This window comes from Phoenix dactylifera, chromosome 10, assembly GCF_051530095.1.
Source record: "Phoenix dactylifera cultivar Ajwa chromosome 10, Ajwa_hap1_PhDact_Kaust_v1.1, whole genome shotgun sequence".
NCBI classification, from domain to species: domain Eukaryota; kingdom Viridiplantae; phylum Streptophyta; class Magnoliopsida; order Arecales; family Arecaceae; genus Phoenix; species Phoenix dactylifera.
This window is the reverse complement of record NC_143199.1, coordinates 29,849,672-29,967,305: the sequence shown is the minus strand read 5'-3', so window position 1 is coordinate 29,967,305 and position 117,634 is coordinate 29,849,672. Positions and strand designations below refer to the sequence as shown.

Genomic DNA, 117,634 nt, shown 5'->3' with positions numbered 1-117,634 from the left:
GGTAACCCATGACTTGAAAGACTTGCAATAGACCTTCAGTCAGAACAAATGATCCCTGACGAACTGAGTCCGTCCATTTACAAACCAAATTTCGCATCACACTATTTGTTTTTTTTTTTATCTATATGACTGAACTTAGTGTCTCCCAGCTCCCATATCAGGAGGGCCAAAGATCGCACAACGCCCGCGCCTCCTTCAACCCGTGATCCAGAGATCGCATGCCAGCGCCCCCCTCTTCCAGAACCGAGAGTCCCAGCATCACGCGTCCGTGAATGGCATCTCCAGTGGTCCCGAGTCCCTGTTTCGTCCGCATCCTTAGCGTCCCAACCGCGTGCATCACCGCCCTCTCCTTCCTCCTGAGATCCCGTGCGAAAGAAGGGGAGAAGAAAGAATTCACCGCGTCCCCACCTCCCGGAATCCCTTGATGCAAGCCGTTCCCACCTTCCGCTCCCAGCATCTTTCCTCTTCCGCTTCCAATCCCGACGATCCCGCACCGCGTCTTCATCGCATCTCCTTCCGTTTGTGATCAAGGAACCGCAGCCGCGTCCAAGCTTCAGCCTCCCCGCGTCCGACTGCAAGCATCCCGTGATCGGCTCCTCCCAGCGCCCGGATCCGCGTCGCCACCTTCCGCATGCGTCCCAAATCCTTCCGCAGATCACGCGCCTTCCATCCGCGTCGCTGCCAGCTCCTCCCGTCGATTCCACAGCCTCCGACGCCGCATCCGAGCTCCGCAATCATCGGTTCCTCCCAGCAATTTCAACATGTTTCCAAGGGCTATAAGAGAGGGAGAGGCCATCGGCAGAAGGAGTGCTCGGTGGAGGCCGAGAGTCGAAGGAGAAGGAGGTGCTCTGTGTCGGTTCCAAAGAACAGAGGAGGGGCCCTGTTTTCCGAGAAGAAGGAAGAAGAAAGTATTATTTTAATATTTTTTTTAGTGTTCAGCCGAATTGTTAGTTCCTTTTATTTCAAGGATTTTCTTTTATGTTCTTGTAATCAATTTTCTTTAATGCAATCCCTGATCTAGATTCAAGTTAATTTCTATTTTTTTTTATACAATCTTTTAATTTTTCTTTTATGCAATACATGTTTAAGTTTTAAATTTTCTACAATTTATTATATGCATTCTAGAATTCTTAATTTTAAGATAACCTTGGAATGAATCTTTTCAGTTCGATTGACGATTTTAATTTATATTCTGTCTTTAGAAATCGACTCCTACTCTGCATTAAATTTCAATTGCAAGTTTTCTTTCTTTTCTTTGTTTATTTTCAAATAGAAAACATTCTCTAATAGACTGGAGAATCATTTAACATCCTCAAAATAATGTTTTTTCTCCCATCATTCCAAAATCAATTTCGAATCCAAGTGAACGTTTTAATTTTTATGCAACTCCAATCGCCTCCCTGTGGATCGACCTCTTACAACCACTATTCTTCGAGTAGGAAAGGTAAGAGTAAAATTTTAATTTAACTTTTGTTCGTCGGTTCTAACAACGATCTGTCTAGCGTATTTTTAGTGAAACAGAAAATTGACGAACAAACCTCTCTGTGGGGTGCTCTTCCCCTCTGTGTCAATAGTGACATAGAGGGGAGGAGGCCGGCACAGGAGAGGGAGAAAAACCCACAATCCCTGAGTCGGGCCGGACTCACAGGCCGCGACCATCCAGACCGAACCCAACCGGGTTCGGCCTGTTGACGAACCGGACACCGCGGCCTCGGCCGCGGGTACCTTGGGGTTCGGGGGGGGCAACCCAGGCCGCCATATCTGGCCGGGACGACAACAGAGGCGGCCACAGGGCCGCCAGCCCCGGCCGGACCACCACCTCTTCTCCGGCAAGGGGTGGTGGTGCCGGAAGGAAGGACCAAGGAAAAGAAAAGAAAATAATAATAATAATAATAATATAAAATGAACTCACCGGACCTTAAGGCTTCATCCCCTCCGGCCATGCCTTGCCGTGGACGGAGCGGGTGGAGGCTCTCGGGTAAAGCCGGATCCCGACCCACCTCCGAGCCCTTCCCCTCTCCGGCATCACTTTGGAGGGAGGAAGGGCTGGCCTTCCCTTCCGCCGGTGCACCGGGGGGAAACCCCCGCCTCGGTCGGTGGATCGGGGGGAGCCTCGTCTCCCCGGTTGCCTGCGGGAGAAGAAGGGGAGGAGACAGTGGGTTTCGGAGGGGGGACAAAAGGGGTCGGAGGCTAGGGTCTCGGCGAAAACAAAGAAGAAAAAAAGAGAAAGAGAGAGAGAAGGAGAGGGAGTGACCGAGAGGGAGAAGGCCACAGATCTGGCTGGAGGAGAAGAAGGGGGCCAGAGGACCGGCCGGAGGCGTGGGTTTCGGTGGAGACGAAGGAGAAAAGAGAGGAGAGAGAGGAGAGCGGGAGATGAAGAGGCGGAAGCCTCTGGAAGGGGGGAAGAAAACCTGATAACGGGTTCGCGGGTCGGATCCGAATTCGAACCCGCAACCCGTTAAGCCCAAAGAAAAAGAAAAAGAGAAAAAAAAAAAGGGGAAAGGGTTTAGCCAAATTTGACTAAACCCGAGCCCAATCAAATTGGGCTAAGTCTGGACAAGCCAGACTATAAATTTAACCAAAATTAAACCCAAATTAAACTTGGGATTAAGCCTAATGACCAATTAGAAGGCCAATTAAACCATATGGACCCAATCAAGGCTCCAATATGAACACATTAGACTTGGGCTAAATTTCGGGTAGAATCCAAACAAGTAAAAGGAAATAATATGCTCATTATAATGTGATTTTAGGTGACTCAGGATCCGTCACCAGGACGTAAGAAACTTGGAAGAAAACGAATCACTGTAAGTAATCTGTCTTAATCTTATCGTAGATCTTGTATTACATTTTATAAGATGAACCAGTGTTTTTCATACAATTTGAATTGTATACATGATTTGTGAAGAAAGTAAGTAACCTGTCCTAATCCTGTTATGGATCATGTTATGTTATTAATGTTTTCTAAGCATTTATTTTAAGTATATATGTTTCATGCATGATATGTTACAATGCATAAGTAACTTTAATGATCCCAGAAGCTATGGCTATGTATGCAACATGATGATACTGATATTATAATCATGCATGTAAGTTTATAAAGTCTTAGCTAGCCCAGAGGCACTATAATGGGCTCAAAGATGCTACTGAGAATGACTGAGCCGCCAGTGGCTGAATAGTAACTGAGCTGCCCCGCCAGTGGCTGAATAGTAACTGAGCTGCCCCGCCAGTGGCTGAATTGGAATTGGGCCTGCCCCGCCAGTGGCTGAATAGTAACTGAGCTTGCCCCGCCAGTGGCTGAATAGTAACTGAGCTGGCCCCGCCCCCGGCACGGTTTCATATGCATATAATATGAAAATTTTGTGATTTGCACTACTGCTTTGTTTAAATTGCATACTTATTATGCCAGGATGATTATTAGATAAACATGCATGTCAGCTTCTCAAAACCCTGATTTACATGTTTAGTCTACTGGTTGATCCGGTAGGATTATGCAGGATTACTTACTGAGCCGTGTAGCTCACATCTGTTTATGTTTCGTTTTCTTTCAGATCCTCACCAGTGATCGCCATCAGATATGTTTTTATTTTGTTACAGAGCTTCGTATTTTTGGAGAAGCTTATATACTTCTGTACATTTGAATAGCATAGAAGTTCTGTATTTTTGGTTTCAAACTTGAAGGTTGTACTGCAAACTTTTAATATATATATAAGGATGAATCCTTTTTGGCTACCTGTTACCCCTGTATGAGGCTGCGTGCTACTGTGGGCGATAGTCGGCAATAGCACGGCCGTGTCACGGATCCGGATCCGGGGCGTGACATCTAGTGGTATCAGAGCCTTAGGTTAAACAATAGAATAACCATAAAATGCCTAAGGAAAAGGGTAGTTAAGAATGTCACCGTCATAGAAAATGTTATAATATGCTAGTTTATCATAACCTCACTTTAAAAATTTTTGACTGCTAGGTGATCATTAGGAAGATATGGATGACGACCGGAGACCACCCTCCCCGGAGCCCAGCGAGCGGTCAGTTTCCCCGGATACTCCACGGTCTGCAGCAGGTCAGGCAGGCCTAGCCGGAGTGTATCAGCTTATGGCGCAAGTGCTGCAACAGCAGCAGATGATGCAGTTGGCCGCTATGCCATCAGCAGACTCCTGCTATGAGAGGTTCCGCCGACTGAACCCCCCGACCTTTGAGGGTGGGTCTGACCCTATGGCGGCTGAAACATGGATCCGGGAGATAGAAAAGATGTTCCGAGCCCTCCACTTTCCTGATGAGGTGACAGTCCGGCTGGCGACCTCTATGCTGACAGGAAACGCCGAATACTGGTGGACGGCCATGGAGACGGCTTATGCCGTTGACAGACTCACCTGGAGGGACTTTAAGAGGATGTTTTACAATCAATACTTTCCGGACTCAGTGCACCTGGCGAAGCAGAATGAGTTTTTGACACTAACCCAGACTGACCAGATGTCCGTTCTGGAGTACGCCAATAAATTTAACGAACTGGGACGATTTTGCCCCCAGTTCATGGAGGATGAGAGAAGTAAGGTGAACCGGTTTGAGCAGGGATTGAGGTACGGGATTCGGTCCCGAATATCCTCCCATTTATTCTCAAGCTACAAAGATGTACTGGACCGAGCCTTGAAGGTTGAGGCTGACCTGATACGGTCCGGGAGAGAGAGGGAGGACCTGAAGAGGACCCGGTCATCAGGAGCACCGAGTAGTGGGGCTGGAGGCAGCAAGGGGTCTGTGCCCAAGAAGAGACAGAGCAGAGGCTGCCCCACCTGTGGCGGAAACCACAGGGGTACCTGCATGAAGAAGACCGGAGCTTGTTATTCTTGCGGGCAGACAGGACACATCGCCCGCAACTGCCCTAGCCGAAAGAAGGACGAGCCCAGACATACTGCACCAGAGGACCAGAGATCGAGGGGTAACCCTCGGGTTTTCGCACTGACTCGACAGGATGCCAGTGCTAGCGATCAAGTGGTGACAGGTACACTTCTGGTCAACTTGGTTCCTGCCCTCATTCTATTTGATTCTGGTTCTACGCATTCTTTCGTGTCGGTTAGCTTTTCCAGATAATTACATAGCACATCTGAGAAATTAGTGGAACCATGGCATGTTGCTACACCCCTTCAGAAAACCGCAATTGTTGACACTAAATATAAAGATTGCATAATTCAGATAGGGGAAAAAGAATTAGAGACAAATCTTTTACAGCTTGACATGCAAGACTTTGATATTATCTTGGGCATGGACTGGATGTCACAGTATCACGCCCACATTGATTGTTACCACAAGAGGGTGGTATTTCGGATACCTGGGGAGCAAGAATTTTTCTTTCAGGGCGATATACCCCTTCAAGATGCTCCTACACTACACTTTATTTCTGCCTTGAAAGCTGGAAAAGCTGTGAGAAAAGGGTGTATGGCCTATCTGGCCTGTGTAATGGATACCCAGAAAGAGACCAAACTAGAAGATATTCCAGTAGTCAGAGAATATCCGGATGTCTTTCCGGAGGAATTACCAGGATTACCCCCAGACCGAGAGATCGAATTCACAATCGACCTCGCACCAGGAGAGGGGCCAGTCTCCAAGGCTCCTTACCGGATGGCCCCTGCTGAGTTAAGGGAATTGAAGGTACAACTACAAGAACTCCTGGATAAAAAGTTCATCCAGCCCAGTGCGTCGCCATGGGGAGCTCCTGTCCTATTTGTGAAAAAGAAAGACGGGAGTATGCGGCTATGCATCGATTACCGGGAATTGAACAAGATAACCATAAAGAACAAATATCCCCTACCTCAGATCGATGACCTGTTTGATCAGCTGCAAGGCGCCCAAGTCTTCTCCAAGATAGATTTGAGGTCAGGCTACCATCAGCTGAAGATCAAATCTGAGGATGTGCCAAAAACTGCATTTCGAACCAGGTAGGGGCATTATGAATTTCTGGTTATGCCTTTTGGACTGACCAATGCCCCGGCTGCATTTATGGACTTGATGAACAGAGTCTTTAAACAATATTTGGATCAGTTCGTGATAGTTTTTATCGATGACATTTTGATATACTCAAAGAGCCGGAAGGAACATGAAGACCATTTGAGGGTGGTGCTACAAATCCTTCGAGAGAAGAGGCTGTACGCCAAGCTGAACAAATGTGAGTTCTGGCTGGACAGTGTGGCGTTCCTCGGCCATATAATCTCCAAGGAAGGAGTGTCAGTGGACCCCAAGAAGATAGAAGCGGTGGTGGATTGGCCTCGTCCCACCAACGCCAAGGAAATAAGAAGCTTTTTGGGATTAGCCGGGTATTACCGGCGATTTGCGGAAGGGTTCTCCAAAATAGCTACCCCCTTGACCCAGTTGACTAAGAAACGGGCCAAGTTTATCTGGGACAGCAAGTGTGAGAGGAGCTTCCAGGAGCTTAAACAAAGGTTAGTTTCTGCCCCAATTTTGACATTACCGTCCTTAACTGGAGAATTTACCATCTACAGTGATGCTTTCAAGAACGGGCTAGGCTGTGTGCTGATGCAAGATGGCAAGGTGGTAGCCTATGCCTCGAGACAGCTGAAACCCTATGAACAGAACTACCCGACACATGACCTAGAGTTGGCCGCAGTAGTGTTCGCCTTGAAACTTTGGAGACATTATTTGTATGGCGAACACTGTGATGTGTACACCGACCACAAGAGCCTGAAGTATATATTCACCCAGAAGGAATTGAATATGAGGCAAAGAAGGTGGTTGGAACTCTTGAAGGATTATGACCTGAGTATTAAATACCACCCAGGAAAGGCCAACGTGGTGGCGGATGCCCTAAGCAGAAAGTCAGTTATAAGCTCCGCCGCTTTACTCACCACTCAACCACAGATTCAGAAGGATCTTGATAAAATGCAGGTTGAGGTGGTTACCCAAACTACAAAAATTTTGCTGGCCGCCTTGAGTATACAACCAACCTTGATCGATAGAATAAAGGTTGCCCAGCAGTCTGATGAGCACATTTGCCAGCTCAAGGATGAAGTGGAGAAAGGGTTGCGACCCGAACTCCAAATGCACCCAGATGGCACTCTAAGGTTTGGCCACCGACTGTGTGTACCGGCAAATGTTGACCTAAAAAGGGAAATCATGGAAGAAGCCCACCAATCCCGTTTCTCTATTCATCCAGGCAGTACTAAAATGTACCGGGACCTTCGGGAACATTACTGGTGGAAGGGGATGAAGAGAGAAATAGCTGAGTTTGTGGCCCGATGCTTGACCTGTCAGCTAGTAAAAGCAGAGCACCAGAGGCCAGCAGGGTTGCTGGAACCAATAGAAATTCCTAAATGAAAGTGGGAGCACATCACGATGGATTTTGTTACAGGACTCCCCAAAACGGTGAGAAAGAATGATGCAGTGTGGGTGATTGTTGATCGCCTTACAAAATCAGCTCATTTTCTGCCATTCAGAATTGGTACTCCTTTAGACAAGCTGGCCCAATTATACATCGATGAGATTGTACGCCTGCACGGAGTACCAGTGAGTATCATTTCTGATCGTGACCCCCGATTCGTGTCCAGATTCTGGGAAAGCTTTCAGAAGGCCATGGGTACCGGACTGAGGCTCAGTACAGCATACCACCCCCAGACTGACGGCCAGTCAGAGCGGACAATCCAAACTCTGGAAGACATGCTGAGGGCTTGCACTGTGGACCTAGGTGGAAACTGGGATAGTCACATACCACTGGTGGAATTTGCTTATAACAATAGCTACCATTCCAGTATCCAGATGGCCCCATACGAAGCTCTCTATGGGAGAAGATGCCGATCCCCCTTACACTGGGATGATGTCGGGGAGCGGAAAATGCTAGGCCCCGAACTGGCCCAGCACACCAGAGACAAGGTACTACTAATTAAGCAAAGGCTTCAGGCTGCCCAGGATAGACAGAAAAGATGGGCTGACAGAGGAAGAAGGGCCTTGGAATTTTTGGAGGGAAACTTTGTCTTCCTAAAAATTTCACCATCAAAGGGTATTACCCGATTCGGAAGACACGGCAAATTAAGTCCTCGCTACATTGGCCCATTTGAGGTTCTTGCTAGAATAGGCAAAGTTGCCTACAAATTGGCCCTACCTTCAGAGCTATCAGGCGTACACAACGTCTTTCACGTCTCTTTGTTACGGAGGTACGTTCCGGATCCCAGCCATGTGGTACCACATGAGCCTCTGCAATTAAATAAAGATTTAACCTATGAGGAGGCTCCCCTGCGCATCATAGACAGAAAAGAGCAAATTCTCCGAAGGCGCACCATTCCCTACGTTAAAGTCCAGTGGACCAACCACACTGAAAGGGAAGCTACCTGGGAATTGGAGGAAGAGATGCGACAACGCTACCCTCAGCTCTTCGAGAACCGAGGTATGTTTAATTTCGAGGACGAAATTTATTTAAGGGGGGAAGGATGTAATGTCCGGGCCCACAACCTACTAGGCCCAATAAGAAATAGGCCCAGTTAAGGGTTGGGCCCAAATTTCACTGTAGCCAGCATAATTATTATCAGGAATAAAAATAAAAATAAAAAAACGAAGGGATAAGACCGACAGGGAGGGGTTACCGCACCCCCTGCTGGCAGCCGATGCCGGCGCGCCGGAGACAAGGGGGGGCGGCGGCCAGTCCCGAAGTATGGAGGAAAGGAGAGGATGGGACCTCTCAGAGGGGGGTTTCATCCTCTAAACAAATATTTAAGCCTCTGCCGGCAACCCCAAATCACAGACCCCCCTAAACACCGAACGAGAGAAAGAGAGAGGGAGCCGAAGCCCTGGAGCCTAAGGCCAAGGAGCCCTGAAGCTCTGAAGAAGGAGGGACTACCAGGGAGAAGCACTGCCCGACTACACCCGACTAAAACCAGGTATGGACTCCCTGTTAATAAAATTATAAAGCATGGAGAAACCCCTCTGTGGGGTGCTCTTCCCCTCTGTGTCAACAGTGACATAGAGGGGAGGAGGCCGGCACAGGAGAGGGAGAAAAACCCACAATCCCTGGGTCGGATCCGAATCCGAACCCGCAACCCGTTAAGCCCAAAGAAAAAGAAAAAGAGAAAAAAAAAAGGGGAAAGGGTTTAGCCAAATTTGACTAAACCCGAGCCCAATCAAATTGGGCTAAGTCTGGACAAGCCAGACTATAAATTTAACCAAAATTAAACCCAAATTAAACTTGGGATTAAGCCTAATGACCAATTAGAAGGCCAATTAAACCATATGGACCCAATCAAGGCTCCAATATGAACACATTAGACTTGGGCTAAATTTCGGGTAGAATTTAAACAAGTAAAAGGAAATAATATGCTCATTATAATGTGATTTTAGGTGACTCAGGATCCGTCACCAGGACGTAAGAAACTTGGGAGAAAACGAATCACTGTAAGTAATCTATCTTAATCTTATCGTAGATCTTGTATTACATTTTATAAGATGAACCAGTGTTTTTCATACAATTTGAATTGTATACATGATTTGTGAAGAAAGTAAGTAACCTGTCCTAATCCTGTTATGGATCATGTTATGTTATTAATGTTTCCTAAGCATTTATTTTAAGTATATATGTTTCATACATGATATGTTAGAATGCATAAGTAACTTTAATGATCCCAGAAGCTATGGCTATGTATGCAACATGATGATACTGATATTATAATCATGCATGTAAGTTTATAAAGTCTTAGCTAGCCCAGAGGCACTATAATGGGCTCAAAGATGCTACTGAGAATGACTGAGCCGCCAGTGGCTGAATAGTAACTGAGCTGCCCCGCCAGTGGCTGAATAGTAACTGAGCCTGCCCCGCCAGTGGCTGAATTGGAATTGGGCCTGCCCCGCCAGTGGCTGAATAGTAACTGAGCTTGCCCCGCCAGTGGCTGAATAGTAACTGAGCTGGCCCCGCCAGTGGCCGAGTCTGACTTCGCAGTAGCATCCGAGAGTAAAAGGACCACGGCATGCCGAGGGGCACGGTTTCATATGCATATAATATGAAAATTTTGTGATTTGCACTACTGCTTTGTTTAAATTGCATACTTATTATGCCAGGATGATTATTAGATAAACATGCATGTCAGCTTCTCAAAACCCTGATTTACATGTTTAGTCTACTGGTTGATCCGGTAGGATTATGCAGGATTACTTACTGAGCCGTGTAGCTCACATCTGTTTATGTTTCGTTTTCTTTCAGATCCTCACCAGTGATCGCCATCAGATATGTTTTTATTTTGTTACAGAGCTTCGTATTTTTGGAGAAGCTTATATACTTCTGTACATTTGAATAGCATAGAAGTTCTGTATTTTTGGTTTCAAACTTGAAGGTTGTACTGCAAACTTTTAATATATATATAAGGATGAATCCTTTTTGGCTACCTGTTACCCCTGTATGAGGCTGCGTGCTACTGTGGGCGATAGTCGGCAATAGCACGGCCGTGTCACGGATCCGGATCCGAGGCGTGACAGATACCAAGTTGTAATCACCACTTGTCCTAAAAGCTTAAGTTGATAGGATGAGATAAATTTATTTATATATTTTATATTTTCTTACAAGTAGTATCTTGCAGCAGCAATTCCAATTTTTCCCAGAACTGATCTATTGATCATTCTTGTATGACAAATGGATCAGCAGGATTTTTCCCCCCCATTTCTGATATTTGTACATTGCGTGACACCGGGACGTAATTAGGAATAGAGAATCTCTATCAAATAAAGGTTTTATTCCTGGAAAATACTGTTAATTGTTATGTGATTTGGTGCATTCTAGTCATTAATGTTGGTTTATTTACAAAAACAGAAAGAAGAATTCTAATGCTTGTAAGGAAAAGCCCACATAGCAGCTCCAAAGCTTGAGGTTAAACCACTGGCCCGTCTCCTGCATGTCTAATCTTATTATCTGACTAAGAGCAGCCAGTTACTCCAATGTAGCACAACATTCCAGCACTTGGCTAATAAAATCACCTCCTATTGCAAGTAGCAGCTAGCAAAGTCCTGAAGTGTTCGTTTGATAGGAGAATAATGTCTGTCAAAATGAAATCATTCCTCCAAGTTTTTTTTTTCTTCTTTCAAATATATGCAAGTCTTTTATCTATATCAGTAATCCAACTTTAATATGATATCAAGTGTTGGTGTTTTAAAAAGCAGCTCTAGGACACTAATTAGTTGTTTTAAATTCATGTGTTAATTGATCTATTTTGGCAAATAATATGATGAGAAATCATGCGCTAGTGAACTCCTTATCTAGAAGTTTTTAATGCTTAAGAAAAATCTAAATTTCTAACTAGTTTATTGTCATAGTATTGCTCTTTAGCTACAGCTTCTCTATGTGGACAGACAAAGCGAGAGGCAGTAGAGAAGATAGAAATCACCGAATTTTAATTTCATAACACGTGAAGGACACGAACGCCCGGCTTGAGTCTCAGTCCTCCACGGCCCCACCATGACAGCTTGCTAACTCACCACGCGCACTCTCCCATGCTTTTTTTTATTATTATTTTATTTTTATAAAACGGATAGCATCACACTATTCTAACACCGTTATAACTTACATCCAACAAAATTAGGAAAAAAAAAAAAAAAGAGGAGAGGAGAAGACTCCAGACTATTTCAAAACAGAGCATTGGAGGGTTGTGCGACGAAAAATGTTATCCAATCAACCGTCCTGTCCACTTCTTAGTATACGTGAGTGATCTGAGCATCCAGACAGTCGTGCAAATGACCATCTATATCGTGCAATAAGAGATGTTCACAATCAACCCTGAATCTAATGGATATTTGTCGTCGAATCCTCTTCGAGCTAAATCTGGTCGACTCCAAGAACGAGACGAGCATGAGAGATACTCTCTCAAGCTGCTCTCAACTCCACCTTAAGCACGGAAGTGTCATGAAGGCAACATCTTCCGAGTTACGATAGTAATCAAGCTAGAATCAAAGCTTCTGATGACAAATCTAGCCCCACCTCTCTTTGCAATCTCCCATGCTTTCATATGATGCCACCCTAGCTCTCCTACGTGCGTGCTATCAGGGCTCGTTTGATTCGCAAAGCAGAGAGCTAAAAAATTATGGTCAACTGAAAAAGAGAAATACCTCGTATTGGATTACTTTTTTTTAAAAAAAACAATTATATATGGTAACATAATTTTTTTTATATTTTATGGAAAAGAAATTATATGGCATATCAGAAACTTTAATTTTCATCGGTTGAAAATTACAAAAAATTTTTAGAAAATATTGTAAAACTTTAAAAAAGAAATAAATGATGAATTAAACAGAAGCACGTAGTATGCCACGAAATCAACCAATCTCTTTTTCCTCGTGAAAAAAGTGATGCCCAACATGTCGGAAATACTGCCGGTAGTGGACGGACGAACATGCGGGCTCGTTTGTCCGGTGCTGATTGGTTGGAATGGCAAGCACTTAACAGTTTCAATCAACTCTGCTTAATTAGCACATCATGGAGGATGTTCTACAGTCAAAAATGTTACGTGGACTTGGCAAGGAAAACAAAAAGGTTGTGTGGAGGTTGATTCCGACGAGGATTGGAGAGTTTGATGCTTTGATTTAGCACGGATCCTCAAATTTTAGTTGAGATGCGATGTGCGTCGAACATGGATCATTTGTGATACATATGATTAGAACATCAAAAATTGTGTTGATGCGCATCTTAGTTGAGATGCAATGTGCGTCGAACAAGGATCATTTGTGATACATATGGTTAGAATATGAAAAACTGTGTTCACGTGCATCTCAGTTGCGATGCGATGTGCGTCGAACATGGATCATTTGTGATACATATAATTAGAACATCAAAAACTGTGTTCATGCGCATCTCAGCATGGATTCAAGGTCCGTGCCGCCGCATGGGACCATCAAATGATCTGATGCATGTCGGACTCAGCCTTTCTATTGATCAAGATGCATATTTTTATCCATGCGCACTAGAAACATAAGTTTTGCAGATCCAATTGGGAATAAAAACAATGTCTAAATGTTCAATAAGCTTGGTCCCGATTGAGTATATATAAAAATGTGATGCTGCCCATTTGTCTTCTTGACTTTAAAGGAGAACTTTCAAAAACAGAGGAGCATTGGTATTTCACAGTTGTCACATTGTACCCACCTTAACATTAGGCCTGATTAAAATGACAGTAATTATTTAATTTATTAAAAATGATGTCAATTATAGTTGAAGATGAATACCAATATTGGTTATTCAATCTAATTATAAGAGAAAAATACATGTTCTAAGTTCCTCTTTACCCACCAATGATGTTGTTTTGCAAGTCTTTTGCAATTGATTGGCCCATATACTTGAAATTTACGTGCCATACACTACTTCCTACAACATGCTTTGACCCTAGGAATGTTTTTTTTTTTAAAAAATATTAAAAATATTAACAACTGCAACGATTATGCCTTTGGAATCAGCCCTCCTACCAAACTAACTGAAGAAAACTCATTCGTTTTGTTCCAATTTTGTCTTGGCTCTATTAGTGGTGAAGGGAACACAAGGTAGTTGATATGTCCCATTGAGGACATCAAACATGACTGTGTCCAAATTCCTAATATATATTTATGTAGCGATTTTGGCAGTATGTTTGATCAGCTCAGCGGCATATCTTCAATCATTAAAACGTCCATTAGTGCTGAACTAAGGTGGACAGAGCATTTTAATATACCACGCTAAACTACTAATCACTGTTAGAGAGGCTTCAATCGAAAATATCATTGTTAACGAGGAAATTAGAAGAAAAAAAAAAAGACTCTTGTGATCCAAATAATGATCGAAAAAAATATTTTTTGGAATGGATGTTAGATGAAACCAAAGCATCATATGAACTAGAGACACGATGCACGCAATATATTACAATGTTTTCTAGCTGTTGCCTAATTAAAAGAGAGGGTTATGATTGATCTAAGGGTCCTGTGGCCCATCCAATTTATTTTGAGCTTGCTTGGGGTTTTAATGTTATAGACAAGTACGTACCATTGGATGGTCAGGCCCTTCATTCCCTATGATAACCTTCATGGTCACCCTCCATCAAGTACCATTTGGTAGCTTCCCTCGGAAGAAGAAAGAGGAAAAAAAAAATATTCCGGGCCTATTTGGATGTTTTGGTAGTATCAGACTAAAAATTCTATAAAAATCGAACATATTGGCTCATCTAGCTTGTATTTTTTAAAAATTTATTCAAAATTGATCGGCACTAGTTTTTGGATTTTTTTTTCTTTTCGCAAAATTTGAGTTAAATGGTATTGTTTGGTGCAGAGGCATATTTAAATAAACGACCCAATTAAGCAATCCTATAAAATTTTTAGTTGAACTCTAGCCTCTCACCCATGCTTCAAAAGAAAAAAAAAACTCATCATGTCCTCTTCTTTTATATTTATATGTCTCACTCATGCAAAGGAACATTGTTGATTTGTTTCTTCCAATTAAAAATAGCAAATGGGGAGGAGAAAGGTCTGAAATGAGATGTGGCCAGAGGGTACGGCACTTTTCTGAATGGGACTCCCCAACCAGATGATTGGATCCATTTTAACTTAAACTTTCTTTCATGTCCCATGCGGCCATGCCTAGGGAGTCTCATGTGGGACAACTTTAGCGTTACAGTATAACCTCCCTATCAAAGGACAGAAGTTCGAGCAGGAGAATGCCTATATCGTTGCCACGTAAGCAACATTACAAGCCATATGTCAATTAAAGATTAGTATATCACAATAATTGCCCTCCCGACCCCAACCCTCCATCTATATTATACTTTTTTATTTTACAAAATCTTGGAGAGAGAGAGAGAGAGAGAGAGAGAGGGTCAAATGAGCCGGAGCATTCCGTAGGTCAAATCAAATCTCTTACTTGCTGTAAAAACAATGGCACAGGAAAGGGGATGGAAACAAATGGCTTCGGGCAAAGAGAACAGAGAGGGAAACGGGCGGAGGGAAAAATTGAAGTTGATTTAGAATTGTTTGTAGGAAGAAAGAAAGATGCGGTGAGGTGGGGAAGAAGGTTGGGTCTTTTTGGAACCCGACAGTCCAAGAAAGCTGCATTTCTTCTTCCCTCTTCTTCTCGCCTCTCTCTCTCTCGCCCCATCGAACGTAGCGAAGAACGGCACAGCTCTCTCGGCTCCAAGAAATACCCATCGGAGGTTTATACGGCGAGCGGCGGCGGCGGCGAGCGGCGGCGGCGGCGAGCGGCGGCGGCGGCTATTCGGGGGAGGTCTTGCTCGACGGTAGACTGGTTGTCGGTGGATGGCGGACCGATCGTAGTCTATCTTTTTGAAGCGAAGACATGCCGGGGTGTTTTCTTGAGATCCGGGTGGCGCTTGGTGGGCTCGTAGTGTCGGCGTTGTTGGATCCCTAGAAGACGACAGAGACGGTGCTCGTTCTGGTTTCTTGGTTCCCAGCTTGATGGCGGCCACCAAGCGCGCCTACAAGCTACGTATCCTTTCCATTTCGCTTCTGTTTTTCGATGAAAGAAAGAATAAATCTTTCTAGGGTTTGGTAGATATCAATGAAGAAAGTGCGTTATTGGATTAAACATCATTTATTTGATCTCTTCTGCTGTTATTGTTTCTTCCGTTTTATAAAGAAATGATTTGTGGGTTTAGGTACGGTTCCTGAGGTCTTTCTTTCATTGTTATTGTTCTGGATCTTCGTTTTTTGCTAAGATTGTTCTGGATCTTCACAGCCGGGTTCCTGTGATCTTTGATTGGCGGTGTTAATGGAAATAGAAGTAAATAATTTGGATTTGAACTTAGAGATGAAATTTCGATGCCTTGACCGCGTTAAATATAGAGGAGTTTGTGGCACATTCTTCCAATGTCAATTGCCTCAAGATTGGGAGGAGAACCTCGAGGGTTCTTGTCACGGGAGGAGAAGACCACAAGGTCAATCTTTGGGCTATTGGGAAGCCCAATGCCATATTGGTGGGTGCTATTGGTCCCTTTCTGCTATTTGCTTTGCATTTCCTTTTGTGCATTGTATAGAAGTGCTTCAGAAGTTCAAAATTTGCAACGGGATTGTGGTTTTTCTAAGCAAAGAATATGTTTGAACCGTTCATGTCTTTGCTGGTGATCTGCAGAGCCTAGCTGGCCATACAAGTGCAGTAGAGTCAGTATGTTTTGATTCGTCGGAAGTATTAGTGGCTGCTGGAGCAACCAATGGCACAATAAAGTTGTGGGATTTAGAGGAGGCAAAAGGTATGGACCTATTCTCACTCTTACAGAATGTTTAGAATGCTCATGACAACTGAATTAATGATTGGCGGCTTCCTGGCAATGACTGGCTTTGCTTTCTGTTTTTCAGTTGTTCGCACTCTTACTGGTCACAGGTCAAATTGTGTATCAGTTGACTTTCACCCGTTTGGGGAGTTCCTTGCTTCTGGGTCATTGGATACGAATCTAAAGATATGGGACATCCGAAGGAAGAGCTGCATTCATACGTACAAAGGCCACACTCGAGGTGTTAATGCTATTAGATTCACTCCTGATGGTCGCTGGGTTGTTTCTGGTGGGGAAGATAATATCGTGAAGGTATGGGCTGCTGCCTCACTTTGGTAGTTCCAAAAAGATTGCAAAAAGAAACTCAGAATTCATTTGCACTTACTTTTTATTGTTTAGTAGTTCTCATAAAGAATTAAATCATAGTGTAAGCAGTTGCATATAAATGAGGAAAGCCTCCTCAAACATTTTTAGCATGCCTTCATTATCACTTAAAATTGCAAACATATTCGTAGTTGCACTAATATCCTATTTGTCACAAATTTCTTACAAGTCATGCTCTAAAATCCTTGTCTCTCCAGCTCTGGGATCTGACTGCTGGGAAGCTTTTGCATGATTTTAAGTGCCACGAGGGTCAGATTCAGTGCATAGATTTTCATCCTCATGAGTTTCTCCTTGCAACAGGTTAGCTAGAATCATTCTCAATTATATTATTAATATGAGTATGAATGCTTGGTAGATCAATCAGATGCATAGTACAATCCAAAGAAATTTGAGAAGAAATCTTGGAATAGGCTTTCTGAGCATCCTTTTTTTTTTAAAAAAAAAATTAAAATTGGTGAAACAATAGCAAAGGATATATGCAAATTGAATTTAGGAACTTATTATTATTTTTGTTTTGAATATTTTTTTTTATAAGTTCAAGATTAACAAATAAAATGTATCTATGTCGTCCACAGAACTTGAAGACCAGCCTAGAAGAGCAACATAATTTGACTATTTTCTCCAGTAAATGAAGGGTCGAATAGTAATTTTCCATTGAAAATACCTATTTTTCTGACCTAACATATTGATTTGATTTTTATATATCCAAGATAAATCTATATATTGTAGGTGAAAGAATTGAAAGGGTGATGCATCAAGGTTACTGAAAGCATCCTCAATAAAGCAACTTCAGCTTAAAAATTATGTAGTGGAATGGTACAATATTACATCATGGTTCAAGCGGACAGGAAATGGGAGCTCAAGTACAAGATATTCATTTTCCAAGGATGGGCTTAATAAGCAATCCCTTATTCCATGTTTGCAACAATACCATTTGTTTCTCAGTTTTTGGACTCATGGAATGACTATTAGTTGAACAGGTGAAATGAATGTCTAAATTCATGCTGTCTAGAAGGATCTGACATGTGATACTTAGGAAAAGTTAGTAGAACGTCACATTTGTACCTTGTTTGTGCATTTCCAGTTGTGTAGGATAATTTGCATATGGATAAGGCCACAGCTGAATAGAGTCAGTAAGACTTTAAACTATTTGCTAGATTGGCAAGGAGCTGACCTGAAATGTTATCATGGTGTGAACATGAGCTTTGTAGTAGGAGTGTCATGGAGCATCCAAATTTCTGACACATCAAGCATTCATGCAAAATTGTGTGGGAATATTGGCAAATAGACCATTGCATGTTCAAGCATTTAAACTGAAAGGCAAATCATATAGAAAAATATATATAAAAAGGATGCATTTTAATACCTGAATATAGAATGAGTTAGTGCATAAGCAACTATTTCGTGCTAAATGTTACACGCACCCGGATACTGGTGTCAGGTCATTGTGCATGTTTAACTTTTAGATCTTTCTCATCTTTAAAACTTGTGACATGGGTTTGTTTTGGGTAGGGGTGTGAACTTGGAAAGATAGATATTTGAATAAACAAACTTCTTCCTGGACCCGTGCCATGATTTCTTTTGATACCTAGGTCATGTCATTGCCAACATGGATACTCTGGGGTAAACCTATGGATCTAGATAGCATATCCTATATGGTATCTAGATAACAAATTTCTTAAAGAAAAAAATTACTTCGCAAGATTTTTGCATCTAGGAACTAGTTCATTCAGTGTTATGTTTGTAGTATAACAAAATCGTGTACTACAAAATGGCTTTGGAGTGATAATGGAGTGATGAACGAGTAATGAAGTATCTTTGGAGTTCTAAAAGTTCCAGTTCACAGAAAGGAACTTCTTTTTTTAAGGAATATCCTGAACTTGGTTCAAGTTGGTCATTTAATATATCCTGCTCAATAGATTTGAGCTTAATTCTGTAACTTGGGTTTCTCATTCTTGATTTGGTAGGTTGTTGCAGTTTGATATTTCTAAACTAATTTTCTAGGCACTATTTTTCAAATATGCTACCATTTCTGTAATCACGAGATCTTGAACTTTAATATTTTTTTTCCTAAATGCGTGCATTGTACTAATAAATAAAAATTGTGTCATTCACTTTCTCTTAAAGCATTATCCTATGAGTTACATGGAAAGCTTATAACATGCATAGTTATGGCACTTTATGATAAGGTCAGCTGGTATTTTTTAGGTTTTCTTGTATAGAGTTGCTTTTCTCTGCATGATACGTAATTCTAGGTAGAACTCAGTTTCTTTATTAAGAATCAAAAGTAAGGTTCACTGTCTTGGTAACGGATCTTGTTCCTGTACCATCCTGGTATGGTGTCAGAACATCCAGCACGATAGTCGGTTTGATGTATCAACACTCGATATGCTCTCTGTATGATGTACCGGTACAGAATGCACCAGTACCAACCGATGCAGTGTATCATGATTAGAAGAATATATACATTTGACCTATATGTGTCCTTATTTGTCTTAACTATCTTGTTTACTGATTACTTTTCAAAACTCATGATGCAGGCTCAGCTGATAGAACTGTAAAATTCTGGGACCTTGAAACTTTTGAGTTGGTTGGATCTGTTGGGCCTGAGGTATTCTGATAAGTTATAACTTTATTGAAATTGGCTTGTATTTTATTTAGATCTATGTTAATTATAGTTATTTGTAAAATGCCCCATTACTATTTTAATTTTTATTAATGCTATATTCTAAGTATTGGTGATATTGATATAGGCACTGTTAGTCTTTTATATAATTTCAATTTTGCTCAGTAGATCCCTAGAGAAGTGGGAGTTATTTGGGGTTGGGATTGCATTTGAGGTGATCCGGGTTAGATGATGTTTTGAAGATAGGGGTTGTTTGGATCTTACTTTGAGACAAACACCCAGATTTCTAATCGGTGTTACCAAGACACTTGCATCCGGCTTCAGAAATCTGTGTCGAATACGTGTCTGAGTTGATTATGTATTATACACCTGGATACTTTTGAAGTTCTATAGGTGTCACTTTTAAGATTAGCAGAGAGTTGAACTCTTTCAAAAATGAGTTTGATCCTCCATTTTTATGTTTGGAGTGAGTATTAACTGCTTTTAATGATTGGCCAAGGATTTAGGGATTGAAATAACTTGGCAAAATATTATTTTCATTATATTCTTGAGTTAATTGGACAGTTTGAATGAGGAACATGTATATTGGAAGACCTTAACAACAATATATCCGCAAAATTTATTTTTAATCTTTAAGCAAACAATATTAAAGTATAAAGATATATAATTTAGTTAAACTTATAATTTATCGTACATATGCCTATATATCTTGTTATCCCACTTACCAATTCAAACATTTGGATATGTGTCCAAATTGTATCTGTTTCGATGCAACATTGCTTCTAATAATTGGTACAAGGTGGTTTGGTTCTGTCTACTTTGGAAGATCCTTCCTAAACAAGAGATTGTTGAGATCAAAGAGTAGGTGGGACATCACTGAATTGGCCAGCATTATCGTGATTGATGTTCCCCTTTTTACATAAAAGAATCTTCTTCTTCTTCTTCTTTATTTGTTTTTCTTTCCAATGGAGGGTGATAGTAGATGGCAACTGTTCTTACCTTTTCACGTGGGGTGATAGTAAATATGGAAATATATCTGTTCTTACCTTTTCATGTAGGTTAGGATGGTTTTGTTATTAAGGACGTCCGGAGAAGTTGTGACATACTCTGGATGTGTTTGCAATATTTTGCAATAACACTTGCATGTTGGAATGGAAGGGCCTTTGTGTTGGATGATGAAGAAGACTTGTAACTTATCTCCTCTTAACTTGCAGTTTGGAAAGAGAATTAGCTTTGTTAAGAGAAACATAAAGGAAATCGTGGCTAACAACATTATGAGAATGACAGGATTTTGGTATTTGAAATAATTGGGGGTTGTTCGGTGGGGATATGGGTGCAGAAATTTGAAATTTTGAGTCCTTCTTTTGTATCATTTATTTGCTTTGTTTTCTGGTTTCCAGCTCCAATAAAAAAACAAGAAAATGTGATTTTGGAAGCAGGAGTGATATGCCAAATCATTTGCCACAATCAACAAACCTCATCCAGTTTGGAGTTTAAGATTAATGCTTCCTTGGACCTTCATTCATCTAGTGATCCTTTAGATGATGCAATAAATTCATTAGCTATAAAACAATTAGAGAAGGGCTTAGAGCTAATTTCGGTGAATTCCTACCCCAACAAAGCTCTCACTTACACATGAAAAAGAAGTTTTCCACTTGTCAATGCTCCTCCATATATGTCTTGAATGTTGGCAGCAAAATCGGCAGTCTTTCACTTCTTTGTATTTTTCGAACTCCATTGAAGTCCTAAAATTCCTGTTCATTGTGTTCTCTTTTGATAGAGGCATTCTGGTAACCCATCTGAGCATTTGCATCTTATTTTATCATTTAGTATTGTTTGAATGTGGTTGCTACTAAACAATGAATGAATGAAGTATCCAGCCTTTTAGTGTTTAACTTCTTGATATAAATGTTTGAAACATTGCTAATTTTCGAACTTCTTCTCCAGATTACTGGTGTACGTTCGATGACATTCAATCCTGATGGGAGAACTCTTCTTTGTGGATTGCATGAAACTCTGAAGGTAAGGTTCATTTTTTCTGTTTGTCTCCATGAACTTGGCTCATATATTAACCTTAATTGCTGTTCAGGTTTTATCCTGGGAACCAATAAGATGCCATGATGCTGTAGATGTTGGTTGGTCTAGACTGTCAGATCTGAACATTCATGAGGGAAAACTTCTTGGATGTTCTCACAATCAAAGTTGCGTTGGAGTTTGGGTTGTGGACCTCTCGGTATGGTCTAATATTCGTCTATTTAAGTCTCATGGGTGTGCTGACCAATCCATTCTGGGATTTGGCAAATGTAATCTATTTTAAAATGTGATAAAGTCAAATTGGTTTTTTGAGAATACCTGACATATTGAATTACAGCACATTAAGCCATATGCAGTTGCTAGTGCTGCAAGGTCAAATGGTCATTCGGAATCAAAATCCACTTCAAGTGGTAATTTGTCTTTGCAAGCTGGCAACAATTTAAAGACAAGTGTGGGGAGGATATCAGTTTCACAAAATTCAGAGCTAGTAGTCAAGGAGGCAAAGCCTGCAGCAGGTAGGTTATTCGTCTTTCTCAAATGTGCTTACATTCATTTAGTTTTTGTATTTGAGACTGAGACAGTAGAAAATGGTTGAAACAATCCTTATTTTTTTATTCCTTTCTAAAACTGAAGCTACTGGAACCGGCCCTGGCACCCCTCAAAGGATTGGAATGAGCGCTGGTGCAAAAGTAACTGCAGTGAATTCAGCAGCAGCACCTGGTGCTGCTGAATGTAGGTTATTTGTCTTTCTCAAATGTGCTTACATTCATTTAGTTTCTGTATTTGAGATGTCTGAGACAGTATAAAATGGTTGAAATAATCCTTATTTTTTTATTCCTTTCTAAAACTGAAGCTACTGGAACTGGTCCTGGCACCCCTCAAAGGATTGGAATGAGCACTGGTGCAAAAGTAACTGCAGCGAATTCAGCAGCAGCACCTGGTGCTCCAACTCTGAAGAGAAGTTCATCAAAGACTCATGGTTCAGCCAATATTCAGACTTTCAGCAAGAATGATGTCATACCTGTTATTGTCCCCAGAACTAACTTGAGAGTGGAGCTGGGCTCTGATTCTAGAAAAGAAAATGGCACTGGAAGAACACTACCATATAATGTCCAGTCCAAATTTTCTGATTTCCGGCAGTTATCAAATATCAGAGATGATTCAGATAGAATAGATACTTTCATTCAATCTGGATTCATGGGCAATAAGAACTTTGAATCAAATGAAGTTTTGGACCAAGATTTTCAATCTACTGGCAGTGGTGTAGATCCTCCATTGGGTGCTGGAGAACATAACCTGGGTGATGTTAAACGCAGTGTGACTGGGAAGCTGGGAGCGAGTTTGTTGACGGAGCCAAGCACTAGTTACAACCATGAAAGTTGTATGTTCAGAATCATAGTAATTCAACATAATGTAAATTTAATTTTAGATATTGCTTTTAGATGCTTTTATTCTGGACCTTGTCTTTTACATTCCACTTGTATATGCCTTCTCATTCTGTTTCATTATTTCTTTTCAGCTCCTTTCATCATTTTTGCTTTCTATATTATTAGTGCAGAATAAAGCTCTCTATGCCTTGCAACATTGAAGACTTTATTTCATCTTTACTTGCACTCAACTATGTAATTATTGTTAGTCTTCAGTGGTGCTATGTGTTTTTATAAATTAACAATGTCAAAACACACACAGATAACATATTTGCTTGTTTATGTTCTTTCTTGCCTCTTGTACTTTTCAATGCATATGATGTAACTCCTTTGGTGATGCTGATAGTACATTAAATTGCTTGAAGTTGAAAGGTGTGCCTATGTGTATCACTTTCTTTCATCAAATATAAGTTTTTTACTTTGTTTCACAAATCACTCTTCTTTTCTCTTATCATTTAGGTGCAAAAGGAAAGCCTTTTGAGACATTTCTACTTTCCCCAATTGCAATGATATCATGTTCTTGAAGGGTTTCTGTTATGTGTAATTCCTGTATGGTAAAATTTTAGTACTTGCACCTTAATGGTAAGGTTGGTGATGAATATGACGTCTTGTTCTGTTCATATATTGTGTTTATCTACGAAATTAAAATAACCAAGTGCTAATGTGTCTTTCTAAAGAAAAATAATATTCAAGAGACAAATCACTAAAAAAAAATTATACAGTGCATGTTTATCTTTTATTATGCCCTTGTCTAATAGATGCAATTGCTGCGTCATATTATGAAACCATATAACCGTAACATGAAGGTCATACTTATAACTATGTAGCTAGTTCGCAAAAATGTTTTGCCATTCTATAGGTTAGAGATTTCCTACCTATTAGGGAAAAGGGGTTGGAGCAGATCTGGGGATGTGGGGGCGGGGAGGTGAATCACTTGGACAATTCATATAAAAAAGGAAGTGCTTGGGAAGCGGGCGTGAGGGTAGAGCTTCCAGACAACTTCAGAAGTGGTGGGGCACCCTAAGTTTCCTGCTACTAAGGATTAGAGGTAGAGAGAGAAGGCTATCTTCAACTCTTCAATGTTTCATATTTGATATATAATAATTTTAGGATTATTTCTATATATCCAGATTCTTCATAGGTGCTGGGAGGTGAGCCACTCAGAGAATTTGTAAAAAGGGAAGTGATTAGGAAGCGGGCATGAAGGTGCATTTATCTTGAAAACAATGCAAGAATCAATACCTGTATGGGTGCTGATAATTTTTTGAACACAAGGACCTTAACTAATTGGAGGGATCAATTTGACAAGATATTATCCATTCACGTTATTGATTTTCCCTACATGACTTAGATACAATGCCAGATCACACAATTGAATTTCTGGCTACTTGGTTAAAATACTGTCTACCAGAAATTGTGGAACTCAACTGCTTCAATTTTTACTTTAGTTACTTATTTTTTTAATTTTGCATTTTGCTTGAAAGAAGCCCTCTGTGTTAAACACTGGCATGTCAATGTTGTAAATTTCTAGTTTAGCAATTTTTGCTATTGCAATTACTATGAATTCCCTGTAGAATCTGATTGATGCTCAAAATTGGCACATGTATGTCTCAGATAACTTTAGGGCCCATAAGCCAAGGGAGACATGCTCTGTGGAAGTTCTAAAAGGAGGTATCTTTTCCTGCTTATTGTCAATGGATGAATATGAGAGAAATGTTTGGCTTTGTGTATTTAATTTTAAGAGCACTTTCTAGGTAAAACAAGATCACTTGTCGCAAGTTGGGAAAGGAGAGAACGATCTCCTAACTATGAGAGTCCAACACCCAGCAGTTCTTCTGAGACTATAACTGCTACTGATGTCTCATATTCTTTGGTATTGTTTCCACCTCACCTGCTTGTAACCATCACTGTGCAGCGAAGCTTCCATTTTAAATTAGAACTTTTTTTCATTGTTGTACGTTGTAAAGTTTTGATTAGGTGGGCAGTTGCTTAATCTATCATTGGCCAAGCTCAAACAGCAAATAATATTTGTTAATGCATGGATATAAAAATCTTATACTGCTTGCAGAAATATGATAATGCCATACACCTTCTTGATTCATGTCAGTCTCTTTACAAAACAGTTCGAAACTATTGCTGGTTATTGTTTTCATTCTTGCAGAAACTCTTCTTGAAATATTTATGCATAATAGTTAACCATCTGATGAATACATATCTTAGTAAGCCTTTTCTTTAAAATAAAAAATTGCTCATGGCATTCTTCTCCTTTTTGTCTCGAATGATTTTACTTGGATTTTGTAATGACCTTTTGCCCTCGCAACTTCATCCTTGGTCAACTGATTTTCTCCCATGATTTTTCTTATTTTTATGCATTTTCATGGCTCTTGAACTTCAGTGAATTCAGGATGCTTATCCAACATGAAGTGCAAAAATTGGAATCACATATCTCTATAGCTTACATATTTAAGACTCCAAAATCCGAATTAAGATGTGTGGACTTGTTTGATATATACTAGTACATCATAGTATACTTTGCATCCGATGCCTGCCCTCCAGTCCCTGGTTTGCCTTGTTTATATAGGTCAAACAACAGTAGAACAATTATTGTTTGCAATGTTTGCTAATTTGTTGGTATATCACCTTCTTTTTCCTCCATATATCTGCTCATACGATATTATGTTTAATTATGTCAAACAGAGGGGGCGCTCTCAATTTGTTGAAAAGGAAACAATCTCTGCTAATGATGAAGATGCTATCATTGATCTGATGGAACGGCACAAACAATTCCTAGACTCAGCAGAGACTCGGTTGACGAAATTACAGGTGATTTCTCATGATGAATTTGCTTGCAAACATTATTGCTTTGCATGCGAACATGATAAAACTTATTACTTTATATGTAGTCACTATTTCAACCGGGTTGTGGCTTCAAGGATAATAATTAATGACATCCATCAGCTTAGAAACATATCATGTTTAATACAATTTTTGATTAAAGTTTCAGAAAAAAACTTTAAATTATCATATCATTGGTTTCTCATTCTAAATTTCATTTTATTGCTGTCATATTATTCTTTGAATTATTGATTAACTGTCATCTCTTGAACAGATCCTCAAATTGGTTGCATGTAGCTAATTTTCTATGGGACAATGCGTGTCTTACTTTCTTTTGTCTTGAATTTTCGACTTTTCGTTTGGAAGCAGTGGGGATTCTACCTCCTTACTTCTCCCCTGTCGGACTTTAACTTTACAGGTTATGCTGACTGGTGACAAGTATCATCCTATAAGAATGCTACATATCTGCGGTACTGAGTACTCATTGTGCAGAAACAACCCAAATTAATACAATGAGAATGGCAATTACTAAGACATTTTTCCTACATACTTAAAGATACTTTGACTAGTTTTCATTGATTATGACTTTTTTGTGCATGCATAAACATTGTATGCATGCATGCATGCATGTATGTGTAATCCAAAGAAAAAGCAATTCATTAGGTAGAAAACTTTTTCTCCAAGTTGGAAATTTGCGCAATTGCCATATTTTGGCTAAAGTCGCATGAACAACCTGAAAACATGCTAGAAGTTTGCAAATAGGAGGTTGGTAGCATTGCATTTCATGCATACGTTGTACTGTCGTTGATCCAGAACAGAATTAGAATGATGGTTAAAAAAGAAAAGAAAAGGCATTTATCATATTACATACTTATCACAAATCATCAGAAGTGTCCAGTTCAATTGCTTATTTTCTCTTACTCCATCCTATTGGACTAGCTTCATAATCATATTGTTATTTATTTGTTCAGTTTGACGACTGAAATTGTGACCTATTTCTGTTTATCGTGAATACTGCAATCTTTAGCTTTGATGAAAGTTGCGCTTTATTCCATGACATCATGATCAGGAAAAAAGTTTTCATAGCTTTCTAGCATCGTTTAATGATTTTCAAATTCAAACAAATGATCCAGACCTCTAAGGAATGAGCACAGATGACTTTATTGCTGCATGTAATTTGATATTTATTCCTATAGATTGCATCTGAACCTTATGTATGACTTACAGGTTGTTCACGAACTTTGGGAAAGAAATGATTTGAGGGGTCTCATCAATGCAGTGGAAAAGATGTCTGATCATGCTGTAGGTATTTTATGGATCTTTTTTGTTAATAGGTGTTAGTTGAAAAGAGTTGGATGTTACCTTGATAATCCCATAATGCAGGTCTCTGCTGATGTAATAAGCATTTGGACAGAAAAAAGTGATAATGTATCTCTGGATATATGCAGTGGTCTGCTACCAGTCCTCACTAGCCTTCTAGAGAGTAAGATGGATAGGTACGCTTCATTGTCCTTGTAGTGATTTATGTTATAGCATAGTTGTATGCAAATGGGCCAGTCCAGGGCAGAGAAAATCTAAATTTTCAATAGGTCTGGCCTCATAACCGGGGCTCTATGAGGTAAAATCTTCTTTGTCCTGCCTGTATCATCATATGGTGCAAGCATGATAGGCTCTGCTTGCATCTAGCATCCTTATAAATAATTTCTTTTAGTACTGGGTGGGCCCCATTCTTCGGCAACTCTTGGCAGAGCCAAAAATTATAATAGCTGTCTGAGTTTGGTCAATTCCATAGATTCAGCTCACTTAAATATGAGGTATATCTTCAGTCAAAACCTGTATCATGTGTTTTACTTTTTGTTGTTGCATTAGAAGATAGTGTTTTTTTTTTTTTGGAAAATAAAATAGGCTAGGAGGGGCTAATCTCCATTTTCTACTCTATATCCACCCCATCCCTCAAGGGCTGATTTCAATCGGATTCGAACCCCTGCCCCCTTCCCCAAAAGTCAAGGGGTATATCGTCCAAGCATGTGCTTGGTGATTATTGTTACAGGTTGAAAATGTGAAGATTAACTTTCCTAATACTTCATCCTTCTAAAGTATCATGGCCAACTTCTCTTTTTTGAGGCCTAATTGATTATAAACTACTTTATCAATAATGCTGCATCCAAATCCAATGTTCTGCTAAATACACCCCTACCAGTTCATTTTTCATTATTTTTTGGGGTTAAGTCTGATCTCTCTGTAACTTGCTGATGGTTTGCAGACCTCAAATAAGACTTATGTAACTGTTTTTTTTTTTTACCAAAAATGGCGAAGGACTACTGTAAAATTGTTGATATTGTTGAGGGCCAGATGGGATATTTCAGATTATCAGTTTGTCAAGTTCTGTCTATCTCAAGACTGATTTGAAACTACAGCTTTAGCTGTTAATATCGATTCATACTTAATGCTCACAGCTGTGAGTTGATCAGGTATGATTGGATTTTGTCTTGAGCGAAGCCTGATGCATTTCCATTTGGGTTTTGTGAATCAAGTTTTATATTTACATTATTGATCCATTGGTTTTGTCGAGTTGAGTTGGATGAATAATGACCCCAACAGACCATGAGAGAGATGCATAGATTGGGTTAACTGTAACAGTAAAATCATGTACAATAAAGTGGCAAGTATCATATAGACATTACCAAACAACATACTCTGAATAAGATCAGCTAGTAATTACAATTAAGCTATCATTAACAACACAAACATATTATTAACTGGATAAAACCCATTATTGATGGCAAAATTTAGGGCCTATTTGGCATCACTTTTGTTTCTTGTTTTCTATTTTTAAAAATGAAATCATAGAAATCAAGACAAAAAACATATTTGATGTTATTATTTTTTATGTTCTATTTTCAAAAATCAAATTTATTATTTCTAGGAAAATTAAAGTAAGAAATCTTTTTTTAATATCTGCAAACACAAGAAACTCATGTTTTTTATCACTATCACCAACACCACCTCCACCATTCCCACCGTCATACCCTGCCACCATCGCCTCGACCACACCACTGCTGCTATCATCATCATCTTCACTATATTGCTGGTGTCCCCACCACCATCATTACCATCTCCGCCATATTGGCGTTGGCCTCGCCACCAACACCATCGGTGCCTCCATTGTCTCCACTACTACCATCACCTCCATCATCATCGCTATGTTTATAATTTTAAAAATAATTGACTATACTAAACATATCTATATATATATATTAAAAATTTTAAAAAGAAATTAGAATTTCTATTTTCTTTTTAAAATAAAAAATGAAAAATGATGCCAAACAACATCTTAGTTTCTCAAATATGAGATTGATCAAGAGAGGTTGCAGGGATACATTTTCTATTAATGAATTCAATTCAAGTTCTGATTTTATATGATGCATATCGACATATTTAAAACAAGCCAGATTTGTGTCGAAACCCTATCCAAATTACTTTGGTTCAGATTGACTGGGTCATTTTTGGGTACGCTTCGGATTGGAAATGGGCCAATCTAATCCACATGCTCATTATTTATAGGAGCAGTAACTTGAAGGGTGGTGCCTTTTACTGACCATCTTTGTTTTAGGCATTTAGGGATTTCCTTGGAGATGCTGTTGAAGCTTGTCAGAACCTTCGGCCCCGTAATCTACTCAACTTTATCAGCTGCTCCATCCGTTGGTGTGGACCTTCAAGCAGAGCAGAGGTTTGTGTTCATTTGACAACATGCTCTTTTTTTTTCAAGTGGAAAGGTACTGGTTCATTTGATTCCCCCATCTCTTTCATTTATCCATGCCAGGCGGGAGCGGTGCAGCTTATGCTTCATCGAGCTGGAAAAGGCCAAGCATAGTCTTTCCACTCTCGCAAGGTGAGTTTACATCCACTGCTATAGGAACTTAAGATATGACCAGGTCTATTGACATGAAGAATCACCAGCATGTCATATCAGGGTCCACAATTGGATGCAACACCGTATTTGACAACAAATTGATTGAAGAATTGTATCTGCAATGTATACCAATTATTTGACTGGAGATGCTATGGCAATAGATGCTGCTCAATGTCTTTTGGAAAACCTTGTACTAATATGATTTTTTTCACTTTTTCCTGTTAAACAGAAGAGGAGGGTCTATTGCGAAGGCCGCACAGGAGCTGAACCTTGCTCTTCGGGAGGTGCAGGAGGTGCTCTGACTGACTTACAGATTTGTATACACATGCATAGGGGCTTGTCATTATTCAGCGCTGTCAACCCACCAATGTAAAGCTGCTTATTAGGAGCTTTTTAGAGAGAGAGAAGGGGGGGGGGGGGGGGGGGGGGGGGGTTGCATCAGGGCACTGAAGGCCAGCAGCAACAACCAAAGTGTTGCCTGCTTTATTTATGCTCGTAAGCTTGCTAGTGGAGCACCAGAAGCTCAAGCAATGATGAACAGGGGCTTTGCCGAGTTGTCTATGTTTGGCAGCAATAGAACAAGAAGCTCAGAAGGTTGATGAACTTCTCCAGAACATAGTGAACTGCTGACCTCGATAGAGAGAACCCATGCTGCCCCGTCATATGACAGTTGCGTTAGGCCTGTATCATTTTTTGTCACATAGCATGGTCCTACAAACTTTGTTTTTCTTGATACTCAAGCCTGGCCCTTCCAGTGTTTGGATGAGAAGGGCCAGGAGCAACTTATGTTCATGTTGCGTTTTCTTTGTATCTCAATTACAGGCAATGGAGAAACTGTTAATTGATATTTCTTAGCAGAATTTAAAGCCTTATTTCTGAATGCTTTATAAATACTAGAAGGTAGAATGAATGGTGTCCACCTTAAATTAACATATGTTGCAGATTCATCTCCCAAGACTCTGTTATGCCTGCTGCTTATTGGAATTGTTTCAAGACAGAAATATGCATTTTCTTTGTTGGTTTTCTAATCGATTGGAAGAAATTTGAGACTATGAAGAACCAAAGGTTGTCCTTCAATAAAAACTTTAGAATATAAAAAAGATCACAATGTATCAGCTTTCTGTTGGTCAACTAACTAGTAATTTTGGCATTGGCTAAAACGCTATTTTCAAAAATTGTGCAAATTTTGAAGGGTTCGAAGCGCCAATTTGGTAAGTTAATGGTGCCATTTATCAGACGCTTCCCACCAATCTATGTGCTTGAGAGTTTACTTTCTGGCTCCACTTTCCATCTTGTTTGAAATCAGCAACATCAAAATTATATTTCATAGATGCAAGACAGGTCGCATTAGAAACATGCACGTATAGTAGTATCCCTTGTTTACAGTCTTCTAATCACACTGCTCAGAGTTGATAAAACAGCCAAAAAGTTCGATGTCAGTAGTTAGCAAACGCTTTCACAGCAATTGACTCTTTGTTGCTTCCTAAATATCATGTTTTTCCTTAACTTCCAGGCTCTCCAAGCTTGCCATCCTTGCGAGTTCTCTTTCGTTTCCTGATCCTCTTTCTTTTTTTAGCACCACCTGCCTGGCCATCCTGCACCAACAGTAAATCATATATTACTGCATAACAATGGAACAGAGACAACATGCAATCAACCAAAAGATGAAATACAGGTTCTCTGAACTATCAATTGCAAACAACAAAAATGATCAAAATCTTAAGATAGTGAAAAAGCTATCAGTTACGGACTCTGAAAAGTGAAAATGATACAGATCATGTGTTTCTATATGTAACCCAAAAACCTTTGGTGAAGCTGACTGTTGCTTGGGAACCTCTAATTATAAACTTCTTGTTTCAGTACAACCATATCATGGTTCTCCATTGATCATATCCTACAGGAAAAAGAAAAATATACAACCATCACGAAACTAATTTGTTTAAACCAATCACGGGCAAGAGAGTGGTCTCGACAAAGTAACATTTTTGCTGTTAGCACTCTGGGAGATCATCGTTGTCATCGGTACTCTTTCTGAGATTATGGATGGCCGCAGAGGAAAGGCTACGGCCTGGTATTTATCCATGCAGCCACTGGTTCATTTTAGATCCAGTGATCCAGGCTGCTGAGCTAGGATATGATGAAAACTAATTATTGCCAAGGAATGCTTGTGGTGTTGCATTTTTCCCCTGTAGCTGCTGGTTCATTTTGAATCTTGGTTCCTAGGCTAGGGCACCAAGAAGACTATCTCAAGGGCCACAGGAACCATAAAATTATGACATTCACTCATACAAACAGAGAATCATCTAATCATCAAATTTATGTCCGTTAAACTTGCATGCTTCATTGTTGATAATATGGTGGATTATCCGCTTAGGTGGATGGGTAGATTAAAAGTGAAATTATTGTGATACTATTTAACAATCCTGAACACTTGTCCAAAACAAAGGACAAGAGTGGATATTGACATTATGTTATTTATTCAAAAATAAACTAAAAAGAAAAGGGAAAAAGTGCAACAACTTCAACAAAATGCTTCAATGCAAAGTTCTCCCCTCCACACCCCCCCCCCCCACCCCAAAACCAAAAAAAAAGGAAAAAAGAAGAGAAAAGAAAAAAAAGGTTCGTAGCCCCTCTAGGAAGATTATGTCCTTTCAATAAGGTCCTTAGCAGGCAACGTGATCTCCTGTTGACATCTAGTGGGATAAGCAATCGGATAAGACCCTCTGGCATCCACATTATCCTTTCACTTAAACAGGTAATAATAGCAACAATGCTGCTCCATACATCCGTCATATCATCTCTATCCTCATAGACTGCCATTAAGCTATCAATAAAATTTCAACTTCCATAATTGCTACAAAATCCATTTGGTGTTGAAGTCACCAAAAGATTAATGTGAGGTCATTCAAGGACCAACAAAATCCCATGCAATGCTAGGTGTCAGAAGTCCCCTCCAAATTGTGTGTATCTTAGTACAATCATACTTTGTTATTCAAAAAAACATGTTATACTCATCTAACACAACATGATTAATATGAAAAATTGATGCTTCGATAAATAACCAGAATATAATTCTCTAAAAGTTGTGTAATACTAAGGTAGAATTTATTTTCTGAAAAAATGGCTTAAGAATCTGACTAAAGGTTTGAGGCCTCATATGCCTCAGTTATTGGTGTCCCCCTTCGTGGGTTTGAACCAAAAGAGATTACTTAAGGTTATTGTAGTCAATTTCCTTTGAAACTGTTTTGTTTAAGGGAAAACTAACTAGCCATCTATGAGACCAAAGCTTGAAAGGCTTAACACTCATTTTGATTGCCATTCTTCTTTTTCTAAATTGAGATAGGGGGATTTGAGCTTAATTATGACAAGATTGAAGAGCTTTCTGAAGATTTGGAAGAATAAGGGCATTAGCTTCCAAAAGATTTAAGGGATCAAACAATATATCTTCCTTACATTACATGGATTAATATGGTGTGGCAACATAATAATGTAAAACAATAAGAAATTCAAGTTTTATTTTTTTTTATAATTTCAATATATATACAAGCAGATTCTTGTTATATTTCATGAGATCATTATAGGAACAAACTAATTTGAAAAATTAAGTAACTTTTTCTATTTCCCGGCAATCTTAAAATTAGGGACTTTCTAAATTTCAATGTGTGATTTCTTGTATAAGCAAGTTGGGTCTATTGATTACAGTAATTTTAAGTTATTTTCATTGGTTCTCTATACCTCAGTGATTTGCAAGGGGGTTTTAATATTAGAATCGACCATGGAACTAGTCATGGCCAGTCTGCAATGTAGACCACAATCAATCAGTGCACCAGTCAATATTTTGTAAGCCAATATAAGCAAAGGAAAAACTTATAAAATATAAATAAACTTACTTGAGGTGTTCATTTTATATCACCATGCTTATACATGTACATTTTCCAAGAATCATTTCTTAATAGAGAAAAAAGCATATGCATATTCTAGATGAACCTTTTTGTATCTTTTTCTTATCCCAATACTTCTCTTTCCTCCTGTTCTTCCAGTGTTAACATGAATGTTGACTTATTGCCCTACATGTCAAATTAAAATCCAACGAATATGTTAATGAACTCAAACATGGCACTAAATTTACTCTACAAGCACTCTAGCAACTCGAATAAGTTTGAAACTTGAACCAAAATATGTTAATCTGTATTGGGTAGACAGCTCATAACATAACCAAGTTACTCTGCAAACCAGTGAAATATCAATTCAGGGAATACACCTGTCCAGTTGCCCCAGTATTTAATCTTGATGAGATACCTCTTGGCTGTCAATTTTAAATAAATTCTTATTTAAATTTCTAATCCCACTGGAAGTGCAATCCTTTTTATGTTTTAGTCATAACAATTCTTGGGCCCCAAGCTTCCATAAAATCCCTTCACACCTCCATTTTAGCATTCAACTATATCCTCAGTTTATAAATCAACAGTATCATCTGGAAATAACATATATCATTGCACCTCTTTGAATATCAACAATCAATCCACTTATAAGAAGCACAAAGAGAGATCTTATGACCAACAATTTAAAACTCAACAAGGGGTCGAGGTGAAGCAATCAAGCTTTTTTTTGTTAGTTTTCTTTTGCTTATTTGATGCTTGCTTTGGTAATTATATATTTGACAATGTAGTTTTAATGCTTCAAGTTGTTGCTTTTCTTTGGTGTATGCAGTGTTTCAGAATATAGAAGGTTATAGGTTCCTGAACTAGACTTCCAAAACTCTACTGCACTATTTTCCAAGGGAAAATGAAAGAGATGCCAATAAATAACTAAACAAAATTGAAGAGATTAGTATCGACAACCCCAAGATAAAATCACTTGAGCATTCATGGAAAGCATATTGATAATCAACTCACCTCATTCTTTTGGACCAAAGAGTCATCTTTCCTTTTCTTCTTCTTACAAGAAAGTGGGTTTGGGCCCTGTGAAACATCATTAAATGTGTTTTAATGATTAAAGTGGTAAACATCATCAAGAGAGGATAAAATACATCACACATAGCAAGAACTCAGAAAATAAGTAAATATAAATCTTGCATATCCATCTACTGTTTCATTAAAGAAATCAATTTAATAATATAGTTTGTGAACTAGAAAGACTGGCTCTTTCACACTGAAGAAGTTAGCCTTCTTCATAACAAATTTAAACATTTCTATGGAATTTGCTAATGAATAAGATAGCTGAAGGTATACTATCCCAATAAGCATACCACATACAAAACATGCTCAAAATGAACTTAGAAATCAAATGACCAAAATCCCCTCCCCTTCCCCAAGATATCTTGTCTGCTCATGAATATCTCATATTTGTTATGGTAACTAGCACACTACGTGTGGCTATTGTAGCATAAAATTCTTAACCAAGAGGCCTCCTAAAGTACAGGATACAGGCATAAATAGGATACAGGCATAATTGTAGAAAAGCTCATATTTTTGTTTCCATCCTCATGGTGATAAATAAAAAAAGAACAAAAAGAAGAAGAAGAAAAGGAAACAATTATTTTTAAAAAAGAGACTTTGAAGAGCAAAAAAAAGAGATATAAATTGAGCAGGAGGAAGAAAACATCTTTCAAGTTAGTGGCATACAGAACCTCAAGAGGACTCTAAACTCTATCATCCAATTACATTGCTCCAAAAGGTATTACTTATTGGTTGCATTTCCAAACATCAAGTTTAGCTTGTGTAAGAAAGTTGTACTGACAAATATTGATAATGCTAAAATCTAACCTTTGCCTTCTTCCTTTTGAATTTACTCATCTCTGCCACACCAAGCATCTTTTTTGCAGTACTGATCTTTCTCGTAAGCGGTGCTTCTTCCAAAACTTCATTTCCAGAATCATTTGCCAACCCATCCTTTAATTCCCTCTTAAGTAACTTCCGGAATTCTGATTCACTTGCATGCAAGCGTTTCTCTTCAGTGGATTTAACATATTCGCGTTGAGGTGCAGAAGGTTGTTCAATAAAGAGAGAGTTTCTAAGACCATATATCACAGGAATGCCAGGTACCTGCATTCAGAGAAAAAAGTACGATGATTTTTTTACACACAAATAAGCTAAGCAAACTAGATAATCGAATTTTAAAAAGAAAAACTATTGGAAGAAGTGTCTCCAAAGTAATCCAACTGCACATATCCCATTTTTGGGCATATAAACATATAGGAAAAGAAATATTCGAAGCAAATATGCCACTTTGAAAGCCATATCCAACGACTCTCCCAACAGATAATTGCAGGTATGTGAAGCAATAAGATGCACGCATTCACAACACATCTTCAAAATAACTAATCTGAAAAGCATTCGAAAGAAGTCATTGACTCAAAAAGGACGGCATACAATGGATACTGTAATTGGAATCAAAGAGGGAAAAACCCTAACCTCCCGGAACTTTTTCCGGATATCAGCATCCTGGGTGGCAACAAAGTAGTGCTCTGAGTTGCCCTCCCCGATGACCGACTCTATGCAAGCCATGGCACTCACCCTCCTCTCATGATCACACCTACAACAACCACAACATTCATCAACAACCATAAAAACTTAACTTTGGCAGGAAAACGACATGATGAGGAGCGAAGGGAGTAGAAAAAGATAAAAAGAAGGGGGGTGGAGACCTAGCAGTGATGAGCTGCTGAGCGGCCGCAAGAGACTCGTAGTGGGACTCCCCGAGGCTTTTGAGCTCTCCAATGATGCATCTGCGTCGAGATATACGAGAGAGATGAGCAAGAAGCCGGATCGAGGGAGAGACAGAGAGAGAGAGAGAGAGAAAGAGAGAGAGAGAGAGAGAGAGAGACGGGAGGACCTGGTGGTAGATAGGAGGGCGCGCCCGCCGAGGAGGCGGGAGAGAGCGTCGTCGGCGGGGGTGAGGCGGTGAAGGAGGAGGTGGTGGACGAAGGTGCCGTCGCAGAGGACCTTGAAGGGCTCCCGGAACCCGAAGCACGCCGAGAAGAACCGCACCACCTTGCGGTGCCGCTTCTGCTTCTTAACCCTCATCGGTCGATCGAAACCCTGGCCCTAACCCTAATCCGCGTTCCCCACTCCCTCGAGAAGGTGGCTCCGCTCTTCCAACGAAAGAGGCGAGTGGCTGCTGTGGAATCGCCGCCCGGAGCTCCGATCCCACAACAAAACCTAGCGTATATTACTCAAAATTTTAACAATGTTATAGCCCTCGGTCCCTAGCAAATAATACTGAAAATTTTAACTCTTTTTGGGCCTTGGTCCCTAGCGTATATTACCCAAATTTTAACCATGTTATGGGCTTTGGTCCCTTGCGTATATTACCCAAATTAAACTATTATGGGCCGTGTTCCCTTGCCTATACTACTCAAATTGTAACTGTATCATGGGCCTTGGTCTCTTGCATACATTGCTCAAAATTTTAACTGTGTTCCCTTTCTAAGCTACATCTAATAGTTTGAAAATTCTATACTTATCTTCTAAAATTTATTTTTATCCAATACTTTAACTCATAACTTAATAAAATATTAATTGAACCATTAATTTTAAATGGAACCCAAATGTCATGTCAGAAAAATTTAGAAAATGACAAAAATAACGTTTAAGTAATATAACAACCATCCAAAAATATAAGAAAATATGGATATCCTTCTTATAATCCAAAAATAAATTTGACTTTAGTTAAATAATTTCACTAACACTATTAATTTGTAAGTATTGATTTTACAAACTACTGAATGTAAATGTAATAAAAATAAATCCGAGGAGAAATTTTGTAATTTACTTTAGAACTTTTGAAGCTTGACTAATAAGACAGCTACAGACCAAAATATTAGGATTTTCTTAAATATAAGCATTATCTAGGATTTTCTCATATTTCTCTAGAATTTTATTTTTAGTAACTTTTTTAAAAAGAATGCTTTGGGTGGCATTCAACCCGTAAGAAAGAGTTCATTATGATACATAGTTGAGGGGAATTGGTGGGATTAAAGGATGCTAGTGCAATTTTTAAAAGGTTGGTCAAATAACAGTATTACATGCAATGCCATGTCGACGCAAGGAAACTTTTTTTATGATCAGTATTGTTCCCAAGAGTATTTCTCTTTTTAAAGCTTTAGTTTTATATTTTTTTGTCTTCAGTTCATATATTTTTTCCTTTTTACTCTAAAAAAAAATCAGTTTATCTTTCCTCTTATTTTTATTATGTGTTCTTGTATCTTTCTGTTTGTTTTATTCTATTTTTGTTATTTAGTTTTGTATATTTCTGTAAAAGTGTAATGCTAAGAATGATATGGGTGCCACTCAATCATAGAAGCTCCTTATACCATATGGTTAAGATGAATTGATTCAGGAAAGCTAGTGCAAATTCTATGGAGTTGGTCAAATAATATGCCGTGGCATTACCATAACCTATATGCATTTTTGGATGCCATCTCATTACTTCTATATGCTTTGTAATCTTTTCACATTTTTATTCTTGTCTGTGTTCCGTTGAATGCCATCTTGTTACTTATATATAATTGTAATTTATCCACACTCAAGCATCAAGTATATATATCTTGTTGATTACTTGTGATCCTTTTACATAGTATTTGTTTTCCATTTTCCATTTTCCATCCTGACTGTGTTGTGTAACTATGGTGTTTTTTTTTTTTTTTTGTACAACAGTATTGCATGTGTTGATGTGTTGCTTTCTTTGGATATGTTTTATATATGTGGGCCATTCTCTAAATACTCCTGATTTTATTGATTAAATGCTACTCAATGCTTCCTTTTGGTTTTTGGCCAAGGCCATGGAGAATTGCCAACAGTAGATATTTATTATCAAAGTTGTGGTTATCAGGCATTGCATAGATCTTTCATTTATGGGATTTTGACATAATCCCTTATTTTGTTTTGAATACCAGCTTGGTTCCTTTTCTAATAAAAATATATCCAGTTCTTAGAGGTTAGGTTTCGTGGACAGTGGACAGGGAAGTCCCAGACCCAATTTATATTGTATGCTGTTATTGATATGTTAATTATCTTTAGGGGTTTTTAAAGAACCAAATCACCAATATTTTTCTCTAAAAACATCATCTTAGAGCATGTAACCCTTTCTCCCCATTTTATTTTATTACATTATTGCTAGTGTTTTTCCAACTTTATCTATTTATTATACCCTACATAATAAGCTTGGATACATAGAACCGGCTAGTTTGATCGAGGAATTTAAGGCATTTTATTTTGAGCCTAACCATGCATAAATTGATCCTTTGTTCTTGTACTATTTGTTTAAAAATGAGAATCTCAAAACTAAACCTCACACAAAACTTTTATCATATTACATTTCCAGTTTTTATATTAAAAAAATAATCTAAATCAAAAGATGTTTGATATAACCTTTTAAAAATAAAGATCTTGGTTAATAGGACTTGGCATATTAAATAAATATAGGTTATGCATAGCAACCTAGATAAGACTAATTTCTTCTGTTAGGCATTTTTGCTAAAAGTTTGATAATCATTAGTTAGCCTTCCTTACCGCTCTCCATTATAAGAATCCAACAGTTAAAAATCTATTCTTTATCATCGAAAAACATATACAAGCTTAATTTTATTATGATATTTTGAAATGCAGTATAAATGTCTAATATATGTTATATATGATTTTAACGTGCATCACATGTTCTAGCATTATAAAATATGGTTTTCAAACACTACAAATAAATTCAATATATATAATATAAACATGATACAATATATCATTTTGATACACCATCCATCCTTACAAAATTCATTCAAGTACACTTACTATAGTTTGCAGCTTGATCAAGAAATCCATGAAGTTCATTGTTAGTACAGCAAAATTGTCATTTGAACTAAGACCAGAGGGCTATAAAAATAATTGTCTTATTTAGTTGTCTAACATTTTTTGCATAAAATTTCTGTGTAATCCAATCTAACATGGAGGTCTCAACCATCTTAGGGGGTAACCAAAATTATAAGACGGATCTGGCCTTGGTTTATCTCGTTTTATATACAAATTTAGATTAAAAAAAAGAAACATTTGAGATATTAAAATACCGACAGATTTTGCAACACTGAAATCAACTTCCCATCTTTTTAAGATATCAATTTAAATATCAATAACCTAAAAAATAATTTAAGATAGTACAAGACCGACTAGGAAATCTATTTCAATATCGATATTAGATGCAGAGCAATCGGTTAAATCACATCCGTGAGTTTCGATATATCGACAAAAGTTGATACATCACTGGGGATCTCGGCCGTGACGGAATCCTTGATTAACGCGAGAAATTTGCTGTTCGACCCTCACATTCATGCTCCTTGTACGCCACGTGTCCTCGGTCAAGTCACAGGACCGAAACCGCCCCATAATAAATTCAGCGGTGATGGTCCCGAATACACCCCAAGGGACATGGGACCCGCAAGCTACCGTGAACTAACGCTGCAACGTCATCGGTTCCCGCCCACGTGTCAATCTTCCATTAGAAAATTTTCTCAACTTCTTCCACTGGTCCAGGCAGTGGATCCCAAACCGCTGCTTTGTCCGCACAGATATGGCCTGCATAAAAGCGAGGTTCAAGCCGGCTCGTTGTTTCACGCCACATCGATGCCGGTGAACCGGCAGCTGGCGAAAGCGACCGTTAGGGGGATTTGGCGCGAGTCCACGTGTCGCTCCCATATTCAATTGCGTCCGTGGGGTCTTCCACGGGACAATTCAGCGGATCCCGCATGGTAACCCTTTCTCCCACGTATATCGCGCGCGGTTCGCTTTTTTTTTTTTTTTTTTGTTCTCTCCGCTCGAAACCGAGGAGGGGGTCTCTACCTTTCTCCTCTCTCTCTCTCTCCTCTCGATCTCCGCTGTCGCGGGAAGCGAGCCCCGGCCTTTGCAGGAACCCTAGCTCCACCGCCGCCACCGGCCATGAAGACGCAAGCTTCCTTCGGGCTCGTCTTCCTGCTTATGACCCTCGTCATCTTCGTCGCCATGACCATGAAAATCCAGTACGAGAACCTCACGGTGCGCCGCTTTCCTTCCATTCTCCCCTCTGTCTTCGCCCTTCAATCTCTTCTCTTTCGCGGCTTTCTCACCTTTGGATCTTGATCAGATGGACATGGGGCAGCAGTCGTTCGAGTCGACCAAGGTACCGGGCGGGAGCCTCTGTTCGGTGGTCTTTCGTATCGCGTTCTTTTCTTTTGTGCTTGGTGGAAGAGAATTAGTGGCGTGGTTTTTGGTTTCAGAGGCAGTGGAGGAACAGGATCGACGGGTTGCCTCGCGGCGTAGTGGAATCGACCACCGACATGGCATTGAAGCCCCTTTGGGAGAGGTCAAGCCGAAAGGTAACTACTCCGTTCCCAAGTTTCCTCTTTAATAAATGCTGCGGAATCTTTTTAGGAATACAATTAATATATCTCGTGCTCTTCTTTACCTTTGGCCCTAATAATGTTATAGGGTGCTCCTAATGGTTTTAAAAAAAAAAATCTCTTTTATTTATTTATTTATTTTTAACCGTTGGTGCGACATATAGAGTTAACAGTAAATGGTTGTGGTGTTTTGGCTATAGACTTTGGATTTCCTGTAAACTTGCATATTTGGGCATTGAGGAGCTTGTGTGCTTGGTACACTTCGAAAGGGCATATAAATGATAAAAAAGTTGAAACAGAGCTTGTTCTCAATGCAAAATGGGTAGGCGGCAAGGATTTTGAGAAAGTAGATATGGATTGATTTGGGTATCATCTTGCTTAGTTTGTAAAATGGGAAGTTAACTGGGTATTGGAGGTGGGAGCCCATTATAGATGCAGCATATATTGACCGGCTAGAATATGAATATACCATTTCGTTATTGGATATGATTATAGGTACTAAAACTGTTCAAATCTTGAAACTAGTAATCCGAAGAGGATAGAAATCTGGGAATAAGAGTGCCCATGTTTGGTTTAAGCAGATAAGAATACAGATCTAACACTGGACAATAACTATGTTGATGCAAACAGATCAGCATATAGGACGACGATAATGACAAGATTTAGTGGAATCAACTGGTTATTTGCTATAATCCTGTGCTAGTCAACATCTCCATTTATGAACATTTAAAATATTGCTTTGCAATCCAATTCCATGGTGTATATCCCAATTGCTGTGCTTGTGAATTGAATATTTTCATATCGTTTTTTTTGTGTTCTGGAATGTGGAGAAGTTATTCTGAGAAGGTAACTATGATGGGCCATCAATTTGGTGGACTGTGATGATGGACTGTCTTGACTTTCTTTCTGATTATGTCTCTATGATCTGATCAGCCTCTTCTCATTTTCTTTTTTGTGACATATAAGATCATTAATTTGGTCTTGTTTCTTTTTTGCTGAAAATTAATTTGGTCTTGTTCAAATAGACTTTTGGATACTACTGCAATTGGTGCTGCATATCAGTCTTTTCTGGTGCCTTGTGTGGGTTGTAATAACACTTTCGTTTTTATAAGGATCATGTTTCCCTTACTGTTTTCTTGTTGCAATGTATTCTAGTGTTTTACTACTGAACTCCTTTAAGGGCAACTAGTGCTGTGTTTAATTTATTGATGGCTTCATGCATTTTACATAGGAATGACCACTTGCATGATAAGTCTCGAGCATGTTAGCTCCAAAAAGATTCAGAACTATAGTTTTGAGTGCTTCAAAGACACTAAGAAAATGAATGAATAATGTCAAAAGAGGTCACTACTTGGTTTAGTACAGCATTTTAATTTCCATTTACAGGGAAATCAGAAAATTGATCTACGCAAATTTTTGAATTATGCATGAGCTTCATTGAATAGTGTTTTCAGGCATTTCTGTGGAGTTTTGAGGTATTTCCTTGGCCATGGAAACAATGTTTCTGTTGTAGATTAGATGTGAGATGTATAAATCAACAAGATCATTGCAATACAGACTTAAGGGTGGTGACGGAGATCACCAAATCAATGAGCCACATCTCAAAGGTGAATTTGTCTAATGCCGCGGCGGCCCATATTGTAGTTTTGGTGAAGATATGGTAGATTCTTGTGACTTGTATACCTACAATATCGTCTATAAGATTTTTCAATCTATGAGTGCATGTTAAATGTCTTCATTAAAATGGAAATCCTTATATCTGAAAGATAGAAGTACTTTTGCATATTTTATAAAGTTTTTTTTTGTGTAAAAAAATACATTGGATTTTTACTTACAATCCAATAACCTCCCTTGCCTCTTTGTGCTAAGAAAATCCCTGTGCCAGAGCACCCTCTATTGCTAGGTAATACCTTTTAGCTAAGGGTAGCAACAACCTGACTGTGACTTCAGAAATCAGGTTTCTATAGTTGAGCCTTTTGATCTGTATATATATAGCGGTGCTACTGTCATTATATAATTTTTCACTGTATCCTCACTCACATCTTCCTTTACTTATGTTGGATCTAAATTCAAAGAAGACAAAAGTAAGCCTAAACAGTTTTACCTATTACGTCTTTTCCTGTCAACTCCTCAAATCCTTCTTTTAACGATCACAGAACAGAGAAAAATGAGTAGTCAGTTCACATGTTATTTCTTCTGATGGAATGTACGAGTCAATGACTGATTGTCAATAAGTTGAAATGTTAAATTTGTGGGTGAAATGGTAATTCCATCCTATAATATTTGCCATTGTTTGCAGGATGGTAGTGGGAACTATGCTGCACTCTTGGCAATGGCTGTTGGCATTTCACAAAAGCAGAATGTGGATATTTTAGTACGTAAGGTATATGCATAGATTCTAGCAGCCTTTTTATCATAACCTAATCAAAGAATGCTAAAGTTTTGTTTTATAACTCAATCCATGTGTTGCTAATATACACTAACATTTTTTAGTTCAGTTTCTTATAGATAACTGTTCCATTATACTTTTCCATTATGATGGTAATGTGGATGGATGGCATGATCTAGAGTGGAGCGGCAAGGCAATACACATACTTGCTTATAACCAAACAAAGTGGTAATGTTTTTCTCCCCTTTATATGCCCATATGTATTTCTTATTGAAACATATTGATCATAGATTTAACATTCTTGAAGACGATTAAAAATTTTGGGATATCTCTCTTCTTTTTTTCTGAAGTTGTTAAAACGTGATGCAACTGGAAGCATCTGTCGGGATTTTTGACCTATGCATAACCTAAATCTCATTTGTGGTTCCCAAGGTTTAAAATAAGGGTACCAGTACATATAAAGTATGGGACAATACTCCATAGAAAAGAAGTATATTTTTGTATGCCAGCACAACGAAAAAACAGGGTACGACAAGTGTCAGTGTGGTACCAGTAGGGCTGGAAGTGGGCTCGGGCCGGCCCGAAGCCCATCGGGTCGGGCCGCCTGCGGGCTGGGCTATGGGTCCGGCTCACTGCCTTTTGGGCCGGGCTCGGGCTTAATCATTCAGCCCATTTCTATTTCGGGCCGGGCTCGGGTATTTCATTGGCCCGGCCCGGGCCCGTCCAAGCCCGAGCCCATTTCCAGCCCGACGCGGGCCAGTCTGCCGAATCACGAATGCCTTAGCCCGAATCACGAATGCCTTAACCCGATTGCCGAATCACGAATGCCTTAGCCCGAATCGCGGCCGAGTTGCCATTAGGGATTTTAGATTTGCAGCCCGAGGGATTTGCAGAGCAGGCCAGTAGAGGCGGCGCGGACGAGCGGTGGATCTCCTCCTTCATGAAGCGCAGCAGCGAGCCCTTGGCCCTGGACACCCCCCGCATGTTCCACGCGGTCTCCCCGACGTTGCCGGCCTCCTCCTCCTCCTCCAACCCCCGCCAGCGGCGGGCAGCCCCAAGGGAAGCGAAGCCGGAGCCGGGCATGTCGTTGGTGTACTCGACGGAAAAGGGCTTGTCGGCGCAGGCCTTCCAGAAGAGGGTCTCGATCTCGAGCGGGGAGAGGAAGCTAGCGGCAGTCTTCTTGGCCTTCTTGAGGTAGGCGCGCTCGAATTGCTTGGCCTTGGTCTCGAATTGCTGGAGCGTGTAGTGCTCCCCGCTCTACCAGACGGGCTTCTGGACGGGGCGGGGTCGTCGGGGGTAGAACCCGATCTGCTGCTGGCGGGTGGCGAAGGTGGGGGGCTTCTTGGGGTTGAGCTCGTGGGCAGCGAAGGAGCGGTTCAGGTTGGCCAGCCCCAACCAAAGAAGCCTGTTTGGATGGTAGGTGAACATGGAGCAGATTGTTGAGAGTCGGTGTCATCTGGCGTCACACTTCTGAAAAGCTTGGAATATTTTCTCATAAGATGCAATAAGTAAGCCACAATGGATTCCTTCCTATTGTCTTCCTCAGCACAGTCTCTTTCAATCAGCTTCTTGAGAGCTCCTCTCAGTAAGAGCTGCTCTAGAGGATGTAATGCCCAGCTTTAAAGCAGCTTGGTGGAAAATTTCAAGTTCAATGCCATCGTTGGAATCACCATTAAATTGTTTTTCCTTCTGAAGCAATGTGATTACTTCCTCACCTATTTGCTTCTCTGATGGATCCAAAGTAAAAACGGTGCCCTCCAGCTGAGCAACAATCTCCATGATCTGACAAGAATATGCGAAAATATAATCTTCAGTAAACAAGAAACGTAAACTTTGTCAAAGATAGATACAATTAGATGGATATTCAAAGCCAAACGGGCTGGCCCAAACAGGCCCGGGCCGGGCTCGGGCCACTTTCCTGTAAAATTGTTCGGGCCTCGGCCCGGCCCGAAGCCCGGAAGATAATTTCGGGCCGGGCTTGGGTAGGGGTGTGGCCCGGCCCGGCCCGACCCACTTCCAGCCCTAGGTACCAGTACAGGGGGTGCTGGTACTATTTCCCTATTGGTACTTCTGGTACAGACTGGTTCACACCAATAATTAAATCATTGGTGGTTCCAATTTAAATCATTCTTTTCTTTATATTAGAGGTAATATAGTTTCCCAATCATTTGTGGAGTCATCAAACCAGGTTCATGTCTAGCGTGCCATCCTCATATATTTACTTCTAATCTTTGTATTAGCCTCAATATAGATTTTATATGTAGTTTTTGATCATGGTTTTGTACATGCATCCAGTAGTATAATTTCTTGCTACATGTTAGAAGTTACTTCTAAGTGTATACATTTGCCTCTTGCTTTTATGAAACTAGTGCATTTTCTCAAGCCTGCTTTTCTAAGTCTTACAAAGATACACATTGATATGCATATGCACGTAATATGCGAACACACACATACACATAATATTATTCAGAATTTATTTGATATGTTTACATTTAATGGCCAATTGTTGCAGGTGGTTCGCAAAGCGCTTTTTACATCCAAATGCTGTATCTGCCTACGATTATATCTTTTTATGGGATGAAGATTTAGGTGTAGAAAATTTTCATCTCGGAAGGTGTGTTTTACCCTTTCCCTATAAGCTTAAGCTTTTAAGGTCGGTTGATTGATTAACAAAATGCAAGTGAGCTTTTATCAACCCTCAATACTAGTACCACCTCTCAGAGTGGCTCTTCATAAATACAACCTTTTCTCTTCTGCAGTGTTTTTACCATATCAGCCTTTCATAAGGGGTTTATTGGAAGTCAAATACAAAGGCATGCTCTAACTGCTAATATGGCTGGCATTACTGTTTTGAGGAATTGCCATCCAAACATAGTAGAAGTACCTCAATGATGATACATATAACTTTGGGGAAGGGTCTGAAAGTCTGGCATTTAAGATTATTGAACCTACTGATTTTAGTCACTGTATTATATGTATATCTATATTTTTTTTGTCATTTATTTTCTCTCATGCTAGATAGGAGGGCTATAGGCGGTAACTGTTTATATTTAGTTGATGTGCCAAATGAAGGTTCTAAGTACAATGTCAACTCCAATAGCGTACCATGTTTTGTTATGGGGGCATACCATTACATACTGCACAGATCTGCATGGGTAAGGTTCAAGTACAAGGTCTCTGCCATCAAGACTTAAAACCTTGCACCCAACAGTAGATTCCATGGTACTGGCCCGAATCAGGCGGTACGGGGCGTACCGTACCGGTTCGGTATAGGTATGCCAAAAAAATTTCATACCGTACCGACACTATATTAGTGTGGCATTAGTACGGGGTCCAGTTCGAGACGACGAACCTTGGTAGATTCATTCCATTCTTCAAACCCTTCCAACTTGCTGCCCGCATTTCATAGATGGTCTCTAGATTCTTTCTGATTGGCTAGCCCAACCTTTTCATCCAAGCTTTCATGATATCTAGAGATCAAAATAATTCTTAGCTAAAAATGAGAGTATTAAACAACTTGGTTTTTGTAATACTTTCTCAAAATGAATTACATCCTGCTACAACTAGTTTTTGTTTTTTTTGGTTGATATTGGCAATCATTTTTGTTGACTACAGAAAATCCTATACATTATATTCTTATTAATATCTTCTGATGGTTGAATGTCCAGGTATTTACAGATAATGGCCTCAGAAGGGTTGGAAATATCACAGCCTGCTTTGGATCCTGATCAATCTTCCGACATACACCACCGTATTACAGTCCGAGATAGAAAGGCGAAGGTCCACAGGTAGATAAGGCATTATTGTAATAATTTATTTTGAGGCACTGAACTTTTTATTTCGGCATTTCTTGGTTTAGTTATCATTCTTTATTCTTTTGTTACTTAAGGCGAGTATATGATTTTCGTGGAAGTTTGAATTGCTCCGATGAAAGCACAGGACCTCCTTGCACCGGGTAAAGGTTTCTACTTTGGTCTGTATGATTTGTCCATCATGTGTTGAGTTAGCCTCATGAATTTTTTCACATTTGCATATATTTGTCTCTTTTTTAACTTCCTCAAAGAAATATGTGATAGTGATTGTGTCACCCTTTCCTTTTACCTTTTAGTGGAGACCTTATGGAACCATCTAGTAAAGATTATCTGGTTATGCTATTCTAACGTAGGCTTCATGGATCCTCACTTGCCAAGCCTTTCTATTTGTTTATTTCAGAGTTCAAACTTCAAACTTTTCTTTATCTTTTGTCATAACCTCCATCCTTGTAGACTTTTGTTATTCTAACCAGCTTATTCTATAACTTTCTGGGACTATGCTCCATTTAATATCTTCAAATAATCATTGCTTATCACTTTTTCATGGACCTATGCTATCAAATACCAAGCATTCTGTCATTTCAAGTAGTTGCATGTTTATATTTTTGCTGGAAGAGTGCAATATCCCCAATCCATCTAACCACATTTTTTTTTTCTTCCACTGTTTCTTAAGCTGAAAATCTTTAATGTACTTTGGTCTATTCTTGCCTCTTCTTTTCATTTCTGTCAGTATATGATCTCGTGACCTTAGAGCAGCAAAGTTTTGTACCTCAAATAAGTATGATTTTCATCTTATTTTAGAAAACTTGATTAGGGCAGATGCAGAGCCCCAGCTTCTTTTATTATGGTGAAGGAGGTTTTCGAACCTAGGCAGATGGTAGCAACTCCCAGCAACTTTACCAACTCTGCTAGTGGCACCTTCATATGACTTAAGAATTACAGACCTATGACCAAAATGCAATTACATAGTGTTGCTTAATCCCTCTTGGCTTTTGGTCTGTTGTCTGCAATCTTTTGCACCTCTCAGTTTGTCATTATTCCTTATAAATTTTAGGTAATGTAGTGGCTGATAGCCCACAAGTTCTTGCATCTTTCCATTAGATTTAAATTTTACAAATTTACTGGTTGATGCCAGATGGGTTGAAGGGATGGCACCTGTGTTCTCTCGAGCAGCATGGAAATGTGTGTGGCATCTCATCCAGGTGTGACCATAAATCTCTACATTGTTTTGTTTGCATTTTATTTTTATTAAGTGCAAATGTCATCGGTATTTGAAGTTCGTAGATACTTATACTAGGCCCTGATTTCATAAGTTGCCTGAATATTATATGCAAATGCAGTTTTAATTACTCCAAAACATAGCTTCCTTATTTAGCAGCTGGAATTCAAATTCTGAAAAGAAAGTGCTTGTTTGAACCATTTCTATTTATTCATAGTCACCAGTTTTCACATTGGATTGTGCATGGAACCAAGTTGTCAACAGGCATCTTCCAAGGAAACTTAGAATAGTTCTTTATGCTCAGAGAAGTGGGATTTATTTCAGAAGGTCTTCAGTGTTGTCCACCTTTATATCTTAGTTCACAACTGTCTTTTCTAGCATTATCGTTCGCCAGTTAGTTCACAACTGTCTTTTTTCTAGCATTATCGCCAGTTAGTTAAGATTTTGGGTGTTGCCAAATTACAAGCTTGCTCTTTTCTACCGTACTTCTTGGTAGCATGCTATTTGGGCTCTGCATCTCCACATTTTATTCTGTTATCAGCTCAATTAGCAAACTAATTTTCTTATTCATTATATAGGAAGGTTAGCTTTATTGTTACAAATACTCAGCATTGAACTGTGTTGTTGGTGATACCACTCATTTATTATTGGTGCTTTGGATACTGAAAATGTCAGGGAAAAAGATACTGAATGTAAATCACTAATCATTTCATAGTCTGATCTTTTTTTTTTTTAAAAAAAAACAGATGATAGAACACAGAAGGTCTACTGGACCTTTTCCCCATCCGAGCATGTCACTGAAACTAGAAACAATGAAATATGCAGGACAAAGATAAAATCAGACAGTCTAGTGTATGCATTTATCTTACAACATGCTTTTCTGGAGTTCATATGTTAGCATACATATTCATGGATGTGGTGACCTATTCCTCTGGCAAGCAATAATGATCCTGTTGTTATAGAAACTTCGGTCATGGAACTCTAAGTTGGTTTCTAGTACAATTATGTTTCAAACTGCTGAGTGCTCGGAGATTTGTTTTATTATGTCTATACTTTTTATTCTCAATATTGCAATGTTATTTTTCCTCAATAGTTTAAAGCATCAGTCTTTCTTCTTAAGTTGTGTAATGTGGAATCTTGTAACATTATGCAGAATGACCTGATTCATGGATGGGGGCTGGACATGAAGCTTGGATATTGCGCTCAGGTGATAAAAATAAACAGATTAAGCTAATTGTCATTTGATAAATTGCATGTCAACTGAGAAAATGATCCAATACCCTGCTATTATTGCAAAGGATATTATCTCATTTTGACAGTCTGAATATCCACCTATATTTATTTCAGCAGCATATGATTTTCTAAAATAATTGACCGTTCATTGCACTAGGGTTCATTTTATAAGTTCATAATTTGATGAAATAAATGATACTATTGGTTCAATGTTTGAATATCCATGTGTTTTACTTAATTCCCTTGTACTCATTTTTTTATCATGTGATGCTTGTTTATGCGATTTTGTTAGACTGTTACTACTTATTTTGCTTAGTAGTTCATTCACATAATTTTTTTTTGCCTGAGCATCAGATCAAGCAAATACCAAACTGCTCCTTTGGTGCTAATTTTACATCTAACAGATTATTTTGCGATCTGCAAAATCAATATTTAGTGAAAGAACAGAACTCTTCATCCTTTATAACATCAATTCTGGAAAATTATTTGCTAGCGCCACTTTGCTTTTTATGAATTATCATGTTGTAGATATATAAGGCTACAAAATGCATTTTAAACATGTACGAAGTACTGCATGGAATTTCAGGGTGATCGAACTAAGAAGGTTGGAGTGATCGACGTCGAATACATTGTTCACCAGGGAATACCTTCCTTGGGAGGAGGATCTGTTAATAAGGTTCAACCTCATCATCACTAGATACTGTTTTTTCCCTCTTTGCTTGTTTGTTTATAATTCTTCCCAAATTTAAAAGCAAAGTTGCATCTGGAAGGTGTTAGTTTTATTTTTCCTGAAGATATTACTTAAAATCGTGAGAGTTCAAAAATTGTTTAAGCAATTTTTCCTGAGTAGATTTTGTTAAAATGTGATAATAAGATTGTAAATTCTATATATTTTCTGAATATTATCGTGCTAATGACACTTGTTTTATTTGTGCTGTTCGCTTTTGAGTTATGTTACTGTTCAATGATGCTCGAATGAACTCCGATGAATGATGTGAGTAAATATTCCTTTGGAGGTAGGGAAAGAAGGGGCTGCTTGTACTCATCAATTCAACAGCAGGAAATGGTAGATGATGATAGCTAGACAATAACATGCAAGGTTCTGTAAGCATATGATAAATGCTCAAATTGAAGTTCTCATGGTTTGCCATCATAGAAGTTGTAGCAATAATCAGTGAAGGGGGCAATAGCATCCGCTTATAATAGACTACCTCCACAGCATTCGCAAAGGAAAACAATGCACACACATTGTACGCAAAAACACACATATAATAGACTATCCCCTTAATTTTTAGAGGACATTTATTGAGATTTTGTAGATTCCTAAGTTACATCTTACAAGATACATTATTCTTACTTCTTGCAAAAACCAACAACTAATTAAAGCCAGTAGCAGGCATCACTTCATGAGTAAGTTCTGCAAATTGGTATAATTTTAGTTAAAGATACTGAGTTTATAAGAGACTCTTTCTCAGTCCCTTTTTTGTTTCATTACTTTGAAATTGTATTATTTTTGTTTTCTACCCTACTTTTTTGGCATACCGGAACATAACTCAATATCAACTTTTGCAATTTCATGTGCTACACTAATGTCAACTTATATTATAAAGTAATTTCAGTTTACTTTCTCTTATTACAGGCACCAAGCAAATCCCTGGATTTAAGAGCCCATGTAAGAACAACAGTATATTTAACATGGTTCCAGCAGAAAAGAATATTAAATTTCATTATGACAATGATCAAATTTAAGATGCTTATATTTGTCATCTGTTTTTCATGCTATCGTTCAACAGATCAGAAGGCAGTCCACTGCTGAGCTGGAAAAATTTAAGGAACGCTGGGATCAAGCTGCCAGGAAGGACAAGGAATGGTTTGATCCTTTTGAAGGCTATGCCAGGATAAAAGGCTGATATGAAGAAACTTTGTCACCTAAATTATTCATATCTCGAAGGGAAAGCATTCCCATTTTTCTTTTGTTCCATTGACAACCTACTGTGTGGTGGTTTGCTGGTAAATTCTTAAAACACATCTTGATTTATTTATTTCTAACCATTTATCTCAAGTTCACTCCTGATTTTCTGCAAAACAGGAGATTCTCACAAAAGATATCCTGCCGTATGTTTCGGTGATCTTGGTTGTACATTCCACATTGGATTGCTGATTCTATGAAGTGTTAATATGAAAGCCAAAGCCCAAGAAAGCAAGAATACTCACAGATGTAATTCTTTATTACTTCTCTCCCACTAAAGCATCTGTTTTATCTGGTTGTATAGTAATACTGCTAATGTTCTGTTGTTGATATTTTGACTGGCATTTCAAGGAAGAGGGCAAACAAATCATTAAATTTTCATCATCTTGCCCCTGGATGATTCACATCATTTCATATCCTAAAAGTTACGTATGTCAAGGAAATATCATTTTAAGGCTTTTGTATTGTTTGAATCTATGCCTTAACTTTGAAAAGGTCCCTGCTCTTTGACTCAAATGACATATGATGAAGTTCCTGCACTTCCAACACTGCATCTTTGAGCTCTATGATGTCATAAACGTTCACCTATACAGCCAGCAGCCCATTGGAAAACTTCTGTAGAGGAGATTATGGCTTAGTTTTGAACCACCAATCTGTGGATTCTGTTAGAGCCAGGCAGTGCTGAGGGGAGATGGATATTAGGTCGGGGGAAGCAGGCTAATACTTACTGCTTATTTTGGAGAGCAGCATTGAATTCCGATAGCAGGTTTCAGTTCTGTGGTCTGCCCTGGTGCATTGTTAATCAGCTTGCGCTTGTGATTTGGTTACGATTAAAACCGGCTTGCGATGTGTATCAGATCCATTTTAAATATATAATGTTGTTATGGCTATGTGACAGCATTGGCTGTTATGACATTTTAATGGACGATTAGTCTATTAAATGTTCTAAAGATGACAATAACTTGTTTCTCAATAACTTTTTTGGCTGCAAATAATAGTGAAATAACAATTCTTTGGATATTTTTAATCAAACAATTTATCTACATTCTGATATTACAGATATACTTTAGCAATTCTAAAACAGAAAATATTTATGCAAAATGCTAAACGGCAATATATAAAATAAAGTCATTACTTAGATACAATTATTTATGTTAATTACATTGCCAGGGTGTACTAAAATGCTATAAGGTGTCATTTAATACATTTGATTAACTCTTTCTTAACAAGGTGCCCTAGGATGGGTTGTTGTCAAGGTTGTTGCAGTGGGCAAAAGATGCCATAAGAATTTCAGGATAATTTGATGCGCGGAAAAGTTCACCAAATATTCGGTAAAAGCTAAAAAAGAAAAAAATCAAATTTGACGAAAGTAAAAAAAGCTTAAGGATGTTTTTTATCTTGCCATGAACTGGTTTATGTGGCAAAAAAGGATGAGAAGACAAGTAGGCAACAAGAACGAACAAAATGGCAGCTCATTTGCTATTTAATTAATTATAAATCTAGACTGTTCAATATTGAATCGAGTCACTCCAAAAATTTCAGGAATAATTTGCAAACTTTTCAATGGTTCGGAAAAAAATGTTACTACGTTCGACCCTTTGTAGAAAAAAAAGGCATAACAGATGGCATGTAACATGTCAGAAGAAAGGGGAAAAGACAAAGCTCACATGCAGAACAATATAAATCCTACTCAAGATTTGATGATATCTCGGTAATCTTTGTGGGTGATCGATGCTAAGATAAAATGTTTATCTTGGTTTATAACCGCCAGGGAAAGGTGGGGAAAGTTATAAAAGACCAAAAATATTCCAAGACCATGGCTGATATATAATGATTAAGATATCAAAATAATGACAGACACAGTAAAAATGAGATTCACCACCATTAAGCAAAGAGAACCAAATTCCACCAATGGCTCAACTCAGATCAGCACTTATTAGGTTCTTCAAAGAAACCAAAAAAAAGAGAGGATAGGAACCATATTATGTACCCAGAAAAAAAAAGGAAACCAACCGTATTCGTTTTTCAGAGATACCATAAAGTTCCACAAAACAAAAACCCTAACAGGAACTGCCTTTATTGTTGCAGTGAACTACAGAAAGTCCAGGAAATCTGGAAGAAAACAAAAGCAAGTCACATAAGAACTAGAAAGTGACAACAAGCTAAAGACTACAACTCCAAACTTCTTCGTTTAGCAGTGCATTTCTCGTGCTTTCTTGCAGCTGCTGCATTTCTTGGAGCAAACTGCCGCCTTCTTCTGGCATGCTTCCTTGGTCATGCAGGCGTTCAAAATCTGATTACTTTCTTGGGTTATCTCCCCAGTCCTCATCTCATCCGCAGGCACACTATTCTCACCTCCCGCCACCTTTCTGCCGGCTGAAGTCCACAAGCCACCGCTCCTTGCGAGCAGCCCACTTAACCTGTTGCTCAGACTGACCGGCACAGGTTCCCTGCTTGAGGCCTCATGCACCGTCGTCTCTGGGGAAGCATCGACGACGGCAATGGCGAGAAGAACCATGATCATTAAGCAAGAGCTCCTCATGGCTTGTCTTCTGCTTGCTTCTTTCTTCTGGTTTTCTTTCTTTTTGCTGTGACTGACGCCAATATTGGATCGTTGGCTGTCAGATTATATATATAGGGATGAAGTTGGCTGTTAGAGATGATACTATGGCATGGTGCAACAAATTTCAGGAAATGAAAGTGGCATGCTGACGAACATGGATAGTGTGAACTATTGGGAGAGAGAGCCAAATGCATGGGAGGCTTGAATGCGTGAGTCCAGTTGGTGAGAGGAACTGCTAGAATGAAGTGGCCATGTCGGTAGCATGCACGCCAGGCCATTGGTGCTACCATAAGTACTTTTGTTGAGGAAAACAATTAGAATGACGTTGGGCACCAGATCTGTTTTTCAGTCAGCTCAGCTCAGTTCAGTTCGATCAACTACAATGCATTTGACCTTAATTCAAAGGTTGTATATTTCGATTTAGACCCATGAATAATCCATATGATACTTCCTAAAAAGCCATGACTGCAATTGTTTTCATGGACCACTAATTCGTGTTTGTAAACGGTGCTGCACTGTGACACTAATAGTGACCGCCTGTGCTAACCACTGAAAGCTGCATTTGCGCAACTGAGGATCCACCATTTTATTTACGCTGTATACGACTTCGCAATCTGGTTTCAGATGAACCTTGTAGCAGCAAACTGCCATAGGCACATCAATTCCAGTTACTTTCTCGTTTTCTCTCGATGTTTTGCTGCCCCAACTGCAAGAATATTTGCATCTTGTCAAAAATAAAGCATGACGCAGATTGTCAGTTGGTCTTTGCTGTTCTATAACCTATAGCTTCCAGCATCGCCAGATCATACAAAACATAAAAAACACATTTCACTACATATTTAATTGAAAACTGAATTCTAATTATATCCCAAAAAATATAGATCCTTAACCAGATAAATGCTAATCAGTTTGTCAGCAGAGGCTATACTGATTTTTTTTTAAAAAAGAGAGAAAGAAATTATTAAAAAAAAGATCTTCTCAAGCCACTTGTAGCAAGCAAACACAAAATGGGGCCAAGTCAAATTTGCATTCTAAACGGAGAAGGTTGAAGTGTAATGTTATGAAGCAAAAGCCTTCATGTGTAACTCGATTGCCAAATCTTTCAAGATTCAATAATTTTAACACTTCGTGGGGGGTCATGCAAATTCGAACTAGTTCATATTTAGCAGAAGCAAGATTTCATAAACTGCCGAGAAATTTTGAGTATTACGGATATGTCTCAGGTGTATATACATAGTCAAGCTTCTCTCGATTTTGAACAAGTCCCGGCATTTGGCTTGCAGGGACTAGTTTAATCTAGTACAATTTGAACTCAAGAATTTCCATTGAATCTCTCTTTGGATAATTGCTGCACTCTCCTACTTCCCTAATTACACAACCGAGTAATCTCAGAATACAAAGCAGAAAGCTTTCATTAAGGATCTATTCAGAAGAAAACACAGGCTCAAAGGCGAAATTTACTGCATAGGAATTAGGATGGAGGCCCTCTGACCATCAGTGGAAAGATGGTTCTGCTAAAGTTGTAGTCGTCCCGGCAATCAGCTTGCAGGTACTAGATCAAATTTAGTAGAAGTACAACTACATATTACCCCCTATAAATGTTAGTATTGCTAGACCAAAATTTAGATCTGAATTTTTTGATGGATTCACTTTCAGACCAACCCAGTCCACAGGTCTATGGGTTTGACCACTTCAGGTCAGGTCCAAGTTTGTGGCCCTTGCTTACAGCTCTTTGTCAATGCCTAAATTTTTCAGGGAGAGATGTCCATTGGCCCAAGTATAGTTAGGCAATGAAGAAATTCAATTTTCAATCAATGAGAGGCACCATTTTTCCCAAGCTTTAAATGTTCATTTGATCCTGTCCTAAATTAAACGTTAATTCTTCACCTCTCTCCTGCCATCTTTTTGTTCCCTTCTAGAACTTTAAGAGAGAATCTAGGTTTGCATTAATTCCTCCATATACCAGCTTAAACTACATATTCCAGCCCATTACTTTGCATTATGCGGACGTTATTGCAGTGTTTCTTTTGGAGATCATATATTGCTTCCCTCATCATTATTATTGGATAAAATTTGATGCTTCTTAGGTGGAACAAGTTGGCTGTGGTGTTTGATCCATGCCATTGTCTAACCTCTTTGTGAAAACAAGTGATGGGGTGCAAGTTCTCAATCAGGTGTGCCGCAAAAAGCTGCCGTCTTGGCCGATATCAGACTTGGCTTGTAATCCTTAGGATAAGGAAGAATGAGACCAGGACCAAACCAAAGGGGGTTCATGCAAATCAAAGTCCAAGTGTTTGACCACTTTGCCTTTACTTTCTGACGTTTCTTGAATCCATAAAATCTTAAGCTTATATGTCTACCTTGTCGGTGTCTAAGGTGAAGAATTTGGCCAGTCAATCATATGAACCTCTATGATCAGGTCAAAATATTGCAACTTTGTTGGATTAAAGTAAAGAAGAGACAATTTTTTCCAAGGAAGGAAAAAAAATAGAGAAGAAAGAAGAAACATTCATGTGCATGAACTACCCATGGCTTCTTTGCCTTTACTTTCTGACGTGTCTTGAATCCATAAAATCTTAAGCTTATATGTCTACCTTGTCTGTGTCTGAGGTGAAGAATTTGGCCAGTCAATCATATGAACCTCTACGATCAAGTCAAAATATTGCAACTTTGATGGATTAAAGTAAAGAAGAGACAATTTTTTCCAAGGAAGAAAAAAAAGTAGAAGAAAGAAGAAACACTCATGACCGTGAACTACCCATGACTTCTTTTATCCTGCAGCTGTCCTCCATCAATCCAATGCAAACTTTCTTCATTCCATAGATTTTCTTTAATGAAGCTGCCTGTATTTACTGATTGCTGTTGGAATTTTAGGTCTCGGGTGTCATTCGTGTCACGGCAGCGCCACTTGGTCTTAATTGTTGCCGCACATATCGCGAGATCCCACCACCACACGACACGTTAAGCTTCATATTTTTTCATGCAAGCCCTCGATTTATCTTATTTTCCTGCGAACCTTTTGAAACTCTACAATTTGTTCGAATGCGATTTGTATGAAGACTAGCCCAACATTGACCATGTTCCATAGTTTCTAGATGTTAGGTAAAGTGAGAATCTATCAAAAGGTTCCACCTTACCCTAAGAACAACTTTCTATTGAATTTTTATAGGGCTTGTTTGGTTCGCGGAAAAAGAAGGGAGGAAAATATGGTCAACGGAAAAGTAATCATGAGATGCCTCTTGTTTGGTTGGAGTTTTCAAAAGAGAAACGGAAAAGTTGTATTTCAATGGGAATATAATTCTCATATTTCATGAGAAAGTTTTTCCCATAAGAAATATGGAAAAGTTACTTTTTCATGAGCCGAGAATCACTCCATTTTTATTTTTTCTCAAAAAAACCCTTCAGCATTAAAGAGACATTAAAAACCTAATTTTTATTAAGGGTATAATAAAAATTACACACAACTTTTTTTAAAAATGGATGGTCAACCGAACATAAGCACTCTGAAAATCTGTCACTTTTTCATTGTCAACTAAACATGCTAAAAGTACTTTTTCAGGAATCCTTTTTTCAGGAATCTGCTTCTCAGAAATCATATTTCTAGAAGAAAAAATACTTTCCACGAATCAATAATGGATTCAATTGGCCAATTTTTTATCTTTCTTTTTCTTGCTAGTTACTCGAATCTATTAATCCAATAAAAATGGTAATACTTAATCGTTTAATTTATTTTAATTTATTATAGATCAAATTAATTTATCTAATTGGCAAAATAGTTAAATTTAAAATTTAAATTTATTTAATAAATAGATAAAGTTTGGATCAATTTTTTTTTTGGTTCATTGTGTATCTATCTGATCTGATCCGTATCTTGTTGGATTAATTACTGTCTTGTAACTTTAAAAATTGATAGAATGTGATATCTTAGTCTCTCTCCCGGGTGCTACCAACCTGCTTAATTTGATTGATTTGACTGCCATCCATTGGCGTGGCGGAGTATCATCGTGCCCCCATATAAATGCTTCCATGGATTAGGACTTTAGTGGGACCTTTTGGAAACTTTGGTGCTCCTTATTAAAGAGATAATATGATCTGTGGCTCCACTTCGACTATGATAGCTTGTCCTTGATGGCCAACGTTATCTTTCTGTCATTGTAGTGGCGGCAGTGAGCTCATTATGTTCCCACGCTAAAATGGAAAAAGACTATAGAAAGACCAGGCGAGCACAAGCAATTAAGTTTGGAAGAGATGGAGACATGTTTTTTATTTATTTTATTTTAAAGAGACCCAAGTGTTTGATCATTAATTGTATCCTTAACTAACGTCTGAAGTGTTTTTAGGTTATCATATCGATTCACTTAATGGCAATGCCAATGAGGTTCTTGCATCTCCTTACTATGGTCATGGATAATTTGTTAAAACCAATAATTGAACGTTAATAATGGCAGTACCTCCGGCAAGAACAAGATTTTTAATTCCTGATGGGTTGATTAACATCCATGAAGTACGTGTTAAATATAAGATGACAGACAGGTTAACTACATCATTTTATTTTAATATTTTTGGATTAGTGAAGAGTCTACTTTCATTAATAACAACTAGAAGAAAATTCATAGACAAAATATCCAAAGTTAGACTCCATAATATTGGCAATCAAACAATTAACATTGGCATTTTTTTTATTTTTGCTAAAATAGATATTTCATAACAGCCAATAAAAAAAGAAAATAATAAATCATGAAGTGCCGTAAATAACTCCTCCTCTTTAGCCCACAAAATTTTTTTATAATGACAGATCACATAAGAAGCCATGCAGTCCGCAGCCTCATTGGTCTATATGAACACATGCTTGTTTCGCCATCGCCTAAATATTTTGAAGCAAATGTGTCCCTTTTTACCACCGCAGGGGTCTTCTTGAATCCTGCTGATCACGGTAGCCAATTAATGTTGGCATTCTTCTCCACCATATAATTTTTTTAAAAAAGACCACCCTTCCATTGGCTATAAATTAGTGTTTGATAAAAGTAAACGAAAAAATTAAGTATGTTTTCGTGCTTATTTTACAAGCAAACGCTGTTTCGAAGGTCCGGGGAGTAGTTGGGCGCTGAAGCTGGAAAAACTCCCCGAGCACAGTAGTATGCCCACCGACCCCAAGCGTCAGAGAACGACAGCAGCAGCTCTCCGCCCCCACGCTGACGAGAGCGTTTTATCTTTTCTCGATTTCTTCTCTCGGTTTCCCATGCAAATGTATACTACTTTCCACTCATTTGTCACTCTTTCCCTTGGTTTCATTTAGTGGGCACAAAAGTCTAGTGAATTTCATTAGAATCGTAGATTTGGATCCACCATGATGAACACAGTGTGGTCTCCTCTGTTGCTGCTGCTTGGTGGTTGGCTTGCAAATAAATAAGTAGGGGATGTTTCACTAATTCACTCCTTGGCCTTTACAGTGCAAGCCAAGTGTCGAGCTGCTGCAAAAGGTCCCCAACTGGTTCCAAAAGGAATGGATGGAGCTAATTGAAGAAAGTTCAAAGAAAAAAGTAGCTTCAATGTGGTCTCAGTGATCCCACCTCACTGCTTGTTAAAAGACCAGGATTTTAGTCATGAAAGTGATGCCATCCTCGAGATTTTGAGATGTTAATATGGGAGGACTGCCGAAATCAGAATATATTCTCACGAAAAGAAAAAAAGAAAGGAGATAAAAGGAAAAAAAAGAAGGTACGTACATTTATGGAACTTCTTGATGATTTTTTGAGATGGAGTAGTGGGATGCAAGAGTAGAAGATCATTTGCTACATTTAATATTCTCAATAAATGCAAAGGATTTGATTATAATACATAACGAATGAAAGATGCAAGACAACACAAAGAAATGAATAAGAAAAATGGTTGATATATGCCTTTAATTTTGTTCCTTTTAAATATTTTATGCTAGTCAAAAAGTGAGAGGGCCTAAAAGGATTTTCTTGTGTGCAATTGAGCTCAAAATGAGATGATCTGATATATAGATCATTAGGAAATCTTCTTATTTCAATTAAGATTACACATGCATAAAAAAGTTCAATAATCTACTTGGTTGATGAATTTTCTTAGGTGATAAGCATGATAATTGGTGCATAAATATAATGCCAGCATTGGGTTCTCCTTCTCCTGCGGGTCGAACTAATTTTGTTTGTCTTGAAAGTATAAGCTACACTACAAAAATAAGATAGGAGCAATGTTCTTTTCTTCAATTATTAAGCTGTTGGACTCCTTGGGACAAGTCTGAGTGATATGTCAGGGATAACTATTCCTCAAATTATTAGGCAATAACCTACATATCCATACATTAATTAGATATCCTATTGATCTATACACATATCCAGATACAGCATGCCTCTTCCTGAGTGTTGTAAGGATCATTTCCCTATCAAAGTAAGCAAAAAAATCATATATTGATCAAATCGGCATGTCAGAAAATATTATTGCATGCAGTGAATATATGAAAAAGGAAACAATTGTTACGACATGGCATCAAGAAAATGTGATCTCCATATAGAACTCGTTTGGTTCGCAGAAATTTTTTTTTTACTAAAATATTTTTTCTAAAAAAATGATTCTGAGAATATAATGCTTGAAAAATAATTTTTGCATATTTGGTTAGTCATAAAAAAGTGGCTTATGTTTAGTTGAGTATTTATTTTTCTGAAAAAGTTATATGAAACACCCATTATACCCTTAATAGAGAAAGAGACCTTACTTATGGATTTTGATGGCTTATGAATATTTAAAAAAGTGGTTTATTCTTATGAGAATGCTATTTTCTCATCTCTCTTTTTTGAAAACTCCAACTAAACAAAAGGCATTTCTTTATTTTTTTATTGACCATACTTTTCCTTCTTTTCCTGCGAACCAAACAAGTCCATAGTGCTGCAAACGCACTTATCGTAAGAGATGAAACATATAGAATATAATATTAATTATAAATTAGGAGACTCTTAGACCAAGCATGTTCCATGTAAAGTAAATTTAAAATGATAGTGGGGATTCTGCTTTTTCTAAAAAAATATATCTATGATCATTGTTGCATTGGCGATCGTGAAAAGATAAAATCTGTTACTGATGCTCTTTTATGTTTTGTGGCATAAGGAGCATTTTTTTTTATCAAATAGGATCGATCAGTACTAAAGCCTAATGGCGTTAAAGGGATGATGAAAAATGAGTTGGGACCCAGTCTAAGATTCAAAAACTATATGTTACCATGTGTCACAAGGGGATCCGTGCCTAATACTACAATCCCACTACAAATAGCACTAGTCTCCTCATGCTATATGGCTAGGGTTTGTAATAGTCTAAGCTTGGTCCAGCTTAGGTGTAATCAAGCTCAACCTTGATTTGAAATTAATCTCCAGTTTGAACTTTGAGATAGAGCTCTTAATTCCAAATCAAGCCCAAGACAGGCTTAATTGAGAAGCTTGATAATCTCAGCACAAGTTAAAATCATTAATCTTGAATCAAGCTTTGCTCAAGCTGGAATTCAAGCTTGATTTCAATCTTGGTTTGGGCCTATGCTAACATTTAGTTAATTTTAAGAATAAATAATATCATTAGTAAAAGCCTTGATCCAATAATACATTATCTATAAAACACACAGTATATAAAATATAAATAAATTTGAGCCCTATTGAGCTCAACCTTTTCGAGATGGATTAATTTTAGCTTACCTTGAAACTCATTTCAAGCCTATTTTTCTGATTCTAGCTTGATTTGTTCATATCTGAATCAAGCTCGATTTGAGCTTATCTTGAGTTGAGCTTGAGTTGCTAAATTCGTACGATCGCCTATATCATTACTTGTATCTATTCCGAGCATCATGCGAGGATATGGAAATATCTAAGAACTCCCATTTATTTGTATTCCATTATGTTCATAGCTTGCAATAGAGAAGTAGCTTGATATTTATTTCTGTAAATACAAATAAAAATATTGATTATATCAAAACATCTTTTTTGTAGAAAAGTCCTAAAAGTAGATGTTTAATTCGGAAGTCCATATTTTAAGATAACCATTCAAAGAAATTGTCAAAAACAACAAGCCAAACCTTATCCAATAACTCTGACCCTATCTTCTAGCTAAATCTTTTGCCAGTTTGAGTTGTCAAAGAAATAAGATAATGAAAATTAGGCATGATTAACTTAATAACATCTTTTAATAGAAAAGTCCTAGAGTAGAAGTTTAATTTGGATGTCCATATTTTAAGATAACTATTCAAAGAACTTGTCAAAATCAACAAGCCAAACCTTATCCAATAACTCGGACCCTATCTTCTAGCTAAATCTTTTGCCAGTTTGAGTTATCAAAGATCAGGCCAAGCATATCTACCGTGAAGCCAATGGGGCTGCGGATTGGGTAGCTGCATTTGTAGCTCGCCATTCCGGAGACACATTGTGGACTGGAGATGGGGAGTTGCCTTTGGCACTCCGAGGTATCCTATTTTTTGACTTTATTGGGTGTATCCGTACCCGACAGGTATGATCCACCCGTATTAGCAAAAAAAAAAAAAAAAGAAATGAGATAATGAAAATTAGGAATGATTAATTTCATCCCACATCTATCCCTTTACTCTTCCGACTTGCGCATAAATCCTAAGGGCTCGTTTGGTTCGCAGGAAAAGGAGGGGGGAAAGTGTGGTCAACGGGAAAGTAATGAAATGCCTCTTGTTTGGTTGGAGTTTTCAAAGGAGAGAGATGGGAAAGTTATATTCCCATGAGAATATGATTCCCACATTTCATGGAAAAGTCTTTCCCATGAGAAACATGGGAAAGTTACTTTCCCATGAGGTGGGAATCACTCCTTTTTTATTTTTTTCCAAAAAGACCCTTCAACATTAAAAAAGCATTAAAGAGGCATTAAAGAACTAATTTTTATTAAGGGCATAATAGGAATTATACATAACTTTCTTAGGAAAGTGGATGGTCAACCAAACATAAGCACTTTGGAAATTTGTCACTTTCCCATGGTTAACCAAACATGCTAAAAATACTTTCCTAGGTATCCTCTTCCTAGGAATATGATTCCCAGGAATCATATTCCTAGGAGGAAAAATACTTCCCGCGAACCAAACGAGCCCTAAATCCTTAGTGCAAAGCTGTACCACAATAACTTCAAATAAAAATTGACTCGAAAGGACTAAAGGTCATATTTTATGACACCATCAACCTCAAGTACACCGGTAGATTGATGTACCACTCTAGACATGTCGATCGTCATTTCGTGTATGAGATAACGACTAGATTTAATAGCACCGACTCGATCTACACATCTTAGTCGCTAGGTGCAGTAACAATACTTCGTTACATTTCGGCTCCCTTCAGCCATTTTGCACATCTGATAATGAAATGCGTGACAAGGATGCCAAATCTACCTATTTGAACTTTTGTCAGGATCCAACCAAATGTTCCACTGACACGTCCTTAAAAGTGGGGGCTAGAAGTCAAGCCCGGGCAAGTCCTCCTCCACACTTGATCAATTTGCCAGCTAGCAGCTCACACGATGGATGTGAATGCTCATACGCGATCGATGTGAATGCGGCTAATAAAATTAGAAAAAAAATATTATACAACGATTTATGCACGGATATGTGGTTCATCTAAATAAAATCCTCAGAATGATGAGCCGCAAAAGAAGCAATTTTATTTACAGTACTATTTACCTCTCTGTAGACATATATAATATGACAGAAGCCACACTTTTTCAGGAATTTGTGAATGTTGTGGAGCAGCGGCCCTTCACTGGTAATGCATTTTCGACTTCGGGCCTTCTTGATTACCGTAGCCGAATCATCTAGAATGCGCCGCCCCGTGAAGTCCTGCAAGCACGCACGGCTTTTGTTAATTAGAAAGAAAATAATATTCGTCCCCCTGAAGTGTCACCGAATGCTGCTAAAGCCGATTTTGGAGGGCTTCCTACCCTCAAAGTTCGCACGAAAACCGGGTTGGAGCTTTCGGGGGATGATCTGGGGGACTCGTTGAGGAATTGGGAAAGGACGACGACACGTACCGCACAGCACACGCGGCGAAGCGAGCGGTGCGCTAGCGTTTTTTTTTTTTGGGCCGTGGACTAAAAGTGGGTCCCACAATCAACGGTGGATACTATCCAGTTCCGCAACGTTGATTAGTGGGGTCCATTCGAAAAGGACGGGCGATGATTTAAGTGTAAGAATTGGACGGGTGCCAAGGCTTGTAGAGGATCCGAACTCGCTGGCCGGGAAGGCTCGGCCGCCGTCTCCTTCCCCGAGACTGCCTCTCATTTTACGATTCTCCCCGTCAGCTCAAAAACCGGAATAAAAAAAAAAGGAATAGAGGGAGAATAAATGGGGAATAGAGGCGCCACTTGTGTTCTAAGCCAGAAGAAAACGAAGCAAAAGGGAAACTGATTCCAGAGTGGAAACGGAGTTCCTTCCACCCTTGAATAAATCTTAAAGCGCTCGGTTTGCTCCCCTTTATTTCCCTGTCGCCTTTATCTCGTTAACTCTCTCTTGTCCTTATTCTTCTTCTGTTCTTGGAGTCTCTGTGCTTCTGATTGTCTCCATTTCTTTTTTTTTTTTTTTTTGGTAAATAATCCATTTCTTTATTGGAGTCCTGGTGTGGTGTCTTGTGGGAATAAATTGTCTTAGTTTTGGGGGGCATTTGGAGATATTGGGAGAGAGGAGCGTGGGGAAGCATTGATGGAGTGGGGCGGAGCTTTCTAAATCGGGAAGGGAGGAGGGGTGCAAGCGAATTCTAGCGAATCTCCAATTCCACGTTAGAATAAATATAACAAGAGGTCACCATGGGTGACCCATAGATTTTTACCGTCTTCGCTTCCTTCTTCTTCTTTTCTCCATCTCCAAAGGGTCAGAAACAACGAGAGGTTTCAGAAAGATAACACCTTTGTTTCTTGTACTTAGAAAGTTTGCTCCTTTCTTCTTCTTTCTTCTTATTCTCAGCTGTTCCTCTTTTTATTCTTCCAAGTAGTGTGCTTTTCTTGATCTTCCTCTTCCTCCTCCTCCTCCTCCTCCTCCTCCTCCTCCTCCTCCTTTGGTGGAAATAGTCATATTTTTGTCTGATTTTATATGGAGAGGTGTTGATACTGGTATTTGGATAATAAATTAGAGAAAGGGAGAAGTAGGGCGGAAAGGAATCCAAATATCAGTACTGTAATAAAAAAGGGATGGCGGCCGTTCGTCGAAGGCACTCCAATCTCCAGAGCTTCCTCACCCGCACCACCCCTTCCGTGCCGTCGCATTCTCTCCCAAAGGTGCCTCTTTTTTTAATATATTTTCTTTTATTTTTATTTCGATATTATATTGTATAAATTGGTTGATTACGATTTTGAGTTGATTATCTCGTATGTTGGTCAAAATTTGTTTTTTTCTTTTTTTTTCCTTCTTTCTAATCCGTAGTGGTGCCACACTGTTGCTTAATTTATTCAAGTTTCTGATTTGATTTTGTAGATCTTTTGTTGCTTCTTTCACTCTGTAAAATTTTCTTTTGTTAATTTTCATCAAACGGTTTTTCTTTTTTTAATTGATTCTGTGTATTTATGATGTGTAGAACTAAAATTTCTATCTTTATCTTTTAGGTGTTTCTATCTATGTATATGAAATGGATTTGAAAAGATATGCAGATGGATTGGAATGTGGATTTTGGAAATGGATATCCCTTTTTGTTGGTTTTTTGCATACTTTCAGATCCTTTGGTGCTATGTAGACATGTAGTCATGCTTGCTTTAAAGTTTCCCTTTTTGTCGGTATAGATGGTAAGCTACAATTAAATTATATGGAAGACCCTCTTGTTTGGAAACCTTAAAAGATTTGTAGATTTGGATTCATGTCGGTTTGGAGAAAAAAGAAAAGGGAAAAGGCTGATTTTTTTCCCTGACTTCCTTTCGAGCTTATTATATTTGGGAAACTTTAGTTGATAGCTTCCTCTTTTGTGATGTATGAAGGATCGTTTATGTCATTACTTCTTGCTATCCATGTTCCATTTTTCTAACTGAGATATCCTTATCCTTCTCCCATCCCAATGAATATTTTTTTTAGTCCTTTGTTGATAATTTCAGAAAATTCCAATGGTAATTTTAGATTGCATCAGTGCAGACATGCATTCGAGATCTGAACACCCTCTGGCATCCAGTTGGCAAGGACACGGTTGAGTACTTCACTCTCGGAGACCTCTGGGATCAGTATAATGAGTGGAGTGTCTATGGTGCTGGTGTCCCAGTTGTCATCGACAACGGCGAGACTGTAGTCCAGTACTATGTACCTTACCTGTCTGCTATCCAGATTTACACCAGCAAATCTCCTATGGCTTCAAGGTCTCCAATCGGATCCTACCTATGAATTGCACCCTTTGAGATGATACCCATTCTAGGCAACTCTAGGCTAAGCTGCATTCTGGTTTTCTTATAGGAACATGCTGGAAGAGAGTGAGAGTGATTCTTTCAGCGATGACAGTGAGAGTGAGAAGCTATCTAGGTCATGGGATGCTGTATCAGATGACTCAGTCTTCGACCAGGATGCTTCATGGCCAACAAGGGAAAACCTAGGTCATCTACGCTTTCAGTATATTGAGTATGATGCTCCATATAGAAGACTGCCACTGATGGACAAGGTACAGATTGTTTTGCCAAGATTATCTATTTGATTTAATTCCATGACTTTTGTTTTTGACAAGTTTACATCTAAAAAACATATTGAAATATATTTTCTGCATCTTTTTTTTTTTTTTTTCTAACTATACTATTGATTAGGTAACTGAGCTGGCTCGGAGTTATCCAGGTTTGATGACCCTTAAGAGTGTGGAACTATCACCTGCTAGCTGGATGTCAGTTGCATGGTATGCCCATATTTTCTTCATTCTTCTTCATATTTTTTCTTTCTTTTTGAACTTTGGAGATACTAGAAAAAATTGTGAAAATGATGGGCTACAGAAGTCATTCTGAAATCCATGGCTGAGGTAGAAATGCCTTCTGATTTTTATGGCAACGAAATAATGGTCACTGATAACATACCATGGAAGCTGTATTAGGAGTATTTCACTTTGTTGCCTTTAGAAGATATGGGAAATTACTAAGCATATGTTTTTCTAGAACTTTTAGAAGGGATTTGATTGATAAGAAATGTAGGATTTTATTTTCTTATTATGTAATGATTGCTTTCATGAAAGTCAGTTTAGCATGTGAATTTGTTGATTTCTAATCTGTTTGTTTATTTTTTTGACAGGTACCCTATTTATCACATTCCAACTCATACAAGTGTCAAAGATTTGTCTGCATGCTTTCTAACTTATCATACCATCTCCTCAGCTTTTCAAGGTACGTGTGCATGTTGCAGGAAAGAAGCAAGTGAAAATGGAAAGTTGTGCATTTGTTTTCCTTATTACCTCATGATATCACTCTTTTTTCATTTAGTTTTTGTCAATCACTCTTTTGTTCTTGTGGCTGTTCCATTGATTTGGAGGGAGTAAATTTCTCCATCATTTTAAAGTTCTATTCTTCGTGATTTCCTGCATGTGTATGATCATGTAGAACTTAGTGTTTGTTCTAGTTACGGTTTAAGATGGGTCCAATTTTTTGTGACCCACAATCTATCCTATAGGGCAACCGGAAGCTGATTCAATATTTTTATTCAGGTTATTCATGAGTTGTTCCTCTCTTAGGCAATTTTCATTTTTCATTTTTTAGTCACATTTAGTTTTTGCAAAACAAATTGTGAATCATATGTATTATCTGTCAACCCCTTGCCTAATTTATTGGTAACACATGCTGCTTCCTAGATGGAATGTAATGGGTTTGAATTTTTGAATGCTCGTTAGGACAAGCTAAAAGAAAAAGTAACTATGATGGTTATCTTTGGAGATGTTTGAAAAAATGCATTTGACCGAGTTGAAATTGGAAATAGCCCCCAACTCATGGGGGGCGGGGGTGGGCAAGTTCACACGGATCTTTTTTTTAGAAATAAATTCTCAAAGCATTTTGAATAGTATTTTGCTCGATATTTATACAAAATCCATGCCACTGAAATTTTTTTAAAAAAATATAAAAAGATGACCTTCCGTTGTCCAAGGGATTCATGATTTGCTACGAAGAAACCCTTTAAGTTAGATATGTTAACACACCACAAAACTTAAATATCTATAAGAGGCTGGCATCATGAACTAAATAATGATCCATCATGTTTTTGACATTTATGACTCATTTTCTACCTAATGTCAACAATATTTAGAGTTAATTATGCGTACTAAACATGCCTGCTATAATATGTGAAAGCCAAATTAGTAGGTAGGAAAGCCTACCTTATAGGTCTTGTAGTATAAGAACGTGAAACCTAGAAGCCAGGCCCCAAAGTATTTGAATGCAAGAGTTTTGCTGAAAGAGGAAAAAGGAAACATGTGACATTAGGAATCACATTCATCTTTAAGACACATGTAATAAGCCAAAGTCAAATTGTAACAATCCCGTGTCATTTGTTCATCGAATGTAGGCTCTGTGACAGAATAAAGTTAAATATCTATAGGTGCCCTTGTTCTATGATAGACATAATATAGGCATTCTGAAATCTTTCCGATCTTACAACCTACAAACCTTTGGGTAACTTCGCAGTCTGCATATGCATACAGTCGGTTATGTATTAAGTAAATTCATTGCCAACTAAACAATACGGAATGGAGTAGTGATCTGTTACATATAGAAGGAAAGAGGGCTAGAGGTAGACTAAAAGTCACATGGGATAAAATAGCAAGGAAGGACTTCATATCTCTGCATCTTTCAGAAAGTGTAGCCCTAGATATAGTGAAATGGAGGAAAAGGATTCATGTAGCTGATCTCAAATAGTTTGGGATTAAGGCTTAATTGAGTTGAGTTGTATTGCCAACTAAACAGTATCAAATCTAAACATGTCATATATTAAATGAATTCATTAAAATCTCCTTATCTACAGAATAAGCAGTTTCAAAATAAAGCTCTCATTTGAAGAATAGCTCAAATAGCCATACTGTATAGTATTGCAATTTTCATAGTCACATATTATGAGACTTGAAGGGCATGTCCAAACTCATTTTTTTCTTTAGGGAGATGCTCTCGTGGGTTTGCATTGAGGTGCTTGAACAAGATCTGAAATTTTAGGTTTGGAGAATGTTTGGACCTTGAGGCTAACACATTTTAGCATTTTTGCCTCAAATGTTTTCAAATATGAAAGCTATAGTTGGAAAAATAGCAGTCCTAAACCTACATTATGTGTGTGGGTGAAGGCCACCTTCGCAGGTTGGCCCTGGGGATATTAGACATGGAGCCCCATTAAGAGTTATACTTGATATTCTTATTTTTTATGTTTAAATTATTTAATATATCTTTCCCTATGAAGGTATATATCTTGATAGAATTTTTTGTATAACTTATCACCTTTTTATGTTTTTAAGAAAATGAATTTTGAAGATAATGAAGTTTCATATCAATAACTGTGTAAAAATATTGCTATTATCTCTTTTATGCTATACCAGATATATTCAATGAGATGTCCAGATATCTTGAACAATTTGCATGAATTCTATCAAATTCAAATATGCAAGTAATATCTTGTTACAACTGAAGCCATGAATAATTGCATACATAAAAGCTTCAACTTTATACGTGGCATTTGTTTTATCTTCTAAAGGGACTTGATATGTGGCATATGTTTTATCTTCTAGAGGTTCTTGAAACATCTTTTTTCAATATATTGTATTGACTCACGGCTTTGGGGCAGTACTGTTTCGTGTTTAAACTTATTCACTTTCTCCATCTATTCTACAAATCAATTGTTACTTCCCACATATCATGCTTTCTGAGACGTTTCATGTAGATTTTGGACTGACACCACAACTTAACATTTGTCACATTGCAAACTACATTACTTAAATATCAAATGCATTCATCATAGGAAGCCAAACACTAACCAAGCTGCCATAAAGGCTGTCTGGTATTCTCCTGAGACCTGACAGCATGGTTCTTTGTTTTAATCTGTCTGTTAAGAACAAAGATGACAAAGAGATGGTATAATGCTTTGGTACTGAAGGAATATTATGGACCTAGGCACTGTGAAACGTGACTACTGCTGTCCTTTCTTTAGTACCTTTTATGTTTGTTGGTTATCGTATTAATTCGGCAGTTATAGGTAGCAAAAGAATAAAGGAAGGTATTTAAGTCTTTGAATATATGATTCGTGGGATGTTGGATTATTTCTTACAAAGTCAGAATTCACATTAAGGAAAGTCCTAACGATAGTGGTATTGTTTGGGAGTCATAATGTGTCTGACACCAGTTCCCACAGCAATGCCCTCAAGAACAGTTGAATAACATTGGGGGCTTTAAGTTGTTAAGCAGTAAGGTGGCATGTTATCTTCACAATGCAACAGCGATGACAGGATATGGTGCCAGTGTCACATTTACAGTTCAAAAGGTTTTTTATTTCTATTTCCAGAATAGATCGCATTTGAGCAGTCTCCATGGATAAGGGAAATATCATTTTACACAGCACAATACATCTCTGTTTTATGTAGAAAATTAACCCTCAGTCTAGTCCGCATGCCGAATATTCATATTATTTTCATACTATACATGTTTCCAGGATTTTATACTGAGAAGTAGCATTTGTATGATATGAAGTCACTCTCGAAACTTCAGTCACTGTCCTTCTACATTCATATAATAACATTTATCAGGTTTCTCAATCTTGGGATATATAAATTCACCTGCATATCTGATGCAATTAAGATCTAGTCTTTTCTGTATTAATGATTTGTTTCTATAACTATTTGTAATCCTTATGCACAGAAAGAGCAAAACCTAGTTTTGTAACAATCGTTGTGATATATGGATTTGACTGTACTGTGTGGAGTCAAATCCCCAAGCAAAGTTGAACATATCTGTTTACTTATAGAAGTGCTTCTTATATAGTTGACTTTTATGCATGTCATGTTGCGTAACTGCCCCTCTAACAGTTTCAAAATTTTTCCTTGTTTGCTGTTCTCTGCTGGCTCTAGCCTGCATTCAAAATTCTAATACTGCCACTCACCTCTTAATGCACTGTTTCGCTGTGGGACTTTTGCAGATAATTTGACCGGAGATGTGGAGAAACGTGTACATTGTACTGCAGGAAATGGAATTGAACAAAAGGAACAGAGCAACCGCATCACTCTTTCTTCCTTTGGACTGGCCACTTACAAAGTACAGGGGAGTATCTGGACAAATCCTGCATGTTTAGACCATGAAAAGATCAGGAACCTCCACAGTGCTGCAGCCTCCTGGTTGAGGCAGCTTGGTGTTCATCACCATGACTTCGACTTCTTTGTTACTCACTGATGTAAATAGTTTTCACTTCCATTTTTCCTAGTGAGCTGCTGCATGCCGCGGTAATGTTGCCCTGCTAAAGTTTGGAGAACTCTACTAAGGGTGAAACTCTAGCTTCTGAGTAGGTTGAAGGGTTATGGTGGAAAAAAAATCAGTGCTGTTTTAGTTAAAATGTGTTGATGGTGCACAGAACTGAAAGTAGGTTTTGGTTATGAACTTTCCCTATTTGAGAGATCATGAGTTTTAACATTTTGGTGCATTAACCTTTTATTGACGGTTTTCCTTGTTGTATTTGGGATGTATAGACAAAAAAAAAGGATTCTTGTATGTCTGGCTTTGTCATATATATACTCTTGGATTACTATCTTTCATGCGTTTTTTACATGAAATTGAGGGACAGGAATGAATGGAAGGTGGGATATGCCTCTGTGTCAGCATTGACGACCCTTTTCCTCCCATTTCAGTTTTTCTATTTTCTCACTTCGACAGCAACCAAAGCTTTTGAATCTCCTGTTGCTGTTTAACTTTTGTGGCAAACCTTCATGGAAGAAGGTGATTTTCTTTTGCTTGGATGTTAGATTCTTGTTAGAGCTGCTCTTTGAAAATCCATTTCTGTAGCATCCCTTTGTGGAGGGCTTACTTCTAGGCGGTGGAAAAATCTTCTTGTGCATTAGTGTTGTTTGGAACTGAAACACATGGTAATTGGCTGATGAAGAATACCAATTAATGTGCTCGTTATCTGGTGTATTTGAATATTTTACAAGTTCTTTGGTTAAGGTAGGCTGGCTGAGAGCAATCTTGCACCATTTTGGAAAACCAAAGTTTTAGACAGCATTTATTCTAACTCCTCAAAAATGTAGTTCTCTTTGTCACCTAATCTGGAAGCTGCTGCTTATTCTTAACCACTCACACGTAAGTAATTTGAAGGTTCTCTCCAGACATAGCTGAAGGCACATATGCTCATAATGGTTGCTTGGATTGGAGATCATGAGGTTGGAATTATTTCCTTTTGGAAATTCTCTTTACGAGTGATTCTAGCTCCAAGCCTCTGTTCACCACTAAGTCTTTTAATGGACAAGATTACAGTAGATGGTAGGATGAAAACAACACTCTTCTACCTAGTTTCTATGATAAAGAACTTTGAATTGGTGTTTTTCATAGAAGTGTGAGAGCTTGTAAGGAAATGGAAAGAAGGAACTCCTTTCTTCTTCACAACTAAGAGGCGTTTTACAGTTTTAGACGCTTGGTTGGATTAGGATATCTCGAACAGAATCTTCCTTGCCATTTGCTTGTTCTTGAAAATAAAGGAAACCAAGTAAGGGAACATCATCCCTCTTAACACTAGTGGTTATGTCGCTTAGTTTGAAAAATAAGTAAAACATTTTCATACCGCATATTCCACCATTAAGGAATGGTCTCACATCAGATGGCTTAGGATTTCTCATATACTCATGGACCTATTCACCTATTAGCTTAAACTTTTAAATTAGAGTTTAGCCATTCCTCTTAGCTACCATTGCATCCATACATTTACTAATCTACGTGTTAATTGAGTTTAAATCCTATCTTGTTTCAGGGACTATCTATACCTATTAGGCAGAGGAGAGATAAAACTAAACCCCTCTCCAAAATCCAGAAAATTAGAAAGAAAATTGTGGAAAAATCATCTGATATATCCATAATTTTTTAAAAAATAAAAGTTATCTAGATATGTTAAAGTTATCCAAATATATTACAAAATATCTAAACGTTAGAAATCATCATGCATAGAAAAAAATATTTTAGGAGGCTATGCATGTTTAAATATGTTAGAAATCATTGCACATAGAAAAGAAATATTTTAGGAAACCAAGTGAATCTAAATTTTTTAGATATCACCACGCATAGGTAGGAAGCGAAATCTTTCTCAACCAAAATAACGAAAAGAGATCTTTATTTGCTAAGAAGAGTGTGAGGAGAAAAAAATCAAATCTATCGAATTCTCCATTTTTCACAGCGTCCATGTAACTATGAAGTTTTTTTTTGTTAATATATGTTCTATCCCATGCGTTATAATTCAATTTAGGAATAATAGATTTAACAGGATTTGGTGAAATTTTATAGGATGGGTCTAAGCTATTTATAGTATCCATATTTTAATAACATCCATGCACATTCTAGAACCTACCACTATTGTACCAACTTTATGTCTAGCAAAAATAATTCTGGTCTAAACTATCTTTCAAGCTAACCACTCAAAGAATTGAACTTGACTCAAGCTTAGCTTACCCAAAAAAAAAAGTATAATTTTACATCATAAATTTATAATCAGAATCAAAGTGTATAACATATTTTAACAAAATATCAAATTTATAGTTCATATATTTGAGTATCGAAATATAAAAGTAATCAAATGAGAAGAGTCTCAATCTGAAAGTTAGTTTGTATAATCAATTTCTAATATTGCACAGAAAATAGAATAATAGACTAGCAGGTTTCTTAATGTGAAAACAATTTTAAGATGTAATTTTGAAATCTAGTTTAAAATCTTTTTAGTACAAATACATTCTAGATGTTTGATGAAGTAAATTCTCTAAAGATGATGGTGTTTTTATCATTAGTCAATACTTGTATGTTGAAAACGTATGTAACAATATTTTAAAGTACAAGATTCATTGTACAATATTATTTTGATGGTAAGAAAAGGATCTAATGGTCATCAATATATTCCATTACATAAATTCATGTTTATATTTTTGTTATCTCCTTGCGCATCGTGAGAGTATCATACTTGCTCTTACTAACTAATCCACATGTAATTCGAGTTTAAATCCCACCTTGTTTTAGAGAATCTTCTGTATACATAGAGTGCATTAGGAAGCAATCTAGCCTAGAATGGTAGTAATGTAACTCGGAATCTGTCTCTAGAAAAATTACATTTTTAAGAATCTTGTTTTCATTTATTAGTCAAGGATGTAGGTCAAACTTGGTGGACAAAATGAAGAGGGGCACAAGCCGTTAGTTTGTATTGTCGCGAAAAAAAGGGCTTTTATATACATCCCTACAAATATAGTTTATTGTATATTTATTGTCCAAAATTCTTAATTTATATATACTTCTTAAATAATCTTGTTTTTGAAATAATATTTTTTCCATTGGATTTTTGAATAATTGTATCAATAGAAGGAAACCATTACATTTTTGCATTAATACCCTCACATTCAACATTTAACAACATTGCAAAGAGCTATATGTTTGCATAAGTTATCTTGTTCTTTATAAGCATATCGACCATAACATTTTTGATTATCATATCAATTACTTATATCTTTAATTTATAATCCTCTATTTTTTTATGACATTCTATTTCTATATAACTTTTAATTCGTGTACATTATTTCTAATTTTTATACTTTATATAGTTTTCTTTGTACTTATTATCTATTTTTTTGTTTTATTTTAAATATTTGCAATTTAACATGCCAAGTGGATCCCTATTCATCACTCATTTCACATGTCCCAAAAAGTTGCCAATAACTATGCATGTACATCGTGAAGCTAACGGGACGGCCGACTGGGTGACAGCATACGTAGCGAGCCACTCTGGAGGCATCCTATGAATTAGGGAGGGAGGGATGCCTGGAGCATTTTGGGACATTTTGTTTTCTGATTCGATTAGGTATATTTGTATCCGTGTTGTATGAAATGCTTACTTTAGAAAAAAAAAAAAAAAAAAAATGTTGCAAATAAGATTTAGCAAGTTAATGCGATGTCACAAGAGAAGTCACGCAGTTGGTGGCCTTTTGTCTCTACGATTCATCTGGCGTCAGTACTCAGTAGAGAACTTGCAGCCAACATGAAACCAGCACTAAAGGTCAAGTGGCGAGTGGGCCCAACTAACTATTTAAACAAGCTAAAAGCCTGTTTGGTTTAGTGTGAGCGGATCGAATGAGAGCCCGTTTTGGCAAAATGATCTCCACTCCCATTTATTTTCAACAAATATTTGGTGGCTTTTGCTTCCTTTTCCATTAAAAAAAAATCTATCTTCGATTGGGAGAAGTCATTTCGAGCTAATTTTTTATTTGACGAGCCATTTTAAAATTCTAATTTGGCTTCACTTCGAGCCAATCAAATATCGGAAATGGACTGCTTGTGAGCTGGAGCCGACAAGGCACCCAAACAACCGCTAAATTAGCTATGCGGTCTAACTTTTATGGCTAAATTTGGTGAGATTCCCAGTTAGCAATTCTGTCTACTTTTTTTTTTTGTTTTGCTAAAACTATTAAATCTTTCCTCATCCAGTGATGAAATTTTTAGTTAGGTTAGATGGGCCGCTAGGCCGATAGACCACGAACCAACGTATAAAAATATATCTATATTATTTTTTTATTTATTTTTGTATGTATTGATTTATGATTGGATTGATGTATTATCGAGCTGAAATCGAACTGGATGCTACTATATCCATATTTGTATTTATTTTGTGGATACACATACTAATATTAGTCAAATGTAGAAATTTATATTTATATTTATTTTAAATGAACACATATACAAATCCGATATCAGAAATATGAATATAAATATAAATATAAATTAGATAACTAATCTATAAGATCATAAAATCAAAGATATTACTGAGTGAATGATAAATCAAATTAATAGTAAGTTAATACGATTATTTATTTTTATACGTAATATATAAAATTAAATAAAATTATAAATAAAATTAGATATTCAGATATAAATAAAATAATTATTTATTTATAATTATATTTGTTAATAAATATAAATATAAATATAGATATTGCTTAAATTTTCATCCACGAATGGTTTTGGATACGATCAACCTTTGTCCCTAAATCTAAAAGATCTGATCCGATTAAATCTAAAAGATCTCCTCCCCTCAAGCTACGCACTCAAGATATGGTCGGTACCAGTCAGGTTCTAACATCATCACGTAGAGGACTCCACAAGGGAAGTTTCGCCCTTCAACAAGCGTCAAAGTGAGATCAGAAAAGAAGGACATTAATGAGGACTGAAGCAGCAAGTTGTGTCCTAAGCTGTCATCACTCATGCTTTCAAGTTTAGGTATAATTTTAGCACCAGACGTGACATTAATGTGGAGGTCTGGCCCACTTCCATTTGCGAATTGCGAGCGGGGCGGTCCGGTGACAGAATCAGCGGGCCCGCACCCGGTTTGCGACTTCGGGTCTCTGACCCAGCATCACATGCCGGCATCCCGCGGGGGCCCCACCGCTTCGGGAAGGACCCGAATTTTGTGGTTTCCAAAAATGATAGAGAGGGAAACGAACTTTTAGCCCTTTGGGAACAACGCCGGCGGTCACGATCGCGCTCAAATCCGCCGTCCACGTGGTGACTGGGGAGGCGGGGTCGCGTTTTAGCCCCGCCGGCGTCTTACTTTCGGTCCACCGAGCTTCCTTCGCTGAGAGTTCGGTGGGCGAAAAAGGAGAAGAAAGGTAGGTTCCACTTCGCCACCCACCCCACTTTTCCTTCCTTCTAGAACAAAAAGAAATATCTCTCTCTCTCTCTCTCTATAAAATTTAGCTGAGATCTATTGATCTCGCGAATCGCGCAAAGCCTCCTCTTTCGATCTCTTTATTAGGGTATCTGATGTCAAACCACTTTGAGTTTTCGTTTCCTCTGTTCGATAGGGGACAGAAAGATTGGTTTTTTTAGGGTTTTTGGTTGAGGGCATTAGGGTTTTTGGGTGGCAGGAGGGATGGCGAACATCGACATAGCGGGGATCGTGAAGGACCTGCCGAACGATGGGCGGGTGCCGAAGACGAAGATCGTGTGTACGCTGGGCCCCGCGTCGAGGACGGTCCCGATGCTGGAGAAGTTGCTGAGGGCCGGAATGAACGTGGCCAGGTTCAACTTTAGCCATGGGAGCCACGAGTACCATCAGGAGACGCTGGATAATCTCAGGATCGCCATGCAGAACACCCAGATTCTCTGCGCCGTCATGCTCGACACCAAGGTCTGATTTTGGCACCCGACATCCTGTCATTTCCTTCAACCGACCGGGTTGTATGCTTTTTTGCTTGCAATTGGGTGGTTTTGGAACTCTGGATTGGGTTGGTATTTAGAAAAGATTTAATACGTTCGATGATGTTGAAATAGCTCAAGGGTCCTTGAGTTTTCGTTATTCACTTTCAAAGGAAGGTCGTCAGTTTATTTATTGTCAGGTCATCATCATCATCGTCATTGCTTGGCTCGTCATTATTATGCCGTAAACACTGAGTAATGTTAAAGTAGTTAAAACATACCTCAATTCAATTAATAGTGACTTGAGCCATCTTGCTGCTTGAATTAATTTAGCCGCTGACGAGTCTTTTCTTTTTCCCCCGTCTTGGGTTCTAATGAAATTAGACTGGTACCCAATTACATAGAAGTATCATGCTAGTAGATTGATGTCATGATCTCTGTTGATTGAATAGATCTAACTCGTAAGACTCATTGGGATCATCAACCTAGTCGTTGGAATTCATCTTGGGAAATATTTAATTGATTAAACTGAAATATATTTTGATTTATGCTTTCTTGAGCGTCGATGATAGTTGGTATTCTGTGATATCTGGACTACATGAATTTGCATCGTGTGCCTTTTCTTGGGCTTTTGGTTTCAAAACCGTTATGTTTGGTATTTCAGGTTTTCAGGCAGAGTGTTTATGATGTTGGAACTGAACAGCTGACTTATCGAAGTCATCACTTACTCGATACAGTAAACATAGTTTGCAGATTGTAAGTTCGATAAATACATACAGTTGTCCCTCCAAATCATGCTAAGGTGTAACTGGAAGTCAAACTGGTCATGGGCAGTTTGGCCAGGTTGAAGAGGTCTTGTTTGTTTAGATACTCACTTGGCGTCTGGGATTCATATTGAGCTTACTTACTAACAGAGTTAAAGCAGTTATTTCTAATTTTAGCAAATGAAGAAGTTAACCCATTGAAGGAGATGGAAGATGATATGTAGGGCTAAGAAAGTGCAATTCATGAGATTGTTGAGTAATGTGACCCTTTTTCTTCTGGGGATATGAATTTGGAGATGTGTCGATGATTTGGGTGATGAGATGGGTCTCAATTTCACCTTTAATTTAGGACCCAGCATTGGAAAAAGATCTTAACTATGGTAGTATGAATATGTAGGTCAGTGCATTGTGTAACCTTTGCTGGTATGATATTACTTTAGTGTGAATCCATGCAGTTGGAGTGGCGTAAGAACATTGACTAGGATTTTGGGTTGATGTATTGCATGCTGATGACGCGCTGACCTTGCAGAGTATGGTACATTCTGTGCCATGCCAGTACTTGGAGATATGATAGCAGGGTCTGTCTTGGTGTCATTGTAGTAGCAGGGTCAAGGATATGAAGGAGCATAAGTTATAAGAATACCTCATGGCATTGGCTAGAAAGCAACCTAAACTCTCTAAAAAAAAGCTAGAGATTGGAGAAATAGTGTTGATGCATTTTATCTTCTGCTCCTTATTGTAATGTTCTCTCTACATGACTGATATCAGCGTGTATTCTTTGCTCAAGTCTATGCAGATACTATGTATAATGATTGATTAGATATATCTTTTTGGACTTCTTTCTTTTCATATTTTATTTTATTACGTCATATTTGATTCTCTTTTATAGAGTGGCATTTGAGTTCTCTCTTTTACTGTTGGTTTTGACTTGCAAGCAATATATTCACCATTTTCTTAAAAGGAGTAGCTAATCTTCGCCAATCTTTTTTTCACAGTGAAAATTAAAAGAAAGGACCATTATATTCTCTGCTTGTTTTCTTTTGCAGCAAATAAGAATTCAAAATATCTCTGTTGGACTCATTATAGTTGCAGTTTAGTGGGTTACTTGCTGATATTCTTCTCTTTGTACAACCTTTTGCATACATTCTCTCTATGGTGATGACCATCTATAATTGTTCTTCTCATATTTAGGTGCCCTTAGTTTAAGAAATGTGACACCTTGGTTGGAGTTGTTCTTAAATCCTTTTCTGTATAGTTTTTTAGAACTCATCACCTTCCCTAGACAAGAAAAGTCATTGGTTTGAACAATTTGAATCACTTTTAAGCCCATCATTTGACCATGAGTTGCAAGAAACACTCTCACACTTTCCATCTTTGAGAAATCTGCATGATCAGGTATGACTTGTGTTGGAGACTCCTTTGCTTTACCTGGTCTCTATTTGGTCCATTTTGCATGACATGAATCAAGTAATGGATGCGGCTTCACTTTTGTGTTCTTCATCGGCAAGTTCTACTAAGGAATGCTCCATATCCTCTCTACTCTGATGACTGGAGATCCACTAATCAAATGTGCTCTCGTCCATGGGCAAATGGTGTGAATCATGTCTTTGTATAGTTGAAATAATAAGAGGTAGGTGATTATCTTTTCTTTAAAAGTCAAGTTAGGAGCAACTGTAAGCTTCAGAACTACCATTCTCTATTGAAAGTGTGCGTACAACTAGAGAGCAAACTTACAACTTGTTACTCTATTTGTCCCTCTTTGGAGGATTACTCAATATTTTTATTACATCTTCAAATCTCATATTTGGCATGTGATCCTAAATGGCATGCCTCAAATATGGGTGGTGCCCCACTGTGCAATCATCTTCTTTCTCATAACATCATACCATGTGCCCAAAAAAAAATGCATCTTTGATTAATTCATTGTATGTGCTACTTGTGAAACTAGAGGAATAATAGAATGAATGTGATCTACTTAAAATGAAGTGTCATGTATTTACCTTGTACATGCATTTGCCTATTTTGTTTTTCTAACCCTCTATAGGGACCATATTCTGATCTCTAGCTGTTGATATGGGCAACGCCTACTGGTTTCATTGCAGTGAATTGGGCCTTTACCATATAACACCAAAGAACAAGCTGTTATAATTGGATAACTAATTTTAAACATAGGAAACTATCCTCAGATCTAATCTAATCAATTATTTTTCAATGTGAAACTGATAATTGTTAATTTAAGATCATCTATTCTGTTCTTAATGAGAACCATGTTATGGGATCTTTAGGCTCGTGACACTTTCTCATGATCGATGCTGTATCAAAATGCAGGGGAACCATTTTCATAGATATCGAGAAGTCTTGAAATTCTGAATGTACCTCCCCTACTGCCAACCATACTGCCTCATATAGCATGTCATATCAATTACTATATCATAGAGGCGTATCATTTGCTCTGGCAAGCTGTGAGTAGATATGGAGGTGTACTGTTCCACATACTATTTTGTTTGGCACCTGACTGGCATGCCCTTGTACTCCAAGATTTCAAATTGTGGTTCTCGATGGTAACAGTTTGCCTTTTGCAAAAAATTTCAATCAAACTCTTGATCTTTACAGCTCGTTGTGGGTTGACATTTTGATTAATTCCATCATTGGTGCCTGTTGATGATCAAACCATTCAGTGGCTACTGGTGTGCTTTCTCACAAGCTGATTTTCTTCACGAACCTAGATTAGGACACTGCCAACCTTCTTTCTACCGGTTTGAGCTGTTGCTCTTTCAATAATATTACCATTTGCAACATCCTCTTAAAGTAGCCACCTAGGCGATTAAAACAGTTATCATACATTTGGAATATTTGGTTAGTTGCTTCAATTCCTTCATCCACTTTGGAGTTCTGGTGTGCGTAGTTGCATTATGAGTTTTGCCATTCATATTAGTTATTATTGAACTCTTGAACCCAGTTTGATGCAACTTCATCAATTGTTGGTTCCTTAACCTTATGTGGAAGTTGTACCTATGCAAAAAGAAATTATTTGCTATGCAGCCTGTTTAAAAATCCTGTTTAAATCCCATTTCATTTCAATTTTTAATTAAAAGATGAATTAGGATCTTTAGAAAGGTAAAGAAAGGAGGAGCCTGGGATCATTCTTTTATTTTGTTTTAGAAGAGCTATAAACTTATGTTGGATTCCAAGGGTGGAACCAATGAAAGAGTACTTTTCTTTAGGAATCCATCCTCCAGGAAAATACTCTTAATTATGTTCTGAAGTTTTTCTTCAACTCTAACATTTGCAAGCAGCTGCCCTGTTTCTTGGAGGAGCTAGTCATGACCTAATTGGAAAGACTGTATTTCAACACAACTGGTACCTCATAGGACTTTTTTTTTTTAATTTTTATTATTAACTGGGATCTATTATTTGGAAAAAAATAAAAGGAACAATTGGACATGTTTGTAGTGGAATCTTAGTGAACTGGATAATAAGATGACGTCTTTAGATTTTATTTATTTGTTGTATGTTGGTGAGGCATAAAAGAGTATATACAGTGAGGCCATCAATGCTGTATTGATCAGAATGTGCATTTATAACGAAGGTGCAAGGACATGAAAGAAACAAAGATGGAGAAGTTGCAGCTATTGTAGAACTCAGATTGGTGATATTGAGAATGTATTTACCTACAAGAGTTGAGTTGCATCATGAGAATATTTTAATATGTTAAGATTGCTTATTAAAGACATTTGAGGAATTAATCTTGAGTAGAGCAAGTCTTAAGGAGTGTTAATGAGTTTCTAGTTGTGGTGGGTACACAATTCCATCCTCCAGGAAAATACTCATAATTATGTTCTGAAGTTTTTCTTCAACTCTAACATTTGCAAGCAGCTGCCCTGTTTCTTGGAGGAGCTAGTCATGTCCTAATTGGAAAGACTGTATTTCAACACAACTGGTACCTCATAGGACTTTTTTTTTAATTTTTATTATTAACTGGGATCTATTATTTGGAAAAAAATAAAAGGAACAATTGGACATGTTTGTAGTGGAATCTTAGTGAACTGGATAATAAGATGACGTCTTTAGATTTTATTTATTTGTTGTATGTTGGTGAGGCATAAAAGAGTATATACAGTGAGGCCATCAATGCTGTATTGATCAGAATGTGCATTTATAACGAAGGTGCGAGGACATGAAAGAAACAAAGATGGAGAAGTTGCAGCTATGGTAGAACTCAGATTGGTGATATTTAGAATGTATTTACCTACAAGAGTTGAGTTGCATCATGAGAATATTTTAATATGTTAAGATTGCTTATTAAAGACATTTGAGGAATTAATCTTGAGTAGAGCAAGTCTTAAGGAGTGTTAATGAGTTTCTAGTTGTGGTGGGTACACAATTCCAGAGGGGCAGGACTAAGATTCAACCTGTAGTTATTATCTTCATATACTTGGCATAGATGTACTAAGATGCAGTGTTACTTGGTAATATAAGAATATGTGTGAAAATCTTCTGCGTATGAAATGAACCTAACCAGAAAATACATAATAACCCTGCAGAACAACATATTTGGCCTATATATGGATGGTTGATGAGGCTATATAAGGAATGAAAAGGATGCAGTGAAAAGAAAGGAAGTTTCATTGGAGCTGATGAATTGTTTTATTATACATTTGCACTTTTGCAAGTTTTGAAGGCATCTGGAGTGTTTTCTTGTTTGTTTTCCTACACAGTGGTTCTCATGTGAATTATTAAAAAAATGCTTGAAGAAATAGTATTCTTAGGCTGTGCAAAATTGAAGTGGATTCCTCTGCCTAACCCTTTACATTCCACTTTAGATTGTTCTATTTGTTGGACGTCTTTAGATTGTTGTCTTTGTTGGATTTCTTTTTGTTTGAATGCTGGACAGGGTAAGCCATATTGACTTTTATTACCAGAGTCCTTTCTAGCATTTGCACTTTTGTTATTTACCTGCTAGCATTGTTGCAGGGCCCAGAGATTCGTACTGGCTTCCTGAAGGATGGAAAACCTATCCAACTGAAGGAGGGTCAAGAAATTACAATAAGCACTGATTACAGCATTAAGGGCGATAATAACATGATTTCCATGAGTTACAAGAAGCTTCCTGTAGATTTGAAACCTGGAAATACTATATTGTGTGCAGATGGTACCATAACCCTTTCTGTCCTGTCATGTGACCCAGATGCTGGAACTGTGAGATGCCGTTGTCAGAACACTGCTATGTTAGGTGAGAGGAAGAACGTCAATCTGCCAGGTATTGTGGTGGATCTCCCAACATTGACGGAGAAAGATAAAGAAGACGTCCTGGGATGGGGGGTTCCCAACAAAATTGATATGATTGCACTGTCATTTGTGCGCAAGGGGTCCGATCTTGTTCATGTTCGAGAAGTTCTTGGGCCTCATGCAAAACGCATAAAGTTAATGTCAAAGGTATGTATTCTATGTATCATGTATCTATCTATTCTATGTGTGATTGCAATTATCTAATCGATGTATGATATGTATTCTATGTATCGTTTATCTATCTATGTGTTTATCTATCATGTATCTATCTATTCTATCTCTATCTATCTATCTATCTATCGTGTATCTATTTATCTGTCATGTATCTACTTATGCATGTATGTCTTTGTGTGTAGGCTATTGTGTACGTAATTGCAATCATCGTTGCACGTTGCTTCTTGAGCAGTTTGGATAGTTGGTTTTCTTAGGACATCATGTATTGACTTTTGCATGTGTGTATGTAGGCTATTGTGTATGTTGTTAACAAAAATTGCTATTGAACCTTGCTCCTTGAGTAGTTTGCACAGCTGATTTTCTTAGGACACTGTATACTGATGGTTAATGATATGTGAGAGCTCTGAAAATGCTTTTTGGCTTTAGAATTTCATATTGAGAACAAGTTCTGTTAATGACTTGTTGGTCTTTATGCTCTTCTATTGATGTTTGTTTATGCAGGTTGAAAATCAGGAGGGGGTGGTGAACTTTGATGATATCTTGAGGGAGACTGATTTCTTCATGGTTGCTCGTGGTGATCTTGGAATGGAGATACCAGTTGAGAAGATTTTCCTTGCTCAGAAAATGATGATTTACAAATGCAACCTTGTGGGTAAGCCTGTTGTCACCGCCACTCAAATGCTCGAATCGATGATCAAGTCCCCTCGTCCAACACGTGCTGAAGCCACCGACGTTGCCAATGCTGTTCTTGACGGCACCGACTGTGTCATGCTCAGCGGCGAAAGTGCAGCTGGAGCCTACCCTGAGCTGGCAGTAAAAATCATGGCTCGGATTTGTATCGAGGCAGAGTCCTCCCTGGACTACGATGCCATCTTCAAGGAGATGATAAGGTCTGCTCCTCTTCCCATGAGCCCATTGGAGAGCCTGGCATCCTCAGCTGTCCGCACAGCCAACAAGGCCAAGGCTGTGTTGATTGTTGTCTTGACGCGTGGTGGGACCACCGCCAAGCTCGTGGCCAAGTATCGACCTCGAGTTCCAATCCTCTCGGTGGTGGTTCCGGTGCTGACAACGGATTCATTCGATTGGACCGTCAGCGATGAGAGCCCGGCAAGGCTGAGCCTTGTTCACAGGGGTCTCATCCCACTGCTGGCGGAGGGTTCTGCCAAAGCTACTGATTCAGAGTCCACGGAGGTGATCCTGGGGGCTGCACTGAAGTCCGCCATGCAGAAGAGGTTGTGCAAACCGGGCGATTCTGTTGTTGCTCTGCACCGCATTGGCGTCGCTTCCGTCATAAAGATCTGCATTGTGAAATGAATGATGGACGGAAGGAACAAAACTTTCCATTTATAAAGTTGTTCTCGTTTTAAACTGCAGCTGGTGTTGTAGTGATAAAAGTTTTCCCCATGCTCAACCTGCAGTTTGCAGGGAAGATCTTATTATGCATAATGAGCTGGGTGCTGGAGAGGAACTCCATGTCATGTAAGAGCATTTTGTTGGTTGCTATATTTCTAAATGGTCCATGCTTTCAGTTGGGTACAAGCTATTGAAAGTCAACTGCTTATCTTGCTTGTTCTAAAATTCTATTTTTAATTTATCTTTCTTCCTTTTATGTTTTTCTGCTATATATTCATCCATATTTACCTAACATCAGTTTCTCCTCGGTACTTGAAAATTCCTTCAGCATCTGACTGCAGGTACCGCAACCTTGATACAATTCGTAGCACTTAAATTTGCTTGTGAAGTAGGCACCAACATACATGCCATCCCAGGATTCACGCATGCCTCCTCGTTCTCTAAATTCTCGGTGCATGGTTTGCCATATATGTGTGCATGCAGGCATGCAAAATCCCTCTTCGGAGAGACGGGAACGCGCACAAGGGATCGCATGTACTGTCTGATTTAGTGAGTAAAATTAGTAATGCTTCTACTGCCGGTACTGCACTGAACAATCAAATCACTCGCCGACTACCGGCCTCGTTCCCTTCTGATTCAGGTGTTTGCGTACTCGATGTGCCAACTGCAAATCCGTATTCAGCCAATCCATTTATTAAGCTTGTGGTTGGATACCAAGCATCACAAACTTAGAAGCCGATACTTGTATCTCCATGCTATGGCGGCTCTCTTCAGCCACGGCCGCGCCGCCACTCGCCTCCATGCACCGCCGATCGAGGTGGTTCAGTCTGGTTCGACTGCAGTTCAGACGAGAGCCTGAACGAGGTTCAATTGCAGCTTTGGTTGCAGAGCAGCTGTGCAGGTTGGCACAGCTCTGCTCCCTTGGAGAGTACGCCACCCATCGCTGCGAGCATGAATCCGAGCGTCCTCAGTCAAAAGGAATTTATTCACATCATCAGGCAATAATAAGGCGAGCAATGTAACCTTCAAGACTCTCCTAAGAGCTTCTGTTGCTGCTGTTTGTTGTTTTGGAGAATACTATCCAAGAGCCTTTTGAGCTGAGCTATGATGATGATGGTTATGAATATGGGGATATTTCAGTCTGCATGGAGAACTCCTGGTGAAGGGGTGAACTCGTGGTGGAATTGGACGTCGGTGAAAGATGCCTCCATCAATGGGTTCGCCGCCATACCAAAAGCAGCAGAGTTTCCCAGTTGGGAACGTCGGGATGTGAGGACGCTGACGCTGACGGGGTTCGCGGGTGCCATCCGTTGCTCCACGAGGTCTAGTTGCTAATTAATTTGAAGCCCTGAAGGGAAGACGATGAGTTGTGTACTGCAGCGGTCACGTAAGGAAGAGTGTGTTTGATAATATGGTTACTACCTCTCATGTCCATGAGTGGATTAAAGAATCAAATAATTTGTATTCTATTTGTAGTTGTTTCAGTGATCCAAATACTGTTCTTCGTTGTATATGTATCAGTTTCCCTGCTGCTAGAATTCTCTGTGGTTTATTTTTATTCACTTCTAACTTTTACGGGATCCCAAGATCATGTATTTGCCAAAGAACAAGCGTGGAGTGAGACAACGCAATCGGCCCATGGGTTCCATTCCTGTTCCCCTGCTCCCTTCCATTGCCAACTCCGTCGTCGCTGCTGCAGGTTCCTTTACGAGGGTCACTTTTAGCTTTGACCAACAATATGTTATTGGGATATGCATCTGTTTTCATGATAATATGCCAATTTTTTCTTTTTTAATCTTTCTATACTGCTACGCATGATTTCTCTTTGCACAATGGTATGTAATAGATGGTGAAACACTGAAATTTACCTGCCAACTATCCAATTTTAGTTTTTTAAACACTGATAGGTACTATTATGGAGCTCCTTCTTGAACATCCGTTTCTTTAATACAATGCAATACCCATCCTTAACCATACCCCATGTCTCCAAGACTCCAACCATAGCAGATGAGTAGACAAGGTTCATAGACATTTTGGTATGGTGGTATACTGGTATGTACATCATCAACTATACGATACCTTGGTTCTTCACAAATAATGCTCATGATTTTCGGTTTTGTTCCATAGATGACAAGATAAGCAGGATTATGAGATGGCACCACATGAAAGCAATCATCCACAGATATGAATATATGAAAAGGTTGGGAGTTTACCATCGAAAGTTTTGATGCACATGTTGAGACAAAACTTGACTCGGAAACTTAAGTTCTTAAGTTTTTTGCCCGATCATTTATTTAATCTTTCGATATTAATCTAAGGTGAAACTAAATCTCCTATTGATTTTTAAGAATGGTAAACTGGGCAGGCATATTTGAATATAGGATATAATAGAAACCCTTTAATCAGAGAGTGCAAATGTACTTGCAATAATAAGATATAGGAATTCTTTTGTGGAAGATAGAAAAAATTATTTAGGGCTTTAAGAAATCCAACTGAATTAGACTGAATTTTCTATAGAATCATGGATCACATAGTTTATTTAAGCAAAATTTATATCAATCTAGTCATCTATGGCCCAAATTTTATGGAAAGAAAAAAATTATGAAATTTTTTAAAAAAAATCTTATATTTTAACAAAATTATAGATGAGATTTAGACTAAAATTAGAATAGGTCTTTAAAAAAAAAAAATGGATTGGACCAGCTAATAAATCTATTTTTTTTAAAAAAAATCAATTTAATTCTACTGCATTTCTCAAATAAGCTTCTAAGTTGAAATTTTTAATGTTGCATCACTCAAGATTTAAACCCAAAGCCTCCGTTCCTTGACCCAGAACCCAGACGGCGATCGCTTAATCACATCCCATCACGTGTCGGATCATAGCGGGTTCGCTACTGGGGTTTGGGTTTCGGGTTCAACATTAAAGTTAAAACCCAATCCCTTTTTTCCCCTGCGTCGCCGTCTCGTAGGGCGAGGGAAGGGGAGTTCTCGGGAAGAGAGAGAATCCTCTTCTTGCGACGAAGCCATGGACTTGGATCTCTGGATTTCGAAGGTGAAGGAAGGCCAGCATCTAATGGAGGACGAGCTCCAGCTCCTCTGCGAATACGTGCGAACTCTCGCTCCCTCCCTTTTAACCTCTCTCTTTCTTCTTGCCCTAAATCCAGGGCATTTCGCTTCTGCTCGAGTTTTAGGGCTCGATTCGAAGTTAGGTTTTCTTCATAAGGTTGATTTCTTTTGTTTGAATTCGTGTCATAGATTTCACCTCCTCCTGTTGTAACTGTCGAATATATTATGTTTCTGGACCTCTTAATTTGGTTGAGATATAGAATAGAATTAAAGTTTGGAAATTAAATAGTAGTACAGTACGAGAAATAGAGGACTGGGATCGCATGTGATGGATTGATTTTAATTTTCGTCCGGATGGATGAAACGTACATATTGATTCTAATTGCTACAAAGATATCCGTTTTAACATTTTTTAACTCATCCATGTGCATTTTATTGAATTTACTTTTTTATCTGAGTTTGCTTTATTTGTTTTCATGCGAAGATGCATATACCGCTCTTGTTAATCCATTTTCTTTAACCCCCTAAAAGTTAATGCAATTTTATTCGGTATGGGGGATTTGGGGATAAGATTTTCTCTCTAAATACTGCAAGAATGTAGCGAATTTCACCCATTAGGTCATTTGTATCTGATGCTAGTTCTAACTTTTAATCCTACTGGAAGAAATAAAAAGATTATGCATTTGGTATGTCAGTCGTAAGAAAGGGCTGGACTACGAATTGCTGTCTGGTTATAATCATGGTTACTGTTGTCAAAATGCACGGTTACTCTTATCAAATGTTCTTATCACCTGCGGCATATTATGTTTACCCTTTTAAGTCCAGCACCTACATCTAAATGTCATCATGATCACTTTCAAGACCGTTGTCCCTACAGATTAACATGAGAAGAAATTAATACTGCATTTTCATACATCACTTTCTTTCTCCCTTGATGCCTCTTTAGAAGTCTGGTAAAGATATTATTGTTTAGGTCTGTTCAACTCTGAAGTCTCAAATTTTAATTGTATTCAGGTTAAAGAGATTCTTATTGAGGAGTCAAATGTCCAGCCTGTGAACAGCCCCGTGACTGTTTGTGGAGATATCCATGGTCAATTTCATGATTTAATGAAACTCTTCCAGACTGGTGGTCATGTTCCTGAGACAAATTACATCTTTATGGTAAGATTCTTTTGCTCTCTGAACCATCTGTGGCATTTGTAGTGCCATGAGTTTTCCTCATTGATGCCAGAAGATGATCTGATGATTAAATGGCGTGTACGCTACTGTCAGGGTGATTTTGTTGATCGTGGTTATAACAGTCTGGAAGTTTTCACTATTCTTTTGCTTCTTAAAGCCAGGTATTTCTTGAACAAGGACACAGCAATGCTCCTTGGTCTGTCCATTTTTTCCTATTCTGGAAAATTAGTATGTATAGTATGTGCATACATATGCTTGTTTGTGTTGGTGACTTGGCAAAAGAAAAGCTCTTTTTGCAGTATTTTGAAAAAGAATGTATCATAAATCAGAGTAAGAAAGTATGCAGCAGGAAAATTTATTTGTTTTCCTATATTTTAGACCGTCTTCCTAGAGACTAGAGTAGCTTCAAGTCTTCAAGCATCATCATCATGATCACCTTGTGCATCACAGTCAACTTGTGGTCCCAGGAAAATTTATTTGTTTCTCTATAATTTTAGAGAGTTTTCCTAGAGACTAGAGTAGCTTCAAGCCTTCAAGCATCGTCATCATAATCACCTAGTGCATCACAGTCCACTTGTAGTACTGGATGATTAAAGTGGAGCGTCTCTGTTATTCCTTAAGCCAATAAAGGGTTGTTCTAGTAGACCATAATACTCCTCAAATTAAAGCTAACATAGCAATTAAGGAATGCCAAAAAGGGACAAAAACTGCTGTCGCTAAGAGAGGTGCTTGCTCAAAATCACCTCACTTCAGCTCAGGTGCTTGCCTAGGCATTGCCTCAACAAAGCTACCCTTTCCTTGGTGTTTCTGAGGCACTCTAGGGTTGCACCAGCTCACTTGAGTGCCTAGGTGAGCTCCCAGAGCACCTTTGACTCTATCATTGCCTTCTTAAATTCATTTGCAATTTTTTTTCTTCGAATTCCATATCTTCAACTTTCCCCCCTTAATACATCAATGAGTTGAAATGACTTTTTGTAGAATTTGATATGTTTGCTCAGTGAGCTTCTTCTAGCCAGTAAAGTTGGCTTGTTTTGTTTGCGTGTTTGCTCTATATTATTTCTGAGAATTCTTTTAGCAATTTCCACAAAATAATTGAAATCACGTATTCTGTTTGTCTGGCTGTATCTTCATTAGATATCCTGCAAATATAACCCTTCTGCGTGGAAATCATGAAAGCAGGCAGCTAACACAGGTATGCTGTTGGTTAAAATATTTTCTAGAATGAGCTTAACCATCACAGAATTTTTGTGTTGTTAAATATCTTGTTGGGAATTAATGCAACTGCCCCTTTGCATGATATTGAATCTCCTTTGTGTGTTGGGCTGCAATTCAGTGCTCCAAACAGTGATGTCAAATTAAATAATGCATTCTGGTCTAATATAAATTGATCAGCTGCATTCTTAAGGATTCTCTGGGGTTTTATTTCAGTTGATCTTGTGTTCTTTGTTCTGCCTTTAGAGGGTTCTACATTTGCTCTACCCAAACCTCAGATGCTTGCTTTCTTTATCGTTTTTCTTCTTGAGGATTCTGTCTTGATTCTATCTCCTGATTATTGTGTCTTCTTTATACTTTACATGGCCGTTTGAGTTCTTTTTTAGTTTCCTGGAGGTTAGACATGATGCACACTCCCTATTTCCCTATTTGATTTTACTTATCCATGAGATTTGCAGTGCCATCACCCACTTATCCCCCATAGGAACACAAAGGAATATTGAATAGGGCTTATAGAACAGCATAAGTCAGCAGGCTAATCGAGCAAATTCAGCTTTCTGAATTCATGATTGAATTGACTCTTTCATCTGGATGTGCAGTACTTTCGAGGTTTAACACATGATTTGTCTAAAACATAACGCCATCTGGATTTTTATGACCGTCACAATCTTGTTAAAATGTTTAAGCCTTTAGAAATTTGTTCCTTACTGCTTTATCATTAATGTTTATTTCCCGGTCATTAAAGTGAAATTATTAGTTGAAGATTCATCCTTGTGTGGATAATATTATTGTAATCAGCCTGGTCAGTTCATTTTATTGGATAGTTTCAAAAGTATCAAAGTCATCATTTTCTTTCATTTGAGTACTTATGGATATGTAAATATGCCCAAATAAAAGGATGGAGGTTGAAGTATCTAATAGTGAGCTAGCCTTCTGTCATGCAAGTATTATTCTCCAACAAGTTTACACTTGTTAACACATGAGAATATTCCCTTCCAACTGCGTTAATGCTTAGCCATGAAATTAAGTCAGCTCGATGGTGCCTTGGCACTGGTTGTTCCTGCATCATGAAAGAGCAGCCTGGCGTAGGTGTCTGCCTTGGCTTCTGGATTGTGTTAAAGTGCCAATTAGAGATATTGCGGTATGTAATAGGTGAATGCATATGCTGCATGTTTGTCACGCCACCTTTTAACTACTATTATTATCTGGATTCTTGTGTCCAAGCGTGTTTTAATTAGCTCTGATGCTTCTCTAACCCCCTGAACTTTTCTCTATGCCATGCAATAAGAAGAAATCAGTAGTCAACAACCGGAAACTCTTGTTGTTGCATATATGTGGTCAAAGCATGGTTGCTATACTTTGTTAAGACTTTTCATCTGCCTGAGTTGCATTGAATTATCTGTTAGCACATCTGATAAATGAGTGAACTACATGTGATTGCTATAGTACTTTGAGGTGTAACTTTACCTTATAATCATGTTTTGGCTATTCATTTAACACACAAATAGAAATAATCACTAGGGACCTTCGGAACAGTTCTCTTCTCTTTCTTATGGCTCTCATGTTAAGTTTATTTTACTTTTGCCAACATATTTAGATATATGTTTCATGCAATTAGCTTTAGACATTTTAGTTATTACGTTTAGAATAGTAAAATACTGTGTCTACAGCCACTGAAACATTACAAATGGTCACATGGCAAAAGCAAAAGGTTTAAGTCAATGTGGTTGACATTATTTAATTAAATCTTTGCGGTCTCAGGGGTACCCCATGAATACTATTTTGGCTTCATGAATGATATATGTTGGATGAACTTGAGCTGATTATTTATTGTGGACTTTGTAGTTTGGATAGATGATTTGTTATTGGTAATTTTAGGAATGGCCTTGGTCTCACTGTGCACCTGATGAGTATGTTCTTTAAAGAAGTTTTTTTTTAGGATATCATGAAGAAAACTTTTAAAGAAAAAAAATGTTCCTCGACATTTTAGGCTCTTCTATCTCTTCATTTAATTGTCTAGGGTGGAAGTTTCTCATCTTCTAGGTTTTGAATGGTTGTAATCAGACTAAATCCGGCATACTTCATTGCAAGGATCTTCAAGAGATGCAACCATCCTTCCAAGATTACAGTCCCCATCAAATTTTGTTACTCCTCCCATTGCAAAGCTTATACTTAATCAGGCTAAGAGGTTCTATCGAAACCTATGACCCCTTGCTGTTGGAAGTAAGACTATTCTCCTTGTGAGATGTCAATAGTTTTGCCCTAAATAAGTCATGCTTTTTTGATTCACCATTGGATGTTGAGGGGTTAACAAAAATATGATCACTTGGATAAACAGTGAAACTAGGCACTTAGTGTAACAACCCAGTATCTCACCCAAAATGGTTAGCCGAAAAGTATTATTTAGGTTCCTTGATCCCGTATAAGTACCCAAGATCTACCTAGCGAATAACTGATGTGGGACTAAACACACGCCCGCACGGGTCCTCACATACTCCCCCCGTTCAAGCCCTAACGTCCTCGTCAGGCTAAGGGTTCAAATCTATTCAAATCTAATCACAAACACCATGATTGGCCCGTAGTCAGTCCCAATGGATCCGTGCTGCAGTGTCCCCTAGTCCACATAGGTTATAAGCTGGGTCCGCTCTGATACCATTTGTAACAATCCAGGATCTCACCCAAAATGGCTAGCCAGAAGTTATTATTTAGGTTCCTTGATCCTGTATAAATACCCAAAATCTACCTAGCGAATAACCGATGTGGGACTAAACACACGCCCGCACGGGTCCTCACACTTAGTTTGCTGTAACTTCTAAGATAATTGATTTGGCTATGGATCCAAAATACTATTCTTGCTTATGTTTTTCGTGGCACTAGGAAGCTGAACCACAACTTTGATGATGTGATTTGTGTCTTTGTAAGTGTGGCTATATTGTTTCACAATATGCATACTCTAAGGATGACGGACATTAATGTTTTACTGATAGGGAATTCCATGAGTTGTTCTCATAGAGAATTTTATATTGTTTATACAATTTTGTGGGCTAAAGGTTTACAAACTCTGTTTATATATAAGGCTGCATAATACAGGGATATGGCTGTAAGAAAATCATTTTGCTTCTCATACACTGCTTTGTGTTTGCACTTGGTTCTGTCATCTGACAAATCATAATTTTACATTATGCTTAGGAGATCTCATGAAAGCTTCGTTTTGGTTATTCCAGAAATTAAGAGAGATAAATTATAAGCATTTTATTTCTTTTGCTAATTATATTGGCTAATTTGATTGTCTTAACTTTTGTTTGATTTCATAGGTCCACCAAATGAACATGCAAAACATAAACATGTAATTTGTTTCCATATGGGATTTGCTAATGATAGATGTCATCTATTTTTAGGTGTATGGTTTTTATGATGAGTGCCAGAGGAAGTATGGAAATGCCAATGCATGGCGGTATTGCACTGATGTATTTGATTACCTAACATTGTCAGCAATTATAGATGGAACTGTAAGCCCCTCTTGTTTTTGCACTCGCATACAAATGACATGTCAGATGCTATTTTTGCCTTCTTTTTAGCTTGTATCTGTTATTCCAATATAGTCTTCCTTTGGGAACTGCAGGTTCTCTGTGTCCATGGTGGTCTTTCTCCGGATATACGAACAGTTGATCAGGTTTGCCCTTCTCAACTTTTCTGGAGGGATTCATCTTCAGAATTGATTTCTTGAGCCCTTCATTTCCTAGCATTTTCCTACATTTATCTTTCAAAGATGGTAAAATTTTAACTGGTGATTCATTTTTCACATTAGTGGCATTATTTATGCATTGTAGATAAGGGAACATTATGTTAGTTACTAATTGATGTGGTAAAATTTTATCTGGTTGGCAAAAAAACATGATCTGGTCCAGACAAACTTAATTCTCAAAATTAGACTATAAGGATTGGATAGATTAATAGCATTGACTGCATCAAATTCAGTTGATCCTTTGTGCTTATAAAAAACTGATAATCACTGTACAACAGGTGAGAAGGGGGCTGTATTTTTTTATTATGCTGTCTAATTTACATGTATGTACCTCTTTGCCTACACAGACACTGATGTACATACATGCACACACCCCTTTAATATTATAACTCGAAGCCTGTGCTTGGCCATGCATGGCAGTTGCTGTGATCTAGTGTTATCTTGTACTTATTACGAATTGAGTTTGAAAAATTATCCTTGTGTGGTTGGCCATTACTACCTGTTTGATCTTTATAATAAAATATTGTTTTTCTTCCTGCAATTCCTATTTATTAACAGATAAGGGTTATCGACCGCAATTGTGAAATTCCTCATGAGGGCCCTTTTTGTGACCTTATGTGGAGTGACCCAGAGGATATTGAGACATGGGCTGTCAGTCCTCGCGGTGCAGGTTGGCTTTTCGGATCCAGGGTGACATCAGAGGTACATGAATAGATTCTTTGGGTTTTATAAGCTGAATTTCTTTTTGAGTGGACTGTTTTCACACATGTACCCTCTTTTATTGTAGTTCAATCACATAAACAATCTTGATCTTGTTTGTCGGGCACACCAACTTGTCCAGGAAGGTTTGAAGTACATGTTTCAAGACAAGGGCCTTGTAACTGTGAGTTAACACATGAGTTGCTTCATGCTTAATGTAGTTCATGTCACTGTTCTTCTGTTGTTCGATGGGATTCTTTAGTTAATTTATTTTACTAACCCTTTGTTTCGTGGACGCTAAATACTTATATGCAACTTTTGATATTCGGGCCTGTCCAGGTGTGGTCTGCTCCTAATTATTGTTACAGATGTGGGAATGTAGCTTCGATATTGAGCTTCAATGAGAATATGGTATGGTTAATGACCTTAGCATTTGCATTTTCTTGGTGATATGCCTTTATTTACATACCTTTTTTTCCATCATTAATTTTGTGCTGAATATTTCTGAATGTGCATTGAAAATTTGGAGTTTGAAACTTCTTCAGCCATGTAATCAAAACAAATTATGCCCCACTTAAGGTGGTGTATCTTTGTTGAATACTCAAAATAAGCTTCAAAAATTCAGATTGACGGTTGTATGGCTCATGGCAGATAGATGCCATTTTACGAGTGTTTTGGCTCTTTTGTACTTTGTATGGGTGCTCTCACCTAATTCTTAGCTGTCCATTTTTTTTAATTGATAGGAGAGAGAGGTGAAGTTCTTCACAGAAACTGAAGAGAATAATCAAATGAGAGGGCCCAGGACAGGAGTCCCATACTTTTTATGAAGGTGGTATTTTGGTCAACCCGTTATTAGGATCACAGCTTCCTGCCTTCACCTGTAAAGTTTTGCCGCAAAAGCTAAAAGTTCTTCCTGTGTGAAAGGTGAATGTCATGATCTGATGGAGCCTCTGGAGACTTTCGAAGAAGATCCTACTATGTGCTGGCTGCTTTCTGGTTTTAAATCAGATTATTAATTTCTGTTGTATGTTATGATTCTTGTCACCATGACTTTGTTTTATTGTTGTTTCGAAGGTTAACAGTGAGTCTATCATTGGGAGGTTGGGAGGACAATTTAGGGCTGTAAAGAAGAGGCTGAGAGCTTCAAAGGTAAAATCTGCAGTGGCTTCAATTGAAGGCCAGAGGAGGATCACTTTGGTTCCATTGGGCCCAGGCCTCTGATTTGTATACTCATTCATGTTGTAGACGGTGACAGTTTTGTGAACACAAAAGTCTTTTTAAGTATGTAGAGCGATTTGAAGAAGGACGAACACACTTATAATTCCATAATTTTTATTGTTAGCAAGGCAGTCCGTAGTCTCACAAATTTAAGAGGCCATTGCATGTTCATGGTAACATCAGCATACTTTCAAGATTTTTCAGAAAGCAGCAGGAAGATTGGGAAGCTTTTGTTAGGTAGGCACCTTGTGGGGATCGGATTCTATTTTCTTGTCAGTGCCCAAAATGAGGATGGATTCTTCTCGCTCGAACAATCCCGGTGAGTGCATTATCATCCTGGATGAGAAGCAGCTAATGCTGCTGCTGCTGCTGCTGCTGTTGCCACGATTGTACATCGTGGCTCGCAACGGCGGCATCTGACTTCTTGACAGAAGTCCACGAAGGCTTGCATTTATTAGTGCCCAGGTGAAGCGTCGCCCGGTTAGACGTTCATGTCCTGCATTACGATGGATATTAGCTTCAATTTCTGGTCGTGTGGTGGCTTACATCGAAGTAGAAGAGTGAGAGAGACGGGTTCTCGAAAAATTAGAACACCTACTAGCTATCTCAAGATGAATTTGGATGGAGGTATGGCGTGTGATAGTGTTTGTTTATAGGGGAATGAGTTTTGTGATTATGAATTATGAAGGTAGTTTTATAGCAGCCGGAGGGCGGAGCATACTTGAACCGACCGTAGTGAGAGTGGAACTACGGGCAGCATGGGAGAGCATATTGTATGCGAGATGGATGGTGGGGGTTGAAAGCTTATTCATTAAGGATGATTCGTTCATAGTGATTGATTGGATTCGGAGAGCAGATGGATACGGAGTTGGCCACCCTTTGATATGGAATACTCGTACATTGGTGAGGAAGCTGACCTCTTTTCGGATAGCTCATGTGTATCGAGAAGCGAACGGTACAGTAGACTGGGTCGCCTCATATATAGTCCGGCATTTTGGAGAGGTTGCCTAGCTAATATTATACATTCTTTATATTATTTACTTTTACTTGATTTGACCGTTTGTACTCCCGCCAGACTTATATAAGTTGAAATGCAGCGGCTTTTGAAAAAAAAAAACCCACGATCCCATGGGCACGGAGTTCGTTGATCATATCTTACGTATTTATCTTAATGAAATCGATCCGTACATCAAATCACTCCCCGCGCAGGCACGTGCTAAGATCATAGCAGCGTACCGTAAAGGTTGACGACGAACGTGCATCGGGGCGCAGCCGGCTGGTTTGCGTCCTCCCCTCGGAGTTGGGACCTGGCGAGCGACTTTGAAACCCTACTTGTGGCGGCGGCTGTGCTAAGGGATCCCGGGAGCGGGGGGGCGAGATTCTCCGCGTTTCGACTCTTTGGTCCGGTCAAAAGAAGACTACGGAAGGCATGGAGTCGAGGGACGACGAGGAGGCGGCGGCGGCGATGAGGACGGTGGGGTCGTACGGGGCGGCGGTGCGGGTGGTGGAAGAGGCGGCGGAGGAGATCCTGCTGCTGTGGACGATCCAGCAGCCGGCGTCGCGGAGGCAGAACGAGTTCGTCCGCCACTCCTCCATCTCCCTCCGCCTCGACGCCTGCGGCCATCACCTCTCCATCCTCCAATCCCCTTCTTCCATGGTATATTATTATTATATTGCTCTCTCTCTCTCTCTCCCCCCCCCCCCCATCCGTCCTCTTCTTTTTCCCTTCCGGGCTCAACTAGGGTTTTTTTTTGTGGTTTCGACCGCAACGCCTGATTTGCGGGCGGAGCCCGGTTGATTCATATTGCTCTACTCGTCAGCTGAAGCGTGCCGGTTCAAAGCCATTAAAAAGGAAAAGCTTTATATTATGTTTAAATATAATTTGAAAAATTAGTTCCAGGTCCCCTTTGATTGCTTTCGAGTCTCCTCGATTTTAGCCAATTACTTCTCATTCCCTGGAGGTGGCGTCTGTAAAGAGTAGAGTAAATGGAATAAGATCGGGGACTGATCGTTAAAAAAATGATGAAAGTGAAGAAACGCTGTTATTTCCGGGTCTGCTGCTACTGTAACAAGAGAGGTCATATCTATTCAGAGCACACCTGGAGTGACGGGGGCGGTGCTGTGGGACAGTGGAGTAGTTCTTGGCAAGTTTCTGGAGCATGCTGTGGATTCAGGAAGTCTGGTTCTCCAGGGCAAAAGAGTCGTTGAACTCGGCTCTGGCTGCGGCCTCGTCGGGTAAACGAAGTTTTCTTTTATGCTCAGACTTATCCATGGCTCGATGAGCCTAATGCTGGAAAATAAACTGCTTGTGGTTTTCAGCTGTATTGCTGCTCTTCTAGGTGCTGATGTTATACTTACTGATCTTCCCGACCGTCTGAGGCTCCTGAAGAAGAATGTCCAAGTCAACGTAGACGAAGGGAATGTCCGCGGATCGGCACGAGTCAGCGAGCTTACATGGGGTGATGAGCTGGATCCTGAGTTCATCGAGCCCTCACCGCCAGAATTTGGTAAGCTGGCTGGCTACTTCTTTTTTTTTCTGACTTGCCGCACCCATTTCCTTGAAGAGCATTAGCTGGTGACTTAAAATTAAAGTTAATTTCGCCAACGTTCCAGCTAATCTGTTTTCATTTTTGCTTGAATTTGAGAAATTTTTCTATGGCATTGAAGCATCAAGACACTTACAAAACTGAAATTAGACAGCTTTTTTTTTTCATATGCTGTGAAAAGAAAATGTGAAAATTTAGTTTGTTTTTGTAATAGAAATTGATTGATGTATAGATGAACACTAAGGATAAGAGGTTAGCAAGAGAACCCAATTAAATTGCATCCTGATGTTTCAAGGTTTAATCATGGGATAAAAATTATAATAATAAATACCATCTATGGGAAGATCCGAAACCTAATAACATAAATAGATAAGCTGTAATATGAAAACTATCTCAGAATCATGCTTCAATTCTGCTAATGATTTGCCATACTACTCTGAAATGCGAACGGAATAAATTTCTCTCTTCTTGGTTTTTTCCCAATTCCAGCTCCCACAGTATTCGAGAATTTGATCCAGATTGCTGTTTTTGGTTTCATCTCGGATAACAAAAAAAAGAAAAAAAGAAATCTACTTATGATAATTCCTCCACTTACAAGAGGCAATGTTTTCCATGCATCGGAGGCCAATACGAGCATTTTACTGCTGTGTGGTTTTTTCTTATGAAAGCTTTCCTCCTTTACTGACTTGTGCTCATAATGTTTTAGTACTTGGATCGGATGTGATCTACAGCGAAGGTGCAGTTGAAGATCTATTGTTTACACTAAGGCAGCTTTCTGGCTGCCACACAACAATTTTCCTCGCTGGAGAACTCCGCAATGGTAGTCTCTTAAGCTAATGGTTGATATATTTAAATTTATCCCAGAAGGGGATCTGATCTGACCTATTTTATTTGGCAGATGCTGTGCTTGAGTTCTTCTTGGAAGCTGCAATGGAGGAGTTTCTAGTTGGTCATGTCGATCAAACACAATGGCATCCCGATTACTGCAGTAACCGAGTAGCTATTTTTGTCTTGGTGAAAAAATCATAGAGAAGGGTGCTATCTTGGTTTCCCTCAAAATCTTTCTGAAGAACTTCAGTTTGTCATATTTATGTTCCAGTTTCAGTCGAAGGTATGACATAGTGGAAGTGCGGTGATAAGGAGGAACCTGGCATTTACATTTGAAGAATGGAAGAAAAGTCCTGGCAGGAAATTTAAAGAACAACAACACTTCTTGCTGAAAAGTTGCATTGTCTATGAAATCCTAAACTGAATCATTATTTTTCAATGCATTTGTCATGTGAGAAAGCCATTCCCCCTGATACACATGCCATCTTTTAGGGGGCAGATACAGTGGATTATAATCGAGTGAGTGAGAATTTTTTGCATGTGAGATTCATACTCAACTTGTAACTCTACAAACTAATGTAATGATTAAGAATTCCAGCAATGAATCTTAGTTGCAATATAAAGAAAAGTTTGCGACTTTAATACGATCGCAACATGTTTTGCTATGCTATCCTCATCTGCCCAGAAATGTCTATATGAAGAGCCAGAAGCTTGGACTCAGCTATGATGGCCTATTGGACTTTGCAATACTCCAAAAACTGTTTAAGAAAACCCAACAAAAATTGACTGGTCTCTTTCTAGTTTCTGCCAGGATTGATATCTCTCTCCTGCTAAAATGATAGTAGAAGGATATTAAATAGTAATAAGACGTGTCATCATTTGGGATCCATGGTAGATCACTATTCTGGCCTGCAGTCTCTTGGAATGTATTAACATTTTTTCAGATAAGTATCACGCAGAAGGGAAATGTATAACATAATATAGAGTGTGACCGATAAATTTTGGTTTCTTTTGATTAGATTCTTCATTCAAACGTCATAGATTAGAAAAATAAAAATGTTAGGTATGCAGCTGCAGGTTTTGCTCTTATGTGTGAAAACTTCCATTAAGATTATATAAAAAAGAACTAGATTATAGAAGGGCCACCATTATCAATGTGACTTGAGATGTCAATGGCTCATGTGGTTGGTTCAATGGCTCATGTGGGAATGAGGAGATAGGTCGGACAAGTTCAGAAACCATAAATTCGTTGTTGAGAAAGTCCTCTCAAGACCAAGTAGGCTACAAATTTTTCATGTTGATCAGGGATCAGAAGACTAAAAGCATATTCATGAAGTTTTATCAAATGCAGACATTATGTCCCGTCTCAAAGTCATATTCATGAACAAGCCACTCCTAGCTTGGGTCAAAGCTTTAATAAAAAAAGTGGAATTGATTAACAAATAATCCACCAGTTTCATGGATCCGTTTTCTATCTAAGGATTCCGTGCTTCCTAGTTAGGTGTCATTTCCTACAATATGCACTATATTTATCAGACTAAAAGCATCCATGGTCATGCCTTTACCATTTTGACCCGTGATAAAGTATCCCAGAGTAATAGTATAGAATGTTGGGCTATTTAAACTTAATCCTACAAGCATGTGACGATATTTAATGAGGCTCATATTCAAACAACTAAAGCAAGCTAATTTTAATCAAAATCAGCAAGGCTAAAGCAAGTCGCATAGATCTCGCTCATGATCATTGCCGACAAAACTAATGGCCAAAACACATTTCCAACTACCATAGCAGATTCTGTTCTCGGATTTCTTCCATAAAATTACCGTCACTATTTCCCAAGAAAATTAAGTGCTTATTGTGATCAATAATAATATAAGGGAAAGCTAGTTGGTCAAGCAAGATGACTTATTTACCCTTTATTTGGCATGTTGGGCTCGGATGAATAATGTATCCTATTCACGCGGCATGTTCCTACCAAACCTGTAGCTAAAACATCTAATAACAGTTGCCAACGAATTCAATTAGGTGGGTGGAAGGTTGGGACCAGCCAGCCTCAATAATTTTCTACCACCCCACCAGCTTACCACGACACCAAATTAGAAACAAAAAGTCAAGCATGGAAGCCTACAAAACTAGAATCCGAAGCACTTCAACCATCCATATAAACCCATCAAGAAGAGACTTTGAGCGAGCCTCCTACCCCAAGAGGCTTTCAAGTCGGAACCGGAGCGTAGGAGAACAGTAGCCAATTACTCATTTGGCTTTTGTCATGGCTGGTCACCAGAGAATTCATCCGGTGGACGTCGAATCTCCACCACCGTCAGCTCCACGAGCGCCCCTCAACTTCTCGCAATCCGAAGAGCACGATGTCGCCGGTCCGTTGCAAGGCACCATCCCGGTAGCCCAAGCAAAGCCAGCCAAGAAGAAGAGGAGCTGCTGCTCCCGCTGCTGCAAGTGTTTGTGCTGCACCACCCTCACCATTGTCGTACTCATCATCCTTATTGGAGCCACTGCTGGAATTCTATATCTCATCTTCGACCCCAAGATACCCAAGTACTCGGTCGACCGCCTCAGCATCTCGGCATTTGATGTGGACAGCAGCATGACAGTCAGGGCCAGCTTCAACGTGACGGTCACTGCAAGGAATCCTAACAAGAAGATTGGCATCTACTATGAGGAAGGAAGCTATCTGAGCGTGCGGTACACCGATAGCAGCCTGTGCAACGGGAGCTTCCCGGAGTTCTACCAGGGCCACCGGAGCACGACTGTGCTAAGCATCATAATGACCGGCGAGACCCAGCTGGGGAGCGGGCTCCTCACCGAGTTGCAGCGGCAGCAGCAGACCGGGACGATACCGCTGCTCTTTAAAGGCGATGTGCCGGTGAGGGTGAAGTTTGGGAGACTGAAGCTCTGGAAGGTGACCTTCGGAGTCAGGTGCAATCTGGTGGTGAATAGTTTGAGTGCCAGCAATCAGATTAGCATCAAATCAAGCAGCTGCAAGTTTAAGTTGAAGCTCTGATTTCATTTTCTTCTCTCGGTTCTTAACTTCGGAGGTGCTTGTTTTCATATAGAAGTCTTGAGATGTTGTTTCTTCCTCTACTTGTTTCTTCCTTCTCTTTTCACAGGAGATACGGAGGTCTTCTGTAGTCGTGCAACCGCCACCTCTCATACAGCTAAATTTGTATTGATTTACTTAGAATATACTAGTTAATTGATTCAAAATTCAGTTCCAGTATTTATTAGATAATGTTGTTTTTAAGTGACAGAGCTATATCCAGTGTAATAATTTTTTTGTTAAAACCATGAATAAGAAAGAAAAATTTGTCATGGGCTTTGCGTGGATGGAGGATGAGGGTATAACGTCCATGATTTAAATAATTACATGCTTCCAGCAGTCCAAACAATTTTGCGAAACGTAATAAGGAATACAGAAAGGAAACACCGACCCGATCCAGAGGGACCAACAATGCTACACCAAGAAAACATGAAAATCCATAAGCAAGTGCCAGTTTGGCTGTATTTTATACTAAGTTATCACGGATCTGCTTTGCAGTGGATATTAAAATATCAAGTTCTGTTTTTTGACTCCCTTCATTGGTCTTAGACATCAATAATGATATTCTTAGCGATATATAAATGAAATAATACCAGAGTATACAAGAAAATGATCATAAGAATGTATGAAGAAAAGGGCATAAGAAGTATGAAGAAATTTACCTGAAAATGGTTTGTTCAATCTCATTCAAAAATGTAATAATATGATAGAAGAATCACATCAACATCCAAATACCTACAATTTTTGGGACCACACTCCTCACTATTTTCTCCATATGAGCCACGGCATTTGCAACTCGATCAGCCTTCCTGTGTGTGTCTGCTGTCTGTTTCCACAAATACTTTTGTCGAAAGATCTTCAAATGAAGGCAAGAGCTTGATGAGTGATACTTCACTTGCATTGGATCCATCCATTTTATAGAGCATCTCTCAAAGCACTTTACTGCAACAAAAAAGAAAAAGGACAACAAAGAAACAGAAGCTAGAAAACTTGTAGCCAATCCTTTTCCAGATCTATGTAGGATAGAGTACAATGAATTACAAGTCCACAGTTTGCGACCCAATCTTGGTGGTAGTCTTTGCATGCATATCATCATTAATCAGATCAATCACTTTCAAGATGATATCGCATGCATAAATCCACTGGTCAGTTAACCAGAGAAATATCCTTTTCTTTTTTCCCATAATTTACATTTACATGCACTATAAAACACTTGTACACAACACCGTCCCGTAAACAAGCAAGCTATGTGAAGACTTCTTTTTGGGGGGAGAGAGAGAGAGAGAGAGAGAGAGGGGGGGGGGGGGGGGGGGGGGGATGGAGAACAAAAGACAAAAGAAATTAGAATCTGAATTAATGTACCACACATTGTTGCTGACAGAAAATGGCCCTCCCTGATGTGGAGGCATGCCAAGATGTTGCAGGTCAACTGGCACTTTTCCAATGGGACAGCTCCATAGGATCTGGGCTTTCTATTGATGATCATTTTATTCATTCCATGAGGGATCCAATGGAGGAAGTTCATAATCATCAGGTTTAAGAGCCACTGCAAAATCTGGCAATGTCGGTGCTGTTTCAAGGACCCTGCAAATGCCACCAAGATGATCAGGTTTCAGCAGCCTGTTTGCAATGATCAGTAATCTTCCACTGATAAGTCACGAGCCAATTTATAGATTGTGCCACTCCCAAACATTGAGAAAAAAGATATAAATATGTTATATGCAATATTAAAATATTTTAGTTCAGCAGAAGTTTTTGGCAGTACCAATGGCCAAGTGGGGAGAAAGATGTAAATATGTTATAGGCCACGTCCTTACAGAAGTTTTTTGCCACTACGAATTGCCAAGTTCAGCATTTGCATATACAAGATAACACTAGAACTTAATATCACTAAAACTAGTAATTTAGCAACCACAATGCAGGGTGCATGTTCAAGTTCACGTGCTTTTATATCTATCAATGCAAGAAGGCTAACCGTTTCCTCATGCACGTCTACCAGATTTCATCTTTCTCAAGTTTACATCTAGTGACACATCACATTTGAATGACTATTAGAGGTCCCAACAGAATGCATCTTTGAAAGCGTATGAGTTCCCAAGAGAAATATGATATTATGGACGAACAATGTCCTAAATGTGATTTTAAGAAAATGTCATAAACTAGATAAATGGTTCTAGGCAAAGTACATTGTACCGGCCCAAACCGAACTGTACAGAGCATACTGTACCATACCAGTGCAGTACCGGCATCCGGTACGGATGGCGTACCGATATTCCGTACGCCACAAAAAATTTCATACCGTACCGTACCGTAACGATACTGTGCTAGTGTGGCACCGATATGGAGTCTAGTACCGAGATAGCGAACCTTGGTTCTGGAACTAGCTAGTCCAAAAATGGAAAGAGGTTGAGAGCACATACATACATCACATCTGCAAATTTGCATTTATGAAACTAGGAGCTTAGTGAACTGTGATAGTATTAACCAAGGAATCGACTCATATACAAAACATTGTCTGGGTTTCAAAGTGTACGCTGAAATGATTGTAATGATCGTCAGTCGGCTTTAGGAGAGAACTAGATCAAACATCAAAAGTTGAACTGCAAACTTACCCTTCATCATTGTAGAGGTCCTGATTGATGCAAACCTTGCTGGATGCATCTTTGGGGATCTTCTCAGAAAGATACCTTGCAGATCCCCAGAGAGGGGGATTCCTATATAGAACCAACAGTTACAAATGTGAGATATAATATAATTCAATAATTCTAAATGATGAATCCATACTATCAATATTGACCAACAGTTACAATTGCCTTCTAGTCTAGTCTAACAAGTGATCATGATGAAAATGCAACTACATGACCAACTGCACCATCTGTCATGGAGGCACCTTATGTACCTATAACTTCATGTCAGGAGCACTTACAATAAATATAGTCAATGTGATTCCATGCACCCCCAGCATACACACACACACACACACAAAAGAAGAAGAAGAAAGAATGAAAGAAAAGAAATGGCTAAATATGTTACATCAAAAATAGCAAAAACAAAATGACATTGATCCATCAAAAACCAAATGAAAGAGGAAGGCTAGCAATTACCTTGATGTAGGAGGCATTGCATTGAAGACTTCACAAGACCTTTTGCTTTCTTTGAGGAACTCTTCTGCTGCTTGCAGAGCAGCTATAGCCATCCCATGGGACTTCTCTGTATTCCCTTCATCAAGGATAAGCCCATGGAAGTAATATGCAGCAGCCTGGTGATGAGGCGAAAGATTTTTAAATATATTTTCTGAAAGAAAGATCTGTTAGAAAGAAGACAGGTAACTATCAGATACTACGTCAGTTCTAGAAACCAAAAGGAAAAAGAAAGGAATTCCTGAATCTGTGCTGGAAGCAAGGTAGCGCACTTGGAAGGATATCATGTGTCATTTTTTTTCCCTTACAATATCTATTAGTCTTCTCTTTCTTGTTCAGATATTTCAACATAATCAACAAGCAAATAGCTTGTCCATCATCATTACTTGCTATCAAAGCCGAACTTCTCCAAAATAGTTTCAAGAGAATTGTATTGTCCCTACTTCCAATGCATTTCCCATTGATCAAGAAATTTTTGTTCCAAACTTTAGTGTATGAATAAATATAGCATAATATCCTCACAGCATCAACTATTTGAACCAACATATCATTATCTTAAGCTTGTCACTCATGTCAGCAATAAACTGTAGCAGGAGTATTCGGACACAAACAAAAAAATGTCACATGAATATCTATTTTTAGCCACACACTTCAACATCTGATTATCAATAAATAACTCTGGGAATCATGAAAACAAAACAAAGAACAATTAATTACCTTGGCTTCAGCATATTTCCACTTAATAAACAGACGATGCTTCCGCCCCCAACCATCAGTTAAAGGAACCTGTGTAATGCTGTTGTGGGCCTGTTTAGACTGAAATACTTCAGTACAAATCATTTTGTAGCTTCTTATGAATAACATATTTACATTAATATGGCATTTAAACAAAATTTAGGTATACCCAACTATGATATCACTTGTTAGCAAACTGATGATAGGTTAAAAACTGTAAGATACAGATGACATTGAAGCCAAGAAAATGCAGTTCATGGAGGACAGATACGTAGTAGCACAATTTTATTTACGCTATATAGAAAAACCTAAACATCTTATAGCCCTGTGCATGTGAAAAAGGTTGAAGTCCATACGGAAATAAACAATATACACATGACGATCGAAATATAAAAATGGGAAGAAAATCTTGCTAGATAAAGCATGAAGCAAGCATTATATTCAAGTTTAAGAAAGAAAATTTAGAAGCAGATGCAAGCTTTGTGCATGCCAACTTCTTGCAGATGACAGGAAATTTGGAATAGAGTAATTTCTTCATGCGGAAAGGGATAGCTGATGCTGCACGTCTAACATCATTAACATAACAAAATAAAAACTACTAATTAAATTTATAAATAAGAAGACAAGTGTAAACCCAACGAAAATGGCAAAGATGAAAATCAGAAAAGAATGACGGCAAGGGATACTAGAAAGTCATATCACTTATCACTCTCCACCTGGTTTTGCAGTGGATATCTTACTCTTGACGAAATGTAACTACTGAATCTATGACTATTGTCTTAGATAACTCCAAGACTGAATCTTGATCCTAACATTAACCCTTATCCTCATCTGACGTGCGCACAGATGACCATGCCAGCACCGAGATGGACGAAGATGCCAGCTGCCTCCTTTCTGCCCCCCTTTGGCTCAGCCTCAAGTATTTTCTCGCTCCCTTACCCTCATGCACCATCCTCAGCCAGCTCCATAAGCCCAGCCTCTCTCCTCTCCCCATGCCCCGGAGCCACTAGCCCCAATCACACCCCCAACCCCACCTACCCTAAACCAACCCCACTCCTACTGCACAAACCTACATGCCTCTTGCAGGTACCATCCTTAGCTCCCATCAGCTGCCCTTTGTTTTTTAAAACTTGACATACATGAATTATTAGTATTTACAAAAGAATCATTATAAATTAATATTGGAACTATTTCAAACGTTTATTATTTAAAATTAGAAGACATACAAATAAATTGTACATCTCTCTTCCCTTTGCTCCATTCCTAGACCCACCTCCAAAGTCCAAACCAGATGCAGCACCTCCCCCAGTTCTGTCCGGCTTCCTCTGTCTCTTTCTCATCTGCCTGCAGCCCAATTGCCAACCTTGCCTCAAGCAATCTGGCCCTAACTCCTCCCCCTCCCCAAATGCAACCACATCCCCCTCCAATTTGGCCCCAGTCCCTCCCCCAACCCCCCCCCCCCCCCCCCCCCTCTCTCTCTCTCACACACACACACACACGGAAATCCGTCCCTAGCTCCCTCCCCCTCCCCCACATCCAACTGCAGCCCTTCCAACTTGGCCGCAGTCCCTCCCACCTCCCCCTATGGCCCCCATCAGATTTCCCAATCCCATCCCCAAACCCCACTGGCCACTAATGTATTAATACTTATCAAAGAAGTTATTTTAAAAAATTAAATTTTACACATTTTTAATGTCTTTGGTCCGACAGGTTGAACCAGTGACCCAATCTCTTGGCCGAGCCATTATCGAGTCTGGTTCTAATAAGCATGAGTGAGAGAGAAAGAGTAATCCATCAACACTAGTGAACTTGCAGAAAGGTAGAAAGGATAAAAGTTGTAGGTGGCCCCGTGTTGTCAAATGTTACTATACCTGATGCCAGCACTTGACCATTTCACACGCCAACCTTCGTTTCACAGCTAGTGTGGCCTTGGGACTATCCATCGCGATCCCAAGTTGAATATCGACAGTCTATAGGGGTAAAAAACCAAATATAAGTCAGAGTATGAAAGAGGTTTCGCTAATTTTTATAGCCTAAACAGAAGACAAATGCTCATGCATAGACCAACCTTTCTAAAATGCAAACTGATATTGAACACATTCAGATAATGTGTCCATTAAGAATTTCTTAAAAAATACTGCACAGAAAAGTGATAAAAATCTAAAATCATCATGAACAAGTTCTTGGTCTCGATACTTTAGAGAAAATACCTTGAACTTAGGTGGATTTGTTTTATATAGAATTAGAATTTTTTTCACTTGTGTATCCTCACAGTTGAATGTTTTTCCTAATTTACTGACAAACATGAGCAAAGAAAAATCTTCATAACATTCATAAACATAAAGAAGAGATTTTACATTTCTAAGAGATTGATAAAGACCGTCCACTGGATACTACCAAGCTTATAATGCAATTAACATTAACATAATAAGCATACCTAATATTTCATCCTTCAACTGTATTGTTAACAGCCTTCAGGAATATAATACTCTCAAAACTTCAAGAACATAACTGATGGAAAAATAGCAGTGTGCCCACTACTATTAGAAAGTCCAGAACATATATAACCCTAATCAATTTGATGTAACAAACAAACAAATCTTCAATTCGTTTGGGACTGCTCATCGAAAAATAAAGGAAATCTGACATAGCCCTGGTCGGTACCATCTAGCAACAAAGATCGCCTTGTCCTGAATGTTTACAGTTTCTTAGTACCACAAATGGTAGAACCAATGCAACCATAAGACCTATATTTTGCATGTCTCAGTGATCATAAACATATCAATTTTCAACAGCTTTGCTTGTTGATTGTGCACTTTGACAGCCATCAAAATACTAAGCTGTTGATGATTATGCTTGGTAAAATTAAACATCCCCAATTTAAGAGAAAGGCAAGCATTGTAAGATTATGCATGTTGCCACTTATATATATATATATATATATATATATATATATATATATATATATATATATATATATATATATATATATATATATATATATATATATATATATATATATATGAAAAAATAGCCTAATCAAGCAAGACTTGTACCATCTATCATTGTCCCATAAATCTTTTATTATAATTTTAGTAGTTCCATTAGTGGTGTTGAAGGAGTGATGAATTTCGAGGACCAAGTAGGATTTGAAAAGATGCTTATAACATGACATGGAATCATACTTGTTTGCATATGACAGGTTCTCCAATCTATAGCTTAAAATCATCTAGGTTTCTGTCAGCATGAATAAAGCTAGAAATATTTAGGATTATTCAAAAGAAGTTACTAGCTTATAACTAAAAGCAGGAAATTTGATAATCTGATTTTGAGTCCACCAGATAGGGGTCTGCAACTATAAATATATGTAAGAATAACAATGCAACACTAGCTCCATAAGTGGAAAAAGAAGAAATCATAATACATTTCGCAAATATAACAAGTACTTTAAGCTTTTGGCAATGCATTCTTTCCACAAGAGGGTAGGACAAACACACTCATATATTATGTACTCTGTGTGTGTTTAGACACAATCCAGGATACAATCTATAGCATTAACAACCTACCAAACTTATGACATAACATGTACTGAGTGTTCCTTAATAGATATTAAAAGCATGTCATGATATGGAATTTGTGAAGAATCTACTGAGCTTCTTAGTGGACTAGTTATAAGTAACTGACAGAGTTCCAGACTTGAATTGGTTGACTAAAGGATATACGAACTAATTTTGGCTCATTCATGGGAACAAAACTAATAGCTATATGCTAGCATTCGAATCCAATAGAATAGTAACAATCTTAGCAGCCAGAATCTTCTACCTAGAGTAACGCACCTACTTCGAAATCTTCTTAGAATCTCAAACCTGCACCCACTTTCTAAGCGCTTCCTTACTAAAAGTGTTTCTAAATATCCACTTCTCCGCACCTACACCTACACCCGCTCTAGGTTCTGGCAACTAAAGAAATAATTGCAAGAAATGTGACACAGAAGTTCAAGAGATTCCACAAAGCAGAAGAAAGTGTGCAGTAGAGTCAATTTCTGCACAATAATGATCCTTTTATTGGAGAGGAAGACTATCTAGCTTTCCCTTTAACATGACGCAAAAGGTAAGCATAGAACATTTTTTTATAAGGAACAACAGTAACCAACTTTAATGAAAGTTAAGCCGAAGAATGCAGAAATGAGCTGCATGCTAAACAATGTATGGAGAAGAGAGACTAGCTCACCATGCAGGTGGCATGTGACATTTTGGTTTGCTAGGTGGTCTGGTCAACTGGATAATCTAACAACTAATGATAACAAGTGACATCTTTGAGGGGCCATGAGTGGGAAAGAAGCTTATTAATTATCTGATGCATGAAGCAGATGGTTTACACTGATAAAGCAAGAGCTATACATCTATTACAATGCAAATTACTCAAGGTCCTTGATCCCAAACAACACCCTATGAGCTTATTAATTATCTGATGCATGAAGCAGGTTTACACTGATAAAGCAAGAGCTATACATCTATTACAATGCAAATTACTCAAGGTCCTTGATCCCAAACAACACCGTATGTGCTACTTTATATGAGTAATACCAATTAGCCCAAACATACACTTCCTTCTTTTCAATCCCTAACCCTCCTGTCTCTTCTCATTCAATGAACCTTGTCGTTTCAAACAATGAATTTCTATGCGTTGAATTAGACCTTTAGCTCCGGAAAAAGTCACTTGGAAAGCTCTTTAGTTTTGTTGATACCAACTCAGGAGCTCCAGAATCAAACATGTCATTGAAAAATAGATCAATTATTACTATAGGTTTAAATGAATTAGTTTGTACTCCAAATGACAATACATCTCTTCCACTAAGCCAAAAGCCAATGAAACCAATCCATCTTGAAGTCATAACCATGCTCCTTAGCTCCTCCAAACCCCAAAAGCAACCACCGATCGATATTAATCAGTAACCGACGATTTTGGATCTTACAAGATTAAATCAACTTTTCCTCTAATCATTTTCTTTTACCTAATCCCAGTCCCAATCAACAAATTCTTGTTAAACTTGACCTGGCAACCCAATCAAGACAAAGTAGATAGAAGCCAACAACCTAACTCAGAACCAACACTTCCAGATCATTCTCACAGATCCTCAAAGTGTAATTATCATCCTAAAACAATCAAGAACAAAACAACTCTTATTCGAAGGACCATGTGAATAAATATATTATTAAGAAGGCACCAGAAAAGGACAGAGCAGAATGTTTTGCCAAATGTTAATATGTGGGGCTTACACTAGGCGGCTGATGGCCAGCAGCCACCTGATAATTAGAAAATGAGTGTTAAAAAAATAAATAAATAATAGAGAATTTTATAAATGATACAACAGACCACAAGTAAAAACAACAAAAATGGGGCTTGTATAATCTAACCTGCTGCTGCGAGCACTATTGACTCTCTATCTACTCTATATGTTGTCACTATTGACTCTTTCTCTACTCCATATTGTGTCATTACATATATAACAGTTCATATCCCAAATGTATTGGGTCTATCCCACTTCCATTTTCAACATTCACACCTTATCAAACTCTACATCTACAATTAAATCAAGCTGCTTTGGTGAGCCAAAGCCTCCTCCTTCCCCTTCTATTGTTACATCTGCATTCCCTTTCTCACAGGGGCCTCTGCTCTTCATTTTACATGACCAAAGTATCTCAATATGCATATTTGAAACCTATTTTCCTTTTGACGCAACTTTTAAACTTCCCCTTATTTCCTTGTATTGATCTCATGATTCTCATCAATTCTATCTTTACTATATGTTTACCCTGAGATTGTCATCTCTGCTGCATTTGTTGTCCAACAACCAAATCATACACCATAGGTAGCTGATTATAATTTTAAATAGTTTCTCCAATACGTCCTACCATGAACCTTGTCCCCAACACCCTAACAAAAATCTGTGTGATTATTATGACATATTTTTGTTTTGTTCATCGTAAAATAAAAAGGGTTCTTTTAGATCACTTAGGATACCAGATTCACTACCAAAACACACTTTAGAACCACTCAAATTCTCCGTGTCAGCCCTAGAGCACATGAAATCACTCAAACTCTCCCTATCAGCACTGGAGCACATACTACCTGAAACTCTGTTAATGAGTTTAAGAACATGGGACTGAGTCTCCTGGTCTCATTTCATAACAATGGCCCTTCTAAAAATCCATTCTTTCAGCAAGCATGCCTTTAAGACACAAGTTTTAAGATGGACCGCGATATTAATAAAATAAGAAAGGCATATTGACATCATGAATAGTTTAATCCCATATTATATTCTAAGCTCAATGAGTCTAGAGATAATATGGCCACCAGAACAAATGTCATACCTAGCAATTACCAACAGACATTGAAGAATGACAGCACCAACTCAAGAATTATTGCCCAAATAGCATATAATGTACCAACAGACATTGAAGAATGAGTTCGTACCTGACCCAATGCTTGCATGCAAAGTGCTCGCAGCACTCCTTCGGCTAGGTCTAGTGGAAGATCTTTCCTGCAAGTCGTAGCAGTAATGAAAATGTCAGACATCCTTAGCTCCAAAACAGTACAAACACCATAGAAGAAATCCTAGATTCTATACAAGCTCTATAAGGGGAAAAAAGAGGTTCATAAAATTTGATCAAGCTTTGACAGTTAAAAAGAGCTCATGATTTTTTAACCTTGTCTCAGGAGGAATATGAGGAAGAACATGCTGAATAGCACAATCCAAATACCCTGCTGCCTTTAAGAAAATATCAATGGAGGTTCGTTTGTCCTCTGCAACAAAGTTGCACAAAATGATGATCATAAGTTGCATTACCAACATCATCAACATGCATGTATTTCCAATAGTCAGAAAATATAAAATTATCAAAAAAGGGTGTCCCAATGCATGAGGCTCCTGCCGCTACAGAGTCCAGGAAGGGTCAAATGTATGCAGCCTTACCCCCCACATCCGAAGAGGCTTTTTCAGTGTTTTGAACCCACAATACCTAGGTTAAAATGGAGCAGCCTTAATGTTGTGCCAAGGCCACCCTAAGATGATATAAAATTATAATAATAGGAAAAACGTGGCCTATGATAACGAGAAAATGGTTAGGATCATGCTTTATGAAATTACAAGTATATTTAGATGAGTGAGATTACGCAACTCATAAAATAAATGATCAGCCCAATTATTCAGTAGCTGGGGATGATTTCACGTTATCCGTATTAAGTTAGCCAAAAAGAAAAAAATCTGCATGGGAACAAAGTGAAGTTGTCATGACATGAATTTAATATGATATGGACATTAGATCCTAGGTTTTTATTAAGCTTTGAAAGCAATCTGTGTTTTCATTAAAATGGGTATACTCAACTGAGTGAGGGCATGTTAAGTCATAACGGAAGATGCACAAAAAATAGTGCAAACACTGGATGGAAGATGATGATAATTTATGTTACCCACAAGCTAGAACCAAGCACCCACCTTCAGATACCTTTAGCCGATAACCATCATTGGACATTTTAGGAAGAAGCAAAGAATTGGCTTCAGATAAACACAGCATAGCCATCAGATGTAGAACTGACAACACCTCATACCAAGCATTTGCCATGCCTGTTTCCTGAAAAGATAGTTATCAGTATCAGCCATCAATCCTGCCTATTCTCATCAAAGAAAATATCCCATGATTATAGAATGGTATGGAGGCCAACCTCTGCATCATCCTCCTGATTAACCCACACAAATTGTACCTTATCTTTTGACTGACTTCCTGTAAAGTATAGTTCATGCAACTGTCAAGAGTTAAAAACAAACTGATAGATATGGTTTGAGTGTCGAAAATAAATGAAAATTACAAAGTCAAATCATCAAAACTACATCATTTAAACTACCATTTTTCACCAATCCCAGTAGCACTGGCAAGTAATCCTCCAACGCCTGCAGAAGATCAGCCAATGAAGAACCTCCTGCAGGCACCAAAACTACTTATTAGGTATGTTCCCACCTAAACTGGCTGAAACAAAAACAGCATGAAAACTGCAAAGCTGCAAAGTGCAAACCATGTTGTGTAGCTGTTTTCCGTCTAGGCTTTGTCACAGTTGGTGCCTCTTGGGCAGCCATAACGACTATGCGAGTTCTCAGAGCTGAGAGGCGTTCCACTAAATTTCTTGACAAGCTGTTAGCCAATGGCTGAGATAAGTCAACACTTTTAGGGATGCGTAATCCTGGTACAAACACAGCCACCTCCACAGCAGTCCCTGATCGTCTTCTGTTTCCACCTGCACCTCTCGGTGTTGATGCCAGGCAACCCATATCCTGGAACTTATTTCTGCAAATGAAACTTAAGCTAACAAGAAAATTAAAAAAACGACATTAGAAATCCTTTAAAAGCAATAAGAATAGATAAACAAGATGATACAATCAAGACCATAAAAGTGGTAGGGTAGTTAAAGATTACTATACAATTCACTTTGCTTTTGTAACAGTTAAGGGAATCCTCATGGCATCCATAGATTACGCATGGGATAAAACCCTGGAGTTGACAATTGCAAGGAGGATCCTGACACAAAAATAAAATTGGAGAGGAAGAAGAAGAAGAAAAAGGTGATCCCTAACATTCAGGAATACAACGCACCTCTGAATTAAAGCAAAAATATGTCCAAAATCTACCGGACAACTCACTTTAACAATCCCAGATCAATGGAATCCTCATAGGACAGAGATGATACGTTGCATGAATACCGCCTAGTCAAACCACTTACAGGGGAGATTAAATAAATGCCAACCAACAAAGCACTAGGTGACTCACAGACATTACATCAGAATTAATTTGTCAAGAACATACAAAGACTTGCTTTCCAAGCTCGTAGGACAACTATCACGCTCACCTTTTCTTCTGCGTTTCAGAAGCTAAATTGAGCCGTTTGAGCAATGCTTGATCTCTGCACAAGTATTTCACACGTCACAAGACAAATCAACAAAAAGGGAGGAAAGAAAAACAAAAGGCGTGATGAGATGGATTAGTTCCTTTGGCTGATGGTCATCAGACAGGAAACAAATGCTTACAACTTGACCTACGCATATAGGTTCTAATAAATTCCTCGAGGAAAACAAAACTTAAAAGGAAAGCAGGACGTTAAACTTGAAAAAACGGACAACCTTTATTAATCTTTAGAATACTTTAAGAGTCCAACTGAACTCGAGTAAAAGACTTCCAAACAAGTCGATCCAAGCAATCGTCCTGAAAAAACGAAAAACAAATCCAACACCATCGCCAAGCAAGCGAATTATCCACCAGAATTCTTAAATGTATCTCTCGCTGCAAAAAAACGAGTCTACAGAGTGAGAACGATCCAATCTTGGAGACAATTCGACCCAGAATGGATCCCAAGCAAACCAGAAACAATCATAATTCACTCGATCTAGAATGGAACCAGAGGAATCGAGACAGGAAACGGTCCAAGAAACAGAAGATAACGAAGGGAGAGAGATTACACTGCAATAAGACGATCCGGATCTCATTTCTGGGCTAGTTCCTGTAGAAGGATCGGGTCGAGACGGCAGGCCACCGCCTCGAGATCCACTCAAACGGATGCCCTGGATTCGCGGGCCGGCGGGAAGAATCGAGGGAGAAAGCAAGAGAATTGGGGTCGAGAAACCCTAGAAATGGGGAGGGGGATTCTTGGCAAATTCTTAGGAGCCGTCTCGGAGAAGGAGAGAGAGAGAGAGAGCGAGAATCGGGTAGCGTCCAAATGGCGCCCAAGCGGGAGGCTTTAAAAGGCTGGGGTGGCGAGCGTGACCGTGCACGCGGTGCACGCAATAATCCGGCTTGCGCTAGGCTGGCGGAATGATTGAGATCTTGATGAGGGAGGTTTTTGCTGCACAGAAAAATAGTTGGATTTTGAGAGCCGGCCGGCGTGGTATTCGCAGATTGTTGAAGGTGTACAATTTTCATCAGATTATGAACGTCTACTGAAAGACAACGTTGCTACTAGCTAAGTTGCTTTATTTGCGGCTTCTCACTCTGGAGACTTCATATGGATAGACAGTGGGTCTGTGCCATTCAGGATCTTTATGTAGATTTCTGTTTTCTGATTTTGTTGGCTGCATCCACACTGTGAGCCGCCGTTATACCAAAAAAAAAAATGATGAGGGGTTTAGAGACTTAGAAGCAAATGGTTGTATTTTGATGCCAGAGGGATTGAAGGAGTAGCAGGTTATTCATGTGTTTAGCCATAAATCACTTGTGTTAGATGTGTTTAGCTTTTGTTTTGAGAACAATTTCTTGGAGTCGTCCATTATTATTGCCAGCGGTGGCTTATGCTTTGACCGTTCTACCTAGAGTCTAATCTTTCTGCAAATGTATAGTGACAAATTAGAGTGGTCTAAATATTTTGGGGGTGGTTAGATTCGCATTTTTTTTCTAGATATAAGACTAATTATAACTTATACAAAAATTGAAAAAAAAAACTTATATGTTTATTTATTTATACTTGTAAAATTTTGCGCCAAGTTTTCAGTCATTTAATGAAGCATCTATCTTTAACATATATAAGCGAGAATTAACAAAACTTTCTTTGATATAAATTCTAGCCTTGAACATACTAAAATAACAATCAATGGATGGCCAGAAAAAATGGTTATGTTCGAATAATCAACTCCGAACATTATGATATCCAATGGCTACTCGAGATCCTTCATTATTCTCCCTCTAACTTAAGTCATCGAATTATACTCTCATAAAGCATAAAAAGACAAAGTTATAGATGTGCATACGGAAAAAATTGATTGATTGTGATATTATATAGCTGTAAGGAAAAAAGACAACTATTTTCTTTAACACGAGGAAGATCTATGGGCAAAATCTTCATCTAACTACAACCAAAAGGGTTCAAGGTTGCTTCAATTAATTTTGACAATTGCTAAGATTATCTTGTAATTATTTTAAGATAAGCTCGTCGAATAGCGACAACATCAACAACAAATCACAAGCGATCTTTCTAGCTTTGGGGGATATTATAAACACACCTGAAGAAGGCACTGTTATGTGCTTACATGAGCCTATAAAATATTATATGGATAACTACAACGGACATATATTAGTTAAGTCATGATCGAGTTATTAATGTCTTGATTCACCAAACATTGACTGGGACCACAAAATTGACGCTGACTATTAAAAACCTAGGATCAAAAAACAGCAATTAAGTACACTTCAGTTCGAAGTTATGACAGTGCCACCCTATTTACATATTAACTACCACCATCCACTAGTGCGCCACTTAGTATCTCAAACATCGTTT

The 117,634-nt window shown here is 38.5% G+C and overlaps 8 protein-coding genes and 1 pseudogene across 35 annotated transcripts; 7 read left to right on the top strand and 2 right to left on the bottom strand.

Annotated features, from left to right (window-relative positions):
- The first annotated feature begins 14,881 nt into the window (after nt 1-14,881).
- Nucleotides 14,882-30,302, top strand: LOC103698051 (katanin p80 WD40 repeat-containing subunit B1 homolog KTN80.4-like). Of its 5 annotated transcripts, none has more exons than XM_008780011.6 (19): nt 14,882-15,436; nt 15,793-15,923; nt 16,079-16,196; nt 16,303-16,529; nt 16,799-16,901; nt 19,142-19,212; nt 21,175-21,249; nt 21,317-21,460; nt 21,599-21,776; nt 21,895-21,993; nt 22,115-22,642; nt 24,303-24,359; nt 24,443-24,561; nt 25,386-25,511; nt 26,751-26,825; nt 26,907-27,019; nt 29,137-29,253; nt 29,347-29,415; nt 29,666-30,302. In XM_008780011.6, the coding sequence occupies exons 1-19, from the start codon at nt 15,406-15,408 to the stop codon at nt 29,736-29,738; spliced, it is 2,454 nt and encodes an 817-aa protein (XP_008778233.4). In that variant the 5' UTR covers nt 14,882-15,405; the 3' UTR covers nt 29,739-30,302. The 5 variants fall into 5 exon arrangements, 4 of the variants coding, with proteins under 4 accessions (XP_008778233.4, XP_088562037.2, XP_088562038.2 ...); XM_088705911.2 differs by having other exon boundaries at nt 14,922-15,436; nt 21,317-21,530; nt 21,618-21,776; XM_088705912.2 differs by having other exon boundaries at nt 14,922-15,436; nt 21,317-21,530; nt 21,618-21,776; nt 29,145-29,253; nt 29,666-29,805.
- A 426-nt stretch (nt 30,303-30,728) lies between these two features.
- On the bottom strand, nt 30,729-36,672 carry MEE21 (PIN domain-like family protein). Of its 2 annotated transcripts, XM_026801526.4 has the most exons (7): nt 36,271-36,623; nt 36,083-36,163; nt 35,850-35,970; nt 35,202-35,480; nt 34,332-34,397; nt 33,424-33,503; nt 31,000-31,031 (listed from the first exon to the last, which is right to left on the bottom strand). In XM_026801526.4, exons 1-6 carry the CDS (start codon nt 36,459-36,461, stop codon nt 33,441-33,443), a joined length of 801 nt encoding a protein of 266 aa, XP_026657327.2. In that variant the 5' UTR covers nt 36,462-36,623; the 3' UTR covers nt 31,000-31,031; nt 33,424-33,440. The 2 variants fall into 2 exon arrangements, with proteins under 2 accessions (XP_008778215.2, XP_026657327.2); XM_008779993.4 differs by lacking the exon at nt 33,424-33,503 and having other exon boundaries at nt 30,729-31,031; nt 36,271-36,672.
- Nucleotides 36,673-40,229: 3,557 nt separating this feature from the next.
- On the top strand, nt 40,230-51,826 carry LOC103698025 (uncharacterized). Of its 2 annotated transcripts, XM_008779978.5 has the most exons (14): nt 40,230-40,451; nt 40,540-40,575; nt 40,673-40,771; nt 43,095-43,178; nt 43,294-43,412; nt 45,697-45,798; nt 46,853-46,972; nt 47,074-47,139; nt 48,132-48,198; nt 49,369-49,422; nt 50,035-50,124; nt 51,088-51,120; nt 51,242-51,458; nt 51,538-51,826. In XM_008779978.5, exons 1-13 carry the CDS (start codon nt 40,356-40,358, stop codon nt 51,356-51,358), a joined length of 1,083 nt encoding a protein of 360 aa, XP_008778200.4. In that variant the 5' UTR covers nt 40,230-40,355; the 3' UTR covers nt 51,359-51,458; nt 51,538-51,826. The 2 variants fall into 2 exon arrangements, with proteins under 2 accessions (XP_008778200.4, XP_008778204.4); XM_008779982.5 differs by lacking the exon at nt 47,074-47,139.
- Nucleotides 51,827-64,193: 12,367 nt separating this feature from the next.
- Nucleotides 64,194-71,692, top strand: LOC103698015 (uncharacterized). Of its 2 annotated transcripts, none has more exons than XM_008779972.6 (6): nt 64,194-65,257; nt 66,099-66,316; nt 66,411-66,612; nt 66,752-66,837; nt 67,224-67,315; nt 71,088-71,692. In XM_008779972.6, the coding sequence occupies exons 1-6, from the start codon at nt 65,171-65,173 to the stop codon at nt 71,336-71,338; spliced, it is 936 nt and encodes a 311-aa protein (XP_008778194.2). In that variant the 5' UTR covers nt 64,194-65,170; the 3' UTR covers nt 71,339-71,692. The 2 variants fall into 2 exon arrangements, with proteins under 2 accessions (XP_008778194.2, XP_088562036.2); XM_088705910.2 differs by having other exon boundaries at nt 64,201-65,257; nt 66,084-66,316.
- Nucleotides 71,693-76,605: 4,913 nt separating this feature from the next.
- Nucleotides 76,606-85,080, top strand: LOC103697995 (pyruvate kinase, cytosolic isozyme). Of its 3 annotated transcripts, none has more exons than XM_008779948.6 (4): nt 76,606-76,785; nt 77,044-77,306; nt 83,053-83,514; nt 84,043-85,080. In XM_008779948.6, the coding sequence occupies exons 2-4, from the start codon at nt 77,049-77,051 to the stop codon at nt 84,853-84,855; spliced, it is 1,533 nt and encodes a 510-aa protein (XP_008778170.1). In that variant the 5' UTR covers nt 76,606-76,785; nt 77,044-77,048; the 3' UTR covers nt 84,856-85,080. The 3 variants fall into 3 exon arrangements, with proteins under 3 accessions (XP_008778170.1, XP_008778175.1, XP_017696613.1); XM_008779953.5 differs by having other exon boundaries at nt 76,737-76,932; XM_017841124.5 differs by lacking the exon at nt 76,606-76,785 and having other exon boundaries at nt 76,803-77,306.
- A 2,704-nt stretch (nt 85,081-87,784) lies between these two features.
- Nucleotides 87,785-96,144, top strand: LOC103722183 (phytochrome-associated serine/threonine-protein phosphatase). Of its 3 annotated transcripts, none has more exons than XR_003388647.4 (11): nt 87,785-88,000; nt 88,975-89,121; nt 89,233-89,300; nt 90,274-90,331; nt 93,750-93,860; nt 93,974-94,024; nt 94,655-94,798; nt 94,884-94,979; nt 95,135-95,206; nt 95,539-95,719; nt 95,870-96,144. XR_003388647.4 is itself a non-coding variant. In XM_008812662.6 (11 exons), exons 1-10 carry the CDS (start codon nt 87,920-87,922, stop codon nt 95,620-95,622), a joined length of 912 nt encoding a protein of 303 aa, XP_008810884.1. In that variant the 5' UTR covers nt 87,785-87,919; the 3' UTR covers nt 95,623-95,624; nt 95,720-96,144. The 3 variants fall into 3 exon arrangements, 2 of the variants coding, with proteins under 2 accessions (XP_008810884.1, XP_008810871.1); XM_008812662.6 differs by having other exon boundaries at nt 95,539-95,624; nt 95,720-96,144; XM_008812649.6 differs by having other exon boundaries at nt 95,539-96,144.
- A 1,132-nt stretch (nt 96,145-97,276) lies between these two features.
- LOC103722195 (S-adenosyl-L-methionine-dependent methyltransferases superfamily protein) lies at nt 97,277-100,015 on the top strand. The gene is made up of 5 exons (XM_008812674.6): nt 97,277-97,670; nt 98,106-98,248; nt 98,333-98,520; nt 99,266-99,379; nt 99,458-100,015. Exons 1-5 carry the CDS (start codon nt 97,443-97,445, stop codon nt 99,586-99,588), a joined length of 804 nt encoding a protein of 267 aa, XP_008810896.3. The 5' UTR covers nt 97,277-97,442; the 3' UTR covers nt 99,589-100,015.
- Nucleotides 100,016-101,513: 1,498 nt separating this feature from the next.
- On the top strand, nt 101,514-102,545 carry LOC103724049 (NDR1/HIN1-like protein 6 pseudogene; annotated as a pseudogene).
- A 555-nt stretch (nt 102,546-103,100) lies between these two features.
- On the bottom strand, nt 103,101-116,277 carry LOC103724052 (Endosomal targeting BRO1-like domain-containing protein). 17 transcript variants are annotated; one of them, XM_088705909.2, is made up of 16 exons: nt 115,827-116,081; nt 115,491-115,572; nt 115,220-115,273; nt 115,014-115,076; nt 114,790-114,891; nt 114,392-114,678; nt 114,224-114,298; nt 114,044-114,102; nt 113,817-113,952; nt 113,029-113,125; nt 112,796-112,862; nt 108,190-108,288; nt 106,301-106,390; nt 105,548-105,702; nt 105,056-105,157; nt 103,101-104,027 (listed from the first exon to the last, which is right to left on the bottom strand). In XM_088705909.2, exons 6-16 carry the CDS (start codon nt 114,642-114,644, stop codon nt 103,931-103,933), a joined length of 1,230 nt encoding a protein of 409 aa, XP_088562035.2. In that variant the 5' UTR covers nt 114,645-114,678; nt 114,790-114,891; nt 115,014-115,076; nt 115,220-115,273; nt 115,491-115,572; nt 115,827-116,081; the 3' UTR covers nt 103,101-103,930. The 17 variants fall into 17 exon arrangements, with proteins under 17 accessions (XP_088562035.2, XP_088562034.2, XP_088562029.2 ...); XM_088705908.2 differs by having other exon boundaries at nt 114,795-114,891; nt 115,491-115,650; nt 115,827-116,074; XM_088705903.2 differs by lacking the exon at nt 115,491-115,572 and having other exon boundaries at nt 105,548-105,750; nt 114,967-115,076.
- Between the last annotated feature and the right edge of the window lie 1,357 nt (nt 116,278-117,634).

Excerpts from the sequence above, each read along its gene's own strand:
- LOC103698051 (XM_088705911.2), top strand. The coding sequence starts at position 15,406 with ATGGCGGCCACCAAGCGCGCCTACAAGCTAC. Across the intron at positions 15,437-15,792 it reads CAAGCGCGCCTACAAGCTAC|AGGAGTTTGTGGCACATTCT; the intron begins GTATCCTTTCCA and ends CGTTAAATATAG. Across the intron at positions 16,197-16,302 it reads GGATTTAGAGGAGGCAAAAG|TTGTTCGCACTCTTACTGGT; the intron begins GTATGGACCTAT and ends TCTGTTTTTCAG.
- MEE21 (XM_008779993.4), bottom strand. The coding sequence starts at position 36,461 with ATGAGGGTTAAGAAGCAGAAGCGGCACCGCAAGGTGGTGCGGTTCTTC. Across the intron at positions 35,481-35,849 it reads TCCGGAAAAAGTTCCGGGAG|GTACCTGGCATTCCTGTGAT; the intron begins GTTAGGGTTTTT and ends CTCTGAATGCAG. Across the intron at positions 31,032-34,331 it reads CTTTGGTCCAAAAGAATGAG|GATGGCCAGGCAGGTGGTGC; the intron begins GTGAGTTGATTA and ends CTGTTGGTGCAG.
- LOC103698025 (XM_008779978.5), top strand. The coding sequence starts at position 40,356 with ATGAAGACGCAAGCTTCCTTCGGGCTCGTCTTCCTGCTTATGACCCTC. Across the intron at positions 45,799-46,852 it reads GAAAATTTTCATCTCGGAAG|GTATTTACAGATAATGGCCT; the intron begins GTGTGTTTTACC and ends TTGAATGTCCAG. Across the intron at positions 47,140-48,131 it reads ACAGGACCTCCTTGCACCGG|ATGGGTTGAAGGGATGGCAC; the intron begins GTAAAGGTTTCT and ends GGTTGATGCCAG.
- LOC103698015 (XM_088705910.2), top strand. The coding sequence starts at position 65,171 with ATGGCGGCCGTTCGTCGAAGGCACTCCAATCTCCAGAGCTTCCTCACC. Across the intron at positions 65,258-66,083 it reads CGTCGCATTCTCTCCCAAAG|ATTGCATCAGTGCAGACATG; the intron begins GTGCCTCTTTTT and ends TGGTAATTTTAG. Across the intron at positions 66,317-66,410 it reads AAATCTCCTATGGCTTCAAG|GAACATGCTGGAAGAGAGTG; the intron begins GTCTCCAATCGG and ends GTTTTCTTATAG.
- LOC103697995 (XM_008779948.6), top strand. The coding sequence starts at position 77,049 with ATGGCGAACATCGACATAGCGGGGATCGTGAAGGACCTGCCGAACGAT. Across the intron at positions 77,307-83,052 it reads CCGTCATGCTCGACACCAAG|GGCCCAGAGATTCGTACTGG; the intron begins GTCTGATTTTGG and ends GCATTGTTGCAG. Across the intron at positions 83,515-84,042 it reads GCATAAAGTTAATGTCAAAG|GTTGAAAATCAGGAGGGGGT; the intron begins GTATGTATTCTA and ends TTGTTTATGCAG.
- LOC103722183 (XM_008812662.6), top strand. The coding sequence starts at position 87,920 with ATGGACTTGGATCTCTGGATTTCGAAGGTGAAGGAAGGCCAGCATCTA. Across the intron at positions 94,025-94,654 it reads ATATACGAACAGTTGATCAG|ATAAGGGTTATCGACCGCAA; the intron begins GTTTGCCCTTCT and ends ATTTATTAACAG. Across the intron at positions 94,799-94,883 it reads GATCCAGGGTGACATCAGAG|TTCAATCACATAAACAATCT; the intron begins GTACATGAATAG and ends CTTTTATTGTAG.
- LOC103722195 (XM_008812674.6), top strand. The coding sequence starts at position 97,443 with ATGGAGTCGAGGGACGACGAGGAGGCGGCGGCGGCGATGAGGACGGTG. Across the intron at positions 98,249-98,332 it reads TCTGGCTGCGGCCTCGTCGG|CTGTATTGCTGCTCTTCTAG; the intron begins GTAAACGAAGTT and ends TGTGGTTTTCAG. Across the intron at positions 98,521-99,265 it reads GCCCTCACCGCCAGAATTTG|TACTTGGATCGGATGTGATC; the intron begins GTAAGCTGGCTG and ends ATAATGTTTTAG.
- LOC103724052 (XM_039115431.3), bottom strand. The coding sequence starts at position 114,644 with ATGGGTTGCCTGGCATCAACACCGAGAGGTGCAGGTGGAAACAGAAGA. Across the intron at positions 113,953-114,043 it reads ATCAGGAGGATGATGCAGAG|GAAACAGGCATGGCAAATGC; the intron begins GTTGGCCTCCAT and ends CTATCTTTTCAG. Across the intron at positions 113,126-113,816 it reads TCGGCTAAAGGTATCTGAAG|AGGACAAACGAACCTCCATT; the intron begins GTGGGTGCTTGG and ends ACTTTGTTGCAG.